The sequence below is a fragment of the Centruroides vittatus genome, unplaced genomic scaffold, assembly GCF_030686945.1.
Source record: "Centruroides vittatus isolate TY-2023 unplaced genomic scaffold, ASM3068694v2 contig_461, whole genome shotgun sequence".
In the NCBI taxonomy this organism is placed as follows: Eukaryota; Metazoa; Arthropoda; class Arachnida; order Scorpiones; family Buthidae; genus Centruroides; species Centruroides vittatus.
The window spans coordinates 1,469,380-1,613,558 of NW_027122257.1; the positions used below are offsets into that span (position 1 = coordinate 1,469,380).

The 144,179-nt window shown below is 28.1% G+C and overlaps 2 protein-coding genes across 3 annotated transcripts; one reads left to right on the forward strand and one right to left on the reverse strand.

The window, feature by feature from the left end:
* Nucleotides 1–9,672: 9,672 nt before the first annotated feature.
* Nucleotides 9,673–94,224, reverse strand: LOC136977605 (uncharacterized). 2 transcript variants are annotated; one of them, XM_067273134.1, is made up of 4 exons: nucleotides 93,930–94,224; nucleotides 17,859–18,078; nucleotides 12,807–12,987; nucleotides 9,673–12,350 (listed from the first exon to the last, which is right to left on the reverse strand). In XM_067273134.1, exons 2-4 carry the CDS (start codon nucleotides 18,061–18,063, stop codon nucleotides 9,893–9,895), a joined length of 2,844 nt encoding a protein of 947 aa, XP_067129235.1. In that variant the 5' UTR covers nucleotides 18,064–18,078; nucleotides 93,930–94,224; the 3' UTR covers nucleotides 9,673–9,892. The 2 variants fall into 2 exon arrangements, with proteins under 2 accessions (XP_067129235.1, XP_067129234.1); XM_067273133.1 differs by having other exon boundaries at nucleotides 9,673–12,353.
* Nucleotides 94,225–113,306: 19,082 nt separating this feature from the next.
* Nucleotides 113,307–115,191, forward strand: LOC136977643 (uncharacterized). Its single transcript, XM_067273179.1, has 2 exons — nucleotides 113,307–113,533; nucleotides 113,838–115,191. Exons 1-2 carry the CDS (start codon nucleotides 113,347–113,349, stop codon nucleotides 115,019–115,021), a joined length of 1,371 nt encoding a protein of 456 aa, XP_067129280.1. The 5' UTR covers nucleotides 113,307–113,346; the 3' UTR covers nucleotides 115,022–115,191.
* The last annotated feature ends 28,988 nt before the right edge of the window (nucleotides 115,192–144,179 follow it).

Consider the following 144,179-nt stretch of genomic DNA (forward strand, 5'->3'; position numbering starts at 1 on the left):
TAGGAGGCGAAAAAGTCATTAGTTAAATTGCTCGTTGGCTTATAACTGAACATGATGATGCCCCAATGACCATAGTTATCGGTATATGCCCATGGGCAATAAGATCGTTCACAGAAACAGGTGTTGACGGCGTGTTCTTCCCACAGGGTACAATGTAGTACATTTGTGATGCTTGACATGACTTGGTATCGATGCGTGTTGTTGTCCAACTATCTACCATACATCTTCAGATTCATCCCCATGATTGAATTAACAATACTTTAGCCGTGTTATCTGCTGTTAAATTCAAAAACAAGTGAGTTGTAAATCGTACTACGTGTATTTTTAACCCGTTATAAGCGTAAAAAATTCAATTTTATGAGCTTTAAAGACGTTATTTACGCGCTGTGAAGTCGAATTAAAGTTGTATTAGAACGGGTGGTGTCAAACTGGGATGCTGAAGTGTACATTAGTGTGATACTAATCGAATGTTTTCATTAATATTGTATACAACACGAGAAAAATAATTCGAATTAACGAATATCCTTTCGTTAGTTCTGTTTAATTAAATATTTTATGGGGCTTTAAAGTAATTGTTTTGCATTATAATCGACTTTGTGTTTTAAAAACTCGTATAACGATAAATTTTCGTAGAAAAATCTTACCTCTTATTGATTTAGAGGGCTTTGAACATTAAACTAACTTTCAATTGCCGTACAGAAGTATAAGATGCATTGTATCGATCGGTGTTGAGATCACAGTTTTGGCACAAAGAATAACACATTACGTGCTTCCACGCCCGAAATTGTTTTCCAAAATAATATTCTTCAATTTTAAATTACATATTGCAGTTAATATGCAAATTAACCTTTCATTTCCATGTTTAAAAATGACTCAATTTTTCTTCATTATAATTTATTTTTAATTACTACTTTACAGAGTCTCTCCATTGTTATAGCTAGTGTTGTTTATTACAATTGTTACGTGTGTACTGAAATTAATATATCAACTCTATTTTAATTCATTATTACGTTGTTTAGTTTCAATTTCAATTGTTGGATCCTATCGTGGTATGACGTAGATTAATAGTTCTATTGTTGCGTCATCTGTGCTTTAATTGTTGTATTGCTTACGTTTATATTCCAATTATTACGTTATGTATATGTATATTTCAATTGTTACATCGTTCAAATCTTTGATTACTACAATGTTTAGTTCTGAATGACGTAACAATTGAAAAATTGATCTTTTTCGATTGTTATGTCACAAACGTTTATTTTTTATCACTCAGTTCTTTAATTGTCAAGACACTAGATCTAAAGATTATTACATCACTTTGATTGTTACGTCATTAGATAACAATCAAACACAACAATCGTGACGTAGTAATTAAGTTGTTACGTCTCTTAGATTGTAATATTGACAATTCTGTCACTTAGACCATCATATCGACTATTACGTCACTTAAATCATTTCAATAATAACGTCATATTTTATATATTTCAATTGTTACGTCACTTACACCTACATTTTTAATCGTTGACGTCGTTTAGGAAAGTCTCCAATTCAGTTTTAATTACAATTAAACGTATACAATTAAATAATGATGAATTTAAGTAAATTCATCAGACGAAAGCCCCCCGATAAATTCAGTTTAATTTATTTGCCTCTATTAATCCTCCCTAGGCACATAAGCATTATCTTCAATTTTCTAGGTATTATTCATAATTAATATGCAATCTTTATCCATTTATCTATAACTTTTATTCAATTTTCAAGCAATTCAATAAATTTATAAGCAAATTATCTATAATTAAATCAAGTTTTATGTAGTTCAGCAAACTTATCTAAAGGCTTCGAATCAATATAATGAATAGTAAATTTATTCCTAGCTGTTGTCGCCATCTTTGTATAGCTATAAATTTCGACAGTTCGATTATAAGTTTAACGGATGTTAAACAAAGCTTTTCTGTAAAGTTATCGTTGCAAATAATGCTTAATACATGAATAATTTCATTCAGTATGACTTTAATTAACGCTTATGTTTTTATCTTGTACTACATTAATTACTTATTAAACACGTTTTTCTAATTCAGGAATCTTCAAAATGTCGGAAATAATCGAATAATATCTAATTTAAATCGTTAGAAATCGAAATTAACAAGTAAATAATGATAATAATAATATTATTATTACGTCACGCTCCTCCTGTTCCATTTTATTTTTGCATCACACCTCGAAAACATAACGTGAAAATAAGATCATTCACTTTCGATTATCACGTCACACGCTGCAGTTTCGTTTTTATTTATTACGTCAGTTGTGAATGATTTTTATCTTGTTTTATTTATTTATTTATTTTGTTGCTTGACAGAAATTTGTTTACATGATATTGATATGTTATAGACAAGGATAGCATTTTTCTACAACTGTAATTTTTGTTCTGTAATAAAAATCTATATATGCATTTTCCAGATATATACTTTTAAACGGATTAAAATATAAATATTGATACAAAAATCTAGATTTAAAAAATAGAGTAAACAATAAATAAAAAAATGTATATAACTGGTATTGAAACGACAAAGTAATTTTTATATTTATTTATTTTTTATATATTCAATGTTTTTAAAATGTTTTCCGTTCTAAAATATTTATTTAAATATTTATTTCATATTTTCAATATTTTTACCTTATTAAATCAAGTTTTTATTTTTATCTGCTGTTAATTTATTATTTATGACGTTAAATTATTACGTCAATCTGAGAAATTTACTTTTTTGTGTTACGTAATAATTATACGATGAAAATAATCGTTTTTATTGTTACGTCATTGTTTCGTCTCACATTGTTACGTATTTTGAATATATTTAAATCAGTTATTAATATTTTTTTGATTCTTTACGTTAAGATATCGTATTTTTTTATTCGATTGTTACGTCAGTGTAGTGTATTCTAATTGTTGCAGAAAAGGTCAATTTTGTTTATTACGTCAAGTATCAAAAATTATTTTTCGATTATTACGCAATTTGAATTTATATTTCATTGTTACGTCAGTAATTAATACTTCCGATTGTTGCGCCGTCTACATTTTTCTTTCAATACGTTAAAATAACGGAATTTTCTATACAATTGTTACGCTGGTAGATTGCATTTCATCTTTTACGTCACGCATTTTAACTGTCACAAAATACAATTGTTGTTTTTATTTATTACGTCAAGTATCAAAAAAAGTCATTTTCGATTATTACGAAATTTGAATTTTTAATCCATTATTACGTCATTTATTAATACTTCGGATTGTTGCGCCCTCTATATTTTTTAATACGTTTAAATAATGTGATTTTCGATTTGACTGTTACGTCACTCTACTTTAACCGAGACATAATTCAATTATTATTTTTATTTATTACGTCAGAAAACATTTTCACTTATTACGTACGATTTCGTAATAATAAAAGAAAGATCCCCGGCGACCATTTTAAAGAAGATAAAGCTTAACACAGATTGAGGTGTTATTAATGACGTATTATCATCACTACAACCAATTAGGGGAGAGTTTAGAAAGGTTTATTATCTGTTATAGTTAATCTTGCAGGTCAATTTACATTCAAACCAAGCTAAACACTTATTAATATGCAAATTGTAAGCATAGTCAAAGCGACGTTAATTAAAAGCCAGACATCGAAAGTCGAAAGTTTTCACGAGAAGAAAGAAAAAACCCTCCTATTTAAGTATTATCAACTAGAAAAATAGTTACACTTGGTCTGCCTTTCAATGCGATTAAATCAAAATTATCGAACTGGAGACAACTGCATTTGGCTTGTGTTACTTTCCCGTTTTGACTCGAGGCCATAGACGTTGAAATATGATTAAATTATGCAAATACGTCACCACTTGTCATCAATATTCAGAGATTGTGCCAAGTAATTAATATCTTCAGATTAAGTCGATAGTTACTTTGTAATTTCTTTATTATTGTTGTTATTTTTTTAAAAGTATTCTTCTTATTAAAAAAGAATGAATTAAAATCTCGTCGGTTGTTTTGTTTTCCGCGTGCTGTTTTTCCCTTCTTCCAAATTATACCCTTATAAAACAATGCTTTCTGTGAAGGAATGGAGCAAATACTTTAGAATTTTAAAAACTTTTTAATTACTTTGCTTTTTTAGATATCAGTCTGACCTCGATATAGCGTCCTCCTACATTGCGCCATCCTCATATAGCATCCTCCGATATAGCGCCAACCTCATATAGCACCAATGAATACAAACTGCTCCTCTCTTAAATATTAAGTAGAGAATGCTTCAGCCTCAATTTGTAAGCGTATGGTTTGCGTTACAAAGGTCATTGTGACTAAATCACGCGACTTTTAAATTCAAATTTCAAACTATTTTATATATAATTGTTATTGTTTGAGATCCTGTTTATGGTCACAATCGATTTTGCGCCAATTTCAATGGCATACTAGCGCCACCAAATAGTGGCACTATAACGAAGTTTGACTGTATTTCGTAAATCTTGTGTTGTGGTTCTTATCATTAACAACTTTATTTATTAAAAATACGTCACTCTATTTAACAACTCCATTAAAAATTCAGGAAAGTATTTAGATCACCCCTGGAATTAACATTTTGGTCGTGACGCTGTTTAACACCTACAAATAAACAGCGTCACGACCAAACAAATAAACAGCGTTCACGTGTATATTTTATATTTTGGCAATATGTAGTGGGTTTTTATGTAAAAATGTTATATCTTTCTCTGTGTTGTCTGTGTTTGCTAGTGCATTTATGTTGTACAGTACGGAACATATGCATGAATACAACACATAAGTTGTATTCAATTTATCAGTATAGTATGCTGTACTGTGCACTTCTACGTCAGTTTTTGTAATGGATAATTGTAACGTGACGTAAAATTGACATAAAAGTGTTCTGAAGTGTTCATATTGTTGCGTCATTGTATTGATGTGACGTACAGTACGTTGTGTTTTTATGTATGTTTATCTTTTTATGCTACTGTTGCCGTTTACAGTGTTCATGTCTGTCTAGTGTATATTTCTATGCTTTATTCAATTTGTATCTGTGTACTCGCCAATATATTCTTAACTATACAGAAATTTCTATAAATATAATAATGACGTAAAAGTGTATGGTATTCTGATTGGACGAATGTGAAGTTTCTTGTGAAATTACACAAGAATATACAATGTTCCGAAAACTATCTGTCACTTGGAACGTCAGCTTGTCAGCATCAAAATGACAAGACGACAATCTAATTGTTAACGATCGTTTTATCAACAAAATGCATCTTCACATATTATATTTGGAGAAAATTAATTCAATAACGGGTTGTAGAGTCTCTAAAGATCATCAGATGGATAATTATAATTGGATAATCAATCCTCGGCACCAAATGACGTCAGCGATTGAATATTTCTCCGAAAACTAATTGGTAAATGATAAGGCAAGCAAAGTTATTTGTCAAACCAATCAGCGATACCTTTTGTCTCCCAAGACCTTTGTTGATAGGTGAACTTTCATTTTGTTGTAATCTCCTTTACTTCATCTCACAGGGATTCCGTCAAACAAAGAGAATTTAAACTTGATACAGGCATCTCGACACTTTTCAGATTAGATTCGACTCCCTTTTAAGGAAACTTGAAGCAATTTTGATACTGCAATCTGGAAAATTCACAAAATATTGCTTTATAAATGTCGTTTATGTTTCTGTCTCTTTTAATTTTTATATTTACAACATGAGAATAATTTGGATATGTTTTCTATTTTTAGCTTCACCTATTTGCAGTTATGACCATCGCCAAACTGTTGATCAGATCTTTACCAACTGATTATCAATCTGTGAAAATGCTTATCGTCTAAGAGATGATGAAGAAGAAGATGATGATGATGTGATGATGAAGATAAGATGTTGATGCTGGAAAGATAAACAGTAAATAAAAGTGGAACAGTAAATAGTAATAAATAATTTTAGAAAGATTATAGATGATAAATATAATAATTTCAAGATGATAAAGATTTGATTGTTTTAATTGTTCTATATTTAAGTTGTTTTCTACATACTTTACAGGCGTATTAAAGAGAAGATTGGCTAATAAATTTAATCACTTATACAAGAAAACTAATAAAAAATGATGAGGATGATGATGAGGATGATGATTACGTTTCTGTATAAGATAATTTCCTATTAATATATTACCATATTCAAAGAAGAGTATAGTACATTCTGACAATTTTAAGAGAATGTCGACGTCATTTCGCACATAATAAACGTGAAACTCTTAAGAAAGAAACTTTTTAGGAATCATAAAACCCCTATAAAAATATATAGGAATCGTAAATAGCCCATAGGTAAAAACATACGCGTGATATTGGCCTTAGAACAGTATTATATAGTACTACATAAGTATGTTACCATTTTAGAAAAATCAAGTAGTAACACAAGAATTTGCCTAGGACGAATGAAACTAGATGATGAATAGTATAGTTCTATGGGTGCAGTATATTTGTGTGTTGTTCAGTGGCATGTAGTTACATCACGTGTCACTGAAAGAGTTTTTGCAAGGCACTCGGATTAGGGGTTTTTTCTTTAATTTCTACACAGATGGAAGGGGTAAATATATATATATATATATAAATGGTGAGAATCACGCAGCTTTTTTTACAAGAGTCTCATCCGCTGGAATACTTCAGTAAACTTGTTTATTGCCAGACATTTATAGCATCTTGGAGACATTCGATAACTTTTATGACTGATAAAAGTACAGGACTTTGTTTTATTGTCAATTCTTGATACGAAACCTCAAACTCTATCCTGGCTTCATATCCAAACATATTTTTCTCAGTTCTAAAATAAAAGTATAGGAGACCATCAGCTAGATATAATATCGGTAGTAATAAATGAATAAAGCAAATTCCAATATCTTTTCCACTCCTCTTTTGCTTTCAATCAAGACTTTCCTCTTATTCTAAACATAGATTTTTTTCCTTTTTTTGTTTTTTTGGGGCTCTGTCGTAGCCCGGTGATGATTTTTTACTTTCATTTGTTGCTTCATTTTACTTTGTTGCTGTAAAAAAACTTTTTTATTACGCTTCCTCTTCTATGAATCTCATCTGTTGCATCATTTACTGTTTACCTTATCATTTGATAAAAGTTTCTGCTGCTGAATTTTTTGTGATTTTTATTTGGAATGCAGGTTTTATGACTTATGATTTATGCATTAAATATATTGGATACGTAGTGAAGAGCAAGAGATAAGAAGATTCTTAGAGATGAGAAGATGCTGATCTTATATTAAACATTTTCGCGTATTTATATTTATTTAAACATTATATTATCCATTTTTTATTGATAAAATGGGAATATTTGTAATATATTTTATTATTTTTATCTATATTCTTGCTTTAAAGCTGAAAGTTTTAAACAATGTCTGTTTGAAACTATTAAATGGCGGATAAAGGTATAAACTTTAGCATATAATTTCATGTATATGATTCTATTTAACTTATATAAATATGAAATAACCTCTCTAATATATTTAAAATTTGAAAAAATAATATGTTTGTATATTTAATAGCCTATATAGTGGTCCAAAATTGAGTTAATAGAGAATATTGAAGGATTGATTGCGTAAGCTTTTGCAACAATACACTTGTAATGATATTTTATCACCTTATATTTAATAACTTCATGTAATTATTGAAGATCTACATTAATAACCTATAAATCTTTATAAGTGTTATAGTAAACAGATGAAATAGTGCGATTCAGTAGTGAGAAATTCAAATTTGCTTAATTTAACACGTCTTCTAGTTCAACCACTTAACAAAGAAAGTGCACATCCGCTAAGATCATATTTTTAATTTATTAAATTTAAAATATATGATCTGGATCCCAAATTATTAGTGTCTTGCTCCTCTACATCATACTTTCCGTGAAAACAACAGAGTCATGCACGTCATCTATGTAACTCCGTACCGGGAGAAATATTTAAACTAAAACCAAGTGACTTCCGGTATATATTGAAAGTTTGTGTATAGTTAATCGATACCTTCTTCCCCTAAGCTTTCCATATCTTGTCTCAATTTTCGTCTATCTAATACCGTTCACGAGATTAGGAAAGGCTAAACAGACAAACGGACAGACTGTCAGCCGGACGAGCGACAGTGGGAATTTATAGGTTTACAATTTTTTCAAATTGCAGCTCAATAAGTTATGAGACTGCTTTTGATTTCAATCCACTCCTTTTGTTTTAGCTATTTATCAAAGATAATTCTGTTACTCTTCAAGCGTCACCCTCAGCTCTAGCTACCCTTCAAGGATGATTTTACATGAAGAATGTAACGCAGATTTTTATGAATTTTATGTTTGTATTTATAAAAGTTGTTACGTAGAATGTATACATTACGTATGCTCTAAGTTACAGGTTATCATAAAAAAAATGCGATTTCTCAAGCTTTGAAATAAAAAGAAAATGGCGACTTTTTAAAAGTATAAAGCTTTGAACTAACATCTTAAGTAGTTAAAAACATAAGTAGAAGGCTTTTAACATAACCTGTTTGTATAAGTAACACGTAAACTTTACCGGAAGAAGATGCATTTTAAAGGATCATTTGATACATGACGACCAGGATACTTAAAACAAATCTTATGCATCAACACGGTCGAGGCGAGTTTTGCAAAGAGAATTTCTGACGACGTTCCATTTTCGCTTTAACTGTTGTAAAGATCAGACGAAACCATAAAAGAACTATTTGCAGAGTTTAATAATTTAGTAAAATTTTGCTTATTTTATAAGGAAAATTATCAAATTCCGCAATTGTAGAAACGATAGTCGTTTAGTAAATAGTCGTAGACATTGCTCAAATTCCTTCTCTTCTAGTACTCATCTACATTTTTCCTGTCGTATCATAAACATCGCAATTTAATAGAAATTTACGGTCGGACGCATGCGTGGTATTTGAAAACTGGTAATTACTTTACAAACTTTCAAATATTTTTCGATGCTGGTGGCAAGTTCGTCACTTTCCGTACTCTAAGATCAAAGATTTCGCGTGTTGGATGTGTCTACGAAGTGTTAGAAACTATAATTTTGTGCAGAAAATCTTTCAAACTATTTAAAAATTCATCAACTTCCTAAAAGCGACTTCATTAGCCGTTTAATCGTCGATATCGCTAACGTATTTCGAATTTTTAAACTTTAACGGGTCGAGCTCCTCCCATCGTTTTTGATTGGAGCATAATATCCGAATGTCGTTTTTTTAACATTTGAAATTTGATAACGAAACATAATTGGTCGATTTAAAAACTGGAATAATCAATTCAATTCATTTCTAACATTTTTAATTAATTCTATTTTTGTAGTTATGATCGAGACGGAATATATTTTATTTTATTTTTTATTTTTAGTTTTAAGAAATTGCGTACGAAATATTAAAAATAAGTTACGAATTTTTTCGCGAAAGTTTAATTAAAATTAAATATTTGTTAATATATTTAAATTATACTTAAACATTTTTATAATATTGAAATAATTATTTTAAAATATATTTTTGTGTGTCAAAATTAAACGTTTGATATTAGTTTTATTATTATTATTTTTTAATGTAGGGATAATAAGATAATAACTGTCACGCCATATTTATATTTTATAAAAAATACACAAAAGAACCATTATGAGTCACATAGAAATTTTATACAGAGATACTCAACAAGAGCATACTTAAGAGAGAAAAATAAACAAAGAATGACGCGTAATAGAAAAACCAATATCTGTATACATTTTGTATTTTTGTGCAGGTAGAAATCCACTACACAGAAAAATTTTTCTTTTTTGAGCAGCTTGAATGCGATGTAGAATCAATCACAACAATGAGCACAATGTGAGTTTGTTTTAAACGCTTAGTCGTTCACCCATCTTCGTCCCTGGTGTAGTTGTAGACATTTGTATCTCCTCCCTAGAAGAGGGATGGCCTTTGATGTTGTTATACCTACACCACTTATGCGCCAGTACAAGTGTCACCACCAAAATAGCTATGAAAGCGATGCTCACACCTACGCTGACGTAAACAGTTGGGAAACGAGCACATTCCTCAGGCACTTCGTCTGATCCGGAGGGGCAGTGAATGGTGCCATCGCACCATAAATCAGCACTTATGCAGGCATTCAGTTCAGGGCACTCGTACACACAATCTTTATTGCGCAGGGTTGCACCTGATTCACCGTATACAAATGGTCTGGTGACCTCTAACCACTGAACACTGAAAGTGCCTGGCCTGGTAGCGATCATATCTACCACGATTTTGTCAGATTTTGTCTTTTTACTGCTATTTGTCCACGTGAGTGAGAACAAGTCGTATGTTGTCCTATTGTCTACTGTTTCGGCACAGACTGTTGCTAGTAATTGCGCCAATTCACCGGAGTAAAGTAAATAGCGATTACCATTGTTGCAATCGGTTTCTGTTTTCCTCCCTCCGACTTTCAGGTAGAGGTGCTTTAATGGTCTGGCTTGAATCAACCAGCGGCATCTTTTGGGTAATGGCACGTCGTTTCCTATTGTTATCATCAATTCTCTTTTGGTATCATTAACAATACCACCACATGGCTCTATAGCTAGGAACTTGTAGGTGGCCTCAAAATAAAAATCTTTAAAATCTTCCAGCGGTGTCATATCGTTGATAATCAGCGTAACTTCGACGTCGGAGCCGAATGTTTCTATTGTTACGGGCTGCTGAGGGTTCATATGCTGTCCGCACACACAACCAGCATCCAAGTGTACATTATGCCATATTTCTGTGACCAGTAGATGAGTTTGGCGTCCCTTAATATTGCCACAAGTGTGACGCAGCGTTACGTTATCGAAAAACGAATGGCAGTGACCCAAATTAACTCTTTTAAGCGTTATTTCGAGCCTTTCCGTTGGCAATCCTTTAAATTGATACTTACACCTTAAATGCTTGGTTCCTCCTCTTCCATATAAGAAAACGTTGAGCGGAGAACCCAAGCTACCTGTTGGTTGGATTCTACTGACAAATCTACGATCACAAGCACTGTTGTTTACTGGATAGCCAGTCTGCATGGTATTAACAAATTCATATCGAGCCAGGAAGGTGCTCTTTTGAGACATGAAGTCTAAGCTCTGGAAGGTTTTATATTTAACCACTAGTTCAGGTCCCGTGGAAAGATAGCTCTCTGCTGTTAAATTACAAGGCCTTCTGGGAATATAACTGTTATAATCCACTGCATGGGGGCACATACGAGGGAACGATTTTTCACAATAGCGTCCTATCAGGGTAGTGTCACTGTTAGCGGAACGTCTCGACGTCACGAATGGATCGTATATTTCTAATTGTGTTACGTCACAGCTTTCGCGATTGGACCAATTCTGCAAATCGGGTACGTAGTACGAGAGAAAGTAGAGCCAAACCCTGTCGAAAGCAGTACCTCCTCGAAAATGATAAGAGCATGTGGTATTCGGTGGCATCGTATGACGCGGGCTGTAGATGACACCCGAGAGATTGCGATGACCATCCAACAGAAACAAACACGTACCTCTAGAATTAGCAGTCAACTCGCTGCTCCTTACGTATCTCACAGTTACATCCAACTGAAGCTTGGAATTATGCAACACTTGGTATGGAGCACTAATCAATTGCACCAACATTTCCGGACCGCTAGAGATGACTTCCGGAAGCTGCCCGGAACCACAAAACTGAGCTAGAACTGGCATATCGGGAGAGGGGCCATCTAAAATTCGTATCACATCTCCAGCACATTCGGATGTAAGTGTAGCCAATGTGTAACCTCCAGTGTCAGTGTAACCACTGTAAAGATTAATTTTGTAATCGTTTTTTTGCGAGACAATAATCCTGGCAATGTGTCCTCTTACTGTCTTTTCTTGGTGAATTAAATAATTACAAGTAATATTACGTAAATAAAAACCGGGATAGTTGGGTGATTCGATTTTACAATTTCTTTCGTGGCAATTAGTTAAGGTGTAATGGCAGTACGTGCCCGGTATTTTATCTCCAAAGTAATCCTTAAAGTTTGTTTTTGGCGACTTTAAAAATTTATATGTCAAATATAAACTGGGTAGAAAGGAATGAACAGACACTAAGGTTGGCATGGCTATAACTAAACTGACGTAATTGCCTTGGCTGTAAAAAGATGTCCTGGTTGGCATGCTACCACAGAAATAACCAAATTCCGGATTTTCCCTTTCGTGTTCTCTAGGTCTTGCACGTGCTAATGAAGGCATTCGTAGTCTCTCTGCTGACCACTGTGACCTCTTTCGATGGGTGGCACGTTTCTCTGTTAACTTCATGTTTCCCTGTTGGCATTTTGACGTATGGCTACTACAAAGAGACAAAAGAGTGGGATCAGTGAGATTTCCTGTGATTTTAAATTATCTACACACTTTTTTTATCTGCTAAAAGTATGTTTAAAAGTATTTAACAACATGAAATAGCTTTTAGACTAAAAACTTTATTTTATATTTTATACACGAAGAAAGACTGCATGCGATGAAAATAAATAGCTTAAAAAAACATTAATGTAATAGTCATTCCTTATTGGTTAGTCACAATTTAAAATTCGAAATAATCAGCTTTTATTGGCTAACGTATTATTTAGAACGTTTTTTTATAGGTTAAAAATTTTATTAATTCATAGGTTGATTACGCTATCCAATTAGACAAACAGTAACGATAATCGATTGAATATATGTTATTTATCAGATAATGGCCATTGATTGAGAAATGAGACATTAATATTCATAAATGATGCAATTATTAGTAAAATTATATTACCTATCTATTAAAAAGGTCCCAACTTGAAACGATAGGAAATTGATCTCCACTAAATCTCCAAATTCTTCTCCATTTGCTACAAAAGTTAATCTGCAGAAATATGGAAGATGTCTCTGAAATGGTTCCGTCATTCGTAGTGGATACTTATGCCCAACGATGCCAAAGTAAGTGCGATTACAATCTGTAAAAAAATTCAATTTAACATATTTAATGTAAACAAACATAAATTAATGCATATACATATTAGAATATTTGCACAGAAATTAAATTCTGATTATTGTAAACCATCTGTGGTGAAATTACATCGATTCAAACTAATAACGAAGCAGTAAATTTAAATGAACCCAATGCTATTGATCATTTGTATTAAGATAACTTTAAGCCAACTAATTGGCAAAGGCAGATGATAAAACTGGCCAATAAAAGCGGTAAAATTTAAAAAAAAGCCGCTCATAACCATTTTTCATTGGTTATTGGATATTAGGTTGGTGTATTGCTTCAATGTATATCGGGTTAGCTGATGAAGTTTGGTTATTGGATGTTTTGAAAATTCGTTTAATTTAAACTGACCAATTACAGCGATGAAGGAGAAATTGAAATTTTTCCAATATTACAAGAATTTTGACATTTAAATAAAATAATACTTATAAAAAAATCATCTTTTATGATTTTAAATATACTTTAATGTTTGTAGAAAATAACATATTTTTCTTCAGTATTCTGTCAGTAAACTACAAAAATTTACTTAGCCAAGAAACATATCTAAATGGAAAACACGTTTTCTTTTTCAAAACAATGAATATTTTATATATATATCACGAATTTTTTTTAAAGAAAAGATAAATATAATATTTTAAATAAGGTATAGCAGGCAGACTACATCTTATTTAAAATATATTAGTTATTTTCTTCTTCACAAATAGAAAACTATCCTGTCTGGAAACTTTGTACCTGTTAATAACATGACAGGTTAGAAGAATGTAACAAATGTCATAAAATTCGTGACAAGAAAATGCATTATTTTTTCCACTTCATGCTGTTTTTCTCCCTCTCCTTCAATTTTTACTTGTTTATTTTTTTCTTTGTATTGATCTAATTATGTATGTGTCATAATTGAATTATCTAAAAATGTACACAAATTTAATTATAGTAACAAGAAAATCATCTTTTCCTTGTCAAAGAACTATTTACTTCACATTTTTTTGGACATCATTGTCTTGACGTTAGATATCGAATCCGTTATTACAAGCCAGATGGCCCATATGACAGCAGATTAATTAACGATGGTGAAGTTTGAAGATTATTTTTAGATCTTAAGTAAAATCAAGAGGAGTAAAACAATTTTTTATACGCCATATTTATTGTTTTTAACGTCTTAATGTTCAATTTTTTTTGTATATTAAAAAAAACATTCTCTTCTCCTTTATTACCGATGACATTTCTTTGATAAAGCCTCTTACATTAATTTTCTAGTCGATTTTAAAAATATTCATTCCTTTCACTGGTTAAATTTAAATATTTAAAACGAAGAGCTCCGATTGGTTTATTTAAATTTCAATTTAACGAACAAAACCTGATTTGACCAATCAGAGTAACCGAATTTTAAAACTGATATCAGATTTAAATTCTACTGGTTAATTAGTTTATCGAAGGATTTAAATTTTTTAAATCAAGCTAGAAAGACTTTTTAAATTTTATTCTAATCGATTTTTAAATTTATTATTATATTTTTTTCTTTTATTGGATTATAATTTAAAATTTTAAATGACTCGACTAAATTTTAAACGAGTGAATTTGTAGCAGATAAAGAATATTATTACTTATTAAAAATTTAAAATCAACTAAGTACTTTTAAAAAAGTTTGTAATTTAAAATTGTGCAATGAGAACCTTATTTTTTTAAAATTCCAATTAAAGGTAGAAAATTTAAAATCGGTTATTGGTCTATTTAAATTTTCATCATTCAATTAAAAGTTGCAGAAAAAATCTTTCCTCTTCAGTTTTCTTATTATTTTAGTATTCGAAAGGGAATTTAAATTGGCCAAAAATAAATTAAAAATATATTAAAAATGACCGATTCTTTTTTTACTAAAGCCTGCCTCTCTGATCAATAAATTTAAAATATTTTAACTCATTTCCCTCCTTTCATTGGTAGATTTGAAATTTTAAAATCGAATCCTCTTCTTCTCATTGGTCAATTTTGAATTTTAAAAAAGTCGTTATTACTTATTTGTCAGTTTAAAATTTTAAAATCGCCTTTCATTTCTTATTGGTTAATATTGAATTTAAAATAGTCGTTCCTCCTCATTAATTAGTTTTTGAAAATTTTAAACTGATTCCATCTCGTTGGTTAATATTAACTTTAAAATAGTCATTGTTCTTCATTTGTTAGTTTAAAATTTTAAAATCGTATTCTCTGATTGGTTAATTTAAAACTTAATTTCCTTCTAATTGGTTAATGAAAAAAAAGTCTCTATTTTCTATCCGAGCTTTTTTTCTGTTGTTCTTCGTTATAAACATATGTTTGATTGGTTAATTTAAATATGATTTTAACAGTTAAGGCAATAATTGTCAAATGAAAAAACTTAAGGTTATAAAAAACTTATTAATTAAGAGACTAATTGGGGAATGGATAATGAATAATTTTACAGTAAATGTGACGAGTTTTACACACTCCCTCGGATCATTTTCTCCACTAAATGAGATGTTCCATCTGTTTTTACCCCTCCATCTCATATTTTTATCATTGAATTTTAGATATTGTACAGTTTATAGCGCTGTACTACGTCACAATACATAAATTATTGCACGCTACATAGGTTTAATACCTTCTATATCAGGTTATTACGAAGACAGCATTAAAATTAATGCCATCGGTTTATCCAGAATAGAATTGCTAGTAGCATAGCGTGTCCAATAAATTACTAAAGTTTGCTATAAAAAAAGTAGATTTTATTACACCTTTTCTCTATAAATAAATTTTTATAGGTTAAAATATTCCCAAAGATAAGAGTTAGAAATAAATATTTGATAGAGATGTCTCCAATTATGAGTAGATTTTTTTAGAATATTTTTATGATAGGCACTACAAAATGGCACTCAGTAACTATGGATATGGCCACTTTCTTCTTCTTTTTTTTTTGGTGAATTTTCCTGCTTTTACTGACTTGGCACGTTCATTCGTGGTCCTGATTTTACGGGAAGTCAATTTTTAAACAATTCTTTTTGTAAATTTGTGTTGTAATTATAATAGAATACAGTGACATCCAATTTAGTGCTCAGAATTAAGAAAATGAAGAGAGAAAACGACCACGTGGCAGTTTAAACACGTAAAAATTTGTATGTTGAAGGTATCCTCCATAAGTTGTTGCTGACCTTAGTTATGATAGACAATTTTAAAATTTCACTCTCATTGGTTAATATTGAATTTTAAGATCGTATTTCATTTCTTACTGGTTAAATTTGAATTTTGAAATAGTCGTTTTCCTCAAACTGCAAGTTATAACTGTAAGATAATTGAATTGAGATGAAACATAGCATTGTAATGGAGTCAAATGTTGCAAAATTTATGCAGCTTTATGTAATATTTGATAGTTTGAAGATTTATATACTCGTTTCAGGCAGTGTATTGTTAACTTTTAGATGATTTATGTAAAATTAGTATAGAGTAATGTTTCTAACTTAGCAGATTGAGCGCCCAGAGGGGAGCAAGAGAAGCAAATTTCTCTGAATCCCAAGGAAGTATGGTTTTTATACTGTACAATGTTTTCTTCGTTTTAGTTTAATATTATAATTTAATATGCTATAGGATCCATATTATGTATTTTGTTCCCAGTACTAAATTACCATGTAGGAAACCCTGGTTAAACAATACTATTACCCTTTACTGTTAAAGATTTATCTTCAGATTTACATGCTGCTACAGCAGGTAAATCTAAAATTGTGTTATAACTGTAATAATGTATTAAATAAAATTCTGTTTATTTAATTCACTTGCAATTTTACACTGGTAATTCAGGTTTTAAAATTTAGTTTAATGAATCCTTTGATAAATTGCCAAACTGATAATTAATTTTGAGGACTTATTTTAGCAATAAGGCCCGAAAAATTCCAAAAAAATAAATGCAATAAAATTTTAGTTTATGTTACGTGTAAAGTATAGCAATAAAACATCTTAAAAAAATAATTTTTTAATTAGTAAACATAAAAAAGAAATTCTTTTACAAAACATTAAGTATTAAGGACTTTTTAACATAATTAATACAAAGAATACAAAAGTTTGTTTAAATTTTAAGAAAGTTTGAGAATAGAATTGTTGGCTCTTGAAGGTCATAAAAAGCCAAGGAAAAAAGAGGCAAAGGATATCTGAGACTAAGTATTTTGTTTCTTTTATAAAGTAAATTACAGTTAGTTGAACACCTGGGAGCTTTTAACGATGAAAACAAAGTTAATTGTCCTATTTGTTGTTGTAATTTCCTTTAGGAAAGTAGTATAAAGAAATTTCTGCACAAATTTCTTTATATCACTATAAATTTCTTTCATCTACTCTAAGTAGAATAAATGAAAGAAATTTATTAGAATTATTTTGTTTAAGTCTAATATGTTAACACTACGTTTAATATTTTAAACACTGATTCTTCAATGGCTGTATGCTCTAATTAATAATGTAGAGGTAAGATGCATGTTGTTTAACTAATTACATACAGGAATTTTTACAAGGATACTAGAAAAACAAACCAATTTTCTCCTTTGGTGCATAAAATCCAAGCTACATCACTGCACGTAAAACTTATTATACCCGGATTTAAACGAGATTTTGCATAGATATTATGAAAAAAAATACACTATTCAATATTAAATACTCTCAATGGTACCCTGTTTGACATGCGAAATGACTCGTGCCTTAATGACCTTCTTACACGCAACACGATTGGTTTCAGTGAAAAAAATAACTGAAGGAATCATTAAGAAAACAGGTAAATTAATTAAATATGTCTATAAAATTCGAATTGAATCGTTAGTTTTTTAATGCAAAGAGGATAAGGCAACTTACTTGAACAGGAGTTGGGCTCGTCGCTTTTATCTTCGCAGTCGTGTGTACCATCACAATATTTATTTAAGGCGATACAATTACCATTATCACAAGAATATTCAGAAAGATTACAGGAATAGGTCACAACAGCGAAAAGTAAGATAATGAAAACGTCTGCTCCATCCATCGTCAGAAGAAGGATCTTGACGTCACGTAAATGCTGCATTTACGTTATGTTTGGCTAGAATAAAAAAAGAAGATGGGAGAATTAATAATGAAGAGTAAACGGAAATTGAGATCTTGGTGTTTAACCGCGTGAGATATGGCCCCCAATTGAGTAATCAAGAGCAATACTAAAATGGAATTTAGACAATTTATAGTTCGTTTAATGCCAAGAGTAAAAGTCGCCTCGGAGTAATTCATCTTGACACTTTTATAAACAAATTTAAAAAAAAAATTAATAGGAGGGTGGAAGATGGCAGAATCTCGACAGTTGTGAAATGTTAGCCGTGATGACGATATCGATTGAATAAAATTAGTTTATACAGTAGTATCTTTGTAGAGTGAAGAAATGATGCTGCAGTGAAACTTATCGTGATGCTGCGAATCATCATGAGAGGTAGGAGCGATTTATGTCTGTGAGGAGTGGTTAATGCATATAATCTCATTCGCAATATTGTGATGGCGATGATGATAACGATAAAATTAATTTCGGGAGGGCATAAATCACAATAACCAAGATAATGAAGTGGTAATGATGAATGATGAGGTCGAGAAGTAATGTAGAAAGAACGTAGTATTGTATAATGATGGAGTCATCTTATCGTATAACGTGAAGCACAGATAACACGGTACCAATAGGAATCTACTTTGAGCATAGTGGTGCTGATGATGATGTGTTGTAATGATCTGATAGAGATGATGATTTTACAATTGTATTATAGCAAGCAATGTGGTAGAATATCGGCGGTGATGGCAGGTAGTAGTAACAGTAGTGTGGTTGGTGATAGTGTATAATAAAGTTTTAGCCAAGTTAATGAGAGTTATATAGAATTGTTGATGCAATTAGTGTATGATAGTGATTAGTTGTGACAGCAATAACACGGTATTACAGACAAAATCACTAATAAAATCTCAATTTGGCATCCATCTTAATGAAAATTATTTAAGTAGGAATAAATATTGTAAATCTAAAATCAACAGAATTAAAAGAGTGGAAGAAAATATTTAATTAGAAAAGATACTAAATTTAGAAACTGTTTTCTGTTGGCTGCAAATGTTCGTTATTAACGGACGTGATGGAAGATAGTTTCTGAAGTTAATTGACATTTAAATTAGACTCGAAATATTTTTATAATGGAAGCAAACAACATTTTTTTTCGAAAGAATTTCGAAATTTCTAAGCCATTTGTTTATTTTAAACAATAGAAACGTTTACAACAGTAATGTTTATTACACAATTATTTTTATTGACAGTTCTAACAATGTCACGCATTCAACCTTACTGAAAATCGCTGCTGAAGTTAATTCATCTGCACTTAATAGTGTCAAAATTCTACTCGGGGTAAGAAAAACCATGCTTTATTGTTTTATAAATGCTGAAATTTTAAAATTTTTCTTAGTTTATATATGCAAACTCTAGAAAACTGTAGGTGTAGATTATACAATTTTTTACCTGAAGTCTAGACAAATTACTTTTCTTACTTTACTTTTATTATATAGCCCAAAGTAATGACTCCCAAAATTTTTCGGACTCCAGGGACATTGAAACGTCGAGAAATGCAAAAAACATTGGGGGGGGTTTCTGTATGTATGGATATTTGTGGTACGGGAGCACGATTTTGTCCATTCTCTTTTAAGCTTAATAATCCTGATCCTTTTGTTGAGAATTTTTGAAATTTTGCAGGAAGGTTTGTGTATTAAAGGCATTGATGCTGTTAAATTTTAATGTTGAAAGGCCGAAGAAGTGAAGAGATAGAAGCAGGTCATGTGTCGTATCTCGAGTGGGGTCGGACCTAATAAAGATTTTACTCGTTAGAATTTAAAATATATTTTTATAAAACTCATTTCTATCTACAAAACTAAGGTTTTTGCCATTTTATAATAATTAACAATGTAAAAAATATTTTAAAATAAAATCTTGTAACAGATGGCGCCGCACGCAATTTTAAATTTTTTGCCGGTAAAGTTACGCAACTCGTTGTTGGACATTTTTAGATTAGAAGTAAGCAAATGTCAAGGTTTAGCTTTCACAGAACTTTGCATAAATTAATATAATTTTGGTAAGATCAGAATTGTATATAAAGTAAGCAAGATATCTCTTAGATAAAGTATAAATCAAGTATAAATATAAGCACCTTCGTACTTAGTGCATAAATTAGATTAAATTGGATTGCCAGAAAGCTTTATAGCTTGCAGCCCCGACTAATCTAATTTATATGTACTTATATTTATACATGATTTATACTTTAGTGCTACTTTACGCGCTAAAGTATAGCAAATTTAACAGTAAATTTAAATAAAAGACGGTTGTATACCACTAAGCTGCTAACTTATGCTTAATGTTAGTTCAGCACCGAGATTTAGAGGTAACAAATATAAATTTTTTACACTTTACTAAGCGCTGCGCGTTAATTACTACAGTAATTATTAAACTATAAAGATAACAAGTGGAATTTAATTGTAGAAAATATAAATTTTACCACTAAACTTTACGTAAGATTTTTGTTTTGAGTTGGAAGAAAGATGAAGAATTCAACACAATTCATCATAATTAAATCCAGGTAGTATCTTGAAGTTTTAATTAACTGCAATCATCTCCAATGATAAAAGATGGTGGAAAAATGATAATGTCTTTTATCGCCATTAACTTTTCGCACTTAATTATTACAGTTTGTAAAATTGCGATTCATTAAATGCAACTTTAGGTTTATGTCAGCTACATAATTATATAAACATTACACGAGCAATTATTATCTTCAATAAGTTTCCAACAAAAGCAGTGAATTTTTCTAAATATCAAAATAATCACGCATAAAATATTTTCCAAGAGATAAGTTTAATTATAGATAAAGTCTAAGTTTTAATAGTAAAATAAATCATCATTAAAACTTTAATTAGTTTCCATTTATTGTTAGAATTCTCATCGTTTTCTGGCTGATAAAATGGAGAAAAAATTGCAGTTGCAGGGGTTTTTTTAGTGGTTCTCTAACAATCGAGAAGTTCGTTATCAAAATTATCTCGTAGGGGTGCCATAGAAAAAATGGAAATTTTAATTAGAAAAAAGGTTATTTTTAATCAAACCGTGTCATTGTTCTAATCCAGAAACTGATTTTCTTTAAAAAATATTGTTTTTCTGTCCATAAATGCTCCCTTTTACGGGTTTCCCCCCCCTGTTATACAGAAATTGATTCTTCACCAAAAGTATTATTTGTTACTTTTCAACTGTAAAGATGTTTTTCATCGAAAAGATCTTGTTACCTTCCATCTGTAAAGATGTTTCTCACTGAAAGATAATGTTACTTTTCATCTGTAAAACATATCCTTCATGTAACTTTTTTTTAGAGGAATGAATTCTTATCTTTATAAATATTTCAATAATGATCAATGTGATATTTTTGCGTGGCCCTATTACATATACGCGAGATATAAAATATAGACGATATCATCGTTTAAATGACATTGCTAACGTGTTTCTATTGATGATTGACCGAAGAAATTCAAATTGATATACGCGACCAATCACCGTTAAGAAACCCACATTCTTCATCCAATAGTAGTAAATGCAACAAAGAAAATTAAAGATTCTACGTATATCGGGGAAAACGTTCTAGTTTCATTGCTAATTGAGGAATTATTTATTATTAAATTGAATTTTATATTATTTAATAAATTATTTGTATTTGTATGTCATTTAAAAAGATTTTCTGATTCATTTTTCTATGAAGATATCACACATGAAGGGCAGCTTTACAGGCGTAATTGATTATCCTATAACATAAAGTATTATACTGTACGTCTTTCATCATAATCTAATGCTATAATTTATAATATTTTTCTGTAATATTCTGTTTATTCTCGCCATATAAATGCTGAATTCAGCAATAAACTGGATAATTTATTTTATTTACACGAAGATATATAAGAAACTATAGTAGAATTCTTCAAATGACATCCGTTTTGAAGGGAGGAGCGTGTTTAGAGGTGCAAGCCACTGCACGAACTGATATCCTTATCAAAAGGGAAGCAACTTTACATAAACAAATTCGAGTCTATTGGGATGATACGTTTTTAACTCTGTTAATTACTTTTAGTCAGGTTCGTTTGCAGCTTTCATTACTGCGATAAGAGGCTGGAAAAAGCCTCAAAAGACCGAAACAGCCAATTTGTTTCGCTCCAATGACCAATTAAATTTCTTATAAAAATAATTCATTAAGAAATAGCAACAAATAATTAGTTTTACGTACGAAAAAATATCTTAACAAACACATCAATTAGTCTCACTTTTCGCAAATAATGTCAAGGTATATATATCTTAGTGTAGAAAACAGAAAACAAACTCCATTCCTAAAGGAAAACAGCAGATTAGTTTCATTACAAGAGGAGAACAAGAGAGCAAGAAAGAGAAAGAGAAAGTAGAAAAAAATTAGATTCACTTCAATAAAACACGAATCATGTTTTACTGCGAGTTACATTAATTTATAATCCTGAAAAAAAATCACTTTATACCAAAACAAATTATTCATAGAGCGGACTGTTATTTTTAAAAGGGTACAATTTGTAAAAAGATAAATATTAAATTATGCATTATTGTTGTAATCAACTTCTTCCATTAATAATAAAGCATTCCATTAAAAGATACTGAAAAATCTAAAAGTATATGTAGAAATAATACATGATTTCTTCAACAGTCATCAGCAGAAACGTCATTGCCTGAAGGTTTTCCCGTTGTACTGTACCTTGTTTATTCTCAACTCGTAACATATGTTTGCCCTTTATTATAAAGTTAATCATTCATTACAAACTCATCTTTATTTACTACAAGACTATCAAATACTAGATAGAAATTTTAATTAAAATATGAATATTTATTATTTAAAATAATTCCTTGGAATGAAATTTATCTGGATATAAACACCAGAATTTTCTCTTAAGAAATGAGAGAGTCGACCGATTGATATTTTGATTTCTTCTGGGTAGGATAACCTTTTGGGATATGGTTATTACTTGGCCTGTCTGATCCTTTAATGTGACAAATTGATAGAGTTAAGTATAAGTTTAGAAGGTGTAGATAAGATTATCTGGTAGCGAGTACTTGTAAATATTTAGTTTTAGGTCATCGAAATTTGTTATAGAATTACTATAATAATAGATTCTAAGTTAAGAATAATATCATAACAGTAGCGATAATATAAATGAATTTGTAAGAAGCATAATAGAGGAATTGCTATAGTTTTTACAATACAACTAATATGAATTTAAAAGTGATAGCTGTAATTTAGTAGCTTACTACTTAAAATTATAAGTACCATTATATAAGCATTACCATTAATACAGTTGTATATTAGTAAATACCATAGCTCTATATAAGTAAGCTGTTTAAAAAAATAACTACGGGGGATTAAGGGATCAATCTACCGCCCTGAGGAACCCGGAATTGAATCTAGGTGAGACTAACTCCAGGAATTTTTTGGGGTGAGGCCCAGATAAATAGGGCCCTTTTATCATTCCACCACGCCACAATGGGTTCGGTCATCCCGACAATGGGAATGGAAATATAGCCTTCTTAGTGTCACAGGCGGAAAAACATTATATAGTTAGTAATATATAGCTATTATAATTGAATAAGTAATGTAATTATTGCTAGTACTATATATAAATCAACTGATACTACACTAGAAATGTCCTACTGTTTCTATAAGACTGCATGTTAGTACTAACACAAATATCATTCTACTATTATAGTTATTAATATATGTTACTGCTACTGTTATTGCTATTATAACGTGGCTAGCCGTAACAATGCAATCATAATAGCTCCTCCGAGGCCAGCACATATAGTTAATAATACTACTATTACAGAAAAGTCTACTGTTTCATAGAAACGTCGAAATCAATAAATTTCTATTAAGAGTTTTAGCAAAAGAGAAGTAATCAATTAATTATAAGCATTTTATAAAGCAACGCACCCGTACTATCCAGCTAATCTCTTATATAACAATTAGAGTTATTATAGTGCTAAGCCATTAAGAACAAGGGACAGTAAATAATTGTTTATTGTTATTTGTTACAGAGCTTGTTAATGGCTCGATTCATCTGCCTATACGTAATCTATATATTGGCTGGCTTGTTTATTGCTGCAGTTATTAATGATTTATTTTTCCATCGACTACCTTTGATCTCTTATTTTAGTCGGATGAATTATTTATATCTTGTTATTGTTGTAACGTTTTTTTCTTCTTCTGCTGCTCTTTGTTGCATTATTAATATTTTGCTTATTTGTTTTCTTTTATGTTCGTTGACTAACAGATTATCTATACCCTTTTCGATTTCTTGGCTCTAAATAACCCAAGACTGGCTCTTGCACAACAATGATTCTTCTACAACTATCGGTTACAAGTCGCCGATTCATAAACAAGAAAAAAGTGAAATCGATAAGTACAGCACTCTACGTTTCTGCTTCATATTCCTATCGAAAAACTTCCACTATTTAATTTTATATAAGTTTAAGTAGTTACAAAAGTATGCATTTTTCATTTGTCAAAGTAAGTTATTTAAGTAATCAATAATCGAGCGAAACGAGTTTTAATGTATAGTGATGATCCGCTGTTTCCATGTATATGAATAGTACACATTGAATAAATAAATATTCAAGTAAAATATATAATAAAATGGTTGTTGATAATAGTTTCGATCAGATTTTCTGACTTGTTGTCAACTCTCCTTTTAAGTATTAGGACTCACCAAATGGGGATATTATGTAAAATTATGCTTCCTAATCTAGCACAAGGAACACAATTAAGCCATACACCTGTATTTGTTGTGTTTATAGTGTAGGAAGATTTAAAAGTCTCCTTGTACAGACCAAGAGTGCATTTTATTACACAGTCACTTATAAGTCATAAAATATGATATATGTGAGTACTGTTTCACTGAATTCACTTATAAATGCTTTCCAGCCATGGTGAACTCATATATCTGATGTTATGTTTACATATATACACACCTACACACACTAACACATTTCGATCCTGTGTTTCGTATTCAGATTTTCGAACCGTCCTGTAGTTAACTGGCTTAGAAGGACGTACAGTACAGATCCCATAATAGTGTGATGATAATGGTAACGACTATCTCTATAAGCTATAGTTACTACCAATATCACAGAACTGTAATATGCAATAGATGTAGTAAGAGAATTAACGATATGAGCAGTATTAACGAGTTTAATACTCTTAGCGTAATCATTATCATCTATACTATTATCCTCACCGTTATGATCTCAATGGCGATTACATCTGTAACACTATCAATATCGATAGAACTCGTAATAGCATAAGAGAAACACTAGCCGTGCTAATAAAATTAGTAAGAGCAGCAGTAGCAGCCATATGATAGTAGCAAATGATATAAAATATAATAGTATATGTTTTGAAATGGTCCCTGGACGGTAGTAGTTCATAGTGATAGATTCTCAGAAGTAGTAAATAGTTTAGGATAGGAAGAATGCAGCAATATAATATACCAAGTAAGATATTCCCCGAGTAGTCATTTCTTTTAGTAGACTTTTGCCTTTCATAGCAATCTGCTACTCATAAACCTATTACAATTTAAAAAATTCTATGGCATATAACTTAACTTTAAACTCATTACTTTCATTATTAAAGTAGCATCTATGTTAATTACTTAGATTAATTCTTACTCCTAATTTCTAAGTGATGTACCGAGAATATTGACTTTAAAAAAATTTAATAAATAAGTTATATAAATTTAAAAAAAGTAAACGTTAAAAATTCTTCTGTATTTAATTTTTCATGAGTATTTCTTTTCAAATTTTACACTTTTCAAAACAATTTTTTGCGTTGAAGATTACTGAAATTACTTTAGAAAATAATGAGATTAGGCTAATTACGAAGAATATGAAAGCTATTTTTATTTTGCCTATTTATCACTGATCCATATCTATCCTGTATAATTTCTAGCGAATAAAATTTACTTTTACAAATAAAATACTTTTCATATTTATTCTTCTATCATAAAATAAAATTTAAAAGATATTTCTAGTTACACAAAATTTCTCATTTTTAAAATGATTTTAATGATTTCGTCTCGTTAAAACTTAAATTAAAAACAATTCCCCCCCCCTCGATAAAAATAATTTTAATTAATTTAAAAATTATTTATTTATATTAAAATATTTTATTTATTCTGAAGATTAAATAAGAAAAAAAACATTTAATTATATATTTCCATAAAATTTAAATTTAATTTTAAAAAATAATCGCTAAAAGTCGACATATTTTTCTTTTTAAAAATTAAAAAAAGAAAAAAAAATTGAAATTAAAAGCTGATAGGTTGATTTTTAAATAAAACATCAATTTCACCGTCTCCTAATTGGATATTTTTTAAGCACGTCGACTTCATATCTTAATTGGTTAGCATATTGATGACGTCTGTAACTCACGTCATTAATTATTGATAAATTAATTACATAATTGGTCAACATATAGCTGACGTTTTTCAAACGATCGCAGTTAATTCATTACATTGGTCAATAGAACGATGATGACGTTTTTTAAAAAATCATTTCAGTTAATTTATGGCGGAAACGTAATTTTTGGCGTGTTCTTTGCGAGTTTTTGCTAAAATTTCGTTTTTAATATTTATTTTAGAAAGATCAAAATGAATTATTTAACCAAATCAAGTTTTTAATCGCCAGTACTTAAAAAAAAGGAAGGAAGAAAGAATTGTGTAAGTGACATTCTACCTTTCATCCTAAAGCAATAAATGGAAGTTTATCTGTTTCCACCCCCTTATTATTTTAAATTGAACTCCCCGAATCCGGAAAAAGTGGAGTTTCTTTAATGGAAAAGTTGATGCCAATGTAAACATTAACCTTAAACAAACTGAATTATCTGCCTAGTCTCATTTTGCCTAAAATACTTCGTATAAAAGGAAACAAACACGTGAAAACTATTCTAATCAGAAAGGTGAAAATAATTGAATATTTTCGACATTAAAGTAGTTTAGCTTCCAGCTGTGACATTCTGTTTGCTTCTTTAACTTCCATTAATGTTAGTGAAGATAACACAAATCCCAAATGACGCATATCTGTCTTGCTCGAAACTAATTAACTGTGTTTAATCCAAGTTTATACCGCCAGATAAAAAATAAATAAATAAATATAAGCTTAGAATAAAGCTTAAAAATAATCGTAATTTTTAATAGAAATAATGCTGAAATTCTAAGTAAATTTTCTAATGTGATAAATGGTCATGCGGAATTTTTAATGAAGGCTTTTCCCAAGTTTATAATCCAATTTTGAAATTATCATTTTTGATGAAGCACAATTATTATTATTATTTTTTATTTTTTCAGGTGTAAATTTGAAATTTTAATTATTTTCTGGCAGTTTCGTATTTATTTTTAACTTTCTATAATAATTTCTCCCGTGTTTTCAGATTTCAGATCATCCGAAAACTCATTTTTTTAGTGAAATTTTCCCTGTAAAGTATTAATTTTTAGGAGAATTTTCAGGACTTTTCTTACTAAATAGAAGAAATAAAACCAGTCTTCTCTAGAATTTTTAATAAAATTCTTAATATATTTTCTTAATAATTTCAATGAATCGGATCTTACTAAGGATCTGGAAAATCATTTTTGTATGAAATTCTCCCTCTAAAATATTAATTTTAAAGAGAATTTTCAGGATTTTTTTGCAGATAAATAAGAAATTAGAAAAAGTCAGTCTTTTTTTGAAATTTTTACTAAAATTCTTAATATATTTTTCCAGATCTTACTAAAGATAATTAAGGAATATTTATCCTTAACTAGATCATCCTACCACTTTGTAATTACCAAATTAACTTGGCAAATCAGAAAATTAAAATTTTTAGTATTTCTAATCCTCATTTCTGATGTTACTCCTTGCATTGTTTCTCAGATTGACAATGCAAATCAACCATTTTGAAATTCTGAAGCATCTGTTAATTAACAACAACAGAAGGAATGGATGAAGAAACAATCATTTTAGGTTCTTATGGGCAAAAATAATGCCCATAACGATCCGAAAATGATTGCTTCTTCATTAATTCCTTCTGTTCTTGTTTGTTAACAGGTGCTTCAGTATTTGTATCCATACTTATGGTTAGCACAGTGATGTTTTAACCATAGAGAACTCCTAAAAGTCCATTTTTTATGCAAGGCAACTTAATTTATGCTTCTGAAGAAATATATTATGAAATTCTGTCTATAAATATCACAAATAATCTAGAATTGAGTTGAAATCAAGGTTTGGGAATATGCAGGAACACAACAGAATTTTTTTACAGTTTATGGATCTTTTCGAAGAATAACGATTCGAGCACATTAAGCAACATATTTTCTAAATATTCACGTGGATAACGAAAGTACATTCATTACTCTTCCTCCATAAATATCTTGATTCGAATTTTTCTTTAGACTTCATACGTTTAACCTTTACGATAGGATCTAGGAGCAACTAGAATTGAAAATTAGCAGAAAAACTTACACGCATAAATATTTAGAAAAACAATTTAATTTTCTAGATAAAGAAGATTCTAATCTATCTGTTTAACTTCTAAAATATTTAAATTTTAACTTAAAAAAAATTAAATTAAAAGCTTAAAAGTGTTAAGAAATTCTGGATTTGTTAGCATCGTTTTGGATTCATAACATTCACCGTGAAGTTCTTATCAGATTTAAGAGAGTAGACGAAAATTCTCTACAATTTTAATGTTAAAATTCTAGAAATTTTCTAGAATTTTTGTAAATTAATAGGGGTTTAAGTACAGGAGTTTGCTCCTACAACTCTACAACCTTTTATATTACATACATTTAACAACTGGAAAGTTTTCTATTTTTCTTTCGGATAGTACTAAAAATATTCTTTTCAGAAATTCAAAATGTAAAATTTGGTGATTTTTTTACATCGTTTATCTGGAAAAAACTTCTAAAAATATCCCAGTTCCCTATGGAGAACGAGTATTTGTAATTTTATGAAAGTGAAGGAGTTTAAGATCGATGAGATCAAATGTCTAAGGAGGATAGTTCATTGAAATCCTTAATAAAAAAGAAAGAGGTGAAGTAAAAAAAAAAAATATATATATATATATATCAATATAAACAGAAAAGTATCAACAGGAAAAGAATGTAAGGAGTTACTGTTTTTCTTAATGATTTATTCATATATTGAATAAATATTATATCATAAATTATCTTGTATGAGAAAGAAAGTCAAGAAAGGAACAGACAAAAGACAAATGTCCAAGAAAGACACTCATACTCCCAAAAAACAAGAGTCCTTGACAGAGAAGGATTTCTTAGAGAGTGCTTTTTTTGTGTTTCCAGTGTTCCTAGGGATCCAAACTTTCTCCTTTTGTAAATGTTATTCGTGTTCTTGTTTTGGTAAACAGGAGGAAGAAAAGGGCAGAAGAATTACATGAATCATAATATAAGGAAGCTTGTACCAGTTTAATGTTCTCATGTTTAATTATTGGATACATGTGCAGTAATAAATAATAAAAAAATAACGAGGATCGACGTGGGCAATCCACAAAGAAATTGCCATTTTTTCATTTTAAAAAATGCAAAAAATACAAAATAAATTGCAGTTTTGTAAATTGTAAACAACTTTTATTTTTAAGTACAGTTATTTGGGAATTTTGTTTGTTTCAACTGATTGTCAACAAAGAAATGTCGAAAAATGAATAAATTAAAAAAAAAGATAAATTTAAATCTAAAAACTTTATTTTTATAAACAGAAAACCATTCGTAAGTATTCTTAATTTGCATATTTCGGTGTTCAAATGTCTCATTTGCATAAACGATTTAAAAGCTTGTATGATCCCTACTCGGATGCTGTTCGGTTAGTTAAAATTATTAACTTTTTTTATGTAAAACTATGTATTAAATTACCATTTCGTCCGGTTAAAACATATTTTTAGATGTATTTTTCATGTTTAAAATTTGAAAAAAAACTACTCAGTTATTGAGAATTTCTTGTGTATTGTGTTGTCATCCTCAAATAAAACACAATACTAACTTCTATAAAAAAACCCCTTCATTAATATAATTTATAGAAAAGAATTCATAATTATTATTGTGCTGTAGGCTATATACAATTTCATGGCTTCACATGACACAAGAAAACAATAAATTTTTCCAATAAAATTTCTATTTTCAGCGTAATTTAGCACTTTACACTCCTATAACCTCCCAGGGACCACTTACAATAAGAATTTTTTATAAAATAGTGTAGTTATACGTAACAATGGCAAAGTATGAAATAAATGAGAAAAAACAAGACTTATTATTAAAATATTTTGACGTGTTTGAGAAAATGACGAGAATGATAGTACCTCAATGTTGTAGTGAAGCGTTAACATGAAAAATATTAAGTGGGGCGCATGTAAGCTGCCATAAGTAAACCAGATTGCGCTATACTGTGATGGATTTTAGGGAACTTACACGTTTTCCTTTTTAAATTTGTAAATATTCTCTTTACTAAGGAACAAATCACTTTTATATATACAAAGTAGACTTTTTGTTTTCTTATTTGTGTAACCAAGACATCTAAAATATCGTTAAAAACCTTTTCATCCACTCATTTTCATTCAAGTCACGATAGGAACAGCTGTTTCCTCGCTTGTAATTTATGGATATAAAGTAGATCCGTGTTTTCCTAAACTACTTTTAACAACAAAACTCTGCTAGAGAAAATAAGAAGTTATTTCTGCAAGAAGTTACGTCTCAATCAATTCAATTTAGATAGCTTCTATCGGTTTTTTTCCAAAAAACAAACAAGAAAAATAAAAAAAGGGGGACGGGTAGGAGTTGAGAGAAGTGCCTCAATTGACCACGTGACTCTGATGAAATTCAGGTTTCGTTTCAGGAAAAACAACATTTCGATGTAGAATATTGTATGGAAATTAATGCAGGGATAGTGTGTGTTTTTTGAATATTTTTCTTCCCTCTTTTTTTTTAAAGAAGGAAACTTTTAAAATTAAATATTAAACTGGTGAAGATTCGAGTAACGACTTCATTTTCGTGTTTCGGTAGTTAAAATTTCATTTTTGTACCTGTAAATTCGGGTAATTTAATATTAAATCCTTACTTATGGTTATAGATTTAATGAAAATGATGGATTTTTTTCCAGTGTTTTTTCTGTCCTTTCTTCGTGGCAGGTCATCATTTACTCATTAATGATCCATCATATACACAATTAAAATTCTCATAGGGTACACATATAAATGAGGAAAATTATGTAGTTCTTATAAATATTTTACTTTTTTCTCGATTTAATTAATATATAAATAAAAAATGTCATTGAAAAAATGATTTATTGATCGTTTTATGTATTTTTTCCCTGTTAAAAAAAACAAAAACATTTCGTAAAAAATATCAGTGACGTCATAATATTTGATGAGGAAATTGAAAAATAATTAATTACAAATGAGAAACTGATTGATTAAATATGAAAAATTCACGTTGAAATTGATTGTAACTTGTTCAAATTTTCATTCACTTTAACTACAAATTTCACTCTTTTTCAAAACAACTGATATTCTTTTTAATTTACGTCATGAAATCAATTGGAAAAAATGAAATTTATAATGAAATTGACTCAAAAATTCAACTTATTTAAAAATCAATTTCATCTTAAATTTCATTTTCGTTAGTCCATCTTATGAAGAAAATAATTATAAAATAATCACTTTTTGAATCAATTACATCAATTTTTGAACAAATAAAGAAAAATTGTGTTTTTAAAACTGACTAATAAAATTGATTTAAAAACTGATTGTTATGACAATGAAACTGATTTTGAAAATGGAAAGTTCTAGTATCATGTGGCTGATTGATCTGTTGAAATCGAAATTTTTGCTAACGCGTGGCTGATTGATCTGTTGAAATCGAAATTTTTGCTAACGCGTGGCTGATTGATCTGTTGAAATCGAAATTTTTGCTAACGCGTGGCTGATTGATCCACTAAAATCGAAATTTTTGCTAACACGTGGCTGATTGATCTATTGAAATCAAAATTTTAGCTGTTTTCACTGAAATTTTAATCTATTGAAATCGAAATCATGCAATTGAGTAATTGATATAAATTGAGATTTATATATAATAACCTTAATTTAGTTTAGATTGAAAAATAAATTTTTTTTATCAGATTATTGTTTGTTGTTGATACAAAAAAAAATTAAAGTTTATTATTTTTTTCACATGGGGAGGGAAAAAACCGTAGATTTATTTATTTTATTATTTTCATTTAAATTCTAAGCCCCCATTTATTTTAATGAAATTTTTTCATAATATTAAAGTACTTTAATACATTTTTATTTATTAAAACTACAAAACCAACGTGTGAGAAAGAGAGGAAAAAAGAGAATAAAGGGAATTTTATAAAGATAAAGTTTCTTTATTTTGTCTCAACTCAGCAAGACATAATAAAATTAGACTCTGACTGTTTATTAAAGCAACAGGAATCCTTTGTATCTTAATCCAAGAATGATCTACAGGAATCAATTAATCCTAAAGGAAACAGAAAGAAAAAACCGAGGAAGAAATGAAGATAAATGAAAGAATTGACAGGATCTTCTCGAAAACTAACTAAACAATGTTTCTAAAAAAACAACAGAGTCGTGTTTCAAAATAGCTTGAGGTAATATTTTTTTGAAAGGAAAATATGCAAAAAAAAAATTTACCAATTTTTTGTTTTCATTCAAATAACACTTTCTTCAAGAGTAACACGATTACAGTCATCATTTGACGTCACTAATCCAATATCTACAAGTATTTAATGATCTCGATGACGTGATAATTTACACATTTAAAGATGATTTATTTCTGAAAAATTCTGAGCCTCATATTTACAAAAGAGGTGTAAAATTTTAAGAATAATTCAATAAAAAAATATATAAAAAACAAAAAATGTACTTTAAGTAAAAAAAATAATTATTTTCTTTAAAGAATATGGGTTGAAATTGTTAGTTTTGACTGAAAAAAACAAAAATTTTACTGGAAATTGTACCGATTTTAATTAATTTAATTAAGTTTAGCTCGAAAAATTTTAATGCAATTTTGGTTATTTGATTTTTTTAGAGTTTGACAACGTAATTTTTGTATAAATTCATGAAATCTAGCAAAACATAAACCAGCAATTAGTTGCTCTACTTTCCCGGCAACGTTTAAAATTCTGGTGGCGCCATCTGTTATCATATTGTATTAAAGAAATGTTTTTATAGTTTTAACTATTATAAAATGGCAAAAGGCTTAATTTTGAAGGTAGAGAAGAGTTTTATAAAAAAATTGTAAATGCTAGTAACGAGTAAAATCGCCATTAAGTCCTACCCTACTAGAGACACACACGACTCGTTTTATCTCCCTTGTCTTTTAACCACCAAAATTTAATGGAATAAATCCCCCTAATACACAAACCTCCCTGAAAAATTTCAAAAATTTTAGACATAAAGCACAGGAGTTATTAAGTTTCAAAGAGGGTAAACAAAATCGTGCCGCCTCCCACACACACACACACACACACCTATACAGGTTCGTCAATTTCATTTGATTGTTGTAAAAGCATTTGTCAATTTTACTTTATTTCTTTCAAAAATTATTCAATTTCATTTGTTTTTTTTCGATTATGTTTCAATTTCATCTATTTTGAATAAAAAAACAATCAATTACAACAATTAAAAAACGCAATTTTTCTTTCGCTTTCAACAATTAAAAATTGAATAAAAATGCAACTTTTATTAAAAGACAATTACATTTTTTTAAAATAACACTCAAAAAAGTTAAAAAAAATTAAATTTACTAAAATAAGTAATTAAAACGTATAATTTTTAGCAAAAACTATTAATGTAGGAACATTTTAGATAATAACTTTTTATTTTTTAATTTATAAAATTTTTTGTAAATTAAAAAATTAATACTGATTATTTTTTAAAAAAAGTCAAGAGATGAAATTAATAGTAAGTGGAAAATGAGAGAGTACATACAGAAATTACTCCTCCCCCGAATATTTTGGCACTTCTCGATGTTTCAAGGTGTCCTAAGTCCATAAATGTAAAAATTTTGGAGGGTCATTTATTGACCGATCGCCATACTTTATAGAAAATTGTGATTACTACAAGTACAATGTTATTCACTAATTTAACTAATTTTTTTATACAGTTTCATAAACAAGCTCACAAAAAGTTAAATTTTCTAAAATAAAAACAAAAGAATCTAAAGCTATATAAAGATAATAAAATTTCTAAATTTCCTAAAGTTTATTTTAAAGTTACTTTCTAAAAAATAAAAATAATTTTATACCTTTATCTTAATTTTTTAATCCCCTTAATAAAGAGATAAATTTTCACGTATCATCAAGACGAAATTTTTTTTTACAAAACTTAAACTTGGAAAATTATTTAGAAAGAAGAAAACGATAAAAAATAATTCAATAAATTTTAAAAATAAAATGATCTAAGAAAATTTAAGCAATAATACATTCAAATCAATCAGAAAAACGTTAAAAAATATTTTTTAAAAAAAAAAGAAAAGACTAATCTAAAAGGTATAAATGACAAAAATATTAAATCTATTGTTGATTTTAATGTAGAAGGAAAGTTATTTTCTGGTTTTTTTGTCATTCATCTAATAATAGCACAATTCAAAAAACAAATCAACCCAGGGAAAACCGAACGAAACTTTATGAAAAGAAATCTTTTTTGTATTGTTCCCCTTATATTTTTATTCTTCTTTTCTTCTATACTTAAATGTCTATTTTTGGATTTTTTTTTATCGAATTTAAGAATAAAGAAAAATACTTTCACTTTTTTTATTTCTCTCATTTTCCATTTACTATTAATTTCATCTCTTGACTTTTTTTTTTCGAAATAATCAGTATTAATTTTTTAACTTACGAAAAATTTTATGAATTAAAAATAAAAAGTTATTATCTAAAATGTTCCTACATTAATGTTTTTGCTAAAAAATTATACGATTTAATTATTTTTTCTTTTATAAATTTAATTTTTTCCAATTTTTTGAGTGTTTTAAAAAATTTAATTGTTTTTTTAAAATAAAAAGTTGCATTTTTATTCTATTTTTAGTTGTTGAAAGCGAAAGAAAAATTGCGTTTTTTAATTGTTGTAATGGATTGTTTTTTTATTCAAAATAAATGAAATTGAAACATAATAGAAAAAACAAATGAAATTGAATAATTTTTGAAAGAAATAAAGTGAAATTGACAAATGCCTTTACAACAATAAAATGAAATTGACGAATTTGTATGTAAAAGAAAATAAATAAAAAATAAAAATAATAAATTTTTTTAAAAATTCAATTTTTTCTTAACTTTTTTCAACATTTTTAATACAAATATTGCGATTGTTTAAACAGAAACAGAGGGAAAAATTGTAGTATTTTCTTCTTCATTTTATTTTATTATATTTTTCGATATACAAAACAATAACTTTTTATAAATTATTTTTACTCAAATTAAATTTATAAATCTTAATTGAATTTATTAAATATTCTGAAACGAAAAAATTTCTTTATTATTTGATAAAATTAAAAACGTTAAAAAATATCAAAATTAATCGTTGATTTTTAAACTTTGCACCCGTACCCTTAAAAAATAAATTTTAAATTTAAAATTATTATATAATAAGGTGGAATAAAAATTGGATATTTTAAAGAGTAACAATCAATTATTATTACGTAAATTAAAAGGAAATTTTGCATATAATTTTTGAAATTATAAAAATAAATTAAACTGCTATTTGCAAAATAATATAAAAGTCATGTGCAAAACTATTTAAAAAGTGCACAATATTCGAAGTTAAACATAAATATAAAATTTTGCACATTAGTTTTTAAACAATAGCCTACTGTTTGCACAACTTTATATAGTTTCAGAATCATGAATTGACATATTTTGCAACTAAATTTGCAAAATATTGTACAGAGTGCAAAATTATGATTATATAATTTGAAAATTTCATAGCTACGATGTGAAATTCATCAGTCAAACGTGTGTTATGTGTGAAATTTAGTTTCATTTTACACATAAATAATTGTTGTGTAGATCGTTTAAAATGCAGTCAAACCTCTTAACGACGACCACTGACCGAAATATAGAAAATGCCGTTGTTTGGAGGTTATTTTTGTACGCTTTTTTGTATTCAGCAAAAATGTTCGTGAAAAATGGGCCGCTGCTTACAGGTAGACTTATTAATTTCCACTGTCGTCCGTCTGTTCGTCTTCCTAATCGAGAATGGTGTTAGATAGATGAAAATCAAGACCGGATGTGTGAAGCTAAGGGGCAGGAGGCCCCGATGAACTATATACGAACTTGGGTTTAGACCGGAAGTCACGTGAATTCAATTAAAAAATTTTTACTCAATAAATTTACAAATTAAATTCGATTTTCATATATTGTTTTTAATTTTTACGCATTAATTGTTTTGATAAAAAATGTTTGCATATAACTTTGCAAATTTCCATTTTTTCTAGAAAAGTAGCAATTTCATTTTTTCATTTTTTAAAAAATTTATAGCAAGATTTTCTTCTTTTCTAAGTACATTTTTCTTCTTTCTTGCAATGTGTGGAACGAAGAGCAAAGATGTAAATATTTTAATAAAAATACAACTTAATATATTTTCATAGATCTAAATGAAACGTAGAAATCGATTCGGAGGGATGCAGACAAAATTAGAAATTAATTAAACATTTGGAAGCACTTAAAGGATAGAAATTAATTCTATCCTTTTCTAAATCTTGGTCATCATTCAAAAGAGAACTTTTAATATCTTAAAGGTTAATTACAAACAGAATGCAAATATATTTATCTGCTTTGCAATTTACACAACATGTTTCAATAATTTGATTTAATAATTTCATTTTAAATGGATAATTCTCTTACCGGATAAATGTCCAGATACAAAAATGTGCTTTTCTACTTTAATTTTTTTTTCTTTGCAAGTTTTTCGTGTAAATATGTGAAAAATTCGTACGAGAAATTAATAAAATTGCTGTTTCTTCCGCATTATCGCTCGATAAATTTGTTTTAAAATGCCATAAAACCTTTTTGTTTCGAAGAAACATAAAAATATACGTTGATATTTACTCAAAAATTTATAAAATTTCTGTCATCTTATTCCGTTTCAGTATCGAAACAACGCTGTGGCCGTTTCATACTTTTTAATGAATTATTTCGAACATAATTAAAGCTTTAAATGCTGTTTCATATTAAAAAAAACTCTTAAATTATTTTTAATGTAAAAACATTAATTGAAAAATTTTTTGATTTTGACTCAATTTTTACGGAAAACATTACCCAAAAAACAAATTTATAATAAAATCGCGAGTTCATATCCATATAAATAGATAGTTTTTAAAAGTTTGAACGGACGGACAAACGTACCGATGACGTGAAATGAATAAAATTGAATTTAAATTGAGGAATTTGATTGAAATTTCAGTTAATTTGAAGAATTTCATTTAAAATTGAATAATTTAATTTTTTTAAAAATGACATTTTTCAGATTTTTTAGAAGATGAAGCTAGAAAAAGAAGAATAAGGAGTAAATAATAATAAAATAAACAAATAATAAAAAAACAAACAATTCTTTAAATATTTGACAATAATTTCCAACAAAATTCATACAAATAGTATCTTTCTTTGAAAAAATTCCTCTGCAAAAAAATTCTTTACAAATTTGTTGTAATTGTGCTTAAGTAAAATAGTTTCAAATAAAACAATGAATAACCGCAAAGAATTTCTATAAAGAAAGTCGAAGTTTAAAGTTTTAATTAAAAGTTTGTTAGATGAATAAAAATCTTTTTTCACAAGAAAAATGCTGTATCGAGTCAAGAGAATGAGAAAAATGTTACAAAGAGCAAGAGATAGAGATCGAGTGATGCGCTTTTCTTCATTTTGAAAAAAAAAAAAAAAATACAAATTTATAATTTTTAAAGATGAATTTAATTAAATTGTATCAAAAACCACGAAAAAATATCCACGTGACAATATTAAATAACAAATATTCGAGTTAAAACAATAAAAGATAATCATCGTTCGAGTGAAAAACGAAAAAAAGGAAAGAAAAATAACGTCGAGAATTTGTCGCAATTAATCAGAAATGTAAAGTATTTTTTTAGGAAAAAAAATTCAAAAATTACAAAAAATTAATTAAACAAATTCGAGCCAAAATAAATAAAATAAATGTTGATAAATTTATTTATTTTTTCTTCATTGTACTCACTCCTACAATTGATATTAATAAACGAGAAGTAACAACAAGATGTAAAAAATCGACTTAAAATCCTAATGCAAATAACGAATTTTTCAAAATAAAATCTTAATAGAAAGTCAATGACATTCCTGAAATTCTTTAATTTCAATTAATTGTAAGCTCGTGAAATTGTAAACAAAATTTTCTTTCAGAAAATTTAAATAGAATTTTCCAAAAATTTCTGTAAAAAAAATTCTAGAAAGGTGCTTGTTTTACACGTAAACTAAATCAATGTCGAAAGATAGTCTCTGACACAAACTTAATTAATTACCACGTTTTAGCGTCTTAAAGTCTCCAAAGTATTGAATAAATAATTACTTGGACTTTTAAAATATCCCGCAAACTACATCATTTTCATCTATTTTAATGGTTCCTCTTCTTCACCGAAACAAAAGATCATTTGATACGCAATTCCTTTAAATTGTTATCCTTCATACTTTCGTGTATTAGTTATTTGTTGATGCGTAAATCTTTTACGTTAACTAATGAAAAGAAGAATAATTCACACTCCCAAAAAACTCATTTTTATACGTTTAAATGGGGCAGAAATTGTGTTTTTTTTGGATTTTATCGTCGTCTGACGTAACGAAATTTATTTTCTCTATTGTTACTTTATCTAATATCATTATTTTTTGTGTTTCAAAGCTTCTTTACTTGAGTATTTTAGCGAAATTTCAGTGTCCTATTTTTTTAAAGTAAAAAACAACGACATTCCTGTGTTACACTTTTAATAAAATATTTGTAAAAACGCAACGTTATTTGTATATTTTTTAAAGAAATGTACAGTTATTTTCAATAACGAAACAGACAAATAAATGGAAGAAATGATCACGTGTTGAAATCTACAATTTCATTACAAAATAATGAAATTTATAAATTTAAACGATATAATTAATTGTCATTTTCATTACAGATATTGACAAATATTATAAAATTTCCTCTTTCATTATTTGAATTTAAATAATAATGAAATAGGCAAATTATATAATATTTGTATATTTCACTGAAAAATGGTGAAATGCACGTGTTTCTAATATAGTCAATTTCAACAAGGAAATGGCGAAATGCACGTGTTTGTATAATAATATTTGTCGATTTCAATAATAAAATAGTGAAATGCACAAGTTTAAATTATTTATCAGTTTCTATAATATAAATTTGTTATAATCGCTAAAAGAAATTTACAATAATTATAAATTTCATCAAAGATTTAAACATTTTGAAACCATTTTATAAATTTGAAACTTTTTATATTTATTCACGCGAAAATATAAATTGAAACAAACATTTATATGTACAGTATTATAAATAATTTAAAAATATTTTTAGCATGTATATAACTTAAAACGCGACAAAAATCGATAAACGAAAGAGACACGAGTTAAATTTTATTAATATTAGTTTTAAAAAAGTGTATAGAATTTCAATAAATACATTTTATATATGAAATTACAGGCTTTAGAAAGTCTCCTCTTATATCTTTTTTTTCTAGTTAAACTTATACAAAAAATAACTGCGTGTAAAAAACTATTCAACAAACTAACCTAAGTAAAGGAAGATTTATTTATTTTAATGACATAACATAATATTTAAATATTTTTAGTAATATTTATTTAATATCCTCTTCTGGAAAGTGGATAAATATTTAATTATTTTAAAGAACTTAGTTCTGAATATATATTTCCTATACTAAATCCTATAATATAAATATATACATATATATATAAAGATGACTTTTACATATTTTAAAATTAATTAAATAATTTTGTTGATGTTTTATCTTACAAACAATACCTTAAAATTAAATTTAAACAATTGAATTAAATCTTTCGTTTACTTTAATTATTGATATAAATGTAAATATTATAAAATTTTCCTTCTAAAAGTCTACAAAACCAAAAATATATATACTTTTTATTTTAAATTTTTAAAAAAATTAATTATAAAAATAAATTGGCTTTAAATTAATTAATTAATTATTTATGAAATATTAATTGAAGTAATTCGATTTTTTAATTTTAATTTTGCTGGAGGATGATTTTTTTTTGGTTTTCTTTGTTCGTAAATTTTATATTATTTTGTACTTGAGTGAATTGTATTTAGACACGCTAAAATAATTTCAAAAATTTATTTTTAAAAATGAAGATTTAAAAAAAAATTGTAGAAGAAAAAAAATTTCTTTTCTGATAATTAAGTTTTGTAATTAATATAATAGAATGGTTAAATAAATTTTTAAAAAATTACTTGATAAGTACGAAATTTTCAAAATTTATCTTTTAAATTACTTATGATTTTCATAATTTTATTTTTTGTAAACATTTCTGTCAGTTTAAATATGAATCAGATAACATGAATCAATTAATGTATATGAACAAAATTGGATGAACAAAGATAAATCTAGTTATGTAGATTAGAAAACATGGTCGAAAAAATATGGATCAAGAAACGGGAGTAAATAAAGGTAAATTAAGAGAGGTTAGTGAAAAGTTGTGAAATTTAGTAAAGTGAATGAAGAAATGTGAATGAACGATCGTGAAATGCTGTAAAGTGAATGAAGAAATGTGAATGAAAGATCGCAAAATGCTGTAAAGTGAATGAAGAAATGTGAATGAAAGGTCGTAAAATGTGTAAAGTGAATAAAGAAATGTGAATGAACGATCGTGAAATGCTGTAAAGTGAATGAAGAAATGATAATGAAAGGTCGTAAAATGTGTAAAGTGAATAAAGAAATGTGAATGGAAGGTCGTGAAATGTGTAAAGTGAATAAAGAAATGTGAATGAAAGATCGTGAAATTCAGAAAAGTGGAAGTGGGTGGAAACGTGGACTAATAAAGGTGAATAAAAACCTAATACGAAGAAGCATGAATCAGAAAATATCAATTAAGAAATTTTTCTATAGTTGAGATGGGATAGTTTATGGATTTATGGATTAAAGTGAAATTAATTTGTTTTTTCTGTTATTGCGAATGAGAGATATGAAAAAGTTCAACCGACTCATTTCATGATATCACCAGCATTACCGTAATTAAACATTGCCAAAGATTTACATTATTAACAATATTTATTAAATTTTTTTTACATCTCAATGTCATTCTATGGAAATAAATGGTAAATCATGTTTTAATCTATGCAATATATTAATGGAAATTATTGTGTTGTATAAATTAAAGTAATATTTAAATAATATAAAATTTAAATTTTTGTCTGTCTATTTCGATTTATTTTAATAATTTTTTCTAGTAAAGATGGTTTTAATTGCAATATTTTTATAATCTGGAAAAATATTGAATAATTAGCATCATTTACTCGAAGCAACGCGAGGCGACGACGCGTCGCTTCGAGTATTTGCACTGACTCTAACGGAAATAAATTAAATTAATTTATAAACACTTGCAATTTTATTTAAAGACCGCATATATTACATTTTAAAAATTATTTTTAAGGTAAAATTGAGAATATTTTTAAGACATTAATGATGCGTGGACACGCTCTACGACGCGCCAAGTTCGCGTCATCGTGTGAGCCAGAGTAAACCGAATTGAAATAAATTTACTTTCTTTCCTTTATTGAAAATTAGATTAGAAGTACTTTTAGAGTAAAGTAATTTATTATACGGAGAGTATTTTTTGTAAATTGAAAACGAAATAATGATTATTTGCATAATTGATGCGACGCGATGCGACGCGTTTACTTCATGAAAAAAATTAATTATAAAGAAAATAATTAAAAATTAATGTTTTTTAACAATTAATTTAAAAATGATCAATTTTAGATACGAGAAATTTCTATAAAATTTCACGTTTAATGGTTACATTGACGTAACCATTAAACGTGAAATTTTATAGAAATTTCCGTACACTAAGTTATACGCGAAAATTATTTTAAAAAAAATATTCCATACGTTAAATAACTGGTTGTTTATCATCTTTACTTTGAAATAAAGCCTAAATATGACAAAGACCAGGTTTTTCTTTTCATAGCATCACGCAATAACTACATTAATTTAATCGAGTTGATGCGCATTATACACGATAATTAGACAAAAGTATTTTAAAAAATAAAAAAATTTAATGAAAAAAAAATAGTTTAAAGTATATAAAATTAAAGAAACAACACAATTTCGTCTAAATGAGCTCATTTTTTTATTTTAACTATCTTAATCTACGATCTTTATAACTTTATTTATTAAAGTACAGAAAATGAAAATATCCTGATTTAAATAGCGAGTGATTTAATATATAAAATTGTTATTGCAGGAAATTCCTTTTAATGAGAGTCATTCAGATTATCAGTTTAGCTTTCAATTTACAATGGAAAGCAGTAAAGTAAATGATTACAAATTCTAAATGGATATATAATGACTTGGAATGAAGTAAAGTTGTCAATTCAACTGTAAGAAAATTTATTGTCGGCTTGTATAGAAAAATGTAACCATGAGCATTAACTGTAGTCACTGTTAATGATTCTAATGAGTCAGATAAGGTATTAATGTACGTAATATGTAGATAACACGAAGATTTTTATCTACTGGATCAATATCACAGGTATATAATGACAAACACAGGTAAAAATAAGTAATACTGCATTAAATAAATTGATTTAATTTTACATTATTCCACTAATTTGATAGCATTTGTGAGATAACGTTTCCTTAACAGGCGATTTAAAATTTTTTCCTTTAATTTAAAGCACATAAACATGCAGTTGCAACCTCAATTTGTGAATTTGAATAAAGATTTCCGCACCGAAATTACTCGTTTTCTACATATAAGCACACGTAATTAGCAAATATTTATTTATTTTATACAATGATAATGCATACAAATCATTTCATTAAAAAAACTTTAACGTAACGATAATTTATCTCCTTAATAAACAAATTGTAAAGCTTATTCTATAAAAATTTAAATGACATTTCTATCTTCTAAATAATTAAAATATTCATACGTATTAATTTCTTTTATGTTTATTTCTTTTCATTAAATATTTTAAAGTAATTTTTCTATAAATAAATACATACAATGGAGTTAAATTAGTAAATTTTTTATGTGTGAATATTTATAATATTTTTCTTGAAATGTGATATATATATATATATATATATATATATAATTAAATGTGTTTCTTGTCAATAAAATTGTAAACATTTCGAAATCTATTCGAATTGTTAGTGTACAGAATAATATTTTTAAGGAAAAATTTTGTACATTTTATATAAATTATTAATTTTTAAATTAATACATTACAAAATTTTAAAAATAAATTATTTGAAACGAACAAATATGTTGTTTATTTCATATAAAATATTTCAATTTATTTTGAAATATACAATTAATTCAAGGATGCAGACATTTACAATTTTAATTCTATTTCAACAATATTTGCATTGTTGAAATACAATACATAATTTATATGAAACATACAACTTTATCGAAAAATTACCGTAAATTTCAACAATGGTAATCATTTTTTTTTCTTAAATTAAAACTGATGAAATGTTAAATTGTAAATTTCATTACGTTTCGTTAAAATTTACAGATTTTTTCCACAATGAAAATGTGTAAAATCAGTAGTGTTTAAACGAAATATATAGTAATTTTTTTTATTTAAATATAATCGTGTGAGTTTCAAAATAAGTAAATAAAATTTACAATTTAAAGCAGATTTTATTCTAATTATCGAACAAATTTATATATTTTTATTACGCGAATTTCTATTGCCTCTTAATTTCGATTTTTAAACTATTCCAATCAATCCAACGATTATTTTTTTAATTTTTAAAAATTAAAAATGCATTAGAGATGATTTCAACTAATTTTTGGCCATGGTTTATGTATAATGTTCATATAAAAAATATATCATAGATCATTTTTACGGGATATTTATCTACAGTTTATTGTTTCAAAGATATCTTTAGGGACAACATTAGTAAAAATTTACAGATGTAACAATATAATAAATCCTTGTGGAATGAGACCGATGACATTAACATATTAATTCTAAGTATAATAGTAGCTGAATCGTCAAGATTAAAAAATATTATATTACTTATGTTTTTTTAATAACTGTATGATTAACCAGGACCAATTACTGTAATGGTATGTAACAGGAAATGGAATTTTTCACCTCCTTTCGTATTATTTTATGCTCTTCTAGCACGAATATAAGTTGGAAAAGTAGTTAGAAAATTTAAAATTTGCTTCCTGTTAGTTAAATAGTTGAATTAAATTAAATTTTATAAACATTACTCTCGAAATTTCTTGAATAAAATCTTGGTTTATAATAAATTTTAAAATATTATAAAGAAAAATTTGTTTACTTACTCTAATTTTACATTATGATTTTGGCCATTTATGCTTTTAAGTTTATTTAATTTCTGCATAACTTTTCTTTTAATGAGTTCAAACTAATTCAAGAAACAACTCCAGATAACACTTTCTCATGTAGATATTAATATACAGCATAAAAGTAATTATATAAATTATACATGTTTATATAGGATATAATTTAATTTGTCCTCAAATATACAGAACATAACACTTTGAATATGGATTTTGGATATACACGAAATTAATTAATTTAAACTTTAATTAAATAATATATATTAGCACAAAAGAGTAAGAATGTGTAAACCCAAACCCTCTCACACTTATTTTAAAAATTTTCCTATAGAAAACACGTGGAATAAACAGAAACCTTAGATTCACCCCATTCGAAAAGTTAAGTTTGTTTAATTATTTACAAATATTTCTACACAGATATTGTGTTTTATATTATAAAAACGTCGGAAGGAATATAATTAAACGTTTCCAAATATATTTTTGTAGTAAAATCGTAAAAAAAAATCCTTTTTTGTACGCGTGCCCGCATCTGCAATGCGTCTAAGTGATTGTCTGACATAGGACATTGTAATACGGGACAGGTTTCAATCAACAACATGACGTTGGAAAGGAGATAGATAGCTCAACATGCAGCAATTGTTTCTGTACGACACTCTATTTTACTTGATACTCACCGATCGTGACTAGGAACACGCAACATGTCATTCTATATGACAATTTGCTGCCCCTGTAAAGGCGGTTTCCTCTCGATATTTTTCTGTAATGCAGTGCAGATACAACCGTTGAATAATATAAGAAAATGATTTCGATTATGATTCTAAAAAAATTTACATTTTAGAATACTTTTTAAAAGTGAAAAGAAAACAACATTAAAAAAAGAAAAGAATGTTTAAAACTGTGCAAATTTTTGTATTAGAAATGTATTTTTACGAATTATTATTATTATTTAATATAAAAACTGCTATTTTATTTAAAAATTTATATGATTTTTTATTTAAAAATAAATGTAAACACGTGGAAAGTTTGTAAAGGTATTTAATTGTTGAAAACTTGTAAATTTCAAACAAATAATAATAATATTGTTCTTATGAAAAAAACAATTTTAAATTTGTTTACATTGTTGAAACTTGCAAATTAAATAAACTCTGTTCTATATTTTATATAAAAGCATAACAAAGTAAAAAATCTCATTTATGGAATTAAGAATATTTCAAAAAATAAAATATTTTACAAGTTTTACAAAAAAATTAAATTATTTAAAAAAATTTAAACCAATTTTACCATTTAAAAATTAAAGTTTACATATTTATATATATATTTATTTACTGTATTAAAATACGGAAAAAAACGTAAAAAATATGTTGTGCAAACTGCCCAATTTTGGCTAAAAATCGAAGTTACGCTCAAGTGCTTCTTGATGTATGATGGCAAGAGTATAGAACAATAGTTATCAGTTAAAATTTCATGTTAGAACAGCCCTTAATCTACTTCTTGATTTTATCGTTCCGGATTTTTATAGCTCGAAGGATAAAACAGTAGACAGACACACAAACATACACATCAAGCGAATGTATCTAGGATAGAAACTTAATCCTCTTAAACTGGTATTTCTTGGGGGTTCTAAATATCGTAGAAGCGTGAAGAGACAGACGTATGAAAGGCACATTGATAGCTTTCTAAGAACTGGCTCAAGTCGAAGTTTTTTTTCTTTAGATTTTCTTAAGATATCGGACAGAATTGCTGGTTCTTGAAGCGCTTTACGTCGATAAAATCAAAAGATTCCTGTAATAATTAAATTAAGTAATTATGTTACAGATTTAAAAACCGGAAAAAGTTTATTCGTAGATGGAAGATCACGAAATAATTTTAGAAATATATATTTCTTTTTTTATTGAGTTCTGCTTTAATGAATTTATTTAATAAAGTAGGAAGTTAGTTAAGAGGAGAAGCCAAAATGAAGATGTAGAAAGGGTTTTTTCTTCTTATCTGATACTTTTATAGCAGTAGAATGAGATGTTTTTATGTTAGAAGTTATATTTAAGCTCCTTATTTTTCTAAGAATTAGAATATTTGGAGTTTTTAAGAGAAACTTGCAGATACGGTAGAAAATTTCTAATCAGTTTTGAAGATTGCAAAAATGATTTTATTATTTATGCAATAAAACTAATAATTACATCATACTAATATAAATATTAATATATTTTAATGTTACTGTAGCAATTACAATATAGAATTACTAGAAGAGGGTTGTAAGAACCTTATTCGAGAGGGCCCCATTTAATATATAATCTTATATAATGTTAAAATTATAAATCATAATATTTGATACGGTATAAGATCTGGGATAATAGCTAGTACCGAGTATCTGCTTTTGAGGCCTAAAAAATCAAGAGGCCCTAAGCAAAAGGACTAAATTTCCTGTATATAAAATTGTGACTGCATATTTTATAAACATTCGAATTTTTAAAATAGATTATTCATATTTTTGAAAATATAAACAGATCATAATGTTGCATGGTCTCGCTTCAATAATTCAGTTAATTACGATGTAATTTTTGATAGAAAATATTTTATACTAAAATTATAACGTTATTACGGGGATTTTTATCAAAATATCCAATTATATTTATTAAAAATTCATATAGAGTGAAGTGAAACAGCTCCTAAAGATAAAATTTTCATAAAGGTTTCTACATAAAAAGCGATATTGATTTGGAAAATTTAGAAGTAAAGTAGAAACCGTTGGAAAAGGTTGCCATTTCGATATTTTTCCAATAACATTGTACGTCTGGAGAAGAAAACGAAAGATCCTCTGAAGAGAATACAGTCACGTGTTAGGAGCAGATAAAAAACCAATCGAATATATTTTAGCCTTTTCAATTCTAAACAGTCCTGTTACTATGATTTAAAACATTGCTTTTCACTTAGTATCGAATACAAGATTTACGTTTCACCTTTAGCCATGTTAAATAATTAGAAATTTCATCGATTTTCAATAAGAATAATTCAAAAAACCCAAGAAAAAATAATTTTAAATTATTTTCTTTTAGTTATTATTTCTAAAACAGTACAAAAGTTTTCAAGAAAAGGGAAAGAAAAAACGTTTTTAGTAACAAAAGTCTGCTGATGCGGAAAATGTATAAATTTGTGTTAAGTAAATTTGTTAGAACATAATAATAAAGAGGAACAAGTTCTCCATTTTTTCATATTCCTTTTACTAAATTTTTCTGCAGTAATTTTGTATTTAATACTAACTATTCACTTTCAAAATTATATTATTTCAACATTAAATGGCAATTACACGCTACTGATGTAGTAACGACAACATGATTTTTTCCCTAATTAACTCTTAAGAATATCTTCCAAATGTTGAAGAGTAGAAAAATTATCTCATTACATAAATACAACTTGCTACGATAACAAGTAGAGAGTTTACATTACGCATTAAGAAAAGATATTTGCAATTATACTGCAAGAATGAAAGTAGAAGTCATTTAGAAAAGGCCTCATATTTAATACGGCGTTATTTACTACTATGGTAACATGAGAATAAAAATATGTTGCTGCAATTCTATAATAAATCTTTCTACTTAGCGATTCTAAATTGGACGAGGCAAAATGCTATTAGAATAATATACATAGCATTCCGTTTTATCTAATATTTATATTACTATAGAGACAAACTAGTTTGGTCTATTGACATATTTACTGTCTTAATGTTTGTTATGTTTCTACATCATTTATATGACTATTACACATTAATATTTTCATAATTACAATAATCTATAGATTATTCTGTGTTCTTAGATCAATCCAGAAAATTATATTTTGGAGTTCTTTTTATAAAGCAATTGGTAAATTTGCTGCAACAGCAATAATCATTATAGTACTGTTGCTATCAATGCTGCTTTTGCTGCTGTTGCTAGTCACAACAGCTCATGATTTCATACTATCTTGTATTTCTTAAACATGTAGAATTTATGTAGAAATCATGTAGAAACATATACTAAATTTATCATGTAGAAAGCCTTCACCAACAGATATCACCATGAAAAAAATATTACAATGAATTTCGTATATTAAAATCCACAGATTAACAAAATAAATTTTAAGATAAGATAAGAATGTAAAAATTAATTTATGCACAAAAATATTGCAATTATTTAAAAGCGATTTACATTAAATCACTTCTTACACCGAGAAACAAAAAAAAAAATTTTATTTAATACTACGCCTGTAAATCCGTTTTCCCCGCAGTAAAACCAAGACATGCAGTGAAGCTAGAAGAAAATCGTTCATTAATTAAAAAAATTCATATAAAAAGTTAATTTTTTGAAAAGCAATGAATTGTAATTATTACTATACTAGCAGTTTTGAGTCATTAAAAACTTATTTTTTATTTAAAATTAAAAAAAAAAACTCCCCACTATGCTATCATTAACAATCATTCAGAAGTAAAAACGAGTTAAGCGAAACGATGGAGAAAGCAAAGTTTTGCAAATTATAAAAAAAACAGGGAAAGTATAACAGAAATCAACGTTCTGTTTCATTTATCGTAAATAATTTCATTCTAAGAACAAATTATTTATACACGCATTTTAAAAACAATTAATTATTCATGAATCTCTTAATGCATCATTTAGCTTGAGACAATATGGAGAAAATCTTATTATTAAAGCAGCATCGGCCAGTCAATTAGTTTCATTTCGATGTTTCTAGGATGGAGAAAAAGGGAAAAATTGAAGATTTATCATTAATGAAGCTCCAACATGTACAGTTTAAGGTAGCATAGATTAAAATTGGGAAATGTCTGTCAATTCAAATAACTTCCGCAGAAATGAACGTTGCTGCAATCATTTCATGTTGGGAGAAATAAATCGTAATATATGCACATCTCCTTCGTGTTTTATTAAAAAAGAAAAAAAAAAAAATATGCAGCTGCTCCGCTTCGAAGAGAATCGAATTCACGTGATCTCCGGAATGAGTACTTACAAATCTATCTTGCTACTATACAAATTAATTTCGAAATCTGATGACATGCAAAATGAATAATAACATAATCTTATAAGTATTTCATTTTAATATTATAGAATATCTGCGCTAATTTATGTTAAACGACGTGCAGATGTCCTTCTATTATTTGAACCGTCTGATACGATTGTTAAATTAAAAATTATTCTGTAATTTTACTAGATTAATCTATAGATCTATTATGATATTATTTATAAAACATTCCTTTATTACACAGAGTAATTTTTAGAAATAATTCATTTAAATTATTTGTGAAATGTATGAAAAACAATTTATTTCGATCCCTGTAAATCTGTCTTTACTACATAAATTGGAGTCTTGCAGTGAAGCACATTTAAATACACACTGCATATATATTAGTTAGAACTTATTTCGTATAAAAAAACAAGATATTTTTAAAATAAAAAAATGTTTAATTTATGTGTTGTAGAAAAATTGAGAAAAATTTCAGCCAGAATAAAACATTCACTAGTGCAAAAATAAAGGAATTTTATTAAAAAAAAGAAGATGAAAATATTGAAAAAGGACAGGAAGACGTGCATTAAACGAATTACTCCGTTGTAATTTATGTTATATTTCCGATAGCACAATTCTACTAATAGAAATATGCTATTGCATAATTAATTATAGTGTCAAAGAAGAAAATTATAAATCACGTGATTCTGCTTCTATAGGGATACGACAGTATCCGGATCATTTATCACTACTTTCATCCTTTCGCTCCTGTAGCAATAAAACACAATGTTAATTTCGTTATAACAGCAAAAACAAGTGTTGTTTTTTAAAGTTACATCTTGTAATAAATATATATAAGTCACCCAAGGTTGGAGGTGTTAACTTTCGATATATTCTCATCTAATTTCACTTGACAAATTTTTCTATTGAGGTCACTTTTATGTTTTATATATCTAAATATTTATATACTTTGAATTATTAAGTGAGCCATAATTATAAAAAATATGTTTTACTACAATGATAACAGCAGTAAACTGAATTATCACCATACAGAGAAACTAGAAATGTAGATATATCAATATTATTCTCGAAGTTCTGATGAATAATACATTAATTTGCATTGTAAAACTTCTGTAAAGTTGCATTTTGTAATATTACTTTAGAAAATCATGTTTCTTGAATATTCTATCCATAAAATAAAGTGTCGTTGCAAGATATGTTAAGCATTTAGCTTTGTCAGTAATCGAGCAAAGTAACTGAATCATTTAGAATTACGTAAAGATGTACAGACGTTCGACTACACTTCGATCATATTAATAGAGTAATTTGTTTCCAAGTCTGCTCTTAATTCAAACTTGGAAAAAATGTAGCAAAGTGCAGAGCACTCGTATCAGAAGGAACAGAGTTAATCAATGTCATTTACAAGGCTGGCCATCGACCATCTGGCAGAGATTCCTTATTGATGTAAGTAAACATGCAGACAATGACAAAGTGGCTCCTCCACTTCTAATTCTTCTCTTAAATGGCTTTATCTCTTCCTTATTGACTTTTATTGTAAATGTTTTCGACAAGTTGCTGTCTGTTTTCTTAAAGAAACGTGTTGAACGCCATGAATTTAATTGATACTACACACGTCATAGTGTACCTTTTTCAAGTTTTCTAAACCCAAATTGAGAAATTCTTCCTAAAAAACGCTACAGAAAGGTTTTAGAATAAGATGATGGAAAAAATGGTGAAATTTTAAGCTAATGTTTTCTAACTTCCTCGCAACGTATCACCCAGAATTCTTACCAAAGCATCAAGGTAGATGTAAGCTATCTTTTAAAAGAATCCTCCAACAATTAATTATTCATCGTAAGAGAATCTTAAAGGTTTATTGGAGAAGTTATCTCCTAGATCTTGTACCACAACTTTACTTTACTCCATCAATAACGTGGTATCGCCAGCTTTTCTAAAATTAAACAGAATCAATCGAACTTTTGCTTCGTCTCTAGCCAAATTTTTATCTCTTTTTATCGTGAAGAAGTTCTATTCAAGTTAAAATGTATTGGTATACAAAAACGAAATGATCATTTTCAGTATATTATTGAAGTGTTAAAGAACTCAAAAAATATTTTGTAAGAATCCAAAAAATGTTGTTCACTTGTCTAGAAAATATTACATAGAAAGATACATCAGATAGATATTTATACGTGGAAAAATGTGGAGTAACAGTAACACGTCATTTTTTTATTTTATTATTTCTTTTTATAAAATTAAATTCTCACATAAAAATCGCTATAAAACTATTTTACAAGGAGGAATTCCTTTGAAACACCGAAATTAAAAATTACTACAAAAATTCTCTCGAATATATTAACTTTTTTAGAATAATTTAATACCTTTGCAACATTTTCATTTCATATTATTTAAATAATGATTTTTCTCAACAAATAGCAAAAATTTCTGTAACTAAATGTTACATTTTACAAAAATATCAAAATATTATAATAATAAGACGTGAAATGTCTTCTACTTAAGTCTAATTGAGAAAATTAAGCTTTAGGACACTTCTTTTAAATGATTGAAGATGATTTATTTTAAATATATTTTCTACAGAATTTATTTTTTTCGCATCGCATTTTAATGATAAAATTTCTTTAAAGTTTTTAAACAGAATGTTTAAATAATAAATGTTAAGTTTAGAAAATTTTTAAAATTAAATTTCGTTTCTAAAATAAAAAAACAAATCATAAAATTTATTAAATTTAGCTTTTAATGTTTTAAAAATTTATTTAAAAATCTTCAAAAACATTTCACGAAATTTTATAGAAATGCTTAGGGAAATTTTAAGAGAAATTTCGGGAAATTTTATAAAAATAGTTAGGAAATTTCCCGAAATTTCCCTAAAACTTTCCCTGAATTACTTTTGACGTTTGTGATAACTAAGCTACTTAGCAGTATTTTATATGAGTATTTTTCGATTTTACAAATCAACTAAATTTTTAGTGTATTTAGGGAAATATTACATACATAAATACGAAATTTTACGAAATTTGCCTGAAAATTTGTGATTATTGGAAAATTTTTACATTTTCAGAAATGGGATAAAAGAAACTTAGGAAAGGATCTAATTTGGCAGTGAAATTTTTAATAACATTTAGGGTAAATAGGGAATTTTTTAATAGCATTTGAGGTAAATAGGGAAAATATATTTCCTTAAATTTTTCTGTAATACATAAAAACAATAACAATAAGTAAATAAAACTATTTTTAAAAATTAGTGTTTGCATTTTTAAAATACAAATTTAAAATACTTAGATTTTTAAAATATAGAAGCACTATTTATTTTAAATTATAAACATATTTAAATTCTACAGAATAAATTTCGTGGGAATTTTAACAGATTAATCATCATCATCCTTAAAATAATTTTCCAAAGTTTAGAGAAAAAACATTAAAAAATAATATAAAAATTCAACAGATACTAGAAAGATGTAGAAGAAAGTTTAAACAAAAGAACTTTTTTCGACTAAATCAGTTACGAATTACCTCCAAAAAACTGTTGATGAAAAAGTGGAAGAAAGGGTGTTATCAACTCTTCACAAAAATTCAGAAGTGCAGTAAAAACTAATGAAGAAAGAAAAGGAGGAAAAATGTAAGAAAATGTTTCAAAGTAACGAAGAAATTATTTGATGTAGGGATTTTACGCATCATTCGGGCCGTGAGTAACTAAAACTTCCTGCTAATAAGACAAAATAGCAGGCCATAACGTATACCATAACTACAACCCTTCGTTCTCACCATAGAAAAATGTATTAAGATAAGGATAATAGCCAGGGGTAGAGTTGCAGTTTTGATTTTTCCCTCCCCTCCAGCGAATAGAATAGAAGCAGAGACTCATTTAAAGCTTTAAAAATGGAAAATAACACATATAAAGCCATTAGCGAATTGAAGCATTGATTGAAGCCCTCTATGTGATGATGATTATGTTTGCTAAGCTAACAGCTAATGGGCTCCATCCATATCACTAACTCCACCAGATAATTGACAATGTTGGAGAGAATAATAGAAACGTACGCCATGCCGGGTAATCAGTACACCTGGGTGTCTGTCCACACTTGATTTGGACCGTTTACGACCTCGTAAGGTTAGTTAATTACTAAGTTTCCTACAAATTCTGCTATAGGTCCGGATCTCGTTACGTATGGGGGTGGAAGAGGGATTTCTATGGGAAGAGGGCAATAAATGAAAGAAAAGCACAGAACAAAACTTAAAAAGGGTAATAAAAATCTTCAAAAAATTTAATTTTCAAACTTTCCAAAGTAATTTTTATTATATTTAAAAAAGTTCTTAAAAAACGGTAGAGTTTAAAAAGAAATTTTTACCTTCCTAAAATAGAAAATCTTGAAAATATAAAGATTTTTTTTTAATCGTTTAAGTGAATTTATACAAATTCTATTTTGAGGAATTTACAGAAATTTCCAAAAACTTTAGCTGTTAATTTTTTCTCTGATTCCCCTGTGAATTTCTCTAATTTCTTTTTACGAATAAATTTTACTAAGGTGTATTATGCATTAAAAAATGCAAAGGTTATATATTCTTTAAATATAAAAATCTCAATATACAAAAATTCTGTTATTTATAGAAAAGTTTCATAAATATCATACAGGGACTATTAAAGATTATTTAGAACTTCAGAAAAATTTTACTTGTGTATTTGTTTGTGAAAAGTTTTATTTCCCTAAATGTCCTCCCTATATTTAAAAAATTTTAGAAAAATTTTTCTCTAATGAAAAAAAACATATTTCTATACCTGCCTACGAAAATTTCGCATTCCGTAAGCAAATTATCCCTAATATCCCTCATCCCTTAACAATTTCCTCAGGAGTTCCCTAAATTTCTTTAAATATAGGGAATTAAGAACATTTTTCTGTATGTAATTAGGGAATTCTCGATTTTATTATCCCGAATTTCCCAGATTCGAGAGATATAGAGAATTTAGAAATCAGAAAAATCGGGAAATCGAATATTCCCTAAATTCCCGAAATCTGCGAAATATCAGGAAAATGAAAATCAGAAATTTACTGATTAACCATAAAAATTTAGCTGCAAATGACGTAAAGGGATTATTTTAAGGGTTATTTTCTCTCTGTTAGAATGAATATAGAAGTTTGTTACTTTTAACAGAATTTTTTTCTGTTTAAAATAAATTTTTACAAAGAATTAAGAAATGTCCTTGTTTATGAAAGAATCTTCTGAAAAGTATTAAACGAATTAGAATTTAAAATTGAATGGTGGCAATTTATAAGGATTAAAATAAATTTGAATATCTTGAACTTTTTAATTCTTTAACTCAACATAATGAAGAATGTCATCTGCATATTTAGGGAAATCTTGTTATTTCGTACTTAGAAAAATATGGAAAAAATGAAAGCATCGGAGAATATGAATAAGAGTATAAAAATCTCGAAAACAAAAATATTCCCTACATTTCCCTGCACTCTACAATTTCAGAAACAGCTAACGGGATTCACGTGATTAACTACTTCACTCCAGTCATTCACAAGGAGTGATTAGTCAAAGTTGTGATGACATCATCACGTTGTCAGGTCAATTTCTAACGTGTCATTCAGTCACGTGGCAGTGACAAGGCCATGCACTCTTTCATATCCTTCTAATCACGTGACGCTTTGTCGGGATATTCCACTTTATCAAAGATTAAACCCCCGTTCTCGTCACACGATCGAAGCCAAATTTTGTATTCTAAATATGACCCATTCACCTGTTGAGCTTTTTAATCCCATTATCCGAATATTATTAAGGAACACGTGACTAATTGCACGATAAGAACTCCTATTCTAAACACCATCTATCATATGGTGAAGTATTTTTGCATATAACGTAATTAGATATGCGGGGAATTAAGCAAAGTTTCTAACTTATTGCGTGATAAGGATAAACACGTGGAATGGGAAGAGAAGAAGATTATTGAAAACCTTATAAACGGGTGTTTTAAACGCTGCATTGCATTGGTGCTTCATTGACATTCAAAGCAGAGGTCCTATATCGAATTCCGAAAGCAGTTAACCCATTTATCACATAATCGAGTACCTAAAAGTTCTATAAAAATGAAAAAAACTAGGAATTCTAGTGAAGTAGTCGAACGTTTTTCTTCGTTTCTTCATGCAGAAAGTGTTTTTTTATATATATTTTTTTCATACAAACACATTTGGGAAAAGTATCCTGATCAAAAAGCACTTATCCTTTACGAAAATGTTCTTTGACAGACTCAGGCTAGCGTGAAGAATCACAGAACTGTTGTCACGAAGAATGTCATCCAAGAGTTCTTTTATAGAAAAGGCAGGAGAAGAATCATCGATTAACACCAAGAAAAAAAAGTAACTGCAGTTAAAAAAGGGGGCAAATGACAAATGGCAGCAGTTCACCATCTTGTAGACTTTCGGGCGTCGGTTTTCTGGTACACGATCTACTTTTTGCGACACACCTATAGATGTAGTTGCACCTCACCTTTTTGACCACTGGGTTACACGCAAGTTAATTTGTTTTCGTAGATTTAACTAGAAGTTAGGGGGGTAAAAATTCCTATACCGGTCACACGACACCGCGACGGAATGATACTAAATACATTAAAAATTCTATTTAATAACAGAGGGCGCTCATTTATGATGCAGAATTATTACCTAATTATGCTATACTTTGTAAATAATTTAATAACTTTGTTTATAAAATTTATGTAAATTAATAACAAATCGATCTAAGAATTACTTGAAAAGTTTCTCTAATATATATATATTAAAAAAAAAAATTTGGCATCAATATTCCCTATTTTTCTTTATTATGTATTGTACCTGTACTGTATTGTACATTCCTTTTACTTAGATTTGGAAATATTTATTTAGGGAAAATTCCCTGTATTTAAAGAAATTTTTCATAAAATTGAATATTCTGTTGGAATATTTTAATGGATTTTTAATTGTTAGAATTCCTTAAAATCCTTATAAAATGTTATAAAACTTTCCCAAGAATTTAAATTCTTTAAAATATTAAGACCTTTTCGATTTAAAAATTCTGTTAAAATTTTATTAAGCGGCAATTAAGGAAATTTCATAGGAATTGAAGAAATTTCCCTATAGTTTAAAGTAAATTAAATTATCGTTGGAGGTCTATCGGGAATTTTCCTTATATTTGCGATTATACTAATAATAAGAAACTGAAAGAAAATTAAGAGATTTGTGCAAAATTTATTAAACGAAAATTTAACGGAATTTCGTTGAAACCGAAGAAATTTCCCTATAGTTTAAAGTAATTTCGTTACCGCTCGGGAATTTTCCCCATGTTTGTGAATTATACTTGAAATGGGAAACTAAATAGAATAACAAAGAAAATTAAGAGACTTACAAAATGATTCCACTGATCATAATCACGTGGGAAATGCTTTTTTTTTCGGGTGTTGCGTTTGGAAAGTTTTAAGCCGAGGACATTAATCCGCGCATCACGCGACGCTTCCCGACGAGAAGCGGATATACGAATCGGCACCGGGTCACATGATCAGGGTGTGGGAGGATTGTTTGGCTGTGTTTTTGGTTCGTGAAGTTCGTGACAGATGTCATTTCCGTTTCGGTAAGTCATTGTCCTGAATAAATGATGCTAATGAATCATTTGATGACAGGCGGCGTCCGCTGCTTCGATTATTTTTGCTTCATTGTTCTCGGTGTTTCGCCGAATATCCCCCCTCTTTCTACTCTTCTCCGTGATGGAGATGTCAAAAATCTGATCACGTGAGGGTTGCAGCTGGCATTTCTTTACTCTTCTTTATCTAGAATGATGACATGCAACTATTACGTAAGCAATTTTGCTTCATTATCTTAATTCTCGAGAGGTTGTAATAAAACTGTTCACAATCACGTGAATATTAGAGAAATGACCTGGTCACGAATTATAATCCTATATTAAATTACATATAAATATTTATTTGGTGAGCTTGGATTATTGTGTAACAGAAAACACACTTGTAATTTCTAGGGGCGTAGAAGTCTTCATAAGGAAGGGAATACCGTAAGGAAGTCGCATACAATTCTGCACTGTGTAGAAATTTAAAGTAAGGAACTGGTAGGGTAAAGAAATCTTGATAAAATTTAAAAAATTTACAATAAAATACAATTTTTTTTAGTTTAAAACTCTACAACGCTTCAAAAAACGTACATATTTAATCATCAGATAAAACAAACCAATCAAAGATCGATTGTGATAGATTGAGTCTTCAAAAACAGCAAATTTACTACTTTGCATGAGAACGATCTGGCTCCGAAAATTAAATTCTAGAGAAGAGAATTTATTAAACCACACGACCAAACCGTAACAAACCGAGCGAATAATGGTTTACAATCACGTGACAACGAATTTTATCACGTGGCGTGCTCTATCGGTCTGGTAACATTCAGACAGCCGTCTGTCACGCGAATCAGTTTTTTTTTCAGTCACGCGACAACGAGTTCTCTAAATATTGCCAAATGGACAAAGCGTGTCACCCGGCAAACAGTGCTAATCACGTGATTATAAACAGCTTTTTTATTACACACAATGGCATTTTTATAGGGGCATCGTGTAATTCAAATCACGGAGATTTCGTAAGAAAATCACGTGAAGATACACAATTAATGGAAATTAAAAAAAAAAAAAAAAATTCACTCGTCAGTAAACTTTATCGATAACCAGAAAGGTACAGCAGCACTTTAGAAAATGCTGAAAATTTCATGTTCTTCCACTCCAAAGAATCAATATTAAAAAGTGGAGAATTATAAATTTTCCATGCGTTTCTCTTTACTCCTGACAGCCTTTGGGGCGCCTTTAGGTGACCCTCTCCCCACATTGCAATTGAGAGAAGTGTTTACCTCGAAAAAAACCTGAAAAACAATCCAGAATTCAATCTAGATAATGTTAGAACATTTAGGTTAGGTTAAGGGAAATATCCCTACATGAACGATACATCAGGTTAAAATCTATCATTCATTTATGTTTCAATTTAAAATTAACAAATGAGATCAATAGATTAATTTGACGTAATTTAAAATAGACAAATTAGATAAAGGATAATAAATGACGTCGTTCAAAATTTAACGAATTCATAAAGTTATAAATTTCATAATTATTTTATCTTTAAAACTTTAAAAATAATATTTGTAAAAATAAAAACAGTAAAGATGACGAGATTAAAAAACAAATTCAGCATCAGTTTAATTTAATTTACGACAACCAATCAGGTTGAGAATTTTAAATATTTGAATTCGTTGTAATTGTGACGAATTTTAAAAATAGCAAATCGAAAATGACGTTTTAAAATTTGAAAGTTATTTCAGCAAATAATTGTTAGAAATGATTAATTAAGTATTATTGTCGGCAAATACATTATGACGTCAGTAGAAGAGTAACGAATGTAACGGTTAACGAATGAATTTTTAGTCAATAAATGCCAGAGGAAATTGAACTCTATTTTAAGTATTTAATACGTGGGAAGAGCTTTTGTAATTATAAATATTTTAAAACTTTTATATACAAGGTATCATTTTTATTAAAATATATAACGAACTACAATAAAATGATAAAATTTGTTGGAATCTGAAGTAACCAATGAGAGTAATATTAAATTTTAAATAAACCAATTAGTGGTAGTTACGAAAATATCGTTAAAATTAACCAACGAAAGAAAATAATTTTAAATATTCGATTACTAACCGTTGAGTTGCGTGACGGTTTATTCGAAATTTTGAATTCAAACAGGCCAATGAACAATCTCTATTAAAATATAACGAAATTAAAGAGGAGTTTATTTTAAAAATTAATATAAATTGAAAGTGCAAAATTAAATTTTGAAAATTCCCATTAATATTTTACGGACGATTCATTTAGCCCTAAGAAATAAGCAATTTTCTTCAACCATTGAACAAACATCTTTATGCTAATTAGATAGTACAAGTAAAATTTCTCGAAGGGATTTTTTCTTATTCCTTTTTATAAAATGTAGAGAAAAATAATTACTTCCTTGTGAGTAGGAGTAACTAGAAAGAGTAATTTGAGAGTGAGTGACAGAAAAATTAGACGGAATTACCCCAAGTCGTGAAGGTGATTAAAAACGAAAAGATTAGAAAAGTAATGGCAACCAGTTAATTCCCAGCGGGCACTAAAGTTAAATGCTTAGCTGGAGGAAATGCGAAGTGGCTCATTAAATCGCTCCCCTCGCATTTAACGCAGTTTACAGATTTCTTCGCTTTTATATTGAAAACATAAGACAGGATTGTTCCTCTTCTGCTCTTTTCTTATCTTCCGACCCCGAGGTGTTTCTTGCCATTTATCCATCTTTTCTCCTCCATCCACTTAATGAGCTTTTTTCTCTTCTATTTAGTTGTCAAATTTGACTTTCAATCTTCACTTAACACCTCTCGCTTTACGTCTCTATCTGATCCTGGCATTGTGCATCGTCTTTGAAAGAATGTCACATAAAAATCACTCATATCTGCGCTTGTCACTAATATAAACAAGATTTGGATTTTCTTTTAATGGAGGAATTACAACTCAATCCCCAGGTTATTCGCTTTAACGCCTTATTAGTAGATACTAGTAAAGAAATACTGTGTTTCCGGATAGAGCAATGCGTATATTTACAAAGTGCACAAGTATTGTCGTTAGTGAGGATGCTACCTTCCTCATAAACCACAATAAAAATATCAGCTTGATTTTTTGGAGAATACGTCCCAATATGTGTGGAAGAATCGGATTATTGGGCTGCAATTTGAAAAACTTGTAGATCTTATTAACTCCCACTGTCGTTTGTCTGTCTTTCTTTAATCTCGAGAATAAAGTATGATGTACAGGGGCAAGACATTACTAATTTGAAGTGGAGAGCATATATTGTAAATTAAAAAATGTGATTGAAAATTGCAGCCCAGCATTGTGACTATGCCACAATAAATACTTTCGTCTTTGTACTCTTAAATTATCCTTAACATTGGTTTTTGATGTTATATTTAGTGATTTTGATGATGTTTTAGTCGCAAATTTGAATGCAATTTTAAAACTATATCGGGAACATAAATTTGAATTTGATCTCTCCCAGAACAATAGAAATTGAATTATCTAAGAGAGAACGTCTATCAAATGAAAGAAGAAGGTTGACCTTCACTAGAAACGAATCCACATTGTTTACACGTGGATTTATTTTATGTTGAGACCAGAACATTTTCCGATTTTCTTAACTCCATTCTATAAATAAATGATTTACACACGAGGATTTACTACTCGGCTCCATTGTCGAATAACAATTGGTCAAGGCAAATTAATAAATCCACCAGCAAAAAGTTGATGAAGAAATTTAATGAGGAAGACGAAGGTTAACTCATAATTAGGTATTAAAAACTTTCCACCGGAACAATAAGGTGGTAGATTTAACGACGTGTCTGTGGCAATATCCCGATTGGCGGATTGGCCAGCAAATAAATAATTCAAACCACTCAGATTAATTTTTATGAAGTCAATAATAATGCACCCGAATGTAGAATTGAAGGGTACATTAATATTTACGCACTAATGAGGCCATTGGCTTTTTGATGACACGTGCAAAGTTAAAAGGAGATTGCTGAGGAATTTTCCTGAGGTATTTTAAAACTTATTCAGATAAGCCGTTATATTTTTTAAAGCAATTATTATTTCTTAATACTTCGTGAGTAAAGGATTTTCTCTTACGTCCAGAAATTTCTTTTAGTATCATAATCCTCTGTTGGTCTTTCTTTATTGCTTTTCTGTTTGGCTGCATTTCTCATCGATACTAAGGATCGATATTTTCTTAGACTTCGTTTGGGATTACTCAATAAAAAGTATAACATCGATACCGAATTTTTTTTTATCAATAAGAGAAAGTTTTTGAAAATGTTTATGTAGCTGCTTGCTGGGTATTTTGGTTGCCTGCAACTATTGCCTGCAACTATTCCAATGACAATAAACGTGAACGTTGTAGAGTCGAAATGTTTTTTGAGACGATCAGAAACGGACAGTTAAACGGACGGTTTGATGGTTTGAGATATGAATCTCAAACTATCAAAGATTTTACACCGCTAAATATTTTCTTGGGCGTCGTCTCGTGCCTTACTTTTAATGGTTAGTATGTGACTTAGATGAAGAACCTAACTATGTGATCGATAAAATAAGTATGAAATACTATTTAAAATGAAATTATACAAATTTTATTCAATATTTTACACTATTTCTCAAATCATTAACGCGTATAAACGTGAAAATGCTACGCAAATCAGCTGTCTTGGATCATAAAAAAGTCTTATTGGGTTGTAATTTGGAAAAATTGTAGACCTATAAATTACCACTGTCTTTCCTTAATCTCGAGAACGGTGTCTGATAGACGAAAGTCGAGACCAGATACGGAAAGCTTGGGAGCAGCAGGCCCCGATTAACTCTATACGAACTTCCGGTGTAGACCGGAAGTCATGTGATTTCAATTCAAAAATTTTCCCCTGAATAGAGTTACATAGATGACCGGCATGACTTTATTGTTATCAGGAAAAGTATAACGCACCGGGGCAAGACACTACTAAAATCGACAGCATATATTAGAAATTGTAGTCCGGCATTGTGACTATATCTATTTTCGGTCGTATTTTTATCAAAATTGTGCAAGAAAAAATTATATTTAAGTATCTATGTTCATGTGTTATATGATAAACGGTGATTTATAAATTCATCATAAACACCCCCTCTACTCGCTATTTAATTTCATATATTCATATTTATATTTGCATATTTTAATAGAGTTATGGTAAGCCCCATACATTTATTCTAGCGGATCGACTATCTCAATGGAAATTGTACAGTTTCCTATTAACAATATCTCATTTGGATTTGTTCCATGTCAGTCGCACTTTCGATAATTGCCCGCTGTCTTATTCAGGTGTGCATAGTCGCACTCGCGATAATTGTCTAAAGTTGACTAGTGCGTAGCACCTGTGATAATTGTTGATACTCCAGTCACGTATTATTGCATTACCGATTTGACGGTCGTCTCACGCTTATTTAGCGCGTAATCGCATTTTCGATATCATAATTATGTCGTTCCCTTGTGTTAATGCAATGAATATACATAGAGGGCTGCGCATTGCAGTACGTGTTATCATTTAGCGGTTGTACTTTTTAATGATTGTTGCACGATCTCCTCTCAAATGAAGTTTAAGGAGTGGTTTAGTATACATTTTGCTTTTTATTTTTTAAGTAAAGCATCTTTATCACATTACGGAAAAAAGAGCTCAGAGCAGAGACTTAAAGAAAGGATATTACATTAATTTATTTAAGATTTTTACACGTTCCTGTTGAAATAAATCAAATATAAAATTAAAATAATGTCCATCTTGGCAATAACTATAAATTTTCGACATTAGAACATTAATTCTGTTCCTGTTTGTCTTCCTTATCTTGATAAACTTTAATCAAAATTCTCGCAAAATTCAGCTGGAGAGTTAAAAAGTTTCGGCAACGAGTTGAGTAACTTTCCCGGCAAAATATTTAAAATTGCGTGTGGCGCCGTCTATTAGGAGATTTTATTTTAAAAAACTATATTGTTAATTATTGTAAAATGTCGAAAAGCTTAATTTCGAAGGTAGAGACGAAGAGTTTTTTAAATTGTAAATGAGAATAACGAGTAAAATCGTCATTAAGTCCGACCCCACTCGAGATACGATTCGTGAACCCTCTCTATCTCCCCACCTACTCGACCTTTAACCACAAAAATTTAATATCATCAATGCCCATAATACACAAACTTCCCTGAAAAATTTCAGAAAATTTCGACAAAAGACACAGAAGTTATTAAGTTTTAAAGAGGGTAAACAAAATCATGCCCCCCCATAAAACATTCATACATACAGAAAATCCCCCCAAATTTTTTTTGCATTGCTGGACGTTCCTCGAATCCAAAAATGTAAAAATCTTGAACGGAAGATGACTTTTTTGATCCATCGCCATACTTTCCCTGTGTTATATATAATTGAAAAAATATATTATATTAAAAAATAACGATTATGTAAAACCTATTTAAAATTATTTTACTTTTTTTTATATAATATATTATTAAAACTAAAAATTAAATGTTTAAAATCACACCAGTGAACTACTTTTACTCAACCAATGGATATAAATAGAAATGAAAGACGACATCTTCCTGATTCCTGAAAATTGAAAAATATGATTAGTCAGTGGATAAAATTATATTTATTTTGATTGGATTATATTTTGCCATCGTTTAAATAATTTATACGTCACACGTGAAAATTATACGTAATTGTTGCCACGTTTTAACGTGAACAAGAAGCGCAATGACGTAGAGACGTGTTTACTTGTTACAGGTGTGTAAGCATGGCGGGGGGGAGTGGAACAATTCTTTATACTTTGGGACAATTTTTGCATTGTTGCACAATTAATTTAAACACGTTATTGAGGGGTAATTAATGGGTAATGCTGAGAGAATTCTGAACAGATTTTCTATTTTAAACGGTGCTCGATTTGCGTAATGTATTGCTGGGAGCGTAGATAGAATTTCTAGTCACGTACGGATGTCAAACATTCAATAATTTTTCTTACTTTTAAGAAATCATAATCGCATTTGCAATAACAATCTCATGATATTATAAGCTTGATTCGTGGATTACACCCGAGCACGTGCGTTTCCTATGCATATTCGCATTTTTGATTAGGCACTTAAGATCTAATCGTACCTATGAGATGTGCCAATGCAGAAATTCTTTTTATTGCATTCTACTACTAAATGGAGCGAAATTGTACTACACCAATCACAATTCTCGTATACACATCACAATACGTAACAGGTTATGTACAGTAATTTGTTTTACGTCATATTTACGGAATTTTACAAAATAAAGGTAATGATACAAAATATTGAAGTACAAACTACAAACTTTTTTAGAAACTTTTCTGCAGTAGAGTTTTGTAGAGCCATATTGTATATTAGAATAATACGTATCGGACTATTGTATACAAGATATAGTAAAGGTAAAGGTAACCTTTGATATTCGTTACATGGCAGTAGGTATTTTTATATAGTAGTCTCTGAATGCGTTTTATAGCTATAGAAATTCATTCAAGGTAATTCAATTGGTGAACCAAGAAATGAAATTTCTACAGTTGTAAAGACAAATTTCAATTGGAAGTCTTTCTATTAGACGAAAAGTTTTAAATAATTAAACTGTATCAAGAAAAAGAGAGACAGAGAGAGAGAGAAATTAATAGACATTCTACAATTAATTTAATTTTATAGAAATATTCGAGTAAATATATTGATGATCTCTCACTCGAAAGAACAAATATTGCTTCGTGTCACGATCACATCGAGATAATTGTGTCATTCTGTCGTCCTGACAAACATTTACTAGTCTTTCACAGAAGAGAATCCACAACATTAGTTAGCATTCAAGGATAATTGTTACCACCTTAGTTACTTGTCCATCTAAGTAATGTTTACAGGAATATTTTGGCAGATTAATGAATGTATAACATGCTTTGATAAATCTTCTAGGAATTATTTAATGTTATTTGAGAACTGAACTGAAAATATAAGTAGATTATATCAACAACGCGATTAAAACTTTCGAAGAAGTTTAAAGCATTTATATTAATCAGACTTGTTTGCTACCATTTCAGACGTGTACTTTATTTTATTTTTTAGCGAATTGTGAGCAACACGTTCCAGCATTTTTTTTCTCTCTTTTAACTTTTAATTTTATACACGCGAAGAACTTTTATTAATTTCTAACGCAAAAGCTAATTTTAATGGAAAAGAGATTATCCTTTAAGAAATCGTATCGGTATATAAATATATCACTTTAACCATAAATCAGATTAAAGTTTATCCGAGTGCATCAAATAATTTTTTAAAAAAAAAAACATATATTTCCCCCCTTTTTTCATATCAACTTACTTAGAAAAGATGGGTTTTATTCACGTTGCTGCACTTTTATAATCCTTCCTTTTACGTATACCACTTCATGAAAGTCGTTGTACGCTTGGATATTTTATTACATTTTCAAACGAGGAAAGAAAGCTTAAAATAAACAATTCAGGAAAACCTTAAATAAAAATTGGAGAGAAATTTCTCTTTAGGCATTAAAATTATTTAATGTGTACATTTGTTGTTCGTGATGTTTATCAACCATAAAAAGAAAAAGAAAAAAAATCCTTCTTCCTTTCTTAAGAGCGACTTTACTTTACTCGGTAAACACATGCAATTTTTAATTGTAAATGTTAGATTTCTCTTCGATTTTTTTAAAAAAAATATACAGGTTTTTTTTTCTTTAAATAAAATTTTAATCTGCATTGCCACAGAAAAATATTTCGCAGTTAAATTAGTTACTTTCTTTTTTTTAATATTTTTTTTTCAACTTTCGATAATGGGTATAAAATCTTTGTACACATCACTTAGCTTTTATTTGAAAGACGAGGAAGAATTGATAAAAATTATCCAATTAATAATTTCTTTAAAGAATTAAAAGAGAATTCCCAAATTGAAGTTTTAAAGTGAAATCAGAGAAATTATACGAGGTTTATAAAGTATCACATAAAAGGATCTTTTTTAAAACTCTTTTTTTTGTTAAAGAAACTAAATTCAAGTAAAAACGAGTAAAAACAAGACAATCCCAATTATAATTTTTTTAAAATCCTGTTTCTTTTCTCTAACGATAAATGTTTCGGTAAAGTACTTAAAATTTGAAAAAATGAAGTTCTTCTATTGTCTGAACCATTATCTGTCATCTGTGATGATTTTCAAATTTACTTTATTATATATATATATATATATATATATAATATATATTAAAAATAATATTTTAAAATTTTATGTTAGAAAGTTTTCAAGTTTTTTGCCTTTTTTTTAAAAAAAAGTATCGTCTAATGCGAACTTGAATTAATATGAGTAATAGCCTTTTGTAATAACAGAAGATGTATAAAAAAGATTAGTTTTTATCTGTAATATAAAATCAGTTACGGTATAGAAATGTAATCAGTTATAAAAAACAAAAGTAATCAGCTACAATAATTAAATTATGATCAATTCCAATACAGAAAATGATCAGTTGCACAATTAAATTATGATCAATTCCGATACAGAAAATGATCAGTTACACAATTAAATTATGATCAATTCCAATACAGAAAATGATCAGTTGCACAATTAAATTATGATCAATTCCAATACATAAAATGATCAGTTGCACAATTAAATTATGATCAATTCCAATACAGAAAATGATCAGTTGCACAATTAAATTTTGATCAATTACAATACAGAAAAACGATCAGTTGCACAATTAAATTATGATCAATTACAATACAGAAAAACGATCAGTTGCAATAATTGAATTATAATCAATTATAAAACAAAAATAATCAGTTGCACAATTATTAAATCATGAGCAGTTAGAAAACAGAAAAATGATAAGTTGCAATAATTAAACCTGATCAGTTAAAAAACAAAAAAAAAGAAATAATCAGATACGATAATTAAATATGATCGATTAGAAAAGAGAAAAATAATTATTTGCAATAATTAAATGTAGAAAATCTCTTTTCCAGTATATCAACAAAACCAAGCATTAACACATTTATTGTATTTTTAAAAAAATAAAATTTACCAAAAATTAAAAAATTCTTAATAAACAAGAAATGCAATAAAATGAATAATTTGTAATAAATATTTTTTGAGGCCCCTAAAAGCGAGGCCCAGTCAAATGGACTCGCTGGTCTCCTACGATAGGACTTGAATAAATAAGATCAGCTTTAATAAATAAAAAAATTCGGCGTGATAAGCTTTTTTTTCGTAGCTGATTTCTTTTAAATTTTAAAAATAATTCTGAAAAATGACTGTTTTTGTGTGAAAATCTATCATTTTTAAAAAAATTTTTAAGTTGTTTAATTATTTATTATAAAGGATTACCTAAATAATAAAGTGGCAGCTTATAACTAATCACATTTTTTTCTTTCAGAAATTTTTAGAGTGATCAATTATAAAGAATTAACATGTCAATAAATGTAACCAATTAAAAAAATAAAGAAGAATAATAAAAAATTCATGTAAATATCCATACGAAAATCCAGTTATTAAAAACATTACGTTAAAAATTATTGTTGCAATTAAAGAAGTTTGTATAAAATTAGTAGAAAATTAAAAAAATATATATAATAGAATCGCCTGTCATTTTAAATATTTTACAATATTGTAAATAAATTAGATAAGAGGAAAAAAAAAAGCCAAACATTTTCCAAAGTGAAAAACTTAATTACAGCAAAAATAACTTAAGATATTTTAAAGATGATAATTACAGAATACAGAACAGATTAAGTTGATTTGTAAGTATAATTTTCTTAATCTAAACACGAGGAGATTTAAAAGAAAAATAATTTTCTTACTCCCAAATTAGTCGGGGGAGGGAAAAAAATAGAAAGCAGGAAAATCCCCAAAATACATTGTTAATTAGAAACCATTAAATAAGCCAACAGTCTCTGCACATAATTTTATATAACGCATTGAAAAAAATCACAGCAGACTGATTACGTGATGAAGAATGGGTAAGAGTTGAATACTGATCATTAATGATCGATATGACGTCAGTATTTCGAGGTTAAAGCCTTTTAGAACACAATTACAATATATTTGGATGTGTAGTAATTGGAACAGTTTAGAAAGTCTGTGGCGAATTAAATAGTTGTAAATAATCTATTATGCCACTATACTCTAATGGTGTAATAAATCTACGACTCAAATTTACTTGGTATAATTTCGCATTCGTGCTCTTGGGAGCCATCTTAATGTTGTAGAGATTTGTTTAAATGCTCGTGATATATATGTATGAACTATTCCAAATTATTTAGCCTAGTTCTATATTTAACTAACTTTCAAGTTTGGCATCATCTTTTACACGTCGACCTCGTGAATCCACTTCTAGATACTCGCCTCTAAATATTTTATTAAGAGAGATTTTTATTATAGAAATTCACCTAACTTATCGTGTATGTGATACTTAAGCCGATAAGTATAAATTTTTATAATTCTTCCGCTAGAGATTATTTAATGTTTAGATATATAAATAAATATATCAATTTTTTAGAATTGATATATTTATTTTGTTAGAATTTATATCCCGCTGAATTCCATTATTATTATTATTATTATTATTACTATTACGGCGTAAAGAAAATCTATTTCTCTGCTTATTTTATACATATATTCTAATATTTGTGAGATTTGTCCTACTACTGGACCACTCGTCGTATGGCTAGTAACCAGACATGAGGAACTTTAATATTACTTACAAGTCTCAACGAAACAGAGAGCGGTCGGATAATACGGACGACGATATACGGCAGAGAACAACGAATAATAGCAATTGGAAGAAAGATAACATTGTCAGGTATGCTACTTGGAATGTTCGAGGCGTTAATGGGAAAGAGGAAGAATTCGACTCTGTATTTCAGAATGGAAAAATTGACATAGCTGTCACTTTAAAAACAAAGAAGAAACTAAAAGGAACAAAAGAAACTAAAAATTATACATTTATTTATAGTGGAGTAAATAAGAAAACTCATGCCCAAGAGGGTATAATGATTTGGATGCATAAATCTCTTAAGAAAAATATCCTTCATTACACATACTGTACAGAGAGAATCATAGAAAACCGCTGAAAAATTAACAGAGGCAATTTAACCATTATTGGTACATACGCTCCTGAAGAAGCCCGAGAAGAAGAAAACGAAGATTTTTATATAAAGTTGCAAGAAATTTTTAATAAAGTTAACAAGAACGATTAAACCATAATAGCAGGAGATCTGAATGCAAGAGTGGGAAACACTCCAGTAAATAAAAATATTGGAACCTTCGGAGAGAATACTCGTAACAGAAATGGTATTAGACTCATTGATTTTGTTGTTTACAATAATCTTAAAATAATGAATACGTTTTATAACCGTAAAAATATAAATAAATATACTTGGCAACGACAGCAGTCCAAGTCAATTATTGATTATTTTATTGCTAATGAAAAAATGTCAAAATTATTCCTAGATGTCAGATCATACAGAGGATTTGAAGTAGACTCTGATCACTTCCTAACCCAAGCAAAATTAAGAATCCTACCTAGATGGCTAAAAAAGGAACCGAATGTTAGACATAAACCTGAACGAAAATTTAAAGTAAAATTATTATACGATGATAGTATCAAATTGAACAACATATGAAAAGAATCCCAGAAGACAAAGATATAGAAAATGAATAGGAAAATATCAAAACAATAATAAAAGCAGCAGCCGATGAGTCTCTGGGCACAGTAAAAGTCAATTCCTGTAGAAGAAAGAAATTGAAAATATGGGACAATGAAATCAAAGAACTAATATTACAGAAAAACACAGCATACAAAATATTTTTAAGTACAAAAAAACTGAAGATGCAATAGAATACAAACGCTGCAGAGCAATTTCAAAAAGAGAAATAAGGAAAAGACAACGAGAACCATGGACAAAATTTGGTTAATGTTACCTATGGTTCCAAGATGGCGGCTAGTCTCTGATTCCAGCAAATAGAAGAAAGGAAACAGTGGGGACGCACGTTCTAAACCTAACCTAACCTATTCTAATAAATTACCATAATTATTACCAACAAAATTATTAGAATAGGTTAGGTTAGGTTAGAACAGTGGTTTCCAACCTTTATGTACCTGCGTCCCCCTTAAAAAAATTGTTGCGCCCCCTCAATTTTTCTAACAATCTAATTTCATAAATACTCAACTGATATTATAATTTATTTAATGGGCTACAAAATAATATACAATATTATGTGAAAATATACATAAAAATAATTATTTATTATAAGAAATAATAATTTTAAATGTACTAAAAATAATGTACTATTATAACAGTTATGAAATTTACCTCAATATTAATTTAGAAGTTACCAAAGCGAAGTGTTTCATTCTATATATCAATGTGGTTATCGCAAGCACTACTAACGAACTAATTCTGTTCATAGACAACAGAAAAAAAAACAGATGCTTCTGTTTACTGAAGTTTGGCGCGAGTAAGCACGAGAATACCCGGGATGTTCCGAGTGCTTGTCTTTTGTTTCCTCGCCCCGCCGGCGCTCGGCTCCAAACGCGAAAGCGAGATGTTTTCGTTCCAGCAAGAGTATGGATGGATGTTTTAGCATTTGTACCCGAAAAATTCGCGGCGAAGATTGTGGATTACGTATACGTATTTTGCTGATTCATTTTTTGACACCTATTCGACATTTTTGGTTTGTATTCGAAAATGATATTTTGGAAACAGCTTCATGCCCCCCCTTGTAACAGTCTCGCGGCCCCCTAGGGGGGCGCCCCACAGGTTGGAAACCACTGGGTTAGAACATGCGTCCCCACTGTTTCCTTGCTGGAATCAGACGAGCCGCCATCTTGGAACCATAGGTAACATTAACCTCTAATTCCAGCAAATAGAAGAAAGGAAACAGTGGAGACGCATGTTCTAACCTAACCTAACCTATTCTAATAATTTTTTTGGTAATAATTATGGTAATTTATTAGAATAGGTTAGGTTAGGTTAGGTTAGAACGTACGTCCCCGCTGTTTCCTTTCTTCTATTTGCTGGAATCAGAAACGAGCCGCCATTTTGGAACCATAGGTAACATTAACCCAAAATTTATTTTACAACTAGAATCAGATCTTTACAAAATAAGACCAAATGCCTTCAAAATATTAACATTTACGAATCAAGAAATTAAAGAATTCACAAAGATTAATTGTGGTGTGACAAACGACCAGTTTTTTAATTATTATCAAACACTTTGGACAGATTTTACATATACTAACAAGATTTTTGAAAGAAACAATCAAAATAGAACTGAATTATCAAAGGAAGAACTGCTTGAAAGTTTAACCAAAACAAAAAAATGGGAAAGCAACAGAAGATGATGGCATAAATGGAGAGTAATACAAATATGCTGGTAATAAATTCCACAAGAGATTATTAACATTCTTCAATAATATATATGAACGTGCCTGTCTACCACTTGAATGGAAGAAGAGTATTATACTGCCTATTCACAAAAAATAGAGATTAACGAAAATTAGATAACTACACAGGCATTAGCCTGTTAAATACCTGTTATAAAATCTATGCTAGAATTCTAAATGAACGATTAAAACAAGAAGGTGAAAATTTTCTTTTGGAATATCAAAGCGGATTCCGAGAAGGTAGATCTTGTATCAGCTTTCTCCATTAAATTATTACTAGAGAAACGAAGAGAATTTAATCTGAATACACATTTAGGCTTTCATAGATTATACCAAAGCTGTTTGACATGATAAAAAGACTCAAACTTTTTGACATCCTACGAAACAGAAAACATACCAAATATTTTACTTCAAAATATATGCAATATTTATGAAAATAATACCATACAACTTAAGTTCAACAATGCCACTTCAGAATATAGAAGAATAAATCAAGGAGTAAGACAAGGATGTCCATTGTCACCAACATTTTTTAACATCTATATAGATGACATAATACATCAATGGCAGGAAGAATATACATTAGGAATTCAGCTTTCAAACAACATAAAATTCGATACCACGCTATTTGCTGATCATCAGGATGCAATATTTCGTATGAAAGTGAGAATGACATAAATAATAAGCTCACAAAATTTTTACAAATATTAGGAATAATAAATAAAACCACACGTTGTACAAAAACACTCCAGACTGAAATTATATGAAACTCTGGCTGTTCCGACTCTCCTGTACGGTGGTGAAATCTGGGTTCTAAAGAAGAAAGATATCAAAAGATTACAGGCAGCTGAAATGAGGTTTATGCGCCGAACTGCTGGATATACGCTCCTGGATCATCGTCGAAATGAGGATATTTTGGAGGAACTCCATACTGAGACCATTAATTGAAAAACTCTCCACATATAGAGAAAAATGGCTTCAACATGTATCTCGAATGTCGCCGGATAGGATACCTCACGCAGTTTTACAGTATCAACCACGAGGACGACCTGGACGTCCACAAAAACGACTCTAAGATCCTGTCTAGCTGAGACCGAAACGGGTCAACATGGTCTAAATTCGTGAATGATGATGATATATAAATAAACATGGAAGCTGTAGATGTAGAAGATTGTATCCAATACCCATTCAGGCATTAGTAAAATGGATAAACTGATATTAAAAATTTAAAACGTCGTGTAATGTATGAATAAAGTTAATTCTTTTTTTCTTATGTTCGGCAAGGAGATACTGAAAACAGGAGCTCCGAGAGAAAAAAGTAGAAACAAATCAAGCAATCTCTTCGTATGGTTGGATGAAAGTTGTATGGTGATGTATCCCTTTAGAGACTGCATTTATCGAACCTTGTAAAGTAACTTTTCCTCCTCTGTTAATAACATATATGGAAGAATGGATGCATTTCCTCGTTCTACGTATCGAGTGGTGGATCTTTACAAAAAAAAAATATGGAGACGTATCTTTGCCTTAATGTATTTTGAGTTGGCAGAAGAAAACAAAAAAATAAAATACAAATAAAATTTTTATATTTTAATATCTGTTTCCGTTTTTTATGTAAATTCAAATAGTGTTGCTGGAAATATATATATATATATATTTTTTTTTAGGTGGAACATGTTTTTGCCATATGTCCGTTCGTTCAATAACCCCAGTTATTATATCTAGAATTTAAATTTTTTTTCTCAACGACTATGCAATAATCTTAGCAGTCTGTACGTTTTCAGATAAAGCCAAACTATGTTTAAACTTAATAGAATCTTTTATGATCCGAAACGATCTACAAAAACTATTTTTTAAAGATACTTTCTTCTTCTATAACTCATTGAAGGGGAGTCTGAACTTAATGTAAAAATAAATAGACTGTTAAGATAGCCTTGATGATGTACAAAGTGATATTAAGCTTTATCTGTACAAGAAGAAGAAATAGGCGAAATTTAACACGAAAAAAAGCAATTTCCCTATGGGCTACATTTATAGGAATTTAGTTCCTGTCATTTGGACCATTTCCTTTAAAGTAGCTAAAGATCTTTTCCAAGGTTATCGACTTAAAACCGATACACACCACCTGATAAGAATATGTAAGTAAAACATTAGAAGATATAAAATATCCCTATCATCTAGAAATATCCCTATCATTCATTAAAATGGAACAGAATGTTGTTAAAGAAAATAAACAAACAGACCAAAAACTCAGTAATTTCCAGCAATCTTTAGAGAAATAAAGCATAGAGTTAGAGAAAGGAGACAGTTATCATTTCTACAAAGAAAAGAGTGAAGAAGGAGCCATCAACTTAACCGGTTTAATAATACATACACTCAATAAAATTCAAACGAAGTTATATTTAAAATGCACCAAGCTTAAGTAAAGATGCAATCACAGGTAAAAATTGCAGCAGTCGAGCCATTAATTGCATCTTTTTTTTAATGTTAGTCCAATTGAAGGAGAGCCATTTGCTATCTTTGCCGATTTTCTTTTAAAAAAGGTCCTCTTTTTCGTGTCTTTGAGTCCATTCAGTAATAAGTCTGCTCTGCATTCTGTTCACATGTCCGCCCATCTCTACTTAATTTTCTTACATTCGACACTTACAGACTCCAAGTTTTGTTTTGTCTTCTCCTTTTCTATTTTAGTCACATCGAAGACTTTCTCCTTCCAATTCTTATATTATTAAGGACCTTATTTAGCTTTAATGACGTATATCTGCACCATTGCTAAATGTAAGTCGAATGCTCTTAAACGATTCCAAAACTATTTTTTTTTTTTTTTGGTAAAGTTAAATCGATTTTCCTCTGTTTGATATCTTCTCATTGATACTGAAAATAGCTTGAAGAAAGTAATTAATCTCTGGCTTTTAAAATTTCTTTTTTCAGATGATATTTCACTGTACACAAATTATTCCAGGATCTTGAATTTAAATGCATGCATTCTCTATAATTTTATCTTGTCATTTCTAAAATTTACCTTCTGAAAGTTTTACTTCTGTGAGCTTTAAATGCTCGTTAAACATAATCAAGTATTTCTTCCTTTGCAAGCTGATACATTAAGGAAAAATACATGTGTTTTAATAACAAATACAGATATTTTTGTTTAGTTTTCTTAGTCAAAACCGGTAAAAACTTCTAGAAAAAAAATATTTTAAGATAATTTTATATTTTATTTTATAAATAATTCTCCTTTATTATAGAGAATTCGGAGGAAAATTTCGAATATTTTTCAGCTTTAAATATTAATAATTCGATCACAAAGTTATTTTCAAAGATATCAAATAAATTCCAAAATTATAAGGTATTCCTTAATGTCAGTTATCAGTTAACTGATTTAAGTTTATTCTTAATACGCTCAAAAATAGAAATTTTTAATTGAGTTTAGAACAATCTGCTTTCCTTTTACAAAATTGGGTTAATGTTACCTATGGTTCCAAGATGGCGGCTCGTCTGATTCCAGCAAGGAAACAGTGGGGACTCACGTTCTAACCTAATCTAACCTATTCTAATAATTTTGTTAGTAATAACTATAGTAATTTATTAGAATAGGTTAGGTTAGGTTAGAACGTGCGTCCCCACTGTCTCTCTTCTTCTGTTTGCTGGAATCAGAGACGAGCCGTCATCTTGGAACCATAGGTAACATTAACCCAAAATTGGTACATTTAATTACAGAATAAAATGGATATTTAGGTTTCACAACTGTTAACCGACCTTTATATTATATTCAAAGATTTTCACACAGATTCTTTGAGCATCTTCAAAAAATCTATTCTCTAAATCTCGAGCTTTTGGAGCTTTCTATCCAAAAAACCCATTTGCCAAATGAAATCTGAGAATTTAAACCTTTATCATGAGATTTCTAGTAGTTTATTAAAGCAAAACTAAAAATCATATATACAGAAATGAGTATAATTTATGATATAATTAATAATATTATATCATATATTATTCTGGGCCTGCGGGCCTGGAGTAGGAGTGTCCATTTTGCTTTTTCTCTGAAACACATAGAAAGCTTCTTTGTTAAAATAAAGCAGTCCTAGAGATTTTATTTTTATTAATAAAATTACCGTTAATTTACAGAGGTAGGAACCAGAAAATACCAAAAAAATTCCTCCTTTTCTCCTTCTCGACGGGCCTGAACCCGGCAATGCAGGTTTGAAAGTACCAATAAAACAAAGAAAAATAAAAAATAACAACACAAAAGTCATTATACCCGAACTTAGAAATCATTAGACAATATTTTTTTCTGAGACAACCAACTCGAAATCTTCAAAAACAAAACAAATAAAGAAAAAATCTCCTGGAGGCGAAGAAGATAAAATATTTCTATGTTCTTCACCTAAGATTTTCTATTTTATAGAGTAATTTATCTACTGGCGATTTTTATTCTTTGGTGTACTTCTATTGTTTAAACTTATTTTGGAAATGTCCACTCCAGATAGGAACTATCGTCCATTCAATTCTTTTTAGTGGTAATTTATATCTTTAATTCTTTTCTATTCCATGTGTCTATATACCGCTATCGAAGGATGTTTACTACTGATACACTATCAGTAAAATCCAATTCTCATTTTCTTCGATGGTTTTTTTCCTTCGAATTGTATAGATTAAAATGTATTTTCTTTTCAAATTTATCCTTTCATAAGTGTAGAAAACATCACACTACTTTGAAAATTACTCCAAGTTTTCTGGTGTTTCATCTTCAATATCTTTAATTGTCGATACTCTCTTCTTGGCACATATTTTATGCGCAATCTGCTTCGATATTCACTCTAAATTATTAAAATTCTTTATCGAATTTATGACTTTATATTATTTTAAGTTGAATATTTAGGAAGTTAAACATTTTAGGAAATTGCTTTTTCCATTTCCTCCCTTGAACACCGTCTTTTCGTTTTACCTGTAGAGCCCCAAGAATGTAATTTCCTATTTCAATTATGTTTCCTCGTCGTCTTCCTTGAAAATTTTCATAATATCCGACATTTTCCTCTTTTCTCTTTTCGTATATTTATGGCCAATCGTCTCTTCCAGGAAATCAAACATTTAATACACATTTATACACTGTAAATTCTAATTTTAAACTGTTAAATTTTATGTCTTATGCCTCACACAATCTAAACACGAAGTTAAACTTGCGTATCTGATTGAAATTTAATTTCTGGGTTTGTTTCAAATTGCTAAAAGTAGCCGTTTTGAATGTATCGTTTCTCAAAATGCCTACCATACACTTAATGGCGTATCATAAACACATCAAATTAAATATTTTATTATCTTAATTTGTAATTAAAGCACTCGATGATGATAAATTTATCACACGAGCCAATAAACAGCTCCAGAAATCACAAAATCTCTGAGTTTTCACTCGAATTACACAAGAAATCAGCTTTTGAAATGTGTTTTTTTTTAATAGATAATACTATTGTGCCAAAATGGAATTTACATTGTATTATATAATACATTTCTTTGTTAATTAATCTGCATCTGATAAATCTCGTATACTTTACATGACAAAGAAGTCATGTTTAGTGTTTACTAGATAGGATTAGTGATAAACATTAAATTTAACCCTCTTAATTTACATTATTTATCCTTTAAATTTACTGCATCTTTATTTAATTTGTTAGAATGAAGTGTTTTAGTTAAATTTATAATCAAAACTCTACCCCTTAAGTTGCCAATCGGAATTTTAATGGAGATCAGTATCACGAAGTGTTGATTAAGAAACTCTTCTCGAGTATTTGATACTCTACAAGTCCGTAGATTAGAAAAGAAATATGGAAATTTAAAAATCACCCCGACCGAGTTAAGGAAAAGTGAAAGTATTATTCAAGGTCAATTGTAAGAAAGTAAAGAATTGAACTTGAAAAACGAGTCCAGGAATTGAAAATTTTCTGGAAAAAATTCTTCTAAATATTCAAAACTTTTCAATTTACAAATCTGTAATTTATTTTATTTTATTTTTTTTTTTTGGAAACGATTTTAAACTTATTTTTCTTTTTTGGAATTTTCCAAAAATATTACAAATTGTATAAAAATCTATTTTTTGGAAAATAGTTTAAAAAATTCGTACATATTTTTTTTTTTAAATTCTGCTGCAATTTGAAAATAATTCTAAACCTATAAATTCCGTCTGTCTGCCTGTTCTTCCTTAATCTCGACAACGATGTTAAATAGATGAAATTCGAGACTAGCTTATAGATACGAGGCCCCTATATACGAACTTCCGGTCTGGACAGGAAGTCACGTGATTTCTATTTTAAAATCCTCCCCGAAGAGTTACATAAATAACCGGCACGACTCTATTGTTAAAAGGAAAAGTATGATGTACAGGGGTAAAACACTACTAACTTGAGATCGTGAGCATATATTTTAAATTAAATAAATTAAAATAATAATAATAATAATGCGTTTTATTTATTTTAATTTTATAAAAATAAATATATTTTTAAAATAATATAAAAGTATTATATGTAAATATTATTATAAAAATATGAAAGAACAATTTTTCTTGCAGCATATACAAATACTAGAAGAAAAATTGGAAGAAAGAAAGGTGTCAGACAAAGTTTTCAGTTTTGTTTTCACAAACATCGAAACTTCAGACACGTGTCAATAGTTTTTATTATTATTATTATTACCGCAACAGTTTTATCGGAATTTATTCAACCATTGCGTCTACAGACAGACAAACAGACAATCATCTTCTATTAACGAGAGAATTTTCAGTCATTAACACAAACATTTTAGGCCGTAAAATATAACTGATAAGCAATGAATTGAAATAATATCACGTCTAATAAAACGTTTGTTTGTTTGTGTGTCTGTCTGTCGAAGAAACCATAACATTGGATGAATAAATTCGAGAGAAACTGCTGAAGTAATAAGAAAAAATATAGAGATATGCCTAAAATGAGAAAATTTCAATAACTTTTTTCGTAAATATAACGGAATTACATAATTTTTAATCTCAAAAAGAATATTTTTCTTTGGCATATGAACAGTTTTTGTATTGATTTAAGCGTGTAAAGTGAAGAATAAAATGTAATTAAAGTGCTTAATCTTTTTTTTTTCACTCGAGGAGAATCATCTAATCTCTTCATTTACTATACCTTAATATTACTTAAGTATTGATCTTGGATATTTCAATTTGTTTCTTCATACAAGCATGAGAAAACACAGAAAATGAAGAGCATAACTCGTATAAAGAATGTGAATGTAAATAGGAAAAAAATAATGTTAAATAATGCATTTTTTGACGTCTAAATTTTCCATTGGTAGCTCGCAAACTACCAGTTGATAATTTTAATCCAATTAGCGAAAATATTTTTCTCTATCGCCAAAAAGAAAATAATAATTATAAAAGTTAAGAAGTAACATTAAATATATATTTATTTTTCTAAAAATATTTTTCATTTTAATGAATATTTTATAAATATAAAAGATGAATAATCACTTACAATAAAGAGATACTTAAAGAAGATACTTCTCAACCTTTCAATTGCATTCTTAATCCCAATTAAATGCAAATGGAAGACATTATAATTAAAAGATAAATTTTAAAATTGATTAAAATTAAAGTAGAAAGTCATATTTAATAATTTAATAGTTAAAAATATCGAAATATATAATAAAAATCACCCTTACAAGCTACTACTTAATGATGTATTAACGGTTACTGAACTAATCTTAAAAGTCGTGTTAACAGTTGTGTACGTTTTCAAGGAAACTTAACGACCATACAAGGCCGAGAAAATTTATTTTTAAAGCTGAACGAACTCGAAATTTCGCTTTTTGGTCAATGGTTTCCAACGTAGTTTGATCCATACAACCGCAAGTAACTGAGAGATTTCAAGTTACACGTTTTAAAGAAACAACTGTAGCAGATAAAATCAAGTGAGTTCAGTTACAAGGGATGTAATCAATACTATTTTTAGTGTATATATATATATATATATATATATTATTTCCCCCTTCAACAAATCAATTTTTCGTGCGAAAACCAAGCTGCACTTCTCCAGATAAATTACACAAGATGGAAGGTAATCATAACTTTTATTATATAAGTTTCACAATAATCACTTTCGTCGAAACTCGTTCTTGTTTTGATTTTCCAAGTGGCAACCTAACAAAATACATAAACTCATCGAATTCGTTGTGAATTCCCCCCCGCCAGGATGGAAAATCATAAAGATGACAGGGGGTGGAAATAGTAAGTATTGTAAAAGTAAACTTGGGAAAGTATAAAAGATATTGAATAACATCTGTAAGAAACATTATCCTTTGCTACAAACGATTACCTTTTCCTTCCGGAAGACAATATAGATTATAAAACAATTATTTCAATATGTTACCAATCGAACCGCTCCAATTTTAAATATGAAATTGGAAAATAAACTGGGCCGACTCCATTTAATTCTTGTTTTTTTATTTATTATTTCTTCTTTATTTTATTTACAATCGACATTTTCGCCGACTTGGAAAATTTTTCAAGTTAAACAATATTTTATTTATTTTTATTTTTTATTTTCTTTCGAGAATTGTGTTTACATTTCGTTAATTGCTCGTTTGTTTACTGTCTACGAGTCTGAAAGCCAAAAAAATGCAGTTCTTGGCCAGCGCCATTTTTTTTTATATTTTGCTTATGTTAACAATTGTAATTAATTACTGGGCCTCGCAGAAGTAGAGAGAAGACAGGGCCATTCACCTTTCTCCAGGCCTCATATATCAAAACAAAGTTAAAAATTTGTCAAAAATACAGGCGAAATTCGTAACTAGTGTTTTTGGGGCCCTTTTAGACGTAAAAATTAATTATTACGAGGCCCTATAAAAGGAAAAGGTAATTATAAAAAACAGCCTTACGTCGCCTTATTTAACACACAGCCTGTTATAAGGCCTTGATGATGCCTACTTTTATTTGTTCTACGCAATTACCACTAATTATTTAACCGTAAATGGAAGAAGAAAGGATCCTATTTTAATATTTTTCATGAAACTTGAGTATATTTTTATGGTTCCGGTGTTAAAATTCATGTTTTCCTTCTGTATACAAGTTAACGCACGTATGACCTTATTTGATTTCACAACTTGTACCAATTGTGTGGATCAGTTATGTCATTTATTTGAAAACTTTCTTGAAACCATCAGTTTATGGCCATCCTAATCGAGATTTTTGTTGACTAGAACCAAGAATTTTGATACGAACATCATTATTCTTGTCACTTCGCCATGTCAGTTGGTGAAAACGATGTTAGAAACATCATGGTCAGTAGCAGACTGTATTGATATTACACTGGCTAACGTCTGGAAAAAGAATAGACAGACCCGATACAACTTGACGTGTTAGTAAATTACAATTACTCCCGTTAAATTTAATTTTACATTTAATCCAGAAAATTTTAAGTGTGATAAATTTGTACATTATTATTCCAGATCAAAGTTTTATATCAGTTTGTAAATCAGAAACTGTAAAACAGAATTTTACACCATTTTTACAGACAGGAATTTTGTGCCAGTTTGCAGATTAGCAATTATAGCTCAAAATTCTAGAACAGAATTTTATGTAAAATTTATATACTACGGTGCAGCCTACATACCAATTTATTCACTAGATTTTTGAATAAATTGTAGAGCAAAATTTGTGCCAAATTAGCTCAGAATTTTGCACTTGTTTCCAGAATAGAAACTGTAAACTGGAATTTTCTGCACAAATTTGTATGCTAGAAGGTCTACGTACCAGTTTATTGTATAGAATTTTGAATAAATCTGTAGATTAGAGATTCTAGAACAGAATTTAATGCCATTTTCATAACCCAGAATTTCGTAATACTGTAATTTGCAAACCGCAGTTTTGTACATCAGTTTGTATACTGGAAGGAAAATAGGGATCAGAATTACCATTCTGTTGAATAGGATTTTAATAAATCTGTACACTCTAGAACAAATTTTGTACCATTCATATAGCCCAAAATTTGCAGTAATTTGCAGACTAGGAACTGTAGACCGGAATTCTGTGTCCAGTTTACACCGGATTAGAAACTGTAGTCCAGAATATTAAAATCAGCTAGAATTAATTTTCAAGAATACAGCGGTTACCTGTATACAACTATCGCGAACTATTTACAATATAAATTTTATTTTATTTTACAGGATAACATAATTTTAAGCCATAAAAAAGAAACGTTTTTCTTACATTTTTAAATTACCAAATTTAAAAAAATAGCAGAACTTTAACCAGGAATAAAATCATATAAAATTTTATTTAATAATTTTCATTTATGATCATTTGGCTTTAGTAAATGTTTTAAAAGAGGAGGATAAGAAAATAAAAAGATGTAAAAATTAGAAGATATTTTATGCTTATCTGCATTAATAAAATTTGAAAGATCCTTTAAAAGGTGAAGGCGTATGTGTGTGTCTGTGCGTTGATGCCGTAACCTTTCTTTATTACTAAAAAAGTAAATAAAAGCAAAAGGGATATTTGTGAAGAAGATGGTTTTCTTCTCAAATATCATTTCGCAAATTGTACACTTGAGTATTAACTCATTGAAAACATCAGGTGTTTTTAATGTTTTTTGTATTTATTTTATCAAGTACACTAATGAAATTTATAAGGAAATTCTTTCTTCGCTTAGCGAATTCATATCAAAATTTTATTTCTACTTCATCTGACAACGCGAATTTACTTTATTTCAATGCACAAAAGAGAATTTTTCATATGGTAATCACATTTTTATTGTAATTCTCGCTTCCCCTCTTATTCTTCTTTAATATTTAAAATAAAAAAATGAAGATATATATATATTTTTTTTTACTTCTTTGTCCTTCAAGATTGCTGTTTTCTCTTTTAGAAGTATAATTCGTTTCCTGGAATAAAAGACATTTCTAGTGGCTTACAGAACGAAATAGCTATTTTAAGTAGATTAAAGATAACCGTAATTTTTCTTATATTGAATAAAGAAGATTGAATAACCCTCTTCAACTTTGCTATGGATGCTTTTTAAGTATGGTATGCTGTTAGAATAAATGTGATTTTTTTTAATGCTGGAAGAAGAAGAGGAAGAAGAATGAAATTCGTTTCCAGGTATTGAAAAAAAGAAGAATAGTACATGTATTTTCAGAACATTTTTCCAAATTCTAGAAGAATAAAATGCTCTTTTCTAAAACTGGAAGAGGGAGATGAATGCATTTTCTTTTGGAAGAGTAAGGATAACAATTCTCCTTGTGCTGGAAGACACAATAAAAATAATATGTTTACGGCGAAAAGTACACAGTAAAATACAGATTTAATATTAATAAAAAGTAAAATATATATTTTTTTAATATTGTAAAAAGTTGGATATTTGTTTTGCAATTCTTGCAAGGATGAGGAGAACAGGAAGTAGGAAATGGACGAAGGAGTAGGAAATGAACGAAAAATTTCTTCTTCATTCTTCTTCCTTTTGAAAATATATTTAAAATAAAAAATAACAAAACAAAATGCAGAAGTAGAGATAAAAACGCATATTTTTTAAAGAAATGGAATGTATGAGAATAAGGAATAATACTTGGAGAAATAAGGAATGATACTTCATTTTATATTGCTGAAAAGTAGTAAATAATAAAAATATTTTCGAAAATAATTTGAGTAGAAGTTTTTACGTAATGGCATACGAGAGAGAATTTCTGAAAATATGTTTCTTAGTACTGTAATATGAAATCAAGAAAACCAAGTAATCAAGAGAATATGAAAGAGATATTTTCTGACAATGAATGAAGGGGGAAAACCCCTGAGTAACTTCTTTATCTGATAGAAACGAATAAAAAAAAGGTTCTTTTTATATTTTTGTATGTGGCAAGAAGAAAAAAAGATGTTTGTAAAGCGTCAGAAAATGGAAATATTTTTTACTAATGGCTTCTGAAGAATGGTCCAACGAAGAGCTAAGAAGGTTCATTGTCGAATACATTCATAAAAGTCTTTAATAAATGGAATTTTCTACGTATAAGAACCATAAAAAATAAAAATATAATTTAGATTTTTAAATTCTTTAGCCGTTTTTTTCTTATTTCAATTAAAGGATTCAATTTTATTCATTGCTTCTAAAACATGGATGATCTATTGTCTAGCAGAACGAGTAACGAGATCTATGACGTGTCATGTTTTATGATTAATGTCACACGATTTTCATGACGTCATTTATGATGTTTACGTGATATGATGGAGTCACGCGCGTATAGGAATCGAGCAGTTTCATTAAAGCGATCTCATCTTCCTCATCCTGGCAACTTTATCGAACCACAGTGGCTTAGAAAATCATAAGAATTGAATATTTTTTTGTGATTTTCTATGGAAAAATTATTTTCCTTATTGAGAAAGTAGATAAATCCTAATTCCTTAGAGAGGAACTAAGATGATTTAAACAGTGTACAAGTAGAAAAGTTCACAATAAAGATAGAAGCAAGAATGTTTCGTCTTCAGGAAAGTAGTTACTTCAGCTCTTAACCTAACATTTCAGTTCTTTAATGATCCTTTTATCTTAGAAAGAAAATCTTTCTCTTTACAGAAAATTCGTACGATATTCGAATAACAAAATATTCTTTTTTAAGGAAAAGATAGAAAGTTCTTAAGGGAGTTCAGTCTGTTTTCACTATTCCTACAGGTTTACTGGAATTTTGACAATAACTATAATCCTCTGATATACGTTGAAATATATAAAGATCAAGGGGTAAGTTTAAATTCTGGATGTAAGGTAGTTTGATAAAGGGATCAATTGTATAAATCACATTTAAAAACATAAAAAAAATATATTTATTAAATTTCCTAAATTTTGGATAAAAGAATAAGGAATGTAGACTTGAACTCTCTTGACAAGGAATGTGTAAATTTTACACTGAATACTCTAGAGATTTCCAAAAATAACTTGGGGTTTTTTTTGGAGGGAGGCTGAGAAATGAATATAGGAAATGGCCCATAGCCTCGGGCAACTAATATTTATAGACTAGAAACTAGTAACAAGGAGGAATTTTTTGGAAGAGACTTTAAAATTTTTTTTTAAATATATATTTTTAAGAACGTTTAAGCAAAAAAAAACAAATTCATAAAACTGGAACATGATTTCTCGAAAAAAAAATAAAACTGTATAAAATTTTAAATGAACATTAACTAAACACGCGATAAAATAGTTAAATTTGAATTTTTAGATGATTTTTTAAATATATTTTTTTTAAGTAAAAGGAGGTCAAAATAAGAAGATAAAAAATTTGAAACGTTACAATTTAAAATCGATTTATATATTTTTTTTTATAAAATAATTTTTTAGATTATTTTTTCTATGAAACGAAACGATCTAAATATTGGAGAAAGCACTTATTGGATTAAGTAGAAAGTATTAAAAAAAGAAAAGGTAAAATATAATTTTAAGTATAATTCGGTTAGAAGTTTTAATAGGTTTTAAAATTTTTAAAAATATTTTTATAAATGGCCAAACTTTATTAATACAGATTTCTACATAAAGTTTCATTAAATTGACGTAAGTTTTTTTTTTATTTTTTAAAAAGATCACTAACTTCGATAAATTTAACTGAAGTTGTAAGAAAGTTGCAAAAATTTGGAAGAAAAACAGCATAAAATTTTACAAATTTAACAAAAATAAACGATAAAACTTTTGAAGAAAACAAGCAGAAGGCAGGAAAATAAGGAGATAAGTAGAAAGGAGGAGGGGGAAGAAACAGTAATTTATAAACATTTTAAATTGAATTTTTTATTATTTTTTAATGAGAAACTAATATTAAATTTAAATTAAAAACAATATAAATATATTCTTTAATAATAAGAAAGTCGAATTTTATATAAATATAATAATTATATTTTTAAATATTTACACTGGATTCAATATAGGAATTAATTTTTAAAAAATAATCTGATGTTGGAGAGGATAAGTATTTAAAAAAAGTTACATTTAAATGGATTTTTTTATAATGGAATTGACTTTGTAATTACAATTTTATAATTTCGTAAAATTAATTTTTTAATTTTTAATTTTATTTATAGATTTAACAGTGGAATTGAAAGATATTAATCGGATGAAATAATTTTAAGAAGCTATTTAAATTCAACTAAATAAGAAAACGTAACATAAAAATTTGAGTAAACGTAACAGTATATATTTGAATGCAATGGCAAACGTAACAGTTAGGATCAGAATAATGAAAGGAGAGTAAGAGGAAAGATCAAAATAAAGAAAAAAAAATGAGGAAGATCAGAATGAAGCTAGAAATGTAATAGTAAAGATTAAAATGAAGAGGGAAAGTAAGAGGAAAGGTCAAAATAAAGAGGGAAATGAAATAGTAACTATCGAAATAGAGAAAAATGTAACAATAAAGATGAAAACGAAGAGGAAAAATTAAGAGGAAAGATCAAAATAAAGAGGAAAGATTAGAATAAAGAAGGAACAGTAGCGGGAACAGTAAATATCAGTACAAAAAAGGAAAGAAGGTAACAGTAAAGATCGAAGTTAATAAAAAAAAAGTAACAGTAAAATCCTAACTAACGGAATGACGTAACAATTCAGAAGGAACAAAGAAACGTAGCACAAAAAATTAAAAAAATATAAAATGAAGCTGAAGCTGAAGCTGAATAGAACAGAAAAGAAGAAGAAAGAAGTAAATGTAAATTTTTTTCCTTTAAATTAAAGAAACATCGTAACGTTTTCAACACAACAATAAAAACTTTTTAATTCTTTAAATGAATACATTCAGTTCATTATTATTCGTGTACACGAATTTAAAAATAATTTTAAATCATTTTCAATAATTACGTAACAATGAAATAACAAGTAAATTGATTAGATACAAGAAAATCACAAATAATATTTATAAATTTGCTTTTTATTCGAGAGAAATTTCTAAGAAGTAGCAAAATTTATTAATAATATACTTCAAAAACATTTTAGAGTTGAAGAATATGGAAGAATCCAATAAGTAGACTGAGAGATCGAAGTACTTATTGGATTAAGTGGCAATAAAGAAACATATATAGTTTACAATACCCCATTAAAGTGATACGCTATGGATATATAACTAGTTACAGCATCAAAGAAATGGAGGTATAAGACTTTTTTCAACTTCTTTGCCTTCTTCTTTCCTCTTTCAAATCGAGATTACATAGTACCAGGTAGTGACAGGTACAAGAAGGTAGCTTAAGATGGAAGAAATGTCGTAAGTCGCTGCGAGAGATTTGCTCCAAAGGTACCCTAGGGTCTTTAACAGACATTGGGGAAGAATCTAGGAACGAAATTGTTCCTGGTACTATCTTACGTACCCGAGTCTTACGATTAATAAATCTTGAACGAGATAGGAATGCTGTAAATGTCTGCTGTTACTTGAGTTATATACCGAATGCTTACCTTTAGGCAGTAATGGAAGTGGTACAGTTGAGGATTGCTTGTGTGGACAATGGCTTTCTTATAAAACAACCCTTATTCCATAAAGGGATTACATCCAAGAATTAGAATTGTGGATAAGGTCGGTGCAAATCTAATTAGAAACTTCTCTCTTCTCATGTTCTTTAAGGGAAACGGAATTTGCTTTTTTTTACAAAAGTTAATGGAATTTATCAAATGTATTTGAGTAAATCGCTGTTTCGAGGTGTCTTCTTGCGAGAAATTCAAAAATTATAGAAAAGTATTGAGTCTATAACGAAATAAATGAACTTGATTTTTTAAAACTGCGCTACAGCTTTTTTCATTTTTATAGAAATTTATAATAAATTGATTAAAACTTTAATATGTTAGTCTCTCTAGAAGTCTTCGTTTATTAATTTTATTTTTACAAATTATTACGAATATAATTTTTGAATAAGTTTATTCACATTTCTGTCAACACAGAAAACTTTATTCTAAACACAATTAAAAAAATAAAATTACTTTTCTTAAATTTCTCTTCAATATTTTATTAAAAATAGATAAATGTAACCAACCGTAACCGAAAAGTTTCAAAAGTGCTGCGCCCATAAATTTTAATTTACATAATCTTTCAGAAATTAAAACAAATTATAAATTTTATTAAGTATTTCTCAGTAAAACACTGTCCGATGATGTTTTCTAACTAAAAACATCAACATTTTTATTTAAAATTAAGAAACGACGGAATTAAATGGATTTAATTATTTTAATCGCGCATCAACTTTCATCAAAAGTTAACTCAGCATGACGTGAAAAAACGATGGTTTAAGTGTTGCAATAATAAATTTTAATTTAAAAAAATATATAACAAATATTAAATTTTTAATAGTTTACATTTAAACAGACTTTTTTTTTAATTTAAAAAAATATATTAAATTTATTAAATTTGATATTAATTTATTCTATTCAAAAGTGACGGCATTCAAATTTAAATAATTTCCATCAAATTAATAATTTAATAAAAGTTTTATCAAATTTTTAAATTATTTTCTATAATAAAATTTAATAATTTTCTTTTCGTATGTTGCATCTTTAAAATTTATTCATTCAATTTTAGCGAATATTTAAAGCGGGAAAAAGGAGAGGAAAGGGGGGGGAGAAATTATATAAAATAAAATTATTATAAATAATTAAATTATCGAATTTAAAAATTCTATGTAAATTGTCAATTATAAATAAATGTTTGTCTACTTTAAAAATTATTTTAAAAAAAAATCGAAAAAAATTGTAAAAATTAAATTTAAAAAAATTACAAATTTCCCTTTTATTTTTTTCTTTTCTAAATTGCTTTGTAGTAATTTTTGAGTATTAAAAATTTTCTATCTTTAAGAATAATTTTTAAGATTTTTCTAACCTAACCTTATAATACTGTATATGTAATTTTCTAACTACTCGTAGTTATTCTAAATTTTTCCGAAAATTCCACTAATTTAGGGAACTTTTTAAAATAGTAGCTAAAAGTTAAAAAGATTTTAAAGTATGAATAATTTTCAAAACTGTCTCTAAAAATATGAAAATCTTAAAGACGTAATTTTTTCAAAAAAATCCCTAAAGACATAATTTTTTCAAAAAATCCCTAAAGTTCCTTATTCTAAAAATGCTAAAAGTTAGGGATATTTCCTGAAAAATATAGATTTTTTAGGAATGTCCTAAATTATTATTCCTACAAATAGACTTTATCAGGAAATATCCCTAAAAATCTATTATTTCCAGAAAATATCCCTTAGCGTCGAGAAATTTTAGGGATTTTTGCAAAAATTACTTCCCTAAAATTCTCATAATTTTTAGCGACGTTCTTCAAAGTATTTATGCCTCAAGACGCTTCTAAGTTGTAGTGACTTATTTAAAAAAAATTCCCTAAATTAGTGAGATTTTGGGGAAATTTACTATCACTGAAGTAAAAAAAACTAAAGTTATGTTACGATGTTTTATAGCTTTTTGAATTGCGCCTTTTAAAATGTGCACAATTTAAGGGATTTTTTAAAAGAGATTTCCTGGAAGAACGATTTTTGAGGAAATTTCAAACTTTTTGGAATTAAGGTTTTAAAAATCGTTCCAATTTTGTTTGGATTTCTTGAAAAAATTACGCACCTTTATTTACCCTTAAAATTAAATTTATTTAAATGCTTTTTTAAATTTATTTTTAAAAAATGCGTAAAATTATAAAGATTTTAAAAGACGTTTAGAATATTTTTTTAAAGAAAATGAATTAAAATTAGCCTTAAAACAAAATTTGGTTTTTACTCGAAAATTATTTAAGGTTAAACTTAAAAATCTTAGGTCTTTAACCTTTAAAAAATTCCTTAAAATGTTAAAAAATGTCTTTCAAATAAAATTCAAATTTTAATAATTTTTTTTGGGGTAAAAATATTACGAATCTTATCCTAAAAATACGACACTTTTAGAGCATTTATCACGCACTTTTAAGGCAAAAAATACGATATAAATGCAAAATATGTGTTACAAATCTTCAAGGAATTCTTTTATTTTTAGAAAAAGTTAAAACTATTTTGATGTATTACAGAAGCCAAAATTTGAGAGGTTTTTTAAAAAAAAAAACGACTGTACTCTATGGAAAAATGATAGAAAAGTAGCGATATGCAAACCATTTTTACTACTTGACAGCCTCAGAAATGGACAGAGATATGCAAAATGTTTTACCACTTGACAGAACTAGAAACGAATTGAGATATGCAAAATGTTTTATCAGGTTACAACAAAAAAAAAAAGGAAATGCTGATAAACGGAAAAAAATCTAAAAAACGCTTCATCAAATTACAGCGAAAGAAGTAGACATCAATATATACTTTATATAGAGATATAAGCAAGAAAATCGTAACAAAATACAGTTTTTTGTGTATTACGTCACAATCATTACAGATTTATCGCATGTATTATTTCTTAACATAAGGATTTTTGATTATATTACGTCACAAATATTTTGTTCTAGAATATCTACGTCACAAATATAATGGTTTTTTAAATATTGTTACGAATATTCCATTCTAGAATACATTACGTCACAAAGATAATTTTTTTTTGTTTAAATTACTTAAGCATAAAGATATTTGAATGTACTACGTCACAAACATTCGATTCTGGAATATGTTACGTCACAAATATAACGGGTTTTTAAATATCACGTCACGAAAATAACGGTTTTTGCGTAGGCTAAATTTCGTCACAAGGATTCGATTCTAAAATATGTTACGTCACAAATATAACGATTTTCTTATGTATATTACGTCACAAATATTCTGTTCTGGAATACACTACGTCACAAACGTAGGGCTTTTCAAATATTAGTCACAAAAATAACGATTTTTGCGTATATTACTTCATAAACATAAGGTTTGTGCGCTAAAACATTAAACAAGGACATTAAAAAGAAGTATATAAAACCATTTTATCGAAAATTCAAGTGGATAAGAATATAAAATTTTCTTTCTACAGTTTAACAGGATAAAAAAAAAATTGAATCTGTCATCGTCCCAACTTAAAAAGTAATTTAAAAAATAAATATGGGATCCACTTCAGAATTAATCTGAAGAAGAGGAGAAAAATAATATATATTTATATAGAATTACCATAAAAATATTTTTTGATTTATCGAATAATAAATCATCACAAAAAATAACATAATAAGAATCTACCAGATCTACTCCAAGTAATTCAGATGAGGAGGAGAGGGATGGGGTTTTAGTTTAGAACGAAATAGACTCTAGAGATTTATCTCTCGCATCCTGCAGAGATTAACTGACGTAAAGCGGAAGTGCAAGTATTAGTTAGGACTGGAAATGTAGATATGAGTTAGAATTCTCCAACCGAAACCACACATTCCATGTATATAATTCCAATCTGAAGCAATTGACTTCTATCCCTCCCTCTTTATATTCACACTTTGAACACTTTGAGGTGAGATTATTTTAATTTTCCGGCGTTAACTTGTTAACATAATTCTTCCAATATTATTAATAAAAGTCGATAGAAAAGATCGAATTTAAGTTAATTCATTATTAAATAAACGTATTAAAATAATTACTTTTTTTGGCTCCATTTGCGAGCCATTATGTTGCCTAAAAATGTAAAGGAAAGGTAAGAAGTAAAAAAATAGTCTGATCGATTTGATATATTATACAACCGAAGCAGAAATTGTACTACAATTCTGACCTCGTTGTATTTTATTGCATTGTGAAAGTAGCTTATTCAAACTGTACAATTCAACCTGAGCGTGTCATATGTTGTATCCCCGTTTTCTATATCTTCTAAGCTATATAATGAGTTAAATAATAGAAAAATATACAGTATTTAGAACAGAATCAACTGTAAGAATTCTCCACATATCTAAGCTCAGAAATGCTTTCAGACAAGCTCTAAAACGAACTGTTAAACCGTTAAAACTGCAATAATTTTTACGGGTGACGTCGTCTCATACGCAAAACGTCTAAAAATGACTTCAAATTTTATAAATTAGAGATTTAATTTTAAGTTTACTTAAGCTTAAACCCTTTTCTAATTATTTACTCAAAGCAGCACTAAGTGTCTATAAAGTTAGTGTTTAATGTAAATAAATTAAGCTCAAAATTATTTTAAGCTTAAAAAGTTGATTACAATTAAACTAGACTCTAAAATAACATAGAACATAATTTATAATTATTCTAAGTTTATAAAATTTATGTAAAAATCTATAAACTAAGCCGATATTTAAATGGTTGAAACACTACAGCAGTAATATATATATATATATATAAAATTGACTTAAAAAGTATATCAAAGTGTAAAATATAAAAAAAATTCTTAGACACATTCGATAATTTTTGACATTACAATGTTTTTCTCTCATAAATCGTCTACACGCCAAGCAAATTTATCGAATTTTATATTGAAGATAAAGAAAGAAAGAAAAAAAAACATATATCTATATCTATCTTACATGAATAAAATATTTTCCAAGATACATGTTTTGGAATTAAAATCAGGAATAAAGCCAAATACATTATATTTTTAGCTTTCAAAAATCTATTTTGGTTTATAATCAAGAGAAGCGTAAAGTATCTCGACATTTTGAATAATATCCATGAAGAAATTGAAAATTTTTTTGAATAAAAGATGTCGATATCTGTTACATCTGTCTTCGTAAAGAAAGAACTAAAAAAATAGTAAAAAATAAAATAAAAATTGATCAAAGATATTTTGAAAAATTTGATGACACACGTTTAGCAACTTGGCCAAGGTAGTGTGAGTGACAAGATTACCCCCCCTTTTTTTCATACTTATTTTTTATGAACGTATCACGCCGATACTAGATCATCTTTCATACTAACAACACTACGTGTTAAGATTGCATTTTTAAAATTTGCAGCGTAAGTTAGAAAGCAATTTATATTTTAAAATTTCACAGCACACACCACACTGTACGCATATATAATATATTAATGTATATATATATATATATATATATTTAACGCATCAATCTTTTAACATTGATAGATGCAAATCTAAGTGCAATAAATGCTTTTGATTGATTATATATTTTAAAAGTAGGAAATAAAAAATAAAAATAAAAAAATTTCCAACGAGAACTTATCACATTTCAAATTTTTTCTGATGTTAAAAGCAATATCAAGGAGAACATTTGTATATGAAAATATATAAAAATCAAAATTCTTCTTCTCCTTTCTTTATTTTACTAAAACATTATCCATGCCATGTAAATACATTTTCTAAATTGCTCGATACTATTTCTAAATTGCAAAAATATTAAGATTAGAATGTATTTTTTTTTAAGAAAAAAAAGATATAAAATACTAAATAAATCCTTCATAAAGCTTTCGTGTCAATGTATCGGTATGTATCATTTGTAAAAAAAAGAAAAAAAAAATATAAAAAACTGGAATAAAACGCAATCGATGATCGTTTCTAACTTACAACATTATCTTTCATAGAATAAAAATTCAAAATTCCATTACAGTTCAAAAATACAATTAAAAAAACGTAAAAATAAAATTAAAAAGAGATCGATCTACAAGTTTTGTCAATATTTTGGACATGCCCAAAATTTTCTATGATTAATATTTTATCACCATAAAAAGTATAAAAAAACCTTTCCATAAAACACATTTATCATGTGGAGATGCCAAAATTTAGACAAAACTCCAATAATTCACTCTCACTTTCACATCGAAAGTAAAAACTAATTTTTGTAGTGTCCGCACGTGTTGGAATCAATCCAAAAAAACAAGAATTCTTTTTGCATTTTTTGTAAGTGTAAAATAATTGCATTTTAATGTTTTTTTTTTTCTCAAATATTATTATTATAAACCGATTCCATAAAAAAGTTCTTGTATTGTGTAAAATTCGAATCACGTTCGCTTTAACACGGTGAATAAATGACGTCTTGAAGTACCCCCAGAGAAATTTTCACTTAATCACATATCGAGATGCTTATATAACCATAAAAGTAGGTATTTAGAAGTGTGCTAAAACATTTATTTATAAGAGTATGTATGAGATAAATGAGGAAAAAATTGCTGTGGAGGGAAGAAATCGAAATTTTGCTCAACTTTTATATAATTAAACAGCAGGAGTATAATTGTATAACGTCTTCTGTATGCATATATTTGAGTCAGGATGGTAAGAATTGAAACACGCGACAAGTCGAAATTATTAGATAGAAAGCTGGAAAATGTGTACTTACCTATAATGGGAGGAGTAATGCCTGCCTCGCTCCTGTAATGCCTCCTCTGTGCCATGAGTGTGTAGAAATAACGAAAAGCACGTCCGATCCGCACGAAATGCACCTAAAGACTGCGCTACAGGTTCAATGCTTCCCTCTGGTGGACACGGGAAAGCTAGGAGCGCCATCGACCCAAGTATGTGGCGACACCTACTTCCGTTTCTCCACGGACGGAAAATGTTTCCGTGCAGCATTAATACAGTTTCTATTAGATGCAGCACATCAAAGAGCACAACTCGCCTCCTGTCAGATGAGGAAGTCGTTCGATGTTTATGCAATGACACAACTGTCACTTACTCCCAAATACTGTTATGTAAAGTTAAATAAGTGTGTTTGTGTTTAATTTATACATCGACCTCTACCTTTTTAACAGAAAATTCAATCTTCTAGAAGTAACTTTAAACGGCACGTGATAGATGCTGGTCTTATTATCGCTTCTAAAATCGACTAATGAAAATCTATGGAAGATGCAAATATCTGTTTACATTTAAATTCAAGTTTTTTTTTTTTTTTAAATGTATTTGTTTACAACAATTTAATTAAAAAGATATTCTACTTTATTTAGCATTGTCGTAATTGATAACATTAAATAAAAAGAAATAATTCGATTGTTTCGGTGAAAACACGTGTTCGTGCCACGTGTGAATGAAATTGAAAATCGATTTTAAATATGATTTACAACAATTTTTCGTATAATTGTCGATTTCGGCAATTGAAATAAATGTTTCGGTTTCACACTATTGTTGCAATTTACCATTGTCTTAAAAAAAGAATTATATTATGACGCGCGAATGAAATTGAAATACCGTATATTTCTATTATGACGTAAACATTATATGAAATTTATATATTAAAAATTTTGATTTATTATCACTTACAACGAGTGATTATTTATTGTGGCATCGTCATAATGCCGGGCTGCATTTTTAATCATTTTTCAATTTAAATATTCACGTGACTTCTGGTCCGGACCAGAAGTTCGTAAATAGTTAATCGAGCCATCTGGCCCCTAAGATTTCCATATTTCATCTTGATTTTCATCTACTTAATTCCGTTCTCGAGATTAACGAAGGACAGACAGGTGGACACAATTAACAATTACAAAATTATATATACAGTATATTATTTTAGTGAATACTGTTGCAATTGTTAAAATATATCGTTGTGAATAAAAGTAAAATATTTTTCACATCGAAAATACAATTTCTACACGCTTTAGAAGAGCGAGGCAGTATTTAAAATTTTTTTACATAATAATTTCGAATGTAATAAAAATCCCACAGTTAAGTTTTAATTGCCCAAAAATTATATAAATTAATTCTCCATTCCGTTAAAACACAGCACGTATCAATGAAATTTAAATATTTCCCATAAAATATAAGAAATTTAATTACATATTATGATAATTAAAATTTATTTCGTTCATTTATATTCTTAAAATATATTAAAATTTATTAGTAAAAATTATTTTAAAATGTTTTAATTTCTACATTATTGTTATAATTGATTATTATTTTTAAAAAAATCCGTTACATTTTTAAAAATACAACACGTGTCAATAAAACTGAAATATTTTACAACAAACAAATACACGTGATAAATGAAATTTACAACCTTTATCAGCGTAATTGTCAATTGCAATAATTAAAATGTCTTTCAGCTGTTTGAATAGAGTCGAAATTGATTATTTTTTTTAAATAAATAAAAAAAAAGCCACGTGTAAAATGAAATTGAATTATATTTAAATACTCATTTACAAGTAACAAATTTATGATTTTTCTTTTCAAAAATTGTCAATTACGACAATTTAATTAAAAAGAAATATTTTTTTCTTCAGATTTTTGAATATTATTGTAATTGATGTGTTTTGTATTTTATAATCTATTTCTGCTAAAAATGCATCAGGTATGAATGGAAAGTGAAATATATTTTTCATAAAATGACAGTTTTTTTTATTTCTTTATCTGAAATTTACACATGAAAGGGAAACAAAACATTTAAATATCAGCAAAATTGTTATAAATAGACAACTGCATTTGAAATTTACAATATTTTTTAAAACGTCAATATTTGTTAAATTCTTTTAAGATTCAACACCAAGTTAAAAATAAATAAATAAATAGGAATTTTAAATTTCAATACGTAAGCAATTTTTAATTTTTTGTCATATTGAAAAAAAAAACTTTTTGTAAGTTACAAAACTTATAAATTTATTTGAAAATTTAGGAATTGATAAATTTAATTTTATTTTTAGAACAGTTTCCTCTTTAACTAGTTACGTGCCAAATGAGCAATTATAAATCTAAAATTTGCTAACTGTTTCACTTCCAATTCTTAATTTAATTATAAAATTGTTTACACGAAATTTAAATCCTTTTGTAGGAAAACTTTTCGTACATTTTCCTAAAGCGATATCCATAATAATTTTTAAGTTAGAAATTGTAAATTTCTGATAGAAATTTTATATATTTTCTTTCATTTTTTTAAAACTAGAATTGAAGATAAAAATAATACAAAAAAATGCTAACGATATGTATTGGAAAATTTAAAATATATTTCATTCTTAAACTTAAATAAAATTGAAAGTTACGTTTGGAATTTTTAATCTCTCTTCTAGAATCTAAATATCGTTAAGGATTAAAATTCATGTCTAAAGAAATTTATTCAAAATAAATAAAAAAATAAAAATTGTATATATGACATTTTATCATTTCTTAACTAATTCAATAGTTTTTTTTAACAGTTTCTACACATTTTTCTTTCTAAAAAAGTAGCAAAATTACAGTCTGTCATTCATCTTTTCACCATTGTTATACATTATAAAGCATACAGAGTGTATGAAATTTGTAATAACTGTGAGTATAGAATAAAAAAAAGGCCATATAAAGTAGGTTTATAGTGTAAAATTTCCAGTCAAGTTATCAATTTTGGTCAGAAATTTTTTTATCTTTTTCTAAAAATTATTCATTTTTTTATATTAATATCTGGAGAAAGCTTTTGGAATTGTTGTAAAATCGATAAAATATGTTTCATATCATTTAAAATATTATAAAATATTCCTCTCTTGTTTCTTTCAAATATTTTTGTCTTAATAAATCATCTTCAAAAAAAATCCACATGTTTTTAAGAAGTTGAATAAATGTTTTCTTTTTGTTTCCATTATAAACCTTATAAAAATAAATAAATATATTCAAATGTATGTATAAGGTAGGTGTATACACATGCATTAGAGGTATATAAGTAATTAAAATCTAGAAAAGTATATTAAATTTTAGTAATTAAGTACAGTAAAAAGTTTAGTTCTATGACAAACTTTTGCTTAACAATAAAACAAATTTAAATTAAGTAGAATTAAACATTAGGAATTTTAAATTAATTTGTGGTAAATGTTAGAAACTACTGACAAAAGATCGTTGCCCTTAACTGATTTAATTTAGTATACTTAACAATTTCGATCTCGTCTTGGCATGAAATTGTTAAGAAATGCACGTGATTACCCCCTCCTGTTGGTCGTGACGTAAAAGCAGCGTGTAATTCGATTTCGATATAAAGAGAATTATGTTCGATTTCAAAAAATCACGTGATTTAAATTAACTTTTGTAGTAATAAGCTTAAAATAATCGCATTTCAAACCTCTCCACATCACGTGACACCACTCTCAATATGCTATTCACGTGACATATCGGTTCTGTATTCTGAAATGTTACTCTTTCTCGATTCGAACACATATTTATACCAAATTGAATCTTAAGTTAGCGTGAAGCTTACTCCTCTAGTCTATCAGAGTTAACAATAAATTGTAAAAATTATATCATTCGTCATTTTAGTATAAAATGGCGCCATTGGATCCATGTTAAGTGAGAGAAAATATGTAAATTGGTCGTATGTAATTACAAGAAACACGGTTCAATCATAACTTGAAGTTTCAGGGATTTCGTGCACAATTTAGCATATATTTGATTTAAGCTAAACTTTTTAGAAAGAAACACGTGATTACGCACGTGATTCCTTCAGAATTAATCGATTTCGTTACACAGAAGCATACGATTCGATCACGTTATCGTAGAAACTATGTTTAATGCATATATAATTTGACCTTTAACCCGAAATAGAATCAAAAAATATAAATGAAATATTCATAAAATCTCGTGTGTATAGCTAAATTTTCGTCGCGTCGTCATCTAAATTTAATATCCATAAACAAGAATTTAACAAATAATGCTTCATAAAATATTCAGGCAACATTACATTTTTTAGTAAAATCTCGAACAAAATTATCCAGTAATTCTTATCAAAATTTCAGCAAAGAAAACAAAAAAAAAAAAAAAAAAAAGAAAATTACAATAAAGGAAAGCTTATATAATATGCCATTTTACATTCATTCTGAGTAAGTTTTATAACATCAAAGGTTAAGTAAATAGGATAAATAAGTAGTAACATGCTTTAGTAGAAAGAGTGCTGATGTTTTCTTTAAATTGAAAATTTTCAGAATAAAGTATCAGATTTAGTGGAGTGATTTGGTTAAGTTTACATACAACTCTCTTACAAGTGTTTGACGATTCAGTTTGAGATGTGTCTTGGGGCTTGGTCTAATAAAAAAATGTATAACAGATCAATGTTACAGAATGAGATGAAAGCAAAAATCTTCTCAGGAGTAATTGGATAATACAACTTTTACTTGACTGCTAAATATATTTTAAATTAAAATTTGGTTTAATTTTTTCTTGACATTTTATAAACATTTTTTTTTTTTCCTTTACAAACTCATCACGCCTGTTTCTAAGTCAATTTTCGATAATACTTCGCTCACTCAAGAGATAAAACAAGTTATTAAAGCCCAGTTTTTTATTTTTACTTTACGTTTTTTTTCTATATTAAAGTCGAGAATTAAGTAATAAAAATGCGTATAAATACAATTTTTTAATAATTTGTTATTGTAACAAATATAAACAATACATTATAACTTTTTAATGTTATATTTTTTTCAATATACTGTATTTTTCTCTAGTTGAAATTTATTTATAAATAAGTTCAGAATTGGATTTTTTTATTACTTTTTTGTTGTTATTTTTAGAAATTGATTACTTATTCAAGCGAAATTTACAACTTTTCTTAAAAATTGACATTTATGTAGCTAAAATTTATTACTTTTTTAACACGTGGATATCATGTGATTGAAATTGATATATTTTTCTTTACCGAAATTGAATATTTGTCTATTTTCTACTTTGTTTTTTAATAAAAAACACAAACAAGTGTTTACAATTAATCAGTTACGAATTGAAATATACGTAACAATGAAACCGAGTTAATTGTAATTAAACATGATTTAAACGTAATTAATTGATGAAATTTACTATTTAACACCTAAAATTTCGATTCGTAATTGAAATAGATATTTTTTTTCTTTATCGAAATTGAATATTTGTCTATTTTCTGCATTGTTTTTTAAATGAAAAACAAAAACAGGTGCCCATAATTAATCAGTTACAAATAAAATATACATAAAAATAAAACCGAGTTAATTATAGTTAAACATGATCTAAACGTAATTAATTTATGAAATTTACTATTTAACATGTACTGTACAATTTCGATTCGTTGTATTGAATCTGAACTTATAAAATATTAAATGTTTATAAAATATTAACTTGTTTATTCCATTTTAATTTATAATATAAACAAAAGTATAAAAGAGATTCGATCCCGTTTACAGATCTAAAAGTTTATTAACTATTTAAAAATTTATGTTACTATTATACAAATATTATTTTAAATACAAATATTATTTTAATATTCTATTTATTTTAAAATATTAAAAGACAAATAATCTACAAAAATATATGATTTTTAATGAATAAATCAAGGAATTTAATCAATTATTAAACTTAATTTTCCAATCTCAATGCATATATCTGTACACATACACACGGAAAAATAATAATTTTTGGAGGCTCAAAGCACGTTTAATCGAAATGCAAATTTCACGAGGATCTGTGCAGCATATAAAATGGCATATTAGTTAAACCCAGGTGTAATTCGTGTAACTAATTTTTACAGAGACGTTTAATACAAAACATTATTCTGTAATGCTTAATGACAATACAACTGACTTTATCGATTTTATGTAAGAGAAACCACTTTCTACTTGGCAGCTAGCATTAATATACGAACTAGATCCGCCCATTGTGTCAATTTAGTATGTTAATAATTTAACATTTTTTAAATATTTTTTTCTGCTATTTTTTTCGCAAATTTAACTTATTTAAATGTGTTATTCTCACGAAAGTTCAATATATATATATTTTTTTTATAATTTTGTTACTACATTAGACCCATTTTAAATGCATACAATTTTTTAAATGTTGATTTTTTTAGAAATATTAAAAATTGTAAATGAAAATGTAGATGGATTTTTAGTTGTAACTGTGGTTAAATTTTAATTAATCCGAATGGTTAAAAATCAGTCATTTTAATGTTTTATTTTTACTCTCAGAATATAGAAATTTAAATTAAAGGATGGTGAACACGTGAAATGTTAAATATAAAATTTTATACACTTACAAGAATATATTAATAAATATTGTAGCCTATTCCCTGTTTCTTTCACTTTTAAGCTTATACTTGTACATTTTTCTGTGTACAAATGAACGTAGAGGAATTAAAGAGAAACGGATACGTAACTCTGAAACAAAGATACCAAACACGTGTTTAAAATAGAAATCATAGCAAAAGCATAATATGAAACAAAGTATGAAACAAACAGCTGTAAATAAACAGGAATGCTAAAGAAAAGTACAATAGAAGTAGTTGTAAACGTCTATTATTATGAGATATATGAGTGTGAAGAAGACATTTTCCTATGCTTGTTTAATCTACAAAAAGAATTGAAATAAATTTTTGCATAAAAATAATAAAAAGTATAGTCTTGACCCTGTACAACATATTTTTCCTAATAACAACAGAGTCCTGTCGATTGTTTATGAACCTCCATTTTGGGGAAATTTTTGAATGGAAAACACGTGACGTCCGGTATAGACAGGAAGTCTGCATATAGTTACTCAGGGCCGCGTGCCCGTAAGCTTTCCATGTCTAGTTTAGAGTTTCATCTATATAACTTCGTTCTCGAAATTAAGGAAGGACAGGCAGACAACAGACAGATAGACGGACGAAAGTGGGAATTTATAGGTCTACAGTTTTTCAAATTTTAGCCCAAACATAAAACAAATAATACACAATATAAAACAATTAACGAAACAAATTAAACAAGAATAAAATATTTTATTTTTAAATCACGTTTAAAGTTTCAACTCAATTTACATTAAATATATTTAAGCTCTTCGTAATTATTTACAGATCGATAGTCATATATATATGTATTTTTTTCCTATATTTTTGCGTGAATAACTTACGTTTTATTTATTTTATTTTTTTCAAATATTTCAAGTTAAATAATGAAAACGTTAATAGAGCGTTTAACGTTACTCAGTGACATTCACGCAACTTTGTGACATTTTGAAGTGTTTTATGACATATTACTGAATTTTTATGTAGTTTGGTGCGAGTTTTTTTTTGAAAAAAATCATAAAAGTTTCGGTTTTCACAATGATCTTGAAAAGAAAATGTGTTTATAACACAATACAAGACAACACACTCCAAGAAGACACAATGAAAGCATGCAAAATATAAAAGAAAAAGCACTAAAAATGATATTCAAAAAGGATACGTCATAAAGGAAAATACAGGAAGAAAAATAGTTTGGTAAATGTCTTTATTTTTTATTTTTTTTCAAAGTAAAGTCATTAAGTACTTTTCTCTTCGCTTTTCTAATTTCTCATATTCGAAATTTACCTTCAAATATTAAATTTAAAAAAGTACATTCATAAATATAATTTATTAAAATATAATAAAAATTAAAAAAAAAACATTCTGTAACTAAAAATACCCTTTCTGAGTATATAAATTTTTATTTATTTATTTAATACAAAGGAAAATACAAATTTTATTTACGTTTGTCGTATGGGGAAGGGTAATATTGTTCTTGTGAGGCCGCCTTTGTATTGGATTTTGAGAAATTGTAGAGCAGATATAGGGAAATTTTTCTCTTTTTAAATAATTGAACTGTAACATTCAAAAATTGTAAAACCTGTAAATTCCAACTGGAGTTCATCTGTCTGCTTGTCCTTCGTTAATCTCAAGAAAGGAGTTAGATTGATAAAAGTCGAGATCAAATATGGAAAGATTATGGGTAGCTGGCTCGAATAACTATACACGATCACCCAGTTTTGAACGGAAGTTACGTTATTTCAATTCCAAAACTTTTAACGAATGGAGTTAGATACATGCCCGGATGACCCCGTTGTTAAGAAGAGAAGTATGATATACAGGGGCAAAACGGTACTAAAATTGAGAGTATTGCGACGAAAAATTGCAGCCCGGCACAGTAAAGATGTCACAATAAATAATTGCTCGTTTTATTTAATTAAAAAAACAAAATAAAATAAAAGTAAAATAGCTTAAAAAGTACTTTGTTAAATTTAAATTATATCAGTTAAAAAATGCATAAGAAAATTATCTTAATAATTTTTGGGCTGCAAGACCTACACTGTCATCCGTCCGTTTGTCTGTTTGTCTGTCGTTCGTTAATCTCGAGAACAGAGATGAAAATTCGGTCCAGGCATGGGAAGATTGGAATTTAATATTTTTCTAAAATTCAAAAATTCGAAGCTACATTTTGATTTTGAAACAAGATTCAATAATTAAATAAATAAAATAATAAAAATTATTTATTGAAAATCCATTCTTAACCTTCCCATTTTGTAGAATTTGAAGTTTAAAAATTCAAATTTAAAAAAATTGATTTCATTTTTACTTTTCTTTCGATGAAATCATTAACGAAACGAAAATTTCCTTCTTTAATTTTGCATTTTATCAAAATTTACATTTTAAAAAAATCAAATTTAAACGTAAAAAAATAAATAAAATTAATTTTTTAAAAATTAAAATAGATTTTTAATTAACGAATTTAATTAAAAATTGAAGAAAATTTGAATTCAAAAATTAAATTTTAATTTAATTTACTCCATTTCTAAACAAAAGCATTTACTAAACTATCAAACGTTGTTTTTTTTTTCTAAATTTTAATTTAGAAAATAAAAAAATAAATAAATCTATTCAATAACCAAAGCAAATTATTTTTGAAATATTTCTTTTTATACCTTCAACCTTAATAAATTTCTTTAGAAAATTTCTATTTATGAAAATGAAAATAAACCCTTAAAACAAACGTAATAATACATTAAAAATTCACAGATCAAGGTATAAAAAAAGACGAGAAGGGGGTGAAAATAAGGGAAAAAAATCAGGAAAGAAATTGTCTCTTCTTCAGTAGAATATTTTATTCTTGGTACTGTACCGTGTGCGTGTGTTTGTCGATCCGTTATTTTTAATTAGGAAGAAAAGAATAGAAAGGAAGCTTAAAAAGAAAGAAAAAAAAAAAATCAATTTTCCATTTAGGTCGAGATAAATCTCTTGCAAAACCGTAAATATGCCTTTCATTAGCATACCGTAAATTCCTTACTTGGCGTTGGTGAAAATGTATAAAATATCTCTCATATTTTAGAATAAAAACAACGTGACAAAATATTTTTGAAGGGTTCTCCCTTTATAAATTATGTTTCCTCCTCCTCTTCTTTACTTTCTTTAATTTTCTAAAATTAACCTTTTGTTTATTCTTCTACCTTATCGAGTAATTGATCTTAGTTGCTGTAGTTAATAAGCAATGATATCAATTACCCTTCACGTGTAATCTGATATTTTCAATTATAAAATGATAAGTGAAAGTTATTTCAGCTCAAATACCTTAGAAAAAAATAAAGAATTAAGAATTTTAATTGTAATTTGGTGATGATTTTCTATATAAATTAAATGAGTTTTATTTGATTTTACTTGAAAGGTGAATGTAATTATGAGTCATTTTCTTAGCTGAATTAAAATTAAACTAGCCGCGTTTTTTTCTTTATGTTTTTTTAACTTTTGCGTTGAAATTAATTAAAGCATGTTATATGAATTCTTTCTAATAAAAGTAATAAGTACAATTGTTTGATTTTCTTTTATAAAGTGAATTAAATTCGTCTCTCAATTCACTTTTTCTCGTTGAGATGCACTCTTTATTATATTCTTCACTAAAAAAATAATAATAACAATAATTCGTTGTAATTTTTAATGTAAAAACGAAGAAAAATATTTATCTTAAAGCTTCCTTTCTAAAAAAATTAATTAAATATTTTAATAATTCTAAATTTCCTGATAGATTTAACATTATTACTGAGGGATCTAAGAAAAGTCATGGCAGAAAATCTAATTAAAGTAAGCAGTACACTGATTTGTTTATAATTTTTGTAGTTAAATATGTTTATTTATATATTAAAATGTGTTATACTTATTAATTTGCATATATAAATAGGAGAATAGCATGTAAATAGCTCGTTCGTAGTGAAGATTAAAACGCTTCCACAAGTAAATGTAACATAGAAATTAGCAAAAATTTAAAATAATTACTTATAAAATATGAATTAATGATGTTTATTGTGATGTGAGTGTTAGAATTCTTGAAATATTTAACATTTGCAAAACTATATACAACTCATTATATTATTTTACAACAAATTAGAAATATTTACTAGCAATTTTTAGGGTGTAGTTATATAAAACAATGATTGAAATAGGTCAAATCATCCTTCATTTATGCTTAAGTCTTTATACACGTGTCTAGTTAGCGGATTAAATTTGCCCTTTGACCTTTACTTTTTCGTATTCCTGTTGACATTAAGAGCTTCATGTTCTTCTTATCTAAAAAGAATTCAGCGTACTGCTTGGATACAGTTAAATTAATTATATTTAAGTTAAATTACATGTTATATTTCCATTAAAACTAGTGAAATGAGTGCTAAATGCAACGTAGTAACGAATGAGATTTAAAGTTTTTTAACAATTTTTATTTCATTTGAAGCCATGTCGATATTTTTATGGGATTTTTTGTTTTATCTAACAATTTACAAACGAGATAGAATTTTTTTCTTGTTAAAGTCAATAAATTTATAGTCTCCTACGTATAAATATATTCTCAATTAGATGAGATACTGAAAGAGAAAAGGAAGAATTCTTATAATTAAGCTGCCTATTTATTTTCGAGTGGTGAAGTCAATAAAAATCGATTGAGGTCTTGACATTAGATAACAAAATTCCTTCGAGTGCTTTGACTTCAGACAAACAGACGTTGCTCATATTTTTTTTACAATAAGAAACGTTAGAAGCTCGCAAATCCAACAACAATACGACAGAGTAAAGGTTAAAGGGCAAATTTAAGCCACTAACTTGACACGTATACAAATGAGTCAAGCATAAATCAAGGATAATTTCTCCTATCTTAAGCATTTCTCTTTACAGCTACACTCTAAAACTGTCATAAATGAGGGATAAGGTGAAAAGTCAAGATAGTAAATATTACAAAAATATAATTTTCACTCTAATTTGCTGTAAAATTATATATTTATTTCTAAATTTAGTCAACGGGATATAATTGTTTACGCTTCTTATACTGTATATATAGGTTTCTATGGGAGTATGGGCCTACTTTTTTTTTAAGATTTGAAAGTGTTGAATGTCACAAACAGGTTATAACTTTTTTGAGATTTATTATAATCGAAGTTTAAAATTGCTTCCCCGTATACGGGTTAAAGTTTCTATCATAATGGCATCTATAGAAGATAAATTCATATCCAGTTGCTAGATGATAGGTATGAAACAGAAACTAAGTAAATTATACAGCATCATATAGAATATCAAGAGAAATCCTGAAGGCCATGAAATACTTGACGTTCCTTCTATTTTTCACTACAAAAAATCGTGTATTTTTCTATAAGAGACGATTAAGAATAATTAAAGTTAACAAAAATCCACATTCATGTGTATAGAAAGATGTAAAGTAAAATCACAGTTATAGAGTCAAACAGTAGAATGTCTAATGCTTAGAATTAGAAGTGAATTGCATAATTGCACATTGAAATCTTACAACAATTACTAAACAGTGTGCTTACGAAGTAAGAAAGCGTGCATAACTAAAAGTCATTGTATCACTTTTTACAGTTATTCAAGCTAAAACTGTATATCAGAGCAAAAATCTTAAGTAATTCATTAAAATTATACCACAGAATTGCATATTCTTGACACTAAAATGGCCTAATTATTAAGTGATTAACAATTAATTAGTGTAATTAATGATTATACATTAGCATAATTATTAGTATGCAAGTTTCTTACGCTGAAAGCATCATTAATACTCTACACTATAAATTGCTTCGACTAAAAAATAAATAAATAATTAAATAAGCAAAAAAAATCGTGAATTTACTTTAAAAGATTACATCTTAATTTAACAAATCTTTAAAAAGAATTTAAGGATCACTTTAAATGAGAAAAATAAATTTAATAAAAATAATATATTTATATATAAGTAAGGAAAAAAAAATTTAAATCTTCCTTAATTAAATTTGAATAAAAAAATATCTTTTTTACTATAAAAATATATCTCTTTAATAATGAAAGTTTTCTGTAAAATCCATCAAGGATTCTAATTCAAAGGATTAAATAACATATGAAAGTAAAACTTCTCTTATTTCACGTTCAAGAGCAAAGTAAAAAACAAGGAAAGTAAAAATAAAAAAATATATTGAAAGATAATTAACTGTGTAGAAGGTTGTGGCAGTAAGAACACGGAAAAAAAATATTATATTTATAGTTTTTTATTTCTCCATTAATTTTCATAAGATAAACATATTAAAGTATTACTTTCTTCCATTTTAAGTAATAAGATAAAGATGAACTGATTTTTTTAAATGTCCAAGTTTTAAATTTTAATTCAGTTTTATACATAAAAAATCTTTAAAAATTCGATATTTTTTTCCCTCAAGATATTAACTATATTTTTGCTTTATTCCAGGATTTAAACGTATCTGATGATTCACTCTTCTAGAAAAAGAAGTAAGATAAATAGTTTTAAATCTTTAAAAAAAACATTATTACACTTATCAATGTTTGAAGGCACTAATTAAAATTCATTTGAATTTTTTTCCAAGGTGAAAAATTAAAATTAATTATATAATTTACACGATTTTTCTGCCCGTTTGACATTTTTTAAAAACGCAAAAAATATTTCTTCTCCTCTTTTTTTTTCTGTAAAAAGATTATGTATATGTTTTTTTTTTCTATAATCAAAAAAGTTTAGTACAACTGAAAAAATATTATCTAACTTTTTATCAGTCAGAAAGTTCAGTTCAATATTTGTAAAAGGAATTTTTTAAAAATATCATTTTTTTATTGGAATTTTTAAGAAAGATATCAGAGAAAATTTTCGTTTTTGATAGAATCTCGATTATCCAGAAAAATCGTAAAAATTTAACTTGTTGCCCGTAATTTTTTTATTTTTTATTTTTTACCGGCTTAATTACTTGATAAATGATGTTCATTGCTGCAACTGTAAAGCAGCAATGGCACTCCAAATTGTAATTACGTAATGCTATAAAATTTACAGTTTAAATCGTGAATAGGAAAGTGTAGCCACATTTTAAATATTAATTTTATATATCGTTTGTTTTTTTTACATATTTAATCGCTGCAATTGTTAGACGTAAGCATTTTGTTGCGGTTTCAGAAGATAAATTTAGAAAGGAAGCTTAGGAGCTAGCTGCAACAGATGTCTTGAGTTAGCAATTTATCTATAGATAACTTTTTCTTTGTCTTATTCTTATATTTATAGCATTCTTCAACAGGTAGTTCTTTCTATTTTTGTATGTAAACTAAATATCTTTAAACTAATAAATAATTAGCAAAATTTCAAATAATTGTACACTTTTCCTTGATAATTACATATAAAATGCTTACTAGAATAATTATAGACTTCTATGTTAACATTAATTATTATTTTGTCTGCTGTGAACAACGTTTAAAAATATATAGCGTGACAGACAGATAACAGGTTTATATTCGACGCGTAACGTTGTAATAGATACCATTTTATACATAAAATATTATTAATCACATTTTGTCCATAATAATAAAAAAAAACCTTAAAAAATATATATAGAGCGTGACAGACAGAGAATTTTATATAATTTTATATCTGCCGTTTTGTATAACGTTTAAATTTATAAGAGTTTAATATATTAAATTGATATCAACTGTTACATTAAGATATATCAAATTTTATTGATGTTCTTATATTTATTACTTTAAAAATGAAGTAAATTAATGCACATGATATACACATAAAGTAAAATTCAATGATAAAAAAACATTATTATTGAAATATGTTTAGAATCTCTTCAACTATTATTGCGCCATTTCATAGTTTTATTATACAAAATTTTAACACAAATTGGTTTTTTGCACTTTTTATATTACTTTTTCAACGAAAATTTTCCAAACGATTAAAGAATTCATAACAGGAAGAATTTTCAGAGTAAATGTTGAATTTTATCATTTCTTTTTATATTAATAAATAAATTTTAAAACTATAATATAAACTACTGTAAATACTCCCTATGGTGCGCTGCTAACTTACACGCAGCGCCATCTAAGTAAATATATCAAAAGCCACAAATATTCAGCGCCACCTACGAAAACGATTTTACCTGTAGCAAAAGACTTCTGTAGGTGGCGCTGTAAGTATATTGAAAAAAATTATATTTTTGGGTGGCGCTGCAAATTTAAATCTGAAACTTTGCAGCGCCACCCAAAAATATTTTAAATGCGACAGAAATTCTCTCATGGAATCTTAAATGTTTTTTTCTTGGCTGGCACTGAAAATACATGCGAAAATGGAAGCTGGCAGCGCCATCTAAAAATATAACTGTCTCAAATATTTACCATGTCATCTAAGGACGTTTGCAACTCCATAAAAATGTTAGGGCTACCTAAGACAATATTTTAAAATTATATATATATAAATATTTTTATAGGTGGCACTAAATTTTTGTGGCGTTGCAAATATTAACTTAGATGGCGCTGAGAATTCGAAATTTACATAACTGCAGCGCCACCTATTTTGCTATTAGTTGGTGTAGTGGCACGCCTTTCTAAATATACACGCTCCATTATAATTTTAAAAAAAATTATGGCTAAAATCGATTCAATAATAATTATTATAATCGGATAGAGAAGAATATTAAAAATTCTTAATCAATTTAATTTTTATGTTTATTTTTATATGTAGCAATGTTAGTTTTTATACTTATATAATTGGAAATGTTATTACTTTCCTGGCTGTATATGACAGAGAAAAAGTTTGGCGATTAGCGATAGATTAAAAAATGGCCTCTCCAAGATTTTTGCACTTTTGGACTCTGCATACCTTGAAATGTTCGAGAAATGAAAAGAAAAATTGTGGGTTTTCTGTATGTGTATGAGTGGTAGTGTGTGGGGGCAAGATTTTGTTCACCCACTTTATAATTTAATATTTTCTGTGCCTTTTGTCGAAAATTTCTGAAATTTTGCAGGAAGGTTTGTATATCAGGGCATTAACACTGATAGAGTTGGTGGTTAAAGGTCGAGAGGGTAAGGAGATACAAGGGGGTCATTTGCTATGTCTCTAGTGGGTCGGACTTAATGCAGACTTTATTCATTATTAGCATTTACAATCTTTTTTTCTTTTATAAAACCCTCTCTACTATCGAAATTAAGTATTTTTCCATTTTTTAATAATTAATAACATAAAAAGTTTTTAAAATAAAATCTGACAATGGAAAGCGCCATACACAATTTTAACTTTATTGCCGGGAAAGTTATGCAACTCGTTGTTAAATTTTTTTTAAATGTATATTTTTAAATGATGCCTTGACTGAAAATTTGTTAAATATGTTTTGTAACAAGAAAAGCAGCCATAGTTATAAAACTTATAATGATTTTTGTTAATAAACGTGTTGATAAAATGCAATTTTATTGGATTGCCACCGTAATGATGCCATTCAATCAGTTTAATATCTGTTAGGGCGATTCCTAATGTCTTTGCTAGCAAATCTATGATTAGTCAATCCACTTAATGATCTCATTAACAGCAGTGTGATCTCATAGCTTTCCAGATGACGTCATTCCCAGGTATCCAATTGTTTCGGCAATTTTTCTTGCCAGACGTTCGACGTCATTTCTTGTACCCAATGATTTCGGCAATTTTTCTTACAAGCCGATGTTGTCATATATAAAAAAATTATTAATAAATTTGAGATCATTCTTATCTGTGTCTTTTGTTGTGATGAAACGGAAATGGATATGTTATTATTTAAAAAAATATTATTGCTGTTAGTTTCCTTCTGTAAATAATAAAAACGGGAATACACTGTGTGTACTGTACTTTACAGGAAGATTAACAGTCTTTTTTATAGCGTAATTTAACAATACGTCAGTCTTCCAACAGATTTTATGACGTCAGATAATCGAAACGTAAACAGAAATTGATCAGTTTTGTGATTTAAATCGAACCAATCTATTGTTACCTATCGTTTCTGATGTCATACTTAAAGAGTTTGAATAATAATTTCATTGTTGCGTATTTACGACGTCATTTTTAACGACGTATTACGAATTTAATCACAATTCACGTGTTTTAGATTTAAAATTTAATGTCTGTTTTGTTTTTTTTTTTAATTTAAATTTATATATTAAAAAATTTATACTCCGTTAATTGTATTATATATTATTAAAATTAATTTTTTGAAAAAATAATAAGAAATTTTTTCTGTTTAATCTTTAATATCGGTTTTTTTAATATTTTAAAAACTAAGTTATGTTGTTATTTTTTATTTTTATCAAGCCTGAGGCATTTTCATTTTTTATCCAGTTTTGTTTTATTGCTTTTTCGGTTATGATTGTGGGAAAAATGGTTTTAAATTTAAAAAAAAAATCTCAGTGGAAATTTAAGTTTTCAATAAACCTTCTTAAAAATTTATAAATTCAATTTTAAAACGGCTTTAAAAATCCAAGAATAAACAATACGTCATAAAAATTAATCAGATGTGACGATATCAAAATACTTCAACACTTACAGTGACGTAATAATACGTTGTATTGATTTACGTCATCAGAAATGTATTACATCATATCCTAGCCATTAATTCCGTCTCGTCAACTCCATGCTACGTCACAAGCTTTTAACATTATGACATCATAAATGTCTCTTGACGTCATTATATTATATTCACAATGTCCAGAACGCTCTTCAATCCCTTGTTATTTTCTGCTTTTGTTTAATTACTTCTTGTGTTTTGATATCAGCTATTATTATGTCATAAGTTAATGGATATTTTCTTCGTGTTGCGGGGCATAATTTAAACTGGCTTTTATTGTTACGTCATTGTGACTGGTAATATAGCCGCGTTGAATGATTTGACGCCCATTACAAATTCAAATCTTCTATTATTATCATATGACAGTGTTATATTTTATTTAACAGCGAGTGACAGTTCTGGTATTATGTCACATTTTTTTAAATTTAAGTAGCTTTAATTGTTACGTCACAAATTTATGCTGTATCGATGCTACTTTTGACGTCAATACACATTTCACGACGTCGAATGCTCTCTTTTATCGAAAATGACGTAATAAACTACAAAGACATCTATCAATTATTTCGCCATCATTTCACGTCAGAATCTACGTATTATTACGTCACTCTTTTGTTTTGGTTTCTTAGATTTAAAGTAAAGTTAGGAAGAGAAAATGACAAATTTGTAGGATATTATTATGACATTACATTATTATTTTTATTTATTTTCAACACAAAACATCTTTATTCGTTCGATTTAAACACCAAAATCAATTTTTACGTCAGAATTCGTTCACGCGTAATTAATTACATCATGGCGTATTATTTCGTCATCGAATTTATTCTCCTACGTCACAGGCATCGTTTATTATTATATTAGTACTATTACTTCAATAGAAATTAGGCGTTTCGAATATTACGTCATCAAATTTATTTTCTACGTCACAAAGATTCTTTATTACTATATCAGTATTACTACGTCGATTGCGATTAGTCATTTCGATTGTTACGTCACAGAAAGAACGGAAATTAAAATGTGCAATTACTGGAATGTTTTCATGAGGATTTTTTCCGAGATTTTTCTTCTTAATTGATCGTTTAAACTCGACATCGTTGATTGATGAGTCATACTAAAACATCTCGTTTTTAACAGGGCATGAGATGACGTCATAAATCGTTATATCCCAGGTATAATGCTGTCATTTAGAACTATTATAATGCAATTTAGATGGATAATGTCACCATTGACATCATTATCCGAATATATTAATGTTAACTAATAATGGCTGCTATTTTTATTGCATAATTTTCTGTAGCATGTTCCTCCTAATATCGATAATAAAAATGATTGAATGTTATATTTTAAAATAATCACTTGGAAAAACATATAAATTACACTTAAAATATAATATAATGTAAACAAAACACACCAACATAAATAATCTTTATCGCAAATTACCCATCTGGCTGCTTTAAAATAAAGATTGAAAAATTTTCATCTATTTTTTAAACTTATTTTCTAATATGAATAATAAAAGTACGAAATTTATAAATACATTAGTGTTTCTTTTTATAGGAATAAAACAAAATGGCGTCGTTATAACACGTTAAGGACAGACTGAAAATATTATACATAGGCTATCTTTAGAAATCGAATAAAATTGGTAAATTTTACCCAATTTTAAGTCACTCAACGTCATTTTTTTCTATATTTAAACATATTAAGATGCTGTATGTACAGTGTAGTTGCGCTAATCCGAACCCCCTGTAATCCGAATCATTCCCCTAACTAAAATAATGTCAACTGTACACTTGCAGCTCACGTGTAAAGTAACCATAAGTCACGTTTTGTGAGCATTGATGCTCATTCTTTTTGTTGATTTAACCATTTTAACCTCTATTTGCTGCAGTAAAGTATCTTACAAGAGTAAAAAAAATGGCCTGAAAGCGTCGTTACTATCGCGCTCTCGTTAATCCGAACTACCACTGGTCTCAGTTCGGATTAGCGCGAACGTAATGTACATAAATAATTCTAAATTGCCGTATAGAATTATAATATATAAGCCATAAATTACGTAGGGTGGCCTAAATGTCAGTTAATTGAGTTACGTTGATAAGAATGTTGTAACGTTTTTAACAATAGGGGAAAAAAGTGAAATCTACTCCGCACGCGGCGCTAGTATCGATGAGGTCGTAAACAGACTAAGCGATACGTTGTCGGTTGTAAAGTACCATTTGTTTTTTCTTTAAACGAAAATCTAATAAATATTTTAAGTTTCAAAAATGCCAAGTACGTGGTGCTGTGTACCACATTGTTCTAATAGTGGTGGTCACAAGTTTCCAAAAAATCCAGCATTGCGAAAGAAATGGATTCACGCCGTTAAAAGAGCAAATTGGAAACCAACTTCATCCAGTCTCGTGTGTAAAAATCACTTCACACCTGATCAGTATAAGGAAATTAATATCTTTGGTAAGCACATTATTTAAAGAATTATAATAACTGTACAATATTTTTTTCAAGCTATTAGCAATTAAGAAGCTTCAAACACCTCGCTTGAAAAATACTTGATGTTTACATCAAGTATTTTTCAAAAGTCTCTGTTTAGTTTTAATATCTAGGCGTGATAAGCCCTAACAGTAGAGGCTAGTTTTGAGCACTTACATAGCATTAATGCTAAGTTAACAAAGGATAAAAAATATATATAGTATCATGGATTTAATTGTTAATTCTTTATGCTAAATGAAAAATAAATAGATTTATTTTACTTTATTAGGAAACATCCCAGCAAAGAGACAACTGAAGGCTGATGCTGTACCAAATGTATTTCTTTGGTCTAAAAAAGAGGCACCTTCGGTTGCGAGCAGACGAGCAAGAAGAGAAAACCGTGAACGCAAAGTTCAAGATAATCATGATGCATGCTATATAATGGATACTGGTACATTAGAAATAGGAGGAGAAGTAATAATAGATGAGGAGGAGGAAAAGGCTACTTGTCTTATTGAAAATAATGTGGCAAGCACTATGGTCTGTGTAACTACACAGACCCATACTTTTGAAGTCCCAATGTCAGTTGAAAGATTTGAGTTTGACAACAATGCTATACATTACTATACTGGGTTAGAGAACTACAATTCTTTCAATTTTGTACTACAAAGTTTGGGACCAGCAGCATACAGCTTAAAATATTACAAGTTTCAGGTTGTAACACTTGCAGTGCCAAACCAGTTGTTCTTGACTTTAATAAAATTAAGATTGAATACAGCAAATTTTGAGTTGAGTAGGATGTTTAGTGTATCTGAAGAAACAGTACGAAACGTTTTCATTACTTGGATCAATTTCATGTATTTACAATGGCAAGAGTTGGATATATGGAGTGAAAGATCTCTTGTTGATACATACATGCCTAGAGATTTTAAAATGAAATTTCCAAATACTAGAGTTATCATTGATTCTCTAGAATGCAAAATAAGCAAACCAAAAAATCCTGTTGCACAGCAGGCTACATGGTCATCATATAAAAATGACAACACATTAAAAGCAGTTGTAGGTTGCACACCAGGTGGTCTAGTAAGTTTTGTTTCAGAAGCCTATGGTGGTTCTGCAAGTGATCGACAGATTGCAGAAAGGTCTTCACTGTGTAAAATAACAGAGGCAAAAGACTGTGTAATGGCTGATAGAGGTTTTAACATTCAGGACTTGCTAATTACTAAAGATGTTGTGGTAAATACACCCACTTTTATGAGAGGAAAAGCACAGCTGAGCAGCAGTTTGTTATCTCGAGACAGAAAAATATCTAGTAAAAGAATACATATTGAACGTATTATAGGAATGGCTCGTACATATAAGATTTTGAGGCAACACATGCATCCGACAGTAACCAAACTTGGCAGTGAAATTATATTTATATGTTTTATGTTATGCAATTTTAGACCATGCATTGTTGGCAGAGATGCTTAATTTGTTTCACTGTTAGTCTAGCTCTATTAATTCTGTATATAATGTTTTTTTCATTCTAGACCCTAGCCTAATTTAAGTTTTCCATTTATAGTATTTTTAAATTTTTGTCTGCTTATAAATTCTAAGATTAAGAATGTATACTAGCATACACAGTAAGGTCTTCATTATGGAACTTCAATTCAAAGTAATATAGTGGTTTTAAAATTTGTACTGTAGTTGAATAAATGTTTGTAAATTTGTAAGCAAATAAAAAATTTTAATCTTTAAAACAAAAATCTCTTTTTATTATTGAAAAAATTTACCATCTAGAAAAATTTTACATAAACTCAAATTGTAAAATAAAAATAACAATTAGCTCAATTATTTTATAAACTTAATGTTTATAGAACATCTTTTTTAAAAGAGCTGGCTTAAAATGCTCATGGAAAAACATAATTAGTGTTTCAGTCATGTCTGCAATAAATTTATCATCTCTTGGAATGATAAAAACTTTGAAGTCACTTTTTGTGTAAATAAACAGGTGAGCAACTTGTCTATTTGTCACTGCTAATTGACCTCGGATTTGATAAAAATAATCATGATTCCGTTTTAAAGTAATTTTGTCATCAGTACATTCCAAATATGGTACATTTTGCACATTCACAGGAAGTTTAAAACTGGAGTAAGGACATTTAACTTCTAATATTTTATCATCATCCACAAGCCCATCTGGACTTGCAGCTAAGAATGGGTATTTTGGATGAAGAAACATGCCACATTCTTTCACAGGAGTATTTTCAAAAGAAGAATATGCTTCAATTGCTTCTTTTTCATACCTTAAGCCGTGAGAAATTGCCTTACTTTTTATTGGCCTACTTGACAGTAACAAGTCACACAATTTTAGTCTGTCTGCTGATTTTAATTTACAAACTTTTCCAAAGTTTGAAGATGTCAAACGCAACAAATGTTCCTTCTTCCAAACTGCACTTTTTCGTTGTAATCGGGTCTCTTTTTCCAAATGTTCTATGTACTCCCTACTTGCTTCAGTTACATGTAAAGCTTTTAAAAACATTTCGGACATTGTGCTTTTGCAATAATCATGATCTGACTCTAAAGCTCTCATGTTTGCTGGTTGCCTGAATTGTAATATCGGTATTGCACAACCACTTTGCATGTTCATTGCCAAATTAATAACAAAGTTTGTATAATCAGAGATTGAACTGCCAGATGGTCTGGGGTCAAATTTCATGTCTTCCAATCGTTTCCTTTTCATTCCTCTCTTCTTAAATAAATGAAATGGAAGCTCACTAGCCTTAATTGGGGAACCTTTATGTTGGCGGGTAGGCTGATGGAATGTTTGCAGAACCTGAGTGCATGTTTTGTGACACTTATAATTGCCTGTTCTTCCGTATTCTTCTATTGCCAATAGTGTTACACATACATGTTTGCAATATGCTTTAGGCCCTTTACCTGCTGTACACATTCACATATTGCATTTTCTATATCCCCATCATCTGTAATTACTAAATCTGTATAATATGTGTTCCCCTTGGTTAATTCAGATGTTACATTACCTTTAAAATATGAAAATTTTTTTTCTTTTGTTCCTCTTATTGTTAATAAGAATTCATTAAAATACATCTGCACAGCAGACAGTGGCATTCTTTGATCTGACATCTCCATGTAGGCATCAATTGTATCTATAGTCAAAACTGGTATTTGTAAACTTGGAGAGAGATCCTTATATTCAGATGAATCAGGACGTTTGAGTTCAGGAGAGCTATCACAGGATATAGAAAAATTATGAGTTTGCTGATTCCTCTCATATGCCAGTAACCTGAAAATTATTGTAAACAAGTTTAATAACTAGTTAACATATGATCACCAATATTTTATTTAGTTTTTTCTGTCTCATTGACAGGAAAGGCAAAAATTATTATTATATATTATATTCTTACCTTAATATATTACATATAATATAAAAATAAACAGTATAAGGTAACTGAACAGTATTGACAAGCACCTAAATATGGCATATATATATAGTGTATGCCAGATTTAGTAAAAGGAAATGGGCAAAAATTCACTTGTACAAAAAGTTTATTGGTGAAGAAATTAGTCTTATTGCATTAAATTATTGAAACAAGTAAGAAGACTTGTGACCAATAAAAAAGACATTTTGATTATATTTATTTTAATTACTCCAAAAATTGTTTTCTCTTGGTAAAAGATTCAGATATATATCTCTTATATTGTCTTAGAACTTCGTAGAAAGTAGTTTTGTTTGTGTTGATTGTTGTTCTAAATTACAGTGATAACCTATTGGTACAGTTAACATTTCAGATACTGGTATAAATTGGTTATAATATATCAGGTTCAGTACATGACCATATTCCAAGAGGAAAAAACTTCATTTTAAAGTTTTGACCTTATGTTTTGGTTAGGCAAATGTGAAAAGAATCAATGACAACTTTACTGACCTTTAAATGTTTTTATCGACGAAAAATGTGCATTTTGTGAAATCTTATCCTTAAAACTTTCATATACTGGTAAGTTACCTTATCATGTAATAGTTATAAGGACTTGAAATTATAAATGTAATAATTAACGATAAAAATATAGATGTAGATTATTTTAACTTACCTTTCTATTAAATCGGCTTTTCTACCAGCTAACTTGGCATTGTACTTTTTTAATTCTTCCTTTAATTGTACCGTTGTTAACCTTCCTAAAAAATATTTTCGTTCTTCCATTATTATAAAGTAAGCTATCCTTCGAACGGAACAGCTTGTTTACAACCGTATCGATAGGCGCGACACCTATGTCACGTGATCACTTTTTTCCCCTATTTCTGTAAAGTTTGTAGACAATAAAATATTTCAGGTTTCACTACGGCCCTACGGACTTTTTGGCCCAATCTATGTTTACTCATTGTCTTATATACGTCAATTGGCTCATTTACAAGTTACATTAAGATAGACTGATGTTTGCTCCACCCTACATTTTCTCATTATCTGGTATATACGTTAATGGGCACACTACTTGTGTCTCAATATATACAAGTATATAAGAATACGTAGATAAATATGGCAGCAACCACGTGTAAAAAACTGCAGAGATGAATTTGAAAATAAAGAAAAAAGTTAAATATTTTAAAAATTCAAAAAAATTACAAAGAAAAAAATAATTCGATAGCATCAAATATTGAAGCGAAAAAAATATTTTAAAAAATAATACAAAGAAAGATGATAATAAAGTACGATGAATGTGTGATGAGCATCAATCTTTGACCCGTTTTTCAGAGCATTTTCGAGAATGATCAATGGAATTGTATAAATATTTTCTTGATATTTAACTGTAGAATTTTAAAAAGTTGCAGACTCATATCCATTTTTATTTCTCTCTACCCTTATATATATATATTTTTTTGTTTCTTTGAAAGTATAAGCAAGTTTATCTTTCAGATAAATCCCTTGCTAATAGTTTGAAGAGTAGAAAGAATAAAAATGATTGATTACCTTTTTGAAGCAACTAATTTGCAATTCAATATGTGAATTAACTACAGCTAATTCTAACGAAAAATAGTTAGATTAACACACAGTAGCCGCATTTTTGTTAAAAGAAAGGTGAGATTTTCCTGCTTATCAACCTCCCTCCCAATTTTTTTCATGGAAGAATTGAAATAAAATAATGTTTTTTGTATGAAAGGTAATTATTTGAATGTACAGTACTTTGTATTGAATTTTTATTACTTCAATTATCAAATTTATTATAATATTTCACGCTGTTCACCCCCTTTACAGTAATAAACAGACACGAAAGCTTATTTCCCCCTTTCAACCTACAATTTCAATAGTCGTAAATTTATGATAAATAATATTATGATCTTCGTAAATAACTACGATCAATTGTGAAATAAATAATGGATTTTAACTATAATTATGTAAAAAATTAATAAAATTACGTAAATTAGTTCATTAAAGTATAAAAAAAATTGAATTATATAGTTGTACTTGAGTGTTTATCACAGTTAATAATAATGAGGTTGAAGTTGAAGACTTTGCTAGTTTAATTAAATAAATACCTTATATATTTCTAAAGGTTTTCGTAAAATTTACATGAAAAAAATTCAATTTTTCACTAAAATTTCACATATTTTATAGATATTTCATTATAATATATTATATAAAAATACAATAGATCAGGAATTCAAGAGGAATTATATTAAGGATGAAACCATTTCTTAAATGCTTTACATCACGCTAAAGGAAAGAAAATTTCCTTTGTGAGCTCGAAAATATGTTAAAGTGCAAAATGAAAAACGTATTTTCTGAAAGTTGTAAGTTGAAAACAGGAAACATTCCATTATAAAATAGTAGAGAAACTTTTCCCTTTTTATCACTGAATCATGCAAATTTCCAAAGAAAAATCTCTCAAATCCTGAACGTATATAAAAGAAAATCAAATTGTTTCTTCTTCCTGTTTTAACATGAAAAGAAGAACATTTTATTTGTTTCTTGAAAATGTTCAGAGTTTAAATACTTTTGTTTACAAGCTTAATTAATGGAAGAAAAGAAGACGTCATTGTGACTTTCTACAGAGTAAAATAATTTTTATTTTTTGAGGAATTAAAAGAATTGTTTTTTATTAATTAATTAATTAAGGAAACTTTATGGAAATGAACCAAAAAGTAATGATATATTTTGGCCAATAGAAAGAGCGATTAAAATGCTTAAACCAATAGAGAAAGGAAGATGCAATGTACGAACCAATAGAAAGAAGAGTTTTAGTTTTGAACCAAAGAAGGAAGAGCTGCAACGTTTGAACCAATGTGGAAAGGAATTTCAATGTTTGGACCAATAGAAAGAGCAGTTTCAATGTTCGTACCAATACAAATAGGAGTTACAATGTTTTGACCAATAGAAGAAAGAGCTGCAACATTTGGACCAATAGATAAAAAGGGATTTTAGTGTTCGGACCAATAGAAAGAAGTGTCAAAACGTTTACACGAATAGAAAAAAAATTAAAGTGCACGCGAAAACTTTCTAGCCAACAAAAAGAAAAATTAAATATTTTATCCAATATAAAAAGAAATAAAAAGTTCTTTACCGACATAGAATTTCATTAGAAAATAATAAACCAGAAATCCCTCGGAATAATGTGGAAAATAAAAAAATGCTTTGTTACAACGGAAGCACAGCGATTGAAGAAAATCCAAAATGGAAGAGAAGACGAAGAAGACGAAGGAAGAAGAGAAAGTAATGTTTATAATATAATCTCTAAGGAGATTGGTAATGGTGTACTCAGTAAATAAACATCCAATATTAAGTCTGCGGAGAACGTAGAGCAAGTTACTTTATGATGGATGTAGAAAGATGGTTTTGTGTAAAAAAGAGTAAAGTAAAATATCGGATAGAGAAATTGTCTTGTGATGGTTAACCTTAGGGAAATTACCTATTTTTGTATCATCGGTAACGACGTAATCTTTAATGAAGTAAAGAATGAAAATCGGAAATGGCCATCTTCTGCTTGTTTACCTCTTCTCCTCCTTCTTATCTTCATACTAATAGGCCTAAGAAAGTAATCTTTGCCTGGTATTTTCCCAAGGAAACATAATGTATTTATCATAGGAAACTTTTAATATTTAATATATTTTAATCCCCGAGTTTTATTTTATTTTTCTTATTTTTTAATTTTCTTTTCCAGATCACGAGAAAATCCCATCAATTAACATCAACGAAATTATTTTCCATTCCTAGAAATTTCTCTTATAATTAGTATAAAAGCTGCAACTAGAAACTAGTCGAAACTCAAAATTCATTAGTTGGAATGAATGATAAATTATAAATTGTTGCTTATCATGCGATTTTAAACGATTAAAAATGTAACTTGACTGTTTAATAATGGCTTTAAAATGCTAAAAGTCGCCTTTCTTTACAATTCTTTTGATGAATTCACAATAAATTTTATTGGAAATTCTTCGTTAAGTTTCACAAATTACTTTGCAGCATCTTTGGGGAATGATCTTTACAGTAAGTAAATCAATAATTCATTTTGTGAGCGTTAGAAGTTATTTTGAAGCATAATTATCCAGTTCGAGATGCTCAAATTCTTAATTTTGTGCTCAAGAATCGGATTTATCAGCCCGCAACGTATTCCAAAATGGGGTTTTCGGTACTTTTATACACTAAATTCTGCATTCAAAAATTAATTTATTAAAGATACAACTGTTTGAATTATAACAGTACGAGTTTTTCTGTTCACTTATGCCTTATCTATGCTCAAAACACGTTTAAAAGCTACTTACTCCAACTCAGTATCGCTCTGATAAATACATTTCGTGATCAAAATTAATTCATTATGTTTATAAATTATTATTTTTTATGTAGAAAACAGCTTTACGTATTTATAATGCTCATTTATAATGTTCATAAATGCGTTTTAATGAAAAAATAATTTTTCAACGTCTTCATTTCCTATGCAGTTGATGATATGTTAAAAAATTGTGTTCAGTTTAGATTTATCATATGCAAATGCCGTTTAAACAGTAATTATAATGTTATTTTGTCGTGTTCAGTGCTCGATTCCGGATCCGTAGAATGGTTAATCCTTAAAACCTCATTCATGATCAATTTTTAAATTTTAACAGCTCACTGGTGAGCATTCTTAAACCCTTGACAGCCCACTAGTGAGAAATCTTTAATCCTTAAAAGCCATTCGTGAGCAATCCTCACCCTTAATGAGCAATTTTCACCTTTAACAAACCATTTGTGAGTAATTTTCAGCCATTAACAGCCCATTAGTGAGCAGCCTTCAACCCTTAACAGCCCATTCATCAGCAATCCTTTTAAACAGTGATTACAGTGCTACTTTATCATGTTGAACGCGCAATTAACAGGATCTGTAGCATTAATAAAGACGAAATAAGATTTCAAAGAGCTTTTCCGAAGCAACGAATTAATATTATGCAAAGAATTTGCATAATAATGCAAATTTCTTTCATACGTATTAAGACAATGTGAGGTATTTTAGCACCTTTACGTCTTAATATGGAGTCGATGGTTTATAGATGTAAGACACGAAATCTATAGCATAATAGCGTCATGGAAAGACGAGGATGGACAGGTGAAAATGATATCTCTAGATCTGTTAAAATATTTTTGTACACTTTATAAATCACTTGCAGTGTTTAAAGGATATTTTTTTCTTGAAATATTGAAGAGAAACTTGATAGAAGAGATTTATAAAAGAAGATATATGGACTATCTACGTAAAGTCCATAAATCAAGACCGTGATTAACCTGTTTTCGGAACATTTTTTAACAAAGTTTTTCGTTTAACATCTATAAATTTTACAGCGAAGTACGTGGTAATCGAGTTCAAATTTCTGCGCTTTTTTTCTTGTGTAAGTTTTATGTACAATTTGTACACGAACAAATTGTAAGATTGAAATGCAAAGAAGCCAACTCTTTACTATTGTGTACTCTATCCTGTGTACAATTATAATACATGATTTTTTTTAATATGGTTAGACGGGGCATCTTGTACAGAAAGAATATCACAGTCAGAATATTTTGTAAATGATGAAGGTTGTTGATAAATGGACTTTTTTAATAACCATTAATTGATTGTGAATGGGCTGTTAAGGATAAAGATTGCTGATGAATGGGCTTTTAAGGGTTAACGCTTAAAAGCCCATTTATGAGCTCTCTTTAATTCTCAACCGCTCATACATGAGCAATCTTTGACTCTGAACAGCCCATTCATCAGCAATATTTATAGATTGTTCATGAGTGAGCGGTTAAGTATTAAAGTTAGCTTACGAATGGGCTTTTAAGGGTTAACAATTGCTCGAGGGCTACTATACCAGGCGTATATTTTTTAAACACTTGTAAATAGTATGTATTTATTAATAATATTAAAATATTTTCAAGCATTTAAGCGTTGTCAGCATAGATTTAACAAAGAAATTTTGTATTGTCAGTGAGGTGTTTTCTCTACTGATAATTATAACACAAGACATCCTATAAACAAAATGTGTATAAAACTAAGTTTTTCTGTACAGATTTTGTGCTGACAGGGTATAAATATGTAAAGATAACTCATTTTATTCCCTATAAATTATTTACAAATGTTAAAGAATGAAGTCTTCTGTTTACGTATGTGGCCTATAAAGAAAAGTATACAGGTCAAAACATTTACTATTATAATTTACAATGATGTGTATAAAATACAGTATTTATACTGTTGTATCACAAATTGATAGTGTTTGTATATAAACATCGTCTAGACAGTTATAGAAGGCAACTAACCCGAAGGTATAAAATACTAAGAGGAAGATTGAAGAGCGGAGATGTGTATTCAGAAAAATGAATAATCGAGTGAATATTTTTAAGAATACAAGTGTAAATTTCATGTCAATTTTAAAATAATAAGAATTAAATGATTGTTCAAATTGAAGATAAGAAGGAATATCGATGACGTTATATTTACATAATTTTTAATGTAAACAGGAGGAAATATACAGTTTCCTGTAAGAGAAACGATTGTAAAAGTGAGTTTATATTACTTTTAATCACGATAAAATGGCGAACAAAAGGTCAAATTAATGAAGTTTGTCATTGTGGAAACTTTCAAAAACATTTGTCGACAGGTTAATGTTACTACGTGCGTTGCGTAAGTCGAGTTTATCGTAGATAAAAGAAGAAGAAATGGCAATACAGCCGCAAAAGTTAATAGAAAATTCACTTTCAATTAAACAAACAACAAACCACGAGTAGAATCTTTATTTTCAAAAGATAATTAAATTAATAAAACAAACAAACGAATACAAAGAGGGTGAAATTATTTTATTACCTTGGAAGAATCTGTTTGTTCTCATAATAAATAACATTGTTGACCAATCAGAAGTTAGATGAGTGAACTTGAAAGGTTTGCATGTAAACAATGTGCAACACGTCACGACTTTGCAAAGCGGAATACACGTGATCAACCCTTAGAGTGCCATTAATCAAATTTTAATATAACAAGACTCGGTAAAGCTTTTTGTTTAATACCCAAAACTATTGTAAGATTTACAATTTTGTAAATTACATTCTAAAAGCGAAATTAAAAACACAGGAATGCGTTTGAATTTCGTATGTGCCATGCTCTTTGCACTTCATCTAATTGCTACTTAACATTTATATGAATACATCTGAACCAACACAAAGTTTTATTGTCGACAAATTCGAATTTTATAATTTTATTAAAGTTTATATTAAAAATTTAAGGCACATTGAACTTAAATTCAGCTAATTCACCGTGTTTGTAAGGCCTATAGGGCCTCGGCATTAGAATACACTAAAGCTAGGATCACAGACTTTTTACGACGGGTGATTCGGGATTTACAATATACAAACTTATAAAAGACGGACCTTTTAAGTCTGTAATTGGGCCACACGAGGCATAAAACCTGCTAATTTCTACTAACTACTTTTAATAATTTCAATTAACAATCTTCCTAAATTAACACTACTGATCTTTAATGACATTATAAAGATTAGTGTAGTAATGTACAACTTTTAAGTATAACTTTACGAATTTATAATTGAGATGTTTATAATCGTATTAAATTCTATTTTCGTTACTAACAAGTACAGTTTGTTAAGAATGCAAAGAGGAATGCAGACCCATTAAAGCAGGTAAGCAAACAATAGGTAGGAATTGATTGGTTAGTTTGGTTTGGTGGGATAAGACAACACAAAACAATCTGTCAGTTGAGATGCCTCCCGAGAAAACTGGGAGCTGGACACGTGAAAACCCGAAAAATTCTCTTCATTAGTAGGGTCTAATCCGCGACTAAATAGTTTTCGAGTGAGTTTTTATGAGAAAATGGATCTTACTTAAACGTTAGATACGCGAAAACCCGAAAAACTCTCAATTGGACTCGAACCCGTGACCAACTACCGTGTTCAGTGGGTTTTTGGGTGAAATTTCTACGGAAACCGGACTCTATTTAGATGTTTAGTGACGTGAAAACCCGAAAAATTCGGTTCTTTAGTAAGGTCGAACCCGCGACAACTACAGTGTTCAGGGGTTTAAGGTAGGAAAAAAATTACGAATTTTAAGTCTTATACGGACAGTTAAAATTGAATGTATTAAGAAATTAAAGAGAGAAAAAATGGAGAGAAAATAAAATATTAGAGTAGAAAATTAAATATTTGAGAGTAAAGTAGATGCTGTAAAACTATTCTAAGACTGTAAAATTATTAATTTGACAACTATGGCTTTGGTGGTTGAGCCGTAAATATCTTTCAGTAAATGGAGTTATAAATTTATTCATGAAAATTATAAAATTTAAGAGTAGAAGAGAAAATTGTAAACTATTTTAAGATAAAAGTTTTAACGCTTCGAACAGACACGTGATGAAATTCATGCGAGTCAACTTGATCACGTCTTCTCTCTACTTTCATTTATATTTTTTATAATCAGTTTTTCAACTATATTTTCTTCATTTTTATTAATTTTTAATTTTAATTTTTCTGGTAATTTTATATATTCAATAGAAAATAATTATATCGAATTTATTTATTCTTAAACAAATGAATTATATAAGATATTGACGTCGTTGGGATGAGAGTAAAGTTACCAGAAATGCGGTTATGTATAGAAGATTATATCTTTTATAAGCGTAAATTATTGAATTTTATTTATTTACTATAACTATAAAATTAAAAATTGTTATCGTGTTAATTTACTAAGGAAAAGAAACAATAAACTACACAGTTATTGTTTACTAGTTAAGGAATACGATATTAATTGTAATTTTGAGATATAATTATTCATTTATAAGATATTGTATTTAATTATGGGACAAAATCACAGCTTAAAAACTGAAAAAATCTATATTTTTCAATAGGAAATAAGTAAAGTAAAATGATATTTAACAAAGAAAAAGGGTTAATGTTACCTATGGTTCCAAAATGGCGGCTCGTCTCTGATTCCAGCAAATAGAAGAAAGGAAACAGTGGGGACTCACGTTCTAACTTAACCTAACCTATTCTAATAAATTACCATAATTATTACCAACAAAATTATTAAAATAGGTTAGGTTAGGTTAGAACGTGCGTCCCCACTGTTTCCTTTCTTCTATTTGCTGGAATCAGAGACGAGCCGCCATTTTGGAACCATAGGTAACATTAACCGGAAAAAAGTATTACAAAATATACCTTTTTAGGGTGATCCGACAGTAATTTAACCGAAATAATGATAAATCAGTTAACTGAATTAACCGGCTTTCGGACCACCCAGTATCTTAAAACGACAAGTTAATTAAATTTTTAAAATTTATTTCTACGTTTAACACTTAAGAAATTGCAATATTTAAAGTGGAAAATGAATAGAAATTAACGAAATGTGTAGATAAATTAATATATAAAGTAGATAAATATAAGACGAAAGGGAAAAACCAGATAAAAGATTATTTTCTGTGGTAAATATTTGCAGAATTTATATGTGACATATTTCATAACATTGACTCGACTCGTAATGAATTTCCTGGAATCAACCGCAAGAAAGAAAAAGTGAAATGGTGCTGTAGTTACATTTTCTTATAAATAATTATAAATTAATAACTGCACACATTCGTTTCACTTCATTTTCGATAGAAAAAGTGGCATTTTTTATTTACAGTGGCAGCATACGCAAGTGGTGAAAGTTTCAAGAAGTGTTTGCACAGAAGAGATTTTCTCAAAAGATTAAGTAAAAAAGAAAGTGAGAGGGGGGCAAGAAATTGCATTACACCAGTTACAAACCAACCTAAACTAAAATTTATTACGTGACTTCACGAATTAATTTTGTGTAATGACAAAAATTTCTTGGGTTTTTCTTCTTTTTTCTCTCTCTCAAGAAATATCATCAAATTCACTTTTGACTTTCCAGAAGAAAGAGCAATAAAGAAAATTACAATTAAGTTCTCAATAAATCTAATTAGTTTAATCTATCCTTTTTTGGGGGGGGGCGATTAACAATAACGCGCGAGTAAAATTTTAATGATGATGATGATGATGATGAAGATGATGATAATGTCGAGTGCTCTGCTTAACAATTTTATGATGATATGTGATTACCCTGTTATGCGGTGTAATGATGATGAATGGAACTTTAAGCTGCCGTGATTTAGAACTACTACCATCATCATCATCATCATCAGCAAAATTTTAAATTCTTTTGATAATGATGTCAATTATTTTCAAATTTAAAAGAATTTTGATGAAATAAAATTAAAATGGCTGATTTTTTTTAACTCGTTGTTGAGTATTGCTTACTTTAAAATCGTTTAAATTAGATGCTAATTATCATCAGTAAAGTCACCATTGTTTATATTATTTAATGATGATGAATTTTGGCTGATTATGATGATGATAACAGCGATGGCATGCTTCAGTTGACGTTCTGGTGATTTTATTCTTTGCTGGTGCTGAATATTACGCTGATGATACCGATGATAAAGATGATTTTTTTTTTTATCACGATCATTTATATTAGTGTATTGTTGTACTAATGCTACAATGACGACGGTGATAATGATATTTTCTCGTAATATATATTCTATTATAATGATGATAATGTAAATTATTCTTATTATATAGTCAAACTACTAAAATACAGCAACTGAATAGAATACGAAAGTGACCGTTGTTTGGAGGTTAATTTGTATCCAGTTTTTTAAATGCGTGAAAAAAATGTCTATTTAGAGGTTGCCGTCATTTTTTAAATTCCTGAAATACAGCCACTGTTTATAGGTGTCCGTTACTAGAGGTTCGACTGTATTTAAAACATTCGAGTTATTAAAAACAATGTATTACCCGTTAAAAAAGTTATTTAGTAAAGTTGTCGACAAAGATCAATTGATCATCTACCGAAGAGGCATTTTGCCATCATCCACTTTATCAATCAAAACACTGCATAATACCTAAACAAGTCAATTAAGTATGATTGTTTGTTTCGAGTGCAGTCAATCAAATTGGAAACGAAATCCATCTCGGGAGATGCTTTTGTTGACGCAACGAATGACGAAACTTTCCCTATTATCAATTTTTTATTCTGTGTTTTTGTGCTTTATTAATAAAAAATTATTTGTTTTTATTTCAACTTTATGAAAAAAAAGGGGGGGGGTCGAGGAAAACGACGACACAAAAGAAAACAAGAAAAAGAAGAGGGGGATGAAAAGAAATTTCCAGTTGTAGAGTGGAAAATAATTTATATTATTGATCACTTCCGATAATTTAATATTGCTACTAGATAGAAAAGTTGAATTTATTTCTTGTAATAATTCTTCAAAATTAGATTTTTCTTACAAAATTTTTCTATCGATTTTCAATTAAGTTTAATAAAAATTCATCTTGTAAAAGTTACTTGCTGTTTTTTATTTTATTTTATTTTATTTTATTTATAATCGAATAATGGTTTGAATTTCGTATCGTTTTTTTTACATATTTTTCAATGATTTTTCAACTATTTTTGAGTTATTCGTTTATTTTTTTTTTATTTTTTACCTTCGTGTTACTTTGTTTATAAAAATTATTCGAAAGTTATATGCAGAGAACTTTGTAAAAGTGAAAAATTATACAAGAAAAGTTACAAATCACTTTATTATACACGTGTTTCCACTACAAAAATTAGTTAATTTCATCTATTTTTATGATAAAACCACGTGTAAATAAAAACAAAATTAGTCAATTTCATCTACTTGAAGCTATTTTCTTGTCGTTTAAGAATTAAAAATATGTAAATTTTTTAATTTAATTTGTTATATGGAGACGAAAAATTTTATATTTTAATAAATATAAAAGTACTTTTGCTAAAATAAATAGTAAACATGCTTTTGGATAAACAAAAATGGATGATTACTTTCTATATATATCAGAATCTCAGTCTTTAATAAAGAAATTTGAGAGGAATTATGTGAATGAAGACAAATAATATAAAAAAAAGGATAATGAAGATTAAATGTTTCTACCAATGCCAGATGCTACTTCTACATAAACGTTTACAGGATGGTCAGTTTAACTGACTTTGGATTACCCTTTAAGAATGTGTTAGTGTGTATATATATAACAATTTAAAACCCCGACGAAGCTGTTTTTAGTGAAGGTTAATGAAGAAAACAGATTTTTCTATACTCGTGTTCATTAAACACTGTTTATTTACTAATTTTTCTTCAGTATTGAATACATTACGATAGTAATGATGCAAATACGAACCACAAGATCTTTTCCTATATATTTCATAATGATTTTCATGACTTCATAATACTTTTTCTTAAAAATAGTTTTAATTGGTTAGTTTGATGGAATATGGCAACGCGACACGTGGACGATCAGCGAAGGGAGAATGCCTTCCTGGAGGACTTTCTACGGAAAACCCTATTTGCTGTTAGACACGTAAAAGTAATCCGAAAAAATCACGTGGCCAACCACGACCGGTGTTCAGTGGTGATATCCACCCGGTCATTATGGAACGAAAATAATTTTGTAAGGAGCTTCAACTCCAACTGTTTCAAACTTGAAGTAGAACAAAGAAAATGAATCTCGTGTACGAGGAAGAATATGAAAAAGACAGAAGAATGGGTATAGAATGTATGTGGATGTTGAAGAATGTATATGAAGCCTAGAATGGGTGTAGAAGAATAGGTATAAAACCTATAGAGATATAGAAGAATGTATATAGAACCTAGAATGGGTAAAGAAGAATGTATATGGAACCTAGAATGGGTGTAGAAGAATGTATATGAAACCTAGAATGGGTGTAGAAGAATGTATATGGAACCTAAAATGGGTAAAGAAGAATATATATGAAACCTAGAATGGGTATAGAAGAATGTATATGAAACCTAGAATGGGTATAGAAGAATAGGCATAGAACCTATGTGGATATAGAAGAATGGGTGTAGAATTCCTGTGGAATGAATAACAAGACAAAATGAAACTTTCGATCTCTGTTTAACATAAGAAAACTTACATAACTACGACAAGGAGTATGACAAAGAAGTCTTTCAACTTGCACTTTCATAGAGGATACGAAACACCGGAAATTTACGCGATTACACTAACTTATATAGAGACATGATAGATGACGTTTTTTATTTTTTACTCTTTTTTTTACGAAACCAGACAAAAAATCGATAAGTTAATGCCGGAAGTGAGAGTTTATAGATGTCGGAAGTGACGGAAGTGAAAATAATTCATAACCTTTCACCAGGTGTCGTTTGTTAGAGGATCAAGACCGTGTTGCCAATTACAATTTATCTGACATCACAATCGTAGCAGGTATTTTTTCCTGTTAAAGTATCAATATTTAAACTTTATTTATTGTTTAATTTATTTTATAAATGGAGTTGGAGTTCCGTGCGATTAAACAATTGCAATTTTTTTATATTTTTATTGTATTTTTTTTTTTTGGTTGAAGATTACATTAAAGTTGGAAAGAAAAGTCATTTATATTTTAACTGCTGAAAGTATATGAAAATTTTAAAATTATTTAAGTATATAACACATTTATTTGTGTTTTTTGGAAAAGTAAACTTTAAATTTTACAAAAAGAAGTTTTTTTTTTATCTTCCCTATCTCTTGTTCATTATTTATCTTCATGCGGGCATCCCACATACCCGAAAGATTAATAGGTAAAAAGTTGTGATGTAATTTTAAATAGGGGATTTTCAGAGAAAAAAAGCAGATAAAAGGTACAAAATAAAGTACAAAGATACTTTTCTTTGTGTATTCGGGCATTTCAACGCTTTGAGATAACTAATTAATTAAAGCAAATTATCAAAATGCCATCTCACTAATTGCTTTTTTTGTAAAAAAATCTCAGCTTAAATAAAAAAATTACTTAATTACCATGTAATAAAATATTGTTAAATTAAAGAAACAATGTTTTCGTGTTGTTATCGTTCGAGGTTCTCCTTTTTTTTTGGCTTCTATTTTTTGATACTTTACTCAAGTTTTTTGATACTTTATTGGATTTAATAAGATTTATTTGATTAGATAAAGTTTCGCTTTAAGTGATAAAAATAGAAAAATTATGATTTTTTTGTAATTATAATGGATTTTTATTGCAGAAAACTAAATTTTCCAAAGATTTATTAACATCTTTCGTGCATACAAACGTCCACATTTTGTGAAAATAGTTTGGTAAGTAACATCTCTCTCTGTATGTTTCTATAAAAACCTAGCATACTCTCCCTAATAATTATTAATATTAATGAATGAATTAAGGATAAAGGCAAAAAATTTGTGATTTATTGTATATTTATAGGCGTAAATAGTTTTCGTGTTTATACGGGTAAAAATTTTATAGCCAATTTTTTTCTATATGTAATTTTAATGGTATAGCAGGTCTATTAAAATTAGATGTACAGTACATAGTATAAAAACTTAATTCTCTACGTTTTAATTAAATATTTTTCGAATTTTACGGTATATGAAAGTAAAAAATGAGTTATAAACTGAAGATAATATGTTAAAATTATTTTATAGAATCTTTAAATCTTTCTATAGGATCTTGAAGTCTTTCCACAGGATCTTTGTCTTTCTAAAGGTTCTTCTAGCCTTTCTACAGGGTTTTTAAGCCTTTTTGTAGGGTTTTCAAACCTTTCTATAGGGTATTTAAACCTTTCTACAGAGTCTTGAAGCTTTTCTATTTGGTCTTCAAGTATTTTTATAAATCTGTCTCTTTTATAGGATCTTCAAGTCTTTCTATAGGGTAATTGTGTTTCTATAAGGTCTTAAAAAACTCATTTAATGCCAAACTATGTACTATGGATATTTAAGTAAGTGGGTCTATAGGTTCTTTACAATAAACCCTGCAGATCCCTTACTTAATAGGCCCGATTAACGACGAATGTGCCATTTAAATATGTCATTTTATACAGCTTTAACAGATAACTTAATTATTACATTTAATTAACTTATAATTTGAAATCAGGTTGGAAAAATTAGAAAAATGAAGATAAAATAAATCATAAAAATAAAATTATTTTTATTTCTAATGTAAATAAAGAATTATTTACTTTAAATATAAAATTGTTTTTGATAACTTCTCTTAAAATAAATGTTGAACGGGAAATATATTTATAATATAATCAAATAAAAGTGCAAAAATACTCTAATCAAGTTATCCAAGATAAATTGCAATAAAAAGTTTCACTATCCTATTAAAAACTGAAGAAATTTATCTTGGAAGAAGAGGAGAAGATGTATTTTCTTGATTAAATATGCAAAATATGCAAAAAGTTATACATATATTTTAAAAGAATAAATATCGATCAAGTAAAAATGCATATTGTAAAAGGTTAAATACTAATTAGAGTATAAAATATAGTAAATCATAAAATTTCATTTAATCATCATCATCATCATCATCGTGGTGTGGCATAGAATAACAATCATCATGGCACAGCTTAAACAACATCATCATAGATATAGAATAGAATAACCATAGACATTATAGGTATGGCATGGAATTATCATCATACGTATACCAATAAAATAATAATAGTTATTGTAGGAATAGCACAGAATAACCATTATCATCATTTGATATAGCATAGAATAACCATAGTCAGCATAAGTATGGCATAGAATAATAATCATCAGCATATAGCATAGAATAATTGCAATCATCATAGATAATGTCGTAACTATCTTAGAAGAAAATAAGCAGATTATAGTAATCTATCTCATACGATGGTCGCTTTACAATCCCCTCTTGTACTGTACAGCGAAAAGGAAGAGCATATAATTCAAAGTCTATTTTCAGGTCGTAAAATCGAGATTTAGTGTATTTATTTAATTAATTTATCTAGAAACAAGAGTATACAATAATAAAAGAAGAAAATACAAGAGAAACAATACAAGAATAATCTTGTATACAGGGAGGAAAATGAAAGTCAGAAGCTATAATGAGAATTACACGTAAATTATACAGCAAGAATTATATTAGAAAAGAAAATCAAATCGATATTATGTTTTCTTACAATGGGAAACACACGCCAAGAGTAGAAACACCCCATTTTAAAAGTAAAATAAAATCATATTGGGTAGTATTTTATGATAATAACTCGGTTGGATTCACTTATTTTACGTAAGGCATGAGATGAAAGTGGAAACAAAGTTTTAGTAGAAGAGTGTGTCTCAGAGTGTGAAAATACCAAACACGTATGAATATTGATCTAATTTCGTAGAAAAGACATCACGAAAAGAATAGTCACGCTATTCCATCGATCTACCCCAACCCACCAATAATGCTTCTGTTTCGTCTCTTCTACTCAATGTCTCTATGAAGACACAATGTAGTAACTATGGCTATTTCTTGTATACACTTATACACCCGCTTCCTCGTGTAAAACACAAAAAAATTATATATAAATAACTAATACGTAAATTGTGTACCCCCTTATACTATATTGAATATAATATTCGATATTATTATTTAATGAATATTTTAGTGTTTAGAGTATTGTATAGATGTAACACTGATTAAAAAGTATTATCTTAAGTTATTTTAAGTTCCTTTATTTGATTGTTTGTTGATTTTCAAGAGCTAATGTTTGTACTGTTCTTATTGTGATGTCAAAGAGAGCGAGACAAAGAAAGTCTCATTGAAAGAAGGAGAAAGAAAGAAGCAGCATCTAAGAAAGAAATTAGAAAATTCTGAATTAAATAATAACAGGAAAACAAAAGATTATTCATAAAAGAAATTTATATAAGCACCACTTTAAAGGTATTTTAAGAATTATATTTCTTATATAATAATTTAATTTAATGCTTCTGTATGATAAATATATTATATATAACGTGTGAAGTATACTATAAACTCAGTCGTGGACTTAGATTTGTGGCCCTAAGCTATAATATATAGCAGGTAACTCTCATCTAATTTTTCTCTCTTATACACGAATAGTAAAGTATAATATTTAATATACTATACCTAATACTCACACAATGTCCATCCTTGTGACTCAATAATACAAAGGATTATATTAACTTGAAATTACAGCTACGTAACACAGTTTCCAGTAAATAAACACATTAAAATTCTAGAAGCTGAAAGAAGAGAGAGAAATTAATTTTTAAATTTATTATTAAAAAAGGGGAAGTATTGTTTAAATATCAAATATCACTCTAATTAAGAGCAGCATGTAACGCTAGCAAATTAATAGCTAGTAAAATAGAAAAAAATGGCATAATTAACACTGCAGAAGAAGCTTCCTTCGTATAGAATAACAATTAATTCAACGTTAAATTAATAAAATAAGAATATAAATATAAAATAAAAATTAATAAAAAATTACATATTATTATTATAAAAGTAAAAGATATTTCTGAATATTTAAATAAGTGAGTAAATAAAAGAAATTATAAAAGAGTAAATTAAAAACAATGCTTTTCTTGTCTATTGTTTAATAAAAATATAAAATAAAACGATTAAAAATAACGTGATAAAAGTCAAAAAGACATCAATAATACTTGTGAGGAAAGAAGTGTTTCCTCACACTTAATATTGATTTTTTTTTTCCTTTTATTTTTAAAAAGTAAAAATATTCATATCTTCTCGTTTAATTACATAGGATTAATTTTTTTAACTGACTTCATTACATAAGGATATTTTACAGAATAGAAATAAGTATATATGATAGGTCTCCAGTGTACTACTGTTCATTGTACTTCAATCAACGTTGCTGAGTTCTTAAGCCCTTCTCCTTTTTTACCATTTCCCCCATTTTTTTTTTATTTTTTAGTTGCCTGGCAACCGTCTGTCATCTGCACAATACGAAATTACACACCTTTTTTTTTCTTTCTCTCTTTACCTGTCAATGGTGGCATGCGTTATGTAGGTGGTGCGAATGTGATATATGGGGTCCACTTTACTTGACTGTCTGCAACATTTATTGAATTTTAATGGAGTATAAAATGAACCGACTCCTTAAGATATTTATGTTTAAATTGGGGAAAGATGTCGTTTTTGTGTCAACTCTGCCCTTTGTGTTGTACTGTACTGTACTGTACATCCAACACCTCTCTCCTTTCTCCTCTTCCCTTTCTTTTTTTTTTTTGCTGTGGTGGGATTTATGTTAATTGAATAGAACGGGATGGATACTACATTAAATATTCACTCTATCCACTCTTATTTTAACCTTTCTTCTTTTTTATTCTTTCATTTTAACAAATTCTTTCCAACGCTTCTCATTCAAACCTTCTGTTTTGAAAGGTTGAATTGAATAAGGAAGAGCCAAATTCTGTTCAATTTTTTCTTTATATTATAAAAATTTTGACTTTTTTTTACTTGTGAAAAAATCACACGAACGAAACTAGACGAGAATTTTAAAAATATCTTTCTCATTCCGAGATTATCTTTACTCTTTTTTACATATTGTTTAAAGTCGATCTCCTTTCCTTTCGTGCTGTACATGAAATTTTAAAATTATATTTCTTTATAAAATGAATTTATAAACTTTAATATTTTAGTAAAAATGCAGATTTTTTTTCTATTTTATTCTATTTTAATAATATTTTTAATAACGTCATTCGATCACTAAGATTAAATTAGATGCGGATTTCCGTTCACTTATTCCATTCTACACTGTTTAAATCTTAAGATTTGTCTTAACTGAGCCAAATTTTTAGGGTTTAGATATACGTACCCACTTACTAAGTTTACTTAAATGTGTTTAAGTACGAGTGGGTTTACTTATAAAGGTGTGTCATATCGAAATCTTAAAACGTGGATCTACTTAGACAAATTTATATTGAGAATTAAGTATAAATAATTACAGTTTATGTATATTATAAATGGTTTAACAATTATAAATGGTCTCACAAATAAAAATTCGAATATTAAGGTAATGAATGGCAGAAACAGAGCGAAAAGCATATGAAATATGCAATTTACGTCACAAAACAAAGCTTATTTTGTATTGTTTTCCGGAATTTTTTTATGTAAGTAAATTAAATTTAATGTTACCCCATTAAAGTATTGACATTAACGTTTCATATAACCAATGTAGAAGGTTTCAAATTACCCCTACATACTAGAACTTTCATACTAATCAGTTTGCTTTTAGTACCCATTAGAGATTTTCAATTTAGTCAACTTCTTGTCGTACATGTTTAATGATTTAAATTATATTTTACTAGAAAAATTCTCATTTATTCAACTGGATTTCAATGCTTCTCATTAGAAATTCTATAAATATCTGAACCCTGAAATTATAATTTATTTATTTTCATTAATAAAATCATTTTCTAAGATCAAAGATGGCATTAATAAACAGTTTGTACCCATACGTCTTTCATTTCGTCTTTCTATAATCCAAACGATCATCAGTCTAATAAGAGAATAACAATTCAATCTCTTGCTGATTACCTTCCAGGTATCGTATTCTGTACTCCCTGAATGATTTATCTCATTAATTTTACTTAATGAGTGGAATATTCCGTAATATTTGAAGTATTTTATTCATTATTTACTTAATTACACTTATTTAAATTAATTTTAAAATAATTGAAGTCCATTTTTATTATTCTATTTTTTTATATTATGATTTAAAATTTTTAAAAAATATGTAATTAACTCTCTAAGAATCTAGTCGAAAATTGTTGTTTTTTTTAAAAATATCAATTATATTCAATTTTATTGTTTTTATTTTAATTATAATGCCATGTGTCATTTTTATTGTTTGAAATTCACTGTGTAATCAATTTCATTACGTTTATTTCAATTATACTCAATTTCATTACGTGTATTTCAATTATAATCAATTTCATTACGTGTATTTCAATTATAATCAATTTCACATGCCACGTGTCATTTTTATTGTTTGAAATTCATACGTGTAATCAAGTTCATTACGGATATTTCAATTATAATGCATTTTACATGCCGCTTGTCATTTTACTGTTGGAAATGTACATATTTTTCGTTTTGTGTCTATTTTTTCTACTGCAATTTTTCATTAATTCTTCTTGTCTATTTATTTTATACGCTTTTTCACTTTCTGTTCTTTTCCCTTTACAGCGTCTTTCCTTTAACAATTCTCTCAATTTTCTTATTTTCCTATATTTCTATTATTCTTTTTTCATGTCTTTTTATTACCTGTTGTCTTTTTTTCCACTCTCTTCATTTTCTGTGTTTCTAAGCTTTCCTATTGTCTTTTCTTACTGTTGTTTGCTCGATTTTTTCATGTTTTTTTTTACATTATTTTTTTTAGTTTTTGCCATTCTTTCTCATATTTCTCTTTCCATCTTTTGTTCCTCTTACAGAATTTCATCTTATTTAGAATATTACATACATTTCATTCTGAAACAATATGCTATATCTGTTATAGAATTTCACAGGGGATACTACTGTAGTATTAAATGCAACAGTTTTGTCTTATTTAGTTTCAGTTTAAAGAATATCTATCAGTCACAGCTGTTGAAACTACATAAAAAGAATGACTTTAGATTCTTTTGTGATGTACTAAGAAACCTTTTACATACAAAAAGTGATGTTTTTGACATCTCAAGAAAACTATTTCGATTATAATACTCGAAGTTTTATACTTTTTAAAGTTTTAAAATGATAAAATAAAATAGTTTCTTGATATATATTTTGAATATTTGGAGAGAAAGTTATAAGAGGGAATCTTGTTTAAGTTTGAAATGCTGTAAGAATATATAAAGCATATGTTAACAATAGTTGCTGCAAGAATGACTTTTATGTATTATATTAAACCCTACAGAAGTTGAAGTAATCGTTTTTATAATATAATATACAGTATATATCTTAATGTATAATTTAATATAAACTTGTTTAGATTAATATAGACAAATAGCTTCTAGTTTGATTGCATGTACTTAATATATACGTGTATGACTTTATGTAGATTAACATATAATTTCCGGTATGACAGTATAAAGCTTAATAGAGAGTGTAAAACTAACTTATAGCTTAGTAAGTGATTAAATATAGTATTAAACTGTACACAGCTGAATATACAAGGTATAATTCGAATATGATTGCAAGTAGCTATAGAGTAAACTAAATGCAATCTTGCCATGATTATGGTGTATGATTGTCTATAGCTTCAGTATATGATTATCATGCACTATAATAATATACAAAGTTATAAAGATGAATGTTGTATAAGCAAAGCAAATACTTAACTACAGCCTTTGGAAGAAGTAAGAGTTTTAGATACAAATGCTTCGAGATAAACAAAAGGAAACAAAGGAAAACTAAAAATAAAGCAAAAGTTTTAGAAGTTTGACACTAGAAAGGAATAGAATAGTTCATTTTTACTACAGGATTAAGAAAATAGAGAGAGAAAGTAAAGAGATTCCACTTAGAAAAACAAGGCAAAGAGAAGGTTAGGAAAATATAAATGAAAAGAAAGGAAGAAGCTGAGGAAAAAAAAAAAAAAGAATTTTCGATTAATCGAAAAAGAAACACAAAAAAATCTCTGAAGAAAAATAGATAAATAAAGAATAAGAAAAGTTAAGCGAAAAGAAAATGAGATGTTTTGAAATAGAGGTGAGAAAGAGCAAATGAAGATTTGTAACCATAAATATATTTCGAAATTAGAAAAAATGAGAAGAGATTTGATATGAGAAATTTTTATAAATGCTAAGATTTTTGCTTTCTGAAAATAAAAATGGCTGATTGAAAGAGTAATTTGCGATGTTCTACTAAGAAAAATGATTATTACAAGTAATAATAAAAACCTTTCACTATTAAACAAATTCGAGTAATGCAACACCAGCAAAAATATCATTCTGGATAAAGAAAACAGTAAATTCTTAATTTTCGACATTTATTTTTTTAATATATTTTTATAATGAAAAGTTTAAAAAATCCGAGAAAAATTTCAAGAGAAATAAAAATAAATTGAAGTTATAATATTTGAGAAATTAAAAACGAAACATTAATGAATCGTTTGACTGTGTTTAATTGGATCTGAAAAAAATATAAACACAATTTTTTACATAAAAAATTAGTTTCTTAAAAACTTTTTACAGATGTAAAAAACACGAAATATTTAAAAACATTTCAGATGACAGCTGCATTTATAATAACAAGAACCTGTTAATGTTACATTTTTGTACATTTATGCTTGTGGTAAAATTGAGTTTAATACTTTTCTTTAATCTTTTTGCATACTTTAACAATATTATAAGATACCATTTCACATACAGTACAGTACATGATTCAGACTGCTTCTTTATATGCCTAATCATGCAACAGGTGTACTGTACATAATTAGATATACAGGAGAAGATTTGCCTATATCTTTTCTTTGGTACACATGAAAATATTTGATTTGAGCATATACTCTTAGACAGTATTTTATGAGCAGATGTCCCATTATGATAATACCTGGATACGCTACTGACTACAGTAAATATAAGTCATATTATTACTTACATTGCTGTTATTTGTACTACTTCAAAACAATTTATATCAATAATATCATTTCTTCATTCTTCTATAATTACAGTTCACCTGCAAAATGCTTTGTGTTAATCCAAATACCAGCTCCATTACCGATAACTAAATGCTAGTCTGTAACATTAAATATCACATCAGCGCAATATCTGCTTCTTTATTATTGTTACAACAATTTACAATTATTACATTATAATTACACCCATTCAGATAATAGCGGCAATCTTCTCTTCGTTATTTTAATGAAGGCAGTAGTATATTTTACCGAAGAAATTTTATTCATATTATCGCTGCATGTTTCAATTACACTAATAGTTTCAAAAATATTACTGCGATTAATAATATAATTACTGCTACAAATCCTATAACAACATCTGCTACTATTGTGAGGCCCTTGTGCTGCTGTATAACAATAGCAACATAAGGGCCTTACTATTTTCGGTCAGATAAAACCCAACATCCTAAAGCTGTGATTCTATTGTACAAGTGTCTCATTATTGTCAGTAAGAGAGAACACAAAACTGTGATTCTCTTGTTCTATAGCAGCACCAGTATCTCATTATTTAGTAAGAGAGGACCCAACACCTTAAAGTAATGATTCCGTAAAATAATATCAGCACAACTTTAAGGTGTTCTTCTTCTGTCCTTGTGCTTCTACAGTAATACTTATGTATATAAGTTTATATTTTTCACTTTAAAGTAAGGGAAACACAACAATAACTTCAAGAACACCATATAAAACCAGCATCTACAAATACTTTGTTTTTAAAGAATATTTTCTCTTAGTATCGAATACGTACGATGATCCTTTCTAGTCCATCACGTAATCAATTTTGACATCTTTGAAGCAAAAAGTAATACTCGTGTCTTTGTTATCTTCTCGATTGTTCTTCTTCTATTCCTTCAAACTCCCCCTTTTTACTGCTTTTTTAATATTATTTTTACAATCTTCCATAGACATTTGCCTAACCGAATCCGAAAAAAACGAAGTTTCTAAAAATAAAAACAGGGTGACAGATGATCGCTTCCATAATGATAATCTACACAAGATAAAGTTGCAAGATGGCAAGATTTAAAAAACAAATAAAATTCTAGATCCAGATAATGCTTAGGAAACGGATTGTCTTTCTAAAAAATCAATCACAAATAAAATATAGAGAAGGTAGAAAAAAACATAAAGTAAGATCAGAATCTAGATATGCCCAAATAAAATAGAATTTAAGATAAAATAGAAGATAAAGTTAATGCTTAAAGGAAACGATAAGTTATTCAAGATTATTCTTTAATAAATATGGATAAAAATAATGTTGGAAAGATAAAATTTTGGATTATAGAAGTGTTTTCGTGTTGGATAATCATCTTAGAATAGTTTAAGTCTTTAATATAAGGGTTGGTGTTCCTACAGATGATGACTTCAATATGAAATTTGGGAGAAAACGTACTGAAAAGTGTCTTCGGTAGGTACACTGAAATGAAGTTCAAGATAATGATGATGCTCGGATGTAACTGTAAAGGAATTACAATTAGAGACTTCTTTGTCTATTGTTGTTAACCAGAAGTGATAATGATGAAGAGGTTAGTAAATAGCAACAGCAGCGGATGAGTGATACTTACTACAGTCTGGTAGCAGTAAATCAACAGTTAAAGCACATCAGTAACATTAATACTGAATATTAATATTACTGCTTTAACCTCCTCCTATTTAAAGCAAGGCTTCAAGTAGGAAGAGATAACTATTAAGTGTAAGGAAGAGATAAGCACTAAGTATAAGGAAGAGCCATGTATTAAGTGTAAAAAATGAGGTAAGTATTTTGATACTAATATTAGCATTGTCAATATTAGTATCAAAATAAATCAGTATCAATGTTACTTTCGTCAATAAAATAGGGAAATAAAGGGGTCATTAAAACTTTGGGGATGGGATGAAGATAAGTATCACAAACTTATAGGTTAATCACACCATAATTGGAATAACCAATAAAAGTAGACTAAAGGTTTCAGATGTTTCGATGTAAGTTGAAGATGTATCGTGTCGAAAAAATCACACAAAAATTCCATCAATTTCGAAAGAAATAAGATCATTTTCTTCAAAAATTATGATAAATTCTCTAGAGTTGGGCATAAAAAGATGGTGAGACGTAGATACTAAAGCTTTAAACTTAATTTTAAAATGTGTAAAGTGAAGAAAAGAATAATTAAATAGAAAAAAGGTACACATATTTAGGTTTTATCTTAAGAAAACACTCGAAGAAAGAAAATTTAATTCAATTATACTCCAAAGAAAATTTAGAAAAAATATATATTTAGCAAAGTTATTATCCTGTTTCTTTTTCAATTTTTATTATTATTATTTTTTCTTTTATTATTATTATCGAGAAGGAAAGAAAAAATGAATGCTTTTAAATATAATTTTTATCGGTTGAAGAATTGACTTTTAATGTTTTTTCATGTGGCTAAATTAAATTCTTTTGATCAAAAATAAATTAATGAGCTTATCTCCTTGTTTACTTCTCTGTGAAATTTTGTTTAAAATTTTTCTTTTAAGATTTTAAAATATTTAATTTATGGTTTTTACTAAGTTAATATTGACGTTTCTTATTTAATAAAAACAAAATCGTGTTATCTTTTATTGAAATTATGCATTATGGTGGAAGTAATAGTTTATTACACTTGGATTTAATATCTATTTTAAGCTGGAATTTATTTTTAAAAATCTAAAAGATCATACTCTTGTACTTAAAAAAAATAGTGATTTTGACACAAAAATCCTACACAAGTGACCATTTAGCGGCACAAATCTGCTTGTATCCTATAGAACCATACCTTTACAGGATATAGATGCGTACAGAAGTACGCTTCTATACACCTCTACAATACTTCTGTAGCGTTATAGCTCTATACACTAATCAATAGAAGTGTGTTTCTACACATTTCTCCTGAAATATGCTGTAGGTAATTCGGCATCCATCCTTACATTTACATGCCTATAGAATGTTTACAAATTCATATGCGTATAGGATACTACTCATGCCTATTATACTATAGGCATATGAGCAACTCAAATAATCTTCTATAGCACAGTTCTGTATTCTTTTGTATAGAATATGAACTTGTCTGTTCTCCGCTCTATAACATTCCCCTAAAAAGTTTATACATAAATTATATTAATTCAATACGTATTTGTCTATAATTGCAAACACGAATACTAAATTTCTTATAAGAAGTTAGAAATTTAATAAATATTAGTGAAAGTGAGAGGAAGAAGGGCAGGAAAAACTGGAAGATAATTATCAAAAGTGTTGGTGATCCTTTGCAGTTACTCAAATACAATCAATCAATGTTCATCGTCACAGATACGAGAAAATCGATACTTCAATCGGGATTAATTATCAATTAATCGCTTCCTGCAGTCAAGGATTAAAGAGGTGCTATCATATAGGATTATAAGTCATTAATTCGATCGATCGATCGATCGATCCGATTGAAGAAACGATAATTCTGGCTTTTTTCCTTATCTGGAACACCTCACGAAACAAGACAGGTTTAGTATAAGGTTGTTATCGAATCGGGGGGAGGGACGGAAGTGACCAGACGAAACGAATCGATCAACGTGGCATTATTTCGATCGTGTAGAATGTCATTTACATAGGTGACACTTTGAAGGTAGACAAATGGGATAAAGAGCACCCCCATTGATTTTATTTATTGCTGTCTTTTATCCTATTGAGTCTACGACACGTGTGCGTGAAAATGTGGCCAAACAAATTTCCTCACCATTTTCTTTTACTATAACTCAACTTGCATAACATTAAACAATTAAAAATAACAATTGCTTCAAATTATTCCATTAATTAAGCATTGATTTACTAATTTAAACACGTGTTTAGCTAGTGTAAAATTTACATTTTTGGAAGTACAAAAGATACGTTTATTATATAAAATATGAAAAAATAATTACATTTTACTCTGAAATTATGAAATTCTGTAACGAAATTCGGTTAATATTTGCAAATATAAAAATAGAAACAGCTATTTAAAGCAATTTAGTTCACGACCGTGTCTATCGAATTTAATTGAAAATTAAGAAAAAAAAAATTGTGCAAAAATCATCAAAAATTAATGCAGAAATAGATAAAGACATAAATTTTTAATGTCGTAACATCAATTTTATATGAGAAAAATAGGAAAATAGTTTTAATACGAGAAAATATTTAGCCATGATCTATGGCGTGTTTGCTTTTCATTTTCACCATTTACTTACATTACTAACGTTTCATTCTTTTCGTTTTCTTTACAACTTTTTAAGCAAAAATCACATTGAATTGCCTTCTAAACTTAAACTAGCGTTTAAAAAACTTGATTCGCTAATTATTTATTTAATTAGATATTAGATCCACTTAAATTTATCCAAATAATCTCTTACGGAGAACTCAAACAAATTTTTTAAAAAAAGAGTAAAGATAAATTTCAACTTAGCTCGAGGTGAAACTATTAGAAATTACATAAAATTCTCTCGTCTACGCTTAAAATTCATTTTTTTCTTTTCTAAATTAGTTACAGGCGATAAATAGGTTCTAGACACAGCAATTCTTTATTTGTACTGCCTGATGATGGTACCACATAAAAGATATCTGTCCTTGCTCTAAATTTATTGTTACTATGGCAACATTGGCAATTGTTTTCTCCCCCCTTACCTAACCCAAAGGCGGTG

Coding starts and splice junctions, on each gene's coding strand:
- LOC136977605 (XM_067273133.1), bottom strand. CDS start 18,063: ATGCAGCATTTACGTGACGTCAAGATCCTTCTTCTGACGATGGATGGA. Junction 12,988..17,858: donor CGAGCCCAACTCCTGTTCAA/GTAAGTTGCCTT, acceptor ATTTTTTTACAG/ATTGTAATCGCACTTACTTT. Junction 12,354..12,806: donor GGGACCTTTTTAATAGATAG/GTAATATAATTT, acceptor GTCTCTTTGTAG/TAGCCATACGTCAAAATGCC.
- LOC136977643 (XM_067273179.1), top strand. CDS start 113,347: ATGCCAAGTACGTGGTGCTGTGTACCACATTGTTCTAATAGTGGTGGT. Junction 113,534..113,837: donor TAAGGAAATTAATATCTTTG/GTAAGCACATTA, acceptor TTACTTTATTAG/GAAACATCCCAGCAAAGAGA.